This window comes from Rhamphochromis longiceps, linkage group LG14 (assembly GCF_057381845.1).
Source record: "Rhamphochromis longiceps isolate RC_006_pf linkage group LG14, R_longiceps_female_GT1.1, whole genome shotgun sequence".
Lineage (NCBI taxonomy): Eukaryota > Metazoa > Chordata > Actinopteri > Cichliformes > Cichlidae > Rhamphochromis > Rhamphochromis longiceps.
Genome location: NC_140570.1, coordinates 10,546,678 through 10,665,683, shown reverse-complemented (window position 1 = coordinate 10,665,683; position 119,006 = coordinate 10,546,678). Strand labels below are relative to the sequence as shown.

The 119,006-nt window shown below is 42.0% G+C and overlaps 4 protein-coding genes, 2 long non-coding RNA genes, 9 other non-coding genes and 6 pseudogenes across 29 annotated transcripts; 17 read left to right on the top strand and 4 right to left on the bottom strand.

Moving 5' to 3' along the window:
* Positions 1 to 5,235: 5,235 nt before the first annotated feature.
* Positions 5,236 to 20,776, top strand: LOC146653675 (uncharacterized). 3 transcript variants are annotated; one of them, XM_085380035.1, is made up of 8 exons: positions 5,258 to 5,313; positions 6,246 to 7,085; positions 8,787 to 8,906; positions 9,163 to 9,251; positions 10,905 to 11,076; positions 11,153 to 11,287; positions 18,121 to 18,261; positions 18,404 to 20,776. In XM_085380035.1, exon 8 carries the CDS (start codon positions 18,449 to 18,451, stop codon positions 19,175 to 19,177), a length of 729 nt encoding a protein of 242 aa, XP_085236161.1. In that variant the 5' UTR covers positions 5,258 to 5,313; positions 6,246 to 7,085; positions 8,787 to 8,906; positions 9,163 to 9,251; positions 10,905 to 11,076; positions 11,153 to 11,287; positions 18,121 to 18,261; positions 18,404 to 18,448; the 3' UTR covers positions 19,178 to 20,776. The 3 variants fall into 3 exon arrangements, with proteins under 3 accessions (XP_085236160.1, XP_085236161.1, XP_085236159.1); XM_085380033.1 differs by having other exon boundaries at positions 5,260 to 5,313; positions 5,975 to 7,085; XM_085380034.1 differs by lacking the exon at positions 6,246 to 7,085 and having other exon boundaries at positions 5,236 to 5,313.
* A 4,329-nt stretch (positions 20,777 to 25,105) lies between these two features.
* LOC146653674 (uncharacterized) lies at positions 25,106 to 27,178 on the top strand. The gene is made up of 4 exons (XR_014907272.1): positions 25,106 to 25,778; positions 25,890 to 25,946; positions 26,062 to 26,186; positions 26,270 to 27,178. It is a non-coding gene; the product is annotated as an uncharacterized LOC146653674 (long non-coding RNA).
* Positions 27,179 to 27,414: 236 nt separating this feature from the next.
* Positions 27,415 to 31,911, top strand: LOC146653673 (uncharacterized). Its single transcript, XR_014907197.1, has 3 exons — positions 27,415 to 28,272; positions 28,669 to 28,792; positions 28,899 to 31,911. It is a non-coding gene; the product is annotated as an uncharacterized LOC146653673 (long non-coding RNA).
* A 2,416-nt stretch (positions 31,912 to 34,327) lies between these two features.
* Positions 34,328 to 40,487, bottom strand: LOC146653672 (TOG array regulator of axonemal microtubules protein 2-like). Its single transcript, XM_085380528.1, has 4 exons — positions 40,480 to 40,487; positions 36,005 to 36,237; positions 35,736 to 35,895; positions 34,328 to 35,664 (listed from the first exon to the last, which is right to left on the bottom strand). The coding sequence occupies exons 1-4, from the start codon at positions 40,485 to 40,487 to the stop codon at positions 35,490 to 35,492; spliced, it is 576 nt and encodes a 191-aa protein (XP_085236654.1). The 3' UTR covers positions 34,328 to 35,489.
* A 4,964-nt stretch (positions 40,488 to 45,451) lies between these two features.
* LOC146653671 (uncharacterized) lies at positions 45,452 to 48,340 on the bottom strand. The gene is made up of 5 exons (XM_085379951.1): positions 47,945 to 48,340; positions 46,734 to 46,822; positions 46,449 to 46,621; positions 46,109 to 46,285; positions 45,452 to 45,671 (listed from the first exon to the last, which is right to left on the bottom strand). The coding sequence occupies exons 1-5, from the start codon at positions 47,947 to 47,949 to the stop codon at positions 45,663 to 45,665; spliced, it is 453 nt and encodes a 150-aa protein (XP_085236077.1). The 5' UTR covers positions 47,950 to 48,340; the 3' UTR covers positions 45,452 to 45,662.
* An 8,333-nt stretch (positions 48,341 to 56,673) lies between these two features.
* LOC146653670 (U5 spliceosomal RNA) lies at positions 56,674 to 56,786 on the top strand. Its single transcript, XR_014907429.1, has one exon. It is a non-coding gene; the product is annotated as a U5 spliceosomal RNA (small nuclear RNA).
* A 1,059-nt stretch (positions 56,787 to 57,845) lies between these two features.
* LOC146653669 (U2 spliceosomal RNA) lies at positions 57,846 to 58,034 on the top strand. The gene has a single exon (XR_014907448.1). It is a non-coding gene; the product is annotated as a U2 spliceosomal RNA (small nuclear RNA).
* Positions 58,035 to 59,899: 1,865 nt separating this feature from the next.
* LOC146653668 (U5 spliceosomal RNA) lies at positions 59,900 to 60,012 on the top strand. The gene has a single exon (XR_014907430.1). It is a non-coding gene; the product is annotated as a U5 spliceosomal RNA (small nuclear RNA).
* Positions 60,013 to 61,117: 1,105 nt separating this feature from the next.
* On the top strand, positions 61,118 to 61,271 carry LOC146653667 (U2 spliceosomal RNA; annotated as a pseudogene).
* Positions 61,272 to 69,323: 8,052 nt separating this feature from the next.
* On the top strand, positions 69,324 to 69,512 carry LOC146653666 (U2 spliceosomal RNA). Its single transcript, XR_014907447.1, has one exon. It is a non-coding gene; the product is annotated as a U2 spliceosomal RNA (small nuclear RNA).
* Positions 69,513 to 70,251: 739 nt separating this feature from the next.
* On the top strand, positions 70,252 to 70,321 carry LOC146653665 (U2 spliceosomal RNA; annotated as a pseudogene).
* A 5,601-nt stretch (positions 70,322 to 75,922) lies between these two features.
* LOC146653664 (U2 spliceosomal RNA) lies at positions 75,923 to 76,100 on the top strand (annotated as a pseudogene).
* A 9,345-nt stretch (positions 76,101 to 85,445) lies between these two features.
* LOC146653656 (uncharacterized) lies at positions 85,446 to 96,901 on the bottom strand. Of its 13 annotated transcripts, XM_085380348.1 has the most exons (11): positions 96,703 to 96,901; positions 96,341 to 96,422; positions 93,700 to 93,722; positions 93,435 to 93,497; positions 93,073 to 93,154; positions 90,401 to 90,423; positions 90,136 to 90,198; positions 89,774 to 89,855; positions 87,100 to 87,122; positions 86,835 to 86,897; positions 85,446 to 86,554 (listed from the first exon to the last, which is right to left on the bottom strand). In XM_085380348.1, the coding sequence occupies exons 1-11, from the start codon at positions 96,761 to 96,763 to the stop codon at positions 86,412 to 86,414; spliced, it is 708 nt and encodes a 235-aa protein (XP_085236474.1). In that variant the 5' UTR covers positions 96,764 to 96,901; the 3' UTR covers positions 85,446 to 86,411. The 13 variants fall into 13 exon arrangements, 1 of the variants encoding a protein (XP_085236474.1); XR_014907233.1 differs by lacking the exons at positions 87,100 to 87,122; positions 89,774 to 89,855 and adding an exon at positions 89,628 to 89,771 and having other exon boundaries at positions 85,446 to 86,897; XR_014907241.1 differs by lacking the exons at positions 87,100 to 87,122; positions 90,401 to 90,423; positions 93,700 to 93,722 and having other exon boundaries at positions 85,446 to 86,897; positions 89,628 to 90,198; positions 92,927 to 93,154; positions 96,195 to 96,901.
* On the top strand, positions 86,253 to 86,365 carry LOC146653663 (U5 spliceosomal RNA). The gene has a single exon (XR_014907428.1). It is a non-coding gene; the product is annotated as a U5 spliceosomal RNA (small nuclear RNA).
* Positions 87,462 to 87,641, top strand: LOC146653662 (U2 spliceosomal RNA; annotated as a pseudogene).
* Positions 89,545 to 89,657, top strand: LOC146653661 (U5 spliceosomal RNA). Its single transcript, XR_014907427.1, has one exon. It is a non-coding gene; the product is annotated as a U5 spliceosomal RNA (small nuclear RNA).
* On the top strand, positions 90,763 to 90,942 carry LOC146653660 (U2 spliceosomal RNA; annotated as a pseudogene).
* On the top strand, positions 92,844 to 92,956 carry LOC146653659 (U5 spliceosomal RNA). The gene has a single exon (XR_014907425.1). It is a non-coding gene; the product is annotated as a U5 spliceosomal RNA (small nuclear RNA).
* On the top strand, positions 94,062 to 94,241 carry LOC146653658 (U2 spliceosomal RNA; annotated as a pseudogene).
* On the top strand, positions 96,112 to 96,224 carry LOC146653657 (U5 spliceosomal RNA). Its single transcript, XR_014907424.1, has one exon. It is a non-coding gene; the product is annotated as a U5 spliceosomal RNA (small nuclear RNA).
* A 358-nt stretch (positions 96,902 to 97,259) lies between the features above and the next one.
* LOC146653655 (U5 spliceosomal RNA) lies at positions 97,260 to 97,372 on the bottom strand. The gene has a single exon (XR_014907423.1). It is a non-coding gene; the product is annotated as a U5 spliceosomal RNA (small nuclear RNA).
* Between the last annotated feature and the right edge of the window lie 21,634 nt (positions 97,373 to 119,006).

The following is a 119,006-nucleotide window of genomic DNA, read 5'->3' as shown; positions in this document are numbered from 1 at the left end:
ATTTATTACTTCTAGGCTGGCCCGCTGTAATTTGTTATTATCAGGATGTGGTAAAAACTCCTTAAAAAGCATTCAACTATATCAAAATGTTGCAACATGAATACTGGAAGGGACTAGAATGACAGTATATGCTCCTATTGACTTCTCTTCATAGGCTCCTTGTTAAATCTGTTGTAAATTGCCATCCTGCTCCTATAGTACTATATCTCCCCACTTGACTCTCAAACTTTAAGCTTACTAGAATATTTAAAAGTAGAATGGGAAGCCAGGCCTCCAGTTTTTAGGTCTCTGTTTGGAGTTATTATTAGTTATTATCAATCTCTGGCTCTCCTACACAGCATAGTTTTTGCCTTGTCTCTTTCTCCTCACCCCAGCTGGTCACAACAGATGACCACTCCCCCCTGTGCCCAGTTCTACTGGGCATTTATTCCTGTTAAAAAGGGAGTTCTCTTCTCCAAATTTCTTGCTAAAAGTGGGTCAGATAAATAATCATGTTTTATTTTTGCAGTTTATCCTTAGATAATAGAGTGGCTTTAGATGACTGGCATCGTAATTTCATGCCTGTTCAACCTTGAGTTGAATACTATACAGCTTGACAGCCTTTGTTCTTATAGAAAAATAGCCATTGAAAAGCTAAAACAGCTGTATTAGACTAATAAAAACCTTTCTCAGCCATGCATGGATTTTCAGTTTATAGACACTAATCATAAAAATTCCCTAATTGGACCTTGTTACACATTTTGGTGGTGGACTCTGAAGCAGACAATTACTTCACACCCCATTTTCCTTAACTTGAATGATAGTAAATTTTGGACCGTAAATAATACATGTAATTGGTATTATGTTTACAATACAGCTGGATGGCCATGATGAACATTGAGACCTCCTGAAAAACAAACAGTTCTAATTGCATTGTAAAAGGTCTACTTCAACAGTTTGTAAATTTGTATTGTACTAGGTCAATAGTCGCTCACCTATAGAGGTTTAATCATACTGACTCAACTCTGCCTTACCTTAATCTTCTCAGTTTGCCCCATACCAATGAAAAGTCCTTCTCTTTCCTCGGCTTTTTTTTTTTTCTCTTTTTCATGTTCCTTGTCCAAAATGACCTTTTCGGAAATCCAATTTGTACTTGGTTGCCAAGTGCCCGGTCAGACTGCATGTCCCTCCTCAGTGCTTCAAACTCTACCATTGCACACTGTAACTCAATCAATCAAAGCTTTATTCGTCACATGGAGGTTGTGCTGCAGTGAAATGGAACCCCCCCCGACCTTACACACACAGCACAGACATTACATGGGGATACAAGTCGGAGATCGGTAGCGTTACAGAAAAACACTGAATTGTACACTACAGTGGGAAAGTACAAGAGGGAAAAAAGAGACCTCTACTCATGCTGTGCTTCCATGGTAGGACAGCATGGGAACAGGAAACAAAAAATCTCCTCTGCACAAAAGCACATAAATGTCCACAGCACAACATTGTGAGACACATGACAAGCCACGGGGTTGGGTCGGGGGTGAGGAGTCATCTGAAGCGAACACAGCAGCCATCCTGCACAGCGCTACCATTCCAGCGCGGCACACAGACCCGCCGTGTTCCCGCGCAGGAAACAAGCATCGAAGGCGTTTGGAAAGGGAGGGGGATGAGTGTGTGCTTATCAGTGTAAGTGTATGTGTGTGTGTGTGTGTGTGTCCAGAGTCAAGCTGAGACACTGTCCTTCGCCCTGCCAGGCTAAGTAAACAGTCTTCCAGCCAACTCAGGTGGCCTTGCATAGGATGGGCAGGAACAGACAAAACACAATCATTATCAGGGAGTTTTTGTTCAGCTCCAGCCTTGAGCCCACAGCTGGCGCCGAAGGGGTAGCTGCATGAAATGATGATGGTTTTAACTTTAGTGCGAACAGCTCATAAGAATTTCAAAGCTGTTCTAACAGTCCAATACTGGTCTCTCAATCTGCCGTTGGAGAGCCGTGAGCTTCCTATGATGTTATCCAAACTTACGTTCCGTGGTGTTGTCATTCTTGTGGTCAAAGAGCAGGTTCTGAGAACTCACAACTGCGGTGCACTTCCCAAGATGTGTTCAATTTGCACCCAGAGGTGTTATTCCGAGCTGGCCCCTCCAGATGTAATCAGTTTGCACTCAGAGGTCTTGTTCTGAGTATTCACGGCAGCCGTGTGGTTCTCCAAGATCTCATCCGTGTTGCACTCAATGACCCATTTCGAGAAACTCGCGCCTCATCCCATCGTTTTAATCCCAGTGGGCAGCTTTGTGGGGGTTTGAACTGCCGGTTCCACTTCCTTAATTCTTCGATAAGCCAGGGCCAAGCCAGCTCCGATCAGCAAGAACCCTGTTATCATGGTTCCGAATAGGTGGATATCTTCAGCAGTCAGGCTCACCCAAGCCCAGAGTTCTCGTTGAAGGGGTGTCAATTGCATTCAGAGACCAGTTGATCAATCCATAATTCCTCTTTTAGGTTTTAGAGAACAAACTGTGAGAGAGTGTTCCAGGGAAAAGTAATAGTTTTGTAATAGATGGAAGTTTTCTTCCATCACTCCTGTTCTCACTGGCTTGCACTGGCTTCCAATTAAATACCGCATTCAATTTAAAATGTTACTTTTCACCTACAAAACCATTAATAACTTGGCGCCGAGCTACCTCAATGAGCTTCTCAAGTTACACACTCCTGTCCGAGCACTTAGATCTGCTACCCAAATTCTTTTGGAGCAACCTCGTTCTCGGCTGAAGTCTCGCGGTGACGGCGCGTTTGCTGTAGCTGCTGTAGCGGTCTTATGGAACAACCTTCCTGTCGCTATCCGGGCGTCTGACTCTATGCCACTGTTTAAATCACGGCTGAAGACTTATTTGTTTAATCTTGCCTTTCCAACCTAGTTAACACTTGGTGTGCGTTGGTACATTTTTATCCGTTATGCTTGTGAACTACTTATATCTTATGATTGTCAAGGTTTTTATAATTGATACGTGCCTGGTCCTTCCTCTTTTCCCTCCCATCTCCCTTTTCCTATTTTATTTTTGTCAAGCACCTTGGTATACCCTTGGTTTTTTAGTGTGCTTTATAAATAAAGTTTATTATTATTTATTATTAATAAAAGCACGAGACAAGACGAGGACATAAGAAGCTAAGCAGGGAAGATAAGGGAGAGGAGAGGAGAAAAGTGCGACGACCTTCGCTGAGAGCCAAACGAGAAGGAAACTAGAATAGAACTAGAATAAAGTAATTTAGTTCTGCAGTTTTTGCTAGAGAATGCATTTGAGTACTTTAAATATGTCAATCCACAGAAAACTGGACCCTGCCACACACAGGAAAGATCATTTATGCCCCATTTTTCTAATTTGAGGTTTGCTCATTTTTTGCTGGGGATGAGGCGTTAACCTCTTTCCCTCCAAAATATCGGATAATTTAGATTTTCTCTTCTGTTTTTTGTTCATTCTTTGGGAGAGTTAGCAATTTAGCTCTGCTAAGCGATTTGTTTCTCCCCCTTTGCCAATGCAGTTAAGATTATGACAGAATCCTTCGCTGCTTTCTCCTCCACACTGCATTCATTTTTATTTTTCTTCCTTTTGAAAAGAACTACAAATTGCACACACACAGAATTATAGCACTGTGGATAGTTTAGTGCTGCACGTTTAGAGCTAGCATCTTACTTCTAGCTTCAATATAGGAAGATAATCTGATAAAAGACAGATTATTTGTCATATCTGCATACAGATTTACACATATGTACACATTTGCACCCACACAGTTACATACATGTCAGGAGGATACCCAAGAGCAGTGTACCAGGGTCAGAAACAGCAGATGTTTCAATTTCTCATTTTGTGTTACCAGGGATCCTGAGTATCATCAGTACCTCAGCTTTTAGTAAATCCCCATGTATAGGTCTCATCCCTTCAATAATGCAATGCTCATAAGGTGATTAATAACTTCTCTAAGTTTACTTATCTGTCCCATGCCCTACTGAGGTTCTAATGCTCTGTGTGTATCTGTTCTAGTGTCAATGGGAGTCATGTCTGAGCCCTTTATGTATTAAGCTGCGCCGATCTGTTTTATTTACATGAATCGTCAATCCATTGCCGGAGGGTGAACCGGTGAAACTTCTTCACGGTCATCAGCGGGAAGGGTGTGTGCGTGAGGAGGAGGGTGAGGGGGATCTACTCGCATTTGTATTGGCTGATCCTTTTAGTGGGCGTGGCTAACCGTCAATAACAGTGCTTGATAACGAAGTTAATCTTTAATGGATAACTAGACAGAAATACATATTGGAAATACATTACTACCAATTATCCTAGAATATCATTTGACAGCAGTCAGAGGGGATAAAAGGGGGAAAATAGTACAGGGTTTTTTTTTATTTTCTAAGAATTCCTTATAAGTATTTAAAGGTTGTGGGGTAAATGGTGGATATTTAAACCTCAGGGTGTAGACTTCACTTTCTTTATTCCCACTATTCACATGGAAAACAAAAGAAATGACAGAGAGCACAAAAGTTTATTTGTCTGACCCACTTTTGTTAAAACAGCCCATTTCTGGAAAAATTTGACTTCATTATGAGATCAAAAAATGACTTTCACACTCAAACTCCTCTCTACTTCAACAAGCTCATGAGTACTTCAGACTAATCCCTTAATACACCTACGCTTGTTCCTCAAATTAAAAGGTGCCGTCATCCTAAATTGCCATTGAGTTCATTAACTGAAATCCAAATGGAATAACTTCAGCTGCTGAGTTTGTGTGAGATTGTTTACTGATGGACCAAAATCAATGCAGAGGTTTCAGCCTTTGACCTTTAGACAAGCTGAGCACTGATTAGGTGGGTGGTGCACTTGCTTCGTCATGTCTTTGCAGTGTAACTGAACAGTACAGCTTTAAGTGTTTTTTTTAGGTAAAACCTGTTATGTACAAAATACACACAATACTGTTACTTTTTATGCTTACAGCACAACCACCAACATTTCTCTCCCAACAAATTCAAGGCGTATGTGATACCCACCAATGTGTGATCACATTTATGTGAATTAATTTAAGTAATTTCACTTTCAATGTAAGTGATATTTCCATTTGGAAATGCCCTAAATAACTACAGTAATTGTAACAGGAAACTTGGTAACTACCCTGGGATATTTGTAGCGGACGCTTCATTTTTATACCAATAGGTGGCAGTGTGAGACCATGGTTTGGCCTGTTGTTAGCAGCCTGAAGCGCATGCTCCGCGCTGTTTTCTCATAATGGCGGAGTATTCAGGAAACGGCAAGCCACGTCTCCCTGTCTGATCATTTCTTTCCTGTTTACAGGTTCGTATCGTGCCCGAAATAGAATATAATAGCAATCACACCCATTATATAGCATAGACTAACCATTACGGTTGGAAAGTGAAAGCGTACAACATTGTGTCGTACAGTAAATTACACTTTTGTAAGTATTTGTTTACGGCTTTAGCAGCATGCTAAGGTTAGCATGTTAGTTTGGGTCACACACCTCCTATGCTCTGTGATGTTAGTGATCGGCTCCACCGTTATTCTGTATTGTTTTAGTATCTTGTTTCTGCCATAAAGTGTTTCCGTGAATTCAGTGCACATGTCAAGATGGTGCTGATTACACCATTCTTTCAAGCTATTTGAGATTTATAGATTTGTCCTGTTGGAATTCATTTTAAGATAAGATAACCTTTATTAGTCCCACACGTGGGAAATTTGTTTTGTCACAGCAGGAAGTGGACAGTGCAAAAGTTATGAAGCAAAAATTAGGATACAATAAGAATAAATACAGTACACAACTGTACAGAATAGAATAAAATAAAATACTATATACAGTAGAATAAAATAAATATACAATAAGATAAAAATAGAATACAAATATAAATGCTATATACAACTGAGTAAAAATACAACGATGACAGAAAGGATTATTGCACTTAGTATTATTGCATATGTATGGATGTGTGTGCTTGATCAGTTAAAGTCTTTATTATGGAGTCTGACAGCAGTGGGGAGGAAAGACCTGCGAAATCTCTCCGTCCCACACCGCGGGTGCCGCAGTCTCCCACTGAAGGAGCTGCTCAGTGCTGTCACAGTCTGCTGCATGGGGTGGGAGATGTTGTCCATCAGGGATGACAGCTTAGCCACCATTCTCCTGTCACTCACCACCTCCACTGGGTCCAGAGGGCATCCTAGAACAGAGCTGGCCCTTCGGATCACCCTGTTCAGTCTCTTCCTGTCCCCAGCAGAGATGCTGCCGCCCCAGCAGACCACACCATAAAAGATAGCAGAAGCCACCACAGAGTCATAGAAGGTCTTCAGGAGTGGGCCCTCCACCCCAAACGACCTGAGTCTCCGCAGCAGGTACAGCCTGCTCTGCCCTTTCCTGTAGAGGGCGTCTGAGTTATGAGTCCAGTCCAGTCTATTGTTCAGATGAACACCAAGGTACCTGTAGCTGTCCACAGCCTCAATGTCCATACCTTGGATGTTCAGTGGTTGCAGTGGAGAATGCTTGTGCCTGCGGAAGTCTACCACTAGTTCCTTGGTTCTACTGGCGTTGATCTGGAGGTAGTTCAGCTGGCACCAGTCCACAAAGTCTTGGGTTTGAACCAACCATTTTGAACCAACCAACCAACCATTTTGAACCAAGTCTTACAAGAAAATTGGTCATGTTTATTAGATTTGGAATGTGTTAATTCCCTTTAGTCTAGATTGTAACAGTTGGTAACACATATGGAGAATGTGTGTGTGAGCTATGTTAAGAATAAGTAAATACACAGTTGTAATACTGTAAAAGTAATGAAAGGAGTGCATAATTGTGAATTTGAATAAATAATGGCGGAGTATTCAGGAAACGGCAATCCACGTCTCCCTGTCTGATCATTTCTTTCCTGTTTACAGGACACATATATAGCTGTCTACAGGTGCTGCCACCCGGTACCTGTAACACGTACATTTCAACACTTTGGACAGTTCCCACACTACTTTTGTTGTGCATGCTGGAGTCAGTCTGACCTTTTCAAACCATAAAAGGAGAGACCCGGGGTCAGGCGCCCACTTTGACCAGAGAGAGAGACACAGAGACACAGGTGAACTGCAAAATTCAAAACAGGAAATGGCAGTTATCACCCTTGAAAAGTTGCATCAAGAAGAAGAAGAAGACGCTGAACATCTAAAAATATCTACAACAGATTAAAGCATTTGAAAGTCATGCCAATGAGAAATAAGAAAAAAAAACAAAAACAAATGCCAAATTGCACAAGAACTGCACTAAAAATCAGTGGCAACATGCTTTACGGATGATGAATCCATATTTGAATAATGGAAAATTATGGAGTTATGAAAAAAGAAAAGTACCATCAGATTTTGATCCACCATGCAATACAATTTAGAAAACATCTGATTGGCAACAGCTTCATGTTTCAGCAGGAAAATGATGCCAAACACGCTGCAAATGCAGTAAAAGCATACCTGGATAGACAAATGAGTGCATCTGGTTATTAGATATTGGAAATAAGCCTGTTTATTTACTCTTATTTTTACATGCCTCGCTGTAACTCTTCAGCACATTTTCTTAAAAATGAAAGAAATCAACAGCTTTTCATTCCAGCTTACTGACTCAAGTCAGGTCACTCATTTCACGAAAACATGATGCTTTTTCTAGTAATAATAAACCAGTGATAAACAACGAGACTTCACTCTTTCTGCACTCTGAGCACAGCTGCTCTTTAAAAGTATTTTTCCTCTGAAAGAACACAGTTATCCTGCAAAATTTCTCCTTGTGATCTTTTAAAAAGATTTTAATCATGTAATAAGAAACTTTGGAGTTTTTCTTATTTCTCTTCTTCCAAACACAATATGAAAATAGATTTTTTTATTCAATTTTTTTTATTCAATAGAGACAGAGGACATGAGTTGAACATGAGCAGGCCAATGACTTGCAGCAAAGGGGACATGCTGCTTAGGTCAGCCAAGACAGTCTTTGTTTTGCCGCCATCTTGTGGATAAATGTTTTACCTGGGTGCAAAGACTAGCCAAGTGAATACGGACAGCCAGTGATGTGTAAACTGTGTCCTGCCACAGGCGACTTTAAAGTCTGCCTTATCAGTGGGTTATACATATATGCTGAGGTCAAAGGAAAACTAAATATACACACACCAGCACTTTGGTGAATTAACTCGAGTCTTTGCTTTAATCTGTGCTAAGTACAGTAGGAGGTTTGGTAGTACATATGAAGATAAGTTCACACATGCACAGAAACATCAGAAGACACATGAAAGTATAGATATTTCTATTTTAGAAAAAAAAATCCATCGTATCTTGTTTTTTTCTTTACGTTTCTTTGAAGCTGTTTAATATAATCTAAGTTGTAGCTCGTTTGTGCAAGTGTCTCTCTTTTTTTCCTTTGATGCTTTTGATGATATGTTTTCCCTGTTCTACCAGACCCAGTGAAAAATGCAGGGAGCTTTCCTCTAGTTTAATATTCTTCAGGCTGCAATAGGTTTCTGCTCAACCACTCTGCTCAGAATATGTCTTATTCAGTTTTGAGAGTGTGGTAAACCATGTTTTATCTTTGCAATCATAAATTCTTTTTACATTTTGTTTTGCTTTGAATACTACAGATATTATTTGTCATATTATCGGTAGTGTTTGTAGTTGAATAGTGTTATATTATTATTATGTGTTAGGATTTGATCAATCCATGACGTGCACAAATGCATTCACAATGGTCTTTAAAAGCAAATACATTTTTTCTCTCTAACAGCTGCTGTATTTACTTTCCTCTTCAGTCCTTCCTGTACTTGGTCAACCTCCTCTCCTCTTCCCAGTCGGTGTGGCAACTGCTGGGCCGACAGTCTTTGGCCAACAAAAGCGAATACACCCTGAGGGAGATGCCAACCTCCATACCTGTAAGTGTTTTTCTTCTTCTTCTTTTCCACACACTGCAGTTTTTTTTGTCATCCATCTGAGGGCATGTTTGCACTTTTTATTTGGCCTCCAAACACCACCCACCCATTTGTTTTACTTCAAACGCATTCAAATAAACCCCCTCACACTGAGACTGATATACGTTCTCCACCTTACCCATTGTAAATTTCCACACAGTTTTCGTTTTGCACCCTATCCGGTGCATTCTTGTTCAAAGCCTCTCATTTTACTCCACAGGATTTGATTGACAGACTGATTGCCGTGAATTCGGATGGGAAGATTCATTCTCTCTTCCACTACGAAGAGAGTCACACATTCGGCCTAAGGTGGGATTCATTTTTTTTTTCATATTACTTAACATCAGTGGGGAAGTACACGATATCAGATTATCACCTGGTGACTGCACACACACTTCAGCCTCTGGCAATAGGAGACTGGCATGGTTCTTTATACTTTGATTACCCAGCATTGAAAGGCTGATGAAAGGATTTCTCTGGATAAGAGAGAAATAAGCTGGTGTGTGTGTGTGTGTGTGTGTGTGTGTGTGTGTGTGTGTGTGTGTGTGTGTGTGTGTGTGTGTGTAAATACTCACATCAGCCTGTACTTTGCATTCTGTGAGAGCCGTATAAAATACAGCAATGCATAAGTGTTTTGAATGAATAGAAATGTGACACATGAGAAGGTGTGTCTGTGACTGTTCCTGTATAACTTATTTTCAGACTAGTTAACAAGTTATGCTCCGGTCATTTGATGTTACCAAGATAGATGTCCTTTTGTAATATAGTTAAATTTTCTTTGTACATTTCATTTATCCAACATCATACATTAAGCCAAGAAGAGTTCATTATACTAACAAGAGGTATCAACGCTGGGCCAAAGTGCAGCACGTGGTTAAAGTTTGTAATCCAGCCGGGGTGTAAATATCACTCAGCAGCCAGTCGCAGAGATGAAGCAGGCAGCATCAACACATAAATCTACTCTACCCGGCTTAAATCAAAAGACCACCTCTGACTGAAAAGCTGTAGATTTTACTTTTTTGCACAAATTAATTCAGATTCACACTAATTCTGTTCACAGCTCCAACAAAATGAGGAAGAGGAGGGGGAGAAACACAAGTAGATTGAAGTACAATTGGATGAAAGTCGAGGAGAAGGAAGTTTAGGATGAGGAGGAAGAAAAGCAGCAGGAGCATCTTTAGGGATCCCTATGATGTCATTGAGGTTTATTTCATTAATATTGTCCTCTCACAAAGAAAGATGACTTGTTTTAGTTCACCTACCTACTTCCTGTATTAAATAGTGATGTGCAAAATGTTGTGGAAAACCACGGAGCAGGCACGTATAGTGCATCTGCAGGTAAATGAACATCAGATCTCTCAGACTAAAATCTGTATTATACTTTTAGTCTTAAGAACATATGTTGTATATTTATCACCCTTATGATAAAACCCATGTCAGCCATTGGTTTATGGACTTTGTATTTAGAAGCCTCAACATTTGCTTTATTGCTATCGCTATGTTGTTTTTTGTGAGCCTTTTAGGACCATATTAGGACGAGGGATCAGAATCTGGAGTCGTGCACACTACTGTTTCATTTAGCGTGTATCCATAAGATTTGTGCAGCAGATCCAAGTTGTGCCTTGAAAACAGGAAGGTTGTCTGCATAGAGGAGAACTTTAATAGCAGGCTTGTACAAAGTGAGGCTTTGTGCTCACATTTGCTGCAAACACTCGTTTTAATTCTGTTACCCTGTTTTGATGCAGAATTGAGTTGAAATCAGGCACCTTCTGTTTTAATGTGTTCTTGTGAATTGATTGTGTATCGCATACATTTGATTTGACTTTCTGCGAGACAACAGTCGTCCGCTGGCCAAAAAAAGTTTTCCAAATACCTCCACGTGATCAAGCCTGGATTTAGAAAACAATAGCAAAAAGAATCTGCACCTCCTGCTTCACATGCAATTTGTGTTTGTGTGTTCAGAGGCGGCGGCGAGAGGGGAGACCTCGGCTCATCCAGCTGGAGAGCCTGACCAGGAGGAGTCGAACATTAACTCTGCTCTTCCAGGGCACCCTGCAGACTTGGCTGCTGGCATTGGCGAGGGAGTGCGGCCGCCGCTGGGATGACGTGAACGCCAATCATAGGTCGACTGCAGGTATGCGAGTCAGACCTTCTCAGGAGGGTTTCACTTTTCTCTCTTCTTTATAATTGACCCTTGTTTTCTCTCTCAGCTCCTTGTCTCAGAGTGGGAGGGATTTGAAGCACAAAGGGAGGAGCTTGTCGTTTGGTTGGCTGATATGGATGTCCACCTGAGTGAGGTTGACCAGCTGACAGGAAACACCTGTGAAAAACTGAAACAACTGCAGGTGTGGGGTTGTTTTGATATGACATATATTTGATATGATACATACGTCATCCTAAACTGGACTAACAAAGAACCATGAGTCCAACATGAAACTTACCTTGCATAAGCAGGGCTCGCAAAATTTCAAAATCCCTGGTAGCCCTTCGGGCAGGCACTCTTCAGTTTTTGGTAGCCCAAAATAAATTTAAGAAGCCCAAATAAAAAAATAAAAAAGAGGACAATTTTTAGATTGATGTTTTGTTTCCTTTACAATATTGTAAAGGAAACAAAACATCAATCTAAAAATATTTAAAACACAAATTACAACAACAATTTCAACCATCAACTCAAATATTTGGTTCTAATTGAACAGAAATTTCTATGAACTTGCAAGAACTGTGTAGGACATGAAACAGTGTGTGTCAGATCCTGAATTTGAAATTTCCACTGAAATCACGGGTAAGAGGCAAGTGGAACCAAGCTGACTTCTGCTAAATGGGTCAAACTGGGCAGAAAGTACACAAACACATAACATCCTTATAGAATATGATGTAACACATCACTTAAAGAAGTCCAGACGCTTTTCTTTGCAAGCTCCTTTGACTACGATGACCTGGATGACTGAGAACCTTCACAGACATCCTTATAGAATATGATGTAACACTATAGATCAACTTACCTCAGAATATATAAAGCATATAAACAATTACAGCAATATGATGCAACAAACACAGCAGTGCTACTAATCCAAAATACTCATAGAACTTCATAGAACTGAAACAAACATTTATTTTTAGACCTTTGTCGCGTCGCTGTGACGTAATCGGCCTTAAAATGTGGCCTTTAAGGCTGCAGACCCTGAATTGGGATACAGCCTCTGAATCGCTGCATCTTGTAGCTGTGTCGTCTTAAATTGGTCATGTGATTTTGACGCGCCGACGCGTCCGGCAACCCCAGAGGTTTAACTTAATATTTAAGTGTCTCTTGGTTTTAGACTAGTTGTTTAGTCTAATTTGATGTTTTAAACCAGAAAAGGAAGAAGAGGGCTTAGAATTACAGGTAAGAACTGCTCAGTGGTATGTGATAAACTGTAAATGTAAAGCTTACAGGTCAGTCCTCATGTTTTTAAATCAGATTTTGAGTCTGTACATGGCACATTATGCTTTTGCATGTTGTGAAATGTGCTGCAAAACAAACTGAGGTAAACTAACTGGTTTACTGTGATGGATTTAAAGTGCGTGTGACTGGTGCGCAGTGGCTGTGGTGCTCACAGAGTTCAGTCACAAAGAGGGTAACAGAGATGAATTTAAAGTTAAGGTGATGGTGCTTAGATTCATTCACAGACTGAAACCTTCACACCAACTTTATCCTGTGTCTCTTAGTTTTAGACTAGTTGTTTAGTCTATTTTGATGTTTTAAACCATATCACAGGGTTTTTACTTCACCATTTACGGGGTTTTAACAAGCAAACAAAAGACAGATCGTGATGTTTGAAAATGTTTTGGAAATATTCTTTAAAGATTAGATGTAAAATACGCAGAGGATAAATTCAATTGGTTTATTAGTTTATTACATAAGTTGAAAAAAAGTTAAACAAGTAAATAAAGAAACAACGTAAAAGAAAAGTAAACAAAACAAATCGGTAAATAAAGGAAAATGGTAATAAGAAGGGAAAAAAAAATGAAAAGAGAAAACCCCAACAATCCCCTCTGAGCAAGCACTAGGCGACAGTGGGGAAGAAAAACTGCCTTTAAACGGGCAGAAACTTCCGGCAGAACCAGGCTCACGAGGGGCAGTCAACTGCCGGGACTGGTTGGGGTGAAAAAAGATGAAGGAGAGAGGGAAGAAGTGTTAGGAGAGAAGGGGAGAGGAGAGGTGAAAATTAAGATGGAACAGAGGTGGAGGGAGACGAGGTGACGTCAGCAGTAGAAAAAATAGAAAAAGTAGAAAAAGCAGGAGTGTCCCTCCTCCAGAAGAAGCGGAAACGTTTTTTCTTCTTTTCCATGAGCTTTTCCACGACCACTTTTTTCTCTAGGATGAGGGTTCTCAACTGATCGGTTGTTTCTTCAACTTCCTTCTCAAGTTTCTGGCATCTTTGCTCCATTTCTTTTAATAGATTGCACTTGTCTGTATTTTGCTGTTGTTTTTCCTCGTGCATCTTTTCTAACTGCTCATTTCTTCTTGTGATTTCTTGAAGCTTACGCTGCAGGTCTTTATTTATTTTCTCTTGTTGCTGCTTTTGTGCAAGCATTTCAGCGTTTTCACACTTCAAGTTGTCTGAGTCCTGGAGAATACGTTTTTTTTCTTCTTCCTGTTGCTCTTTCTCTTGAAGAAGCTCTTTATTTTTGCACTCTGTTTCATCCAGCCTGACTTTCAGCACTTCGTATTTTTTCTTTATGCCTTTGAGTTGGTCCTGCATTTGTGTGACCCCTTCCTTTTTCTGTCCGAGGATTTGTGCAGTTTGTTCCATAGCTTCATCAAGCGTTCCTTGGAGCGCCTGATTCTTTTGCTCCATGTTTTGGAGATCCCTTTGCATCTCCCCAATAGTAGCATTCGCGCGTTGAAGCTGGGCAGACGTTTCTTTTAATTCAGCACTCTTTGTCTTGTTTTCCTTCATCAGGAACAAAATCTTCTGTCGTGCTTCACCAAACTTTCCTTCCCAGGCCTCACTAATAATTTTTGTGTAAGGCTGGCGTTGCTGTTGTTTTTCCAGCTCTTGATTTCGTGCTTCCAATTGTCTGCACTTCTCCTCCAGTTGAAGCTTCTCTTCTTCAATTTGTTTAATTTTTGCATGTAGGTCGGAGTTTTCCTGTAATGTCCTTTGGACTGATGAGGCACCAATGGATCGTGTCATATCAGGCTTCCCTCTTGAAGTGAGTGGCCGGCCAGACCTCGAAGGAGAGGCAGCAAGATTGTTTATTCTTTGTTGGCGTTTTCGTGGATACATTTTTAATCCTGTGCACAGTGACTCTGAAGAGGTTTACAAATACTTTCAAATATAGCTCTGGTCGAACGTTTGAAGGCTGCGAACAAACTGACTAAAACTTGCTGCTCCTGACCCCTATTTATAGAAAAACTTCAAAGGCTCAAAGGCATGTCCTTGTGACATCATCACATGTCCTTGTGACATCATCACTCTTTATGAATCAGATTGTCACATGACATTTTAGAATGCGCCCCCCGCCGCCATCACAGTAGGCCAGACAAAGGATACAGCTTCAGCTATGGTGGTACGTGTGTAGTCGGTTGCAACGTTAGATCTCACGATCGTGAAGGCAAGAAACTGGATTAATCTTTTAATCGTTTTCCATCCTGGCGGCAACGTGAGGGATCCCATGTATCCGATATCACCAAACAAAGACGCCAGGCATGGATTGCAGCGGTGAGACGAGCGGATATCGAGTTCCGTGCAATCCCCAGCTTTTTGTTGGTTTGCTCGCGGCATTTTCTCTCCGGTGAGTTCTAAAGTAATTCATATCACTATCCGATTGTTCAGTCTGACGTCACTAGCCGTGTCTGGGCCTAAACTCTGCTGCAGGTCCATATATCAAATGATCACTGTGGCATTACTGAGAGTTAAAACACTGTCTTAAGTCTTTCATCTTTAATAAAATTATCAGCGTTCTGCTCTACCAGGTGTAACAACTGAGTTAAACATCCAGGCATCCATGAAAATGGAATTTATGACATATGAGTTAGAAGTTAGCAGCAAGTTAGCTCGCTAGCTTCTATCTAAATACAATATAGCATGTCCTGACTGCGGGGTTTTGGAAACAAATTAAAACGTACAGCTTTCTTATCACTTCCAACATAAATGAAGACAGAAAACTAAACAGCAGTGACAGTGGCTGCAAATTTTACCAGGGTTTTAGTCAAATGCCCCCCTGTGATTTTACCTGCACCTTGCGATTTGATTTTTAGTTATTTTAACAGCAAACTGAAGAAAAGCCTTGACTCCGTTGCTCCACTCACCACCAAAAAGATTAACGTAAAACATGCATCACCCTGGAGAAACGAAGAAGTCAAAAAACTCAAAAGAAATTGCAGGGCAGCAGAAAGGAGATGGAGGAAAAATAAAAATAATATCAACCATCAAATATTTTCCGAGCAACTTAAAATGTACAATAATACATTAAGGAAGTCAAGAAATTCATACTTCGCCAAAATAATCAGTATTAACAAAAATAATCCCAAGGTCCTCTTTTCCACCATAGATCATTTATTTAACCCTGATTTTAAAAGCTCCCAAAGAACCCCCACAGACTCGCTCTGTGAGCAGTTTGCAGACCACTTCAGGGGAAAGATCAGCGCCATCAGATCTGATATTTTATCTAATCGCGATATGATTGTAAACACATCTGAGGGCTCGATTGTACCTGAGGAGACACTGGACAGCTTTGTCCTGGTTAATGCTGAGAACTTTCAGAAGGTTTTCTCCACAGTGAGACCCACCACATGTCTTTTAGATCCAATCCCCTCTTCACTCTTTAAAACACTTTATGGATTTTTTGAGGCTGAGCTTTTATACATGATGAATTGCTCTCTTCAGTTGGGTGTCTTCCCTGCTGCCTTTAAAACGGCGGTGGTGAGGCCCCTTCTGAAGAAGAGCAATTTGGATTGTAATGATTTTAATAACTACAGACCTGTATCCAACTTACCATTTTTAAGTAAAGTCTTAGAAAAACTTGTTTTTACTCAGATTACTGATTTTCTCAATGATAGACAGATCCTGGAGATATTCCAGTCTGGATTTAGGGTGAACCACAGCACAGAGACGGCTCTCCTAAAGGTTTTAAATGATCTTAGATGTAACTGGGACGCCCAAAAGCTCTCAGTCCTGGTGCTGCTGGATCTAAGCGCAGCCTTTGATACAGTAGACCACGCTATTCTTTTAAACAGACTAAAACACATGGTGGGCCTCTCTGGTGCTGTACACAACTGGTTCACTTCCTATCTCTCTGACAGATCTTTTATGGTGAGTATGGATACATGCTCCTCTAAGATCCATAAAATGACATGTGGTGTGCCTCAAGGGTCGGTTCTAGGCCCTGTACTTTTTAATTTGTATATGCTCCCTCTCGGCAGTGTCATCAGGAGGCATGGAGTGAACTTCCACAGTTACGCTGATGACACGCAGCTGTACATCTCCGTGTCTCCTGATGACACCAGACCAATGGATGCCCTTTTTAACTGTATCTTGGATATAAGATCTTGGATGGCAGAAAACTTTTTACAGCTTAACCAGGACAAAACTGAAGTTTTAATTGTCGGTCCTGAGGCTCAGAGAGAGAAACTCTTGTCTAAATTAGAGGCATTTTCACTATGTCCTTCGCTACAAGTGAAAAACCTGGGTGTTATTTTTGACTCTGAGCTTGGTTTTATCCCACATGTTAAACATGTAACCAAAACTGGATTTTATCATCTAAAAAATATAGCCAGAGTTCGCCCTATTCTCTCTCGGGCCAACACGGAGATGCTGATGCATGCTTTTATTACCAGTCGCATTGATTACTGTAATGCCCTGCTCTCTGGTCTTACTAAGAAGAATATTTCAACTTTACAACTCTTGCAAAACTCGGCAGCTCGTGTGCTGACGAAGACCAGAGGGCGGGCCCACATTACACCGGTTTTAGAATCGCTGCACTGGCTCCCCGTGTGTTTCAGGATCGATTTTAAAGTTCTTTTATTGGTTTTTAAATGTCTTAATGGTCTTGGGCCTTCTTATCTCTCAGATCTGCTTTTACCATACGAACCCTCGCGGACCCTGAGGTCCTCTGGTGCTGGCCTTTTGATTGTCCCTAAAGTCAGGACACATACTCACGGAGAGGCAGCTTTTCAGTGGTATGGTCCTCGTCTGTGGAACAGCCTGCCGGAGGAGCTCAGGGCCGCAGAGAACGTACATGTTTTTAAGAACAGGCTCAAGACCCACCTTTTTAATTTAGCTTTTACTTAGCGTTTATTTATTTTTTATGCTTATTTATTCTATCCTGTTATTCTATTATTAATTTAGGATTTACCTAATATTTTTTGATTTTATTCTTATTCATTTTTTAATCTTCTTACTCTATTTATATTTATATTTATATTGTATCCTGTTCTTATTTATTTTATCATTTTACCCTGTATATATCGTATTGCGTCATATCTCCAGTGTTTCCTTGGAGGGCGCTCTCTGCACCGGGGCTGTTATTGACCGTGGCTGCTGGTCTCTGGGGTCCTCTCAGCCTGGTTGGGGGGCTCCTTGGCCTCCCTCCTGCTGTGTGCCCAGCCCGGAGGCTGCGGTCTGTGACCGGCTCCCGGTGCAGACGGCTCTCTGTTATAATGTTTCCTCACTTGGCTCATGCAAGCCCAGCCCAATTTTTACTCTTTAAGTGTGCGCGTGTGTGTATGTGTGTGTGGGTGGGGGTGGGGGGATATATGTGTATTGAGAGTGTGGGGAGTGAGTTGGAGGGTGGGGTGGGCTGCTTTTAACTATGTAAAGCACTTTGTGCTACATTTTTTCTGTATGAAAAGTGCTTTATAAATAAAGATTGATTGATTTGTAGGGTTACTGAAGTTGGGCTAGCTGGTATATAATGATGTGCTACGTGACCGCTAGCGACACAGCTATGTTAGCACAATATAAACACGCTAACTTTTTTTCCACTCGATAAAAGTTAACGTGAGTGTTCTCGGTGGTCAGGAACAAATGTAATCGCATGGCAGGATGCTGTAAAAGGACCAAACTAAAAGGCTTTTAGTGTTTTTTTTTTCAATGCGCTGCGGTCATAGATAATGAGATAAAACATGCTAATGTGTGATGCTGCAGAACCACGTCATGTCGACTGAGTAGCTTTTGATTTGGCATTATTGCAGGCAAACCAGCATATGAAATGGATGTAACAAATCCAGACTGGGCACCAACACTGCACATGGGGCACGACGACAAACCTGTGTCAGACTCGGACCGGCACGCAAGGCGTATGCAACGGAAGCGAAAAAGAGCACCCATTGCAGGTAAACACCCCCCTCTGAAAACATACTAAATTGCTCTTATGGTACACTAATCCGCACATAACTTAAAGATGAATCACACACCTGTCATTGGAATATTGGTGTACATTAACCTTAAGTCTATGCACTATTTTTTATCTTACAGGCTTGATGATCGATGAAGGTCTGACAGAAGAACAACAACCATGTCATGGAGGCAGTGGACAGCAGTTGTGTTGGACAAGTGGAGGTTGACGTACCAGCTGCAAATGTGGACAGTGGTGATGGGAGTGACAGCGTCACGGAAGCTGAAGGGCAGACGAAGGACTGTGTGTGCAGTCAACAGGGCAGAGCAGAAATAAACCGGCTGTTGGAGGAGAACAGACTGCTTCGAGCACAGTTGCAAAAGACAGAGCTGAATGAAACTTTCTTAAAGGACGATACCGAAAAAGTAAGATATTACACTGGACTACATTGTTATGCTGTCTTGATGTCCCTCTTCAACACTGTCAAAGATTTCCTGCCAATATCGAAGAAACTGACAGGTTTCCAAATGCTCTTACTCACACTAATGCGTCTGAGACTTGATCTTCCAGTCCAGCATCTTTGTCATCTATTCCATGTGTCGCACAAAACACTGTCTTCTGTCTTCACCGATACCATTGATGTTTTGTATGCCCACTTAGGAGCACTGGTGCACTGGCCTGAGAGGCACTGTCTGCAGGCGACAATGCCTCCACAGTTTACTGAAACTTTTGGAAAACGAGTAGCCATCATTGTTGACTGTTTTGAGATTCGAACAGAAAGACCATCTAATTTAAAGGCACGCGCACAAACATACTCTCATTACAAGGGTACACAGACCATAAAATACCTCATCGGGATTACACCCCATGGAGCTATTTCTTTCATTTCCAGGGGATGGGGGGGTCGTGCATAGAGCAGGGCGATATGGCCAAAAATATTTATCACGATATATATTTGAAAATTTGCGATAACGATATAACCGACGATATAATTGATGCGAGACAAAATACAACTCCACAACATTACTAGCGCAAAAAGACAACCTTCCATTTATTTTCACTTAAACAAGAAGCTGGTTTTTATGTACATTAAAGCTTTATAAAAATGTAACAGTGCAAATGCAAATTCCTTGCTGAAAGTTTAACCAAAAGGCATTTCCAGTAGAAATGGGCTGACATATCCTGAGAATAACCATGTATAATATCCACTGAAGTTAAAAAGAGGTGCTTTGCAACATTAAACTGCAGTGTGCAGTACGCATTTTTCGGACCATAAGGTGCACGGGATTATAAGGCACATTAAGCGAAACAAGGCAGTCAGATAAATCAAACTTTATTAAACTCATTCTTCTTGCTTCCTCCACTTCTGTACCATTGATTCATTAATGTTGAATTCTCTGGCAGCTGCTCTATTCCCATGTTGTTGCAGTATATTAATGACTAACCTGGTATTGTGGATAGATTATCTCAGTTGTTCTCCTGACTGAAGTTTGGTCCGTTTACAGTATCCTGCCATGCGATTGCATTTGTCTCTAACCATGAAGAACCTTCACGTTAACTTTTATAAGTGGAAAAGTGTTAGTGTTCATCCTCCAGCTTCACTGTTTATGTTATGCTAACATAGCTGTGTCGCTAGCGATCACGTAGCACATCATTATATACCAGCTAGCCCAACTTCAGTAACCCTACAAACGTCACTGCTGTTTAGTTTCCTGTCTTCATTTATGTTGGAAGTGATAGCAGAGCTGTACGTTTGATTTTTTTCAGAAATCTCTCAGTCAGAACATGCAATATCATGCTTAGGTAACTAGCGAAACTAGCGAGCTAACTTCCGCTAGCTTCCTGCTAACTTCTAACTCCATTAAATGTAATAACTTTTGTTTTCATGGATGCCTGGAAGTTAAACTTTATAGTTACACCTGGTAAAGCAGCAATGCTGATCGTTTTATTAAAGATGAAAGAATTTAGACAGTTTTTAACTCTGTGATGCTGCAGTGTTGTTTGACCTGAAGCATACGGAGTTTAGGACCCAGATTACTCCCAGATTTAAGAGCATCTTAGTCCGACAAATACGACAATAACGACGACCGCTTGCATGTTCTGCAAAAAAATGTGCTTTGTCGTGTATCTGACAGACAAACACCAAACCAGTTCCACATCACTGAAGTTGCACCATTTTTACAAACCAATTCTGGTTCATCTGTTTCACTCAACAATCGGCCATGTGCATATGAAAACAAAGGCACTGCGCATGCGCGTTTTACTCCCATTCTATCGCGATATTTCATTTTCCTATCGTTGCCTAACATTATACCGGTATTACCGTGAACGGTATAATATGGCCCAGCCCTAGTCGTGCATCAGATAAACAAATCACAGAGAGATGTGGCATTCTTCAAAAGCTGTTACCAGGGGACGTAGTATTGGCTGACAGAGGCTTTGACATCAGAGATGCTGTAGGAATGATGTGTGCGGAGGTCAAGATTCCAGCTTTCACAAAAGGCTACTGTCAACTTGATGCAAGGGACGTTGAACAAACGAGAGCAATTGCCCACCTGAGAATTCATGTTGAGCGAGTAATAGGTAGTTTGCGCAACAAGTTCAAAATGTTACACACAGTCTGATTACTCTTATCATGTGAGGCTGAAGACACAACACTTCTTGATAAGATCGTTAAGGTTTGCTGTGTTTTTGTTAATATGTGCCCCAGTGTTGTTGTCAAACCAGGGCCAAATGACACTTGCTCCTGTTGAGTATTCTTAAAGCTGTTCTTTTGGATGTACTGTACATTGTAAATAGTTGTACTTTGTGTGAAGTTGTTTTAATAAAACAAAAAAGAATAGTATATTTGTTTGTTTTTCTTTATTATAGATCTATTCACATGTACACAGCAATCACATAAAAATGAAATGCAAACTATTTACATCGCACCACACAGCTGTCATCAATCTTTAACCACAACATGAAACATTACAGGCTATTTAGAGCAGCACGTTGTTTCGAGAAGTATTTCCCAACAAGTTCAGGAAGGCACACTTTACGAAAGAAGTCTTGTGCTTTCTTTAAGCGCGGTTTCCAGAAATCCACAGCAGGGAAGACGCGAGTCACAGCAAGGTCTCTCTGTGTCCACACAACGAGGCCACAGTGGCTGGCGCCCGTAACAAAGACTCAGCGTCTCTGTTGTGTAAACACGCCAGTGATTGGGGTAATGTGGGTGACTGTGTAGTGTAGTTGGTGTAATAGTTTTCGACTCCACACAGTCACTGCTTTGCTGTGCTTCTGCAGCGTATCCAGTAATGGTGACAAATCCTCCAGCGTTGCAATAGGAAGCTGCTCTTAAGCGCAGAAAGAATTGTTTCCAGGGATTTCTTTTTGTATCCAGCTTGGCGTGCAGGATCCTTTGTGTAATCTATGCTTACATATGTATTTTACACACAGACAATGTGAAAAATACAACACATTGCTATGGATTGATGCTGAAAGTGCTAATTGCACTAAAAAATTTAGCTGAAAAAAATAACACCAACTAAATAGATAAGCATGTCTGTTAACAAAAACCCCCAAACGCTTTACCCAACTGGGGTTTTTCAACTACCTCACTGACAGAATGAGCCCAGGTATTGCCAGTGCCACTGATGGAAATGAGCCACAGCAGCTCTTCAGCACCTACAAATGAGACCTGCCCACACCAACAAGCAAGAAGGGAGACCAGGTGGCGAGCATCGCCACACTTTCCAATCCAATAAACTACCATTGCAGTTAGTAGTAAGTGGTTGATTAGTGCAGCAACAACAAAAACACACTGAATGTCATTTTAAAATACACAAAATGTTTTATTTTACATTCTATCGAAGTTCCTGCTGGAAAGTGCTGTACTGTACAAGATGCTTCCCTCACCGCAAACTCAGGTTTACTGCTGGATAAATTTTATTTCCACATTAGTCAACTCAACAACCAAGACAGAGCACAATAGAGACAATAAGGGGGTGGCTGTAGCTCAGGCGGTAGAGCAGGTCATCTGCTGATCGGAAGATTGGTGGTTCGATTCCTGGCTTCCCCCAGTCTGCATGCCAAATATCCTTGGGCAAGATATTAACCCCAAATTGCTCTCCGATGCATCCATCGGAGTATGAATGTGTGTGAATGTTACTTAGAAAGCACCTAGAACAATGTCCTTGTGCGAATGGGTGTGAATGGGTGAATGCACAAGTTGTGTAAAGCGCTTTGAGTGCTCAGAAGAGTAGAAAAGCGCTATATAAGAACCAGTCCATTTACCAATATGTGCACTGGTCTAATAATGTTTATGGCTCCCAAAGTAGACATACAATCTCATCATCATTTAAAACTTAATAGCCAATGCGTGTGTGTTTTCTTTAGTTGAACAATCAGATCTTGGTCTTTTGTAACCAGACATGACAAAAAAGGGACGTCTTTTTTGTCATGTCTGGTTACAAAAGACCAAGATGGTGCTTTTATACCATCTATACACAGTTGTTATCACCAGCTTTGATTCCTATCCCCAGGGCTAGTTTAATCGCCAGGGTTCAGTTCACCAAGACTATTAACAGACCAGATCTCCACATTGAAGCATGAGCAGGCTTCAGTTCAGCTGACTGAGCCAACAGGCCCTTTCAGAAGCGACTGGAGTAGAAGGCTATAACAACCCACAACAGAAAACAAAATGTCAAGTTCAAACTTACATGAAATACACTGCACTAAAATTAGGTGTTAAAACATTTATACACAGTGTGTACTGTATATGCTTTGGAGTATAACCAACATTTACCTTTACATAATATTCATAACCCAGAAATAAAGTAAACAGAGCAGAGCACAGAGGTTCGTTTTGCGTCCCTGTACCGTATGTCTGTCTTCACTGATCCACAAAGTGCCCTTTAGTTATTTTCCTTGACTATATGGTTTAAAAACATCAAAATAGACTAAACAACTAGTCTAAAACTAAGAGACACAGGATAAAGTTGGTGTGAAGGTTTCAGTCTGTGAATGAATCTAAGCACCATCACCTTAACTTTAAATTCATCTCTGTTACCCTCTTTGTGACTGAACTCTGACCGTGAGCACCACAGCCACTGCGCACCAGTCACACGCACTTTAAATCCATCACAGTAAACCAGTTAGTTTACCTCAGTTTGTTTTGCAGCACATTTCACAACATGCAAAAGCATAATGTGCCATGTACAGACTCAAAATCTGATTTAAAAACATGAGGACTGACCTGTAAGCTTTACATTTACAGTTTATCACATACCACTGAGCAGTTCTTACCTGTAATTCTAAGCCCTCTTCTTCCTTTTCTGGTTTAAAACATCAAATTAGACTAAACAACTAGTCTAAAACCAAGAGACACTTAAATATTAAGTTAAACCTCTGGGGTTGCCGGACGCGCCGGCGCGTCAAAATCACATGACCAATTTAAGACGACACAGCTACAAGATGCAGCGATTCAGAGGCTGTATCCCAATTCAGGGTCTGCAGCCTTAAAGGCCGCATTTTAAGGCCGATTACGTCACCATGCCAGTCTCCTATTGCCAGAGGCTGAAGTGTGTGTGCAGTCACCAGGTGATAATCTGATATCGTGTACTTCCCCACTGATGTTAAGTAATATGAAAAAAAAAATGAATCCCACCTTAGGCCGAATGTGTGACTCTCTTCGTAGTGGAAGAGAGAATGAATCTTCCCATCCGAATTCACGGCAATCAGTCTGTCAATCAAATCCTGTGGAGTAAAATGAGAGGCTTTGAACAAGAATGCACCGGATAGGGTGCAAAACGAAAACTGTGTGGAAATTTACAATGGGTAAGGTGGAGAACGTATATCAGTCTCAGTGTGAGAGGGTTTATTTGAATGCGTTTGAAGTAAAACAAATGGGTGGGTGGTGTTTGGAGGCCAAATAAAAAGTGCAAACATGCCCTCAGATGGATGACAAAAAAAACTGCAGTGTGTGGAAAAGAAGAAGAAGAAAAACACTTACAGGTATGGAGGTTGGCATCTCCCTCAGGGTGTATTCGCTTTTGTTGGCCAAAGACTGTCGGCCCAGCAGTTGCCACACCGACTGGGAAGAGGAGAGGAGGTTGACCAAGTACAGGAAGGACTGAAGAGGAAAGTAAATACAGCAGCTGTTAGAGAGAAAAAATGTATTTGCTTTTAAAGACCATTGTGAATGCATTTGTGCACGTCATGGATTGATCAAATCCTAACACATAATAATAATATAACACTATTCAACTACAAACACTACCGATAATATGACAAATAATATCTGTAGTATTCAAAGCAAAACAAAATGTAAAAAGAATTTATGGATTTTTTTTTCTAAAATAGAAATATCTATACTTTCATGTGTCTTCTGATGTTTCTGTGCATGTGTGAACTTATCTTCATATGTACTACCAAACCTCCTACTGTACTTAGCACAGATTAAAGCAAAGACTCGAGTTAATTCACCAAAGTGCTGGTGTGTGTATATTTAGTTTTCCTTTGACCTCAGCATATATGTATAACCCACTGATAAGGCAGACTTTAAAGTCGCCTGTGGCAAGACACAGTTTACACATCACTGGCTGTCCGTATTCACTTGGCTAGTCTTTGCACCCAGGTAAAACATTTATCCACAAGATGGCGGCAAAACAAAGACTGTCTTGGCTGACCTAAGCAGCATGTCCCCTTTGCTGCAAGTCATTGGCCTGCTCATGTTCAACTCATGTCCTCTGTCTCTATTGAATAAAAAAAATTGAATAAAAAAATCTATTTTCATATTGTGTTTGGAAGAAGAGAAATAAGAAAAACTCCAAAGTTTCTTATTACATGATTAAAATCTTTTTAAAAAATCACAAGGAGAAATATTGCCTCCTACTCCTACTCCTGCCTCTGGCCCCATAACAGCTGGGATGGCTCCAATCTTGAATTGGATAAGCTGAAGAAATGGATGGAAGGATGATCCAAAGAGAAACATCAAAGGCCCTCTCACAAAAAAAAGATAAGAACTCATTTTACACATTGTTGTTTGTTTGGGATATTTTAGAAACAACCGTAAACACTATTTACTACTTACCACTTTGTTCATTCTTGCTGACGTTCACTCTCCTCATCTTCTCTCTAAAGGAAGATGCAAACGCTCTCATTGTGAAAGATAAGTATACATCCATCTAACCTGCGACTCTGTCACAACTCTGATCAGCAATTCTTTCAGGTTTGTCTGTTTTGATGATGCTATTAATTGTTATTATCCTTTATCCAGGTAACTTTCAGAGAGGAGCGGAGGGAGGAGCGAAGCCAGCGTGACATTAAGGTGACATTAAGACCTAAGACAGGACGGATTGAACCCTTTCTCGTAAAAAGATAAGTATTCACTCTGCTTTTAATCAGAATATTGATAAATATCTAAAATTCTGCTCACCTGGTTGATAAAGTTACTAAAATGATTCCCTCTTTACTGTCATTTGTCCTTTAGAGAGAAGATGAGGAGAGTGAACGTCAGCAAGAATGAACAAAGTGGTAAGTAGTAAATAGTGTTTACGGTTGTTTCTAAAATAGCCCAAACATTCAAAAATCGTTGAGGTTTTAACTTTTATTCTTTCTTTTCTGCCTCTTGTTTCTAAATGTCAGGAAAAAGAGCCAAGATGAGAAGAAACTCCACACAGAAGATTTTCCCTCAGTAAAATGGTAAATATATTCATCTTGTTATGACGTTTGCTCACAATAACCAGGAGTGTTCCCGTTGTTCTGAAGTGATTCACTCTCATTTGGTGTTATTTGGTGTTTGTCTTTGAATGGAGAGGAGCAGTAACGACACTGGGAGACAAACAACAGGATGATCCAAAGACAACTGAGGGTCTTCAGAGCAGCGTGAACGGCCGTCACCTGAGAGCAAGACAGTCCTGGCGCCTTTGTGGTTCCCTCCAGGTACTCCAGCTTCATCCCACAGTCCAGAGAGATGCAGTTAGGTTGAATGTGAGTGTGAATAGTTGTCTGTTTCTCTGTGTTAGACTGACCTGTCCAGGTTGTACTCCTGCCTCTGGCCCCATAACAGCTGGGATGGCTCCAATCTTGAATTGGATAAGCTGAAGAAATGGATGGAAGGATGATCCAAAGAGAAACATCAAAGGCCCTCTCACCAGCTTTCATTTATTAAATTTGTCTTTACTGAACGATTTCTGGTGTGTATTTGCATTGATACTCAGACAACAGCTCCTCTTTCTGTTTGTGCTGGAAGATTCAGGCAAACACATATTACATATATAGATTGTTATGATATGACTCAGTTTCACATTTAGTGCTATATGAGAATGATAAGGTCCAGTTTAATAGTATTGCTAGTGTCTAATGAAATGAACACGTGATTTTCTTTTTTTTCTTTTCTTGCCTGTCCCGTTTGGCTCTTTTGCCATCAGAATTATTGTCTAAAGGCAAAGAAAGATGCCCAACGGATTTACTTTACCAAATTGACCATCCCAGCCTTGCCGTAATGGTCCATTTGATTCACCTTTTATTGTTTATTTTATTTTCACTTGCTGAATACGGGACAGACTTAACTGGGGGAAAGAAGGGGAGAAAGAAAGAGAAACAGCTGAGAAGAGGGACAGGGGAGAAGGGCAAAAAACAAAACCCAACAGAATGGGCAGGAAAAGAAAAAAAAGAAAAAGAAAGAAAAAAAGAAAATGCATATATCGATCACCTGGATCACCTGTTGAGAAAGAAAAAAGAAAACAAGCAGAAGAGAACAAGAGTAATAGAATAAAGAACATCACAATGATATATGGGAATATGACAGTAAATACTAAATATTAAACATTATTGTGCAGCACGTAAGATCAACAGAACACAGTGTGCTTTGAGGTAGGAGCCAAAAAGGGTGTAGTTTGTGGGTGTGATCACCCATGTGTACACCTGTGAGCATGGACGCGCTTGTTTTTTTAAAAGGTTCCTTCATGTAATGATCTGCTAGAGGGTGTGGGGGGGCCACAGCCCATCCTCCAGGGCATGAAGCAGGTATGGAGGAGATCAAAACTCCAGACATCCAGAGGCCCCCAGAACACAAGAGACCAAGGAAGACCAACAGAGGGGCAGCCGCGCCACTGTCCCAGAAAGAGGAGAGTCCCAGATGAGGGGTCACTCAGCAGCCGCGGAGCAGAAGCCAGGGGGAGTTGCAGTGACGCGCCCGTGAGCTCCGCCGGCAGCCAGCTGTGCCTGAGTGACCGAGCCCCAGGCCGAGAGGCCGGGGGCACCCCACCTCCGAAGTGGCCCGAGCGAGCCACAGGATCCAGGCCCCGATAAGCGGCTGCCAAGGAGTGAGCCGGTGTGTACCTGGACGCCCACCCCCAGACACAAAGAACCACCAACGCACCGATGTCTGAGGGAGTCTGCCATTGGCAGGGGAAGTGGTGGTGGGGGGAGATAGGCCTCCAAACCTTGGAGGGCCTGAGATGTCCCCAGAGAGGTGGCGTCTGATACCCAACCTGACATATAGACACAGACATACAGGCACACACAGACACAAACATCCATTCCCACCCTCATGCTCTCATATGCACTCACTCCACACTCAACCAACGTGGAGACAGACATAAAGAGACGCTGTACACACGATCACACTCCCCAAGCGTACTCTACGAACCGGGTCTAGGTACCCTTGCCCCTGGAGGGGGGAACTGCACCCAGACCCAGGTGGTGTTTCCCTTTTCCCTGCGGTGGGGAGAGGCAGACCACCCCGACATTTTTAAGATGTAATTTTCAAGTGAAAAACATAATATTTATCTGTTGCATAGTTTACAGTGCGGTGTTTTATGCACTGGGTTATCATGTAGAGTTCTGTTTGTCATCTAGCACCATAATCAGGTTTTGTTTTTATTGCATCTTAGATTTTCCAGCTACTGTGCCTGAGCAGCCACCCAGAGACCCTTTGCTGCAGTTAGTCTCCCTGCAGGAGGCGTCTGGCTGCTGGGTGCTTGATCCAGCTCTGGCTGCTGCACTGGGACAGACCAACGAGGAGGTGGAAAAGTCAAAGCCTGAAAAGATGCACTGAGAATAAACATCTGCATATCAGAAGCTAAAACACTGGTGGTAATCACACTCCTAACCTCCCACTGAGCTGTACCAGTGTCTGATATTATCCAGAAACCACACGGCAGCAGAAATTATTTTCCTCATCAGTTGTTGTAAAAACATGTCAGCACATTATTTTAGAGCATTTATGATATCACAGTTTGGGATTTCATCAGGAAGAGCATCCAGTGTAATAATCTGCCAAATCAAATATGCAGAGCTGCCCACCTTGGTGACCCCGTGTGACAAAGAAGTACACAAACATATGTAATATTACTGGTTGTAGAAAGTAAAATGTGTGTTCTGTCTGTTTTATTTGATTGATTTTGATTTGGGGAATTAGACCAGCAGTGAAGTGTGGGCCACCATTCTGGCTCTGATCTGGCTTCATGGTTTCAAGATGGATGCAAAGGACGAGTGGGAGCTTCTGGCTATGAAGGCTGCCTCGTGGCTCTGTGCTCACAATGGTACTAGCAATGATTGTAACAGATAAAATAACAGCTTTAAAAAACTGTTTCATTCTACAGCTTTCCTCCCACAATCATTATTTTAATATCTGTTTTGTGTTTTTAGCACCGTGTGTGTCAGAGTGTGTGGATGCTGGAAATGTCCTGCTGGGTTGCAGCGTGAAGAAAGAAGCTCTGGGACTCTGAGGGTTTTCTTAAAGTAGCTTCATCTTCAGAGTGAACAGAAGCAGGTCTGCTTACTCCACACTGCCTTTGATACAGAGCTGTTTTATATCATCAACCCCTTTTACATGTTTATTTGTCATGAATTATGTACCTAATATTGGTTTTACCATTGTGGAAAAAAAGTATGTCAAAATTGTCTGAATACTCCTGACACAGTAGAAGATTGGACCACTGCTGTGGCAGCTCATTCACAAAGTGTTTTAATTCCTTTTCTCTGCCACTAGATGGCGATTATGTTCATACTTTTACTGATTTCACACAGAAACACCAAAACCAATCTAAGAAGAGTCTTTTCCCTTCCTGTTATAGTTCTGAAAATGGCTTCAGTTCAGGACATTTTCAAGATGGTCCTCAGTGAATTGGAGTGAATAGAGCTAAACATTTAAAATAACTATTCACAGTGTTTACACCATCTTCTAAACAAAGTAGTCTATCTTAGCTTCTATTTTTTAGAAAGTAATATTTTTATGGCCAAATTGAAATGAAACCATACAGAACGTCATTCTGTTTCTCTCGCAGGAGTTACAATTTTATCCATAAAACACTTTCATTCTGCTAATTGACACTGATTGATCCTTGACAGGACTCTAGACTAACTTTTTGCCATGGGCGTACCGGTACGCCCAACTTTTTAAAGTTAGGCGTACCATGGACAAAAGTTAGGCGCACACAAATTTTATAATAATTTATATAATATAATGTGTTTTCTGGATACACTGTGCTTTTTCAGCATTCAAAGATTGATGACACCGTGTCAGAGCACTGGCTATGAATTTCAGAAGGATCAGGCCTTAATTTAACAGAAAAGTTATCAATAGTTATTTTCTTATTACAGCTACATCCACTTCTGTCGTGCCTAGGCTGCTCACTAGGGCTGGGTATCATCACTGATTTCTATAATCCATTCGATTCCGGTTTTCAAAGTCCCGATTCGATTCAACTTAGCCTCAGACAGTCAGAAATATTATAATTCTGATCATTTATCAGTACGGATACATGTCAGACTTCATCAGAATTGTGAACATCACAGCAGATGCCTTTGTGTGAAAGTAACTGAGAATAAAACACAGAAAAACATGAAGGAGATTTTCCTGGTCTGGCTTTTTATAGCAGATAACCTTAAAAATATTCTACAATGTTCTGCATATAAAGTTTAAATTTCTTCAGTATTGAACAACAGAAAAAATAGGCTTTCTTGTCCGAGGTCATTTAAGTGAAAAAAAGAAAAAGACAGCAGCCGACAGCGCTGTAAACAACGGTAGACTGGTGGGTAATAAGCAAATGAATAATGCAGAAAACAGAGATTGGAGACGGGAAACTGTTCTTGAAGTACGGAGAGAGATAGAGAGAGAGCTAGCTGTGCATGAAGTGTGATTTTAATAGTCGTGGAAGCAAAACAGCAAAATTCATGACGACATTGATCAAAGGTGAAGCGCAGTTTGCTGCTTCTTTTGCTGCTGGCTCGGTGAATTTTGGTTGGAGAGACAAAACCTGCAGCTCAGAATCAGCGCAAAAAGACGTAAACACAGCGCGGACGCATCAGAATCGCTGAGCTCCGACAGCGTGTCCGTCTAAGGCCGTCGCTTGAGAAAGCTGAGAAAGACAAAGCTGATTCTGATGCGTCGGGTCCGCTCTGTGTTTACGTCTTTGTGTGAATCCGTGTACCTGCTCTCATTTGCTGTTTGGTTGTTGTTGAAATGGTTTTGTGAGCTTTAATCTGAGAATCTGGCGTTTCTGGCAAAACACAGTTATATTTAAAAGTCATTCAGGATTTAATGAATTGATATCGCTTTATTCAAGCTACTCACCTCCCACTTCCACCTGCACTTTCATCTGGACCACGGCGAATCAGAGAGGTCCCGCCCCTTACTATCTCTGATTGGTTTAGTCCACGATAGGGGCAAAATGTGTGTCTGTTGTTGACCACAGGGAAGGTTGCAAATTTTTTTTTTTTTGCTACCCCAACAGTTTTAGTTGCACCACTGAAAAATTTGGTCGTATTTGCGACCAAATTGGTCGCACTCTAGAGCCCTGCTTGAACGTCTTAAGACAGCACATAGTCTTCATTCATGTTTGCTTATTCATGACTGTAGTTAGAGTTACATCTGAATTTTCAAAAACTGCCTGTTTTGACTTTTCAAATAATAATTAGCATAAAAAGTTATGAAATCTGTTTGGTTTTTTATTTCTTTGTTGTAACAATTTTGGAAATAAATTGTATATTGGCGTAAAAGTATCAATATATTTGAGGTTTGAGCAGCAAAGTTGAGTACCAGGGTTATGCTTCTGAATAACTTCCCAAGTCTTCTCTGCCAATGCCAAATAGCTTTCTGGGTGCTGCGCTGCACTGTCAGAGCACACCTCCTTATCTAAGGTTTTCTGTGTTTCTTATTCTCTTTAAAAGTTCTGCTGAGGGCCTCCTATACTCGAAGTCTAAGAGCCAACTCTGTTCTTTGGCTCGACTTTCTTCCATAATCTTTTCACTTTTGTGAGAAATAAAACACAATTTAAGAACAGATTGTCATAAAAAGAAATGACATCAATAACTACACCAAGGACATTCAAAACAAATTTTAAACTTGGCTTAAAGACCATAAGTCTGATCTGAAAATGTCGACCAACTTCAACATTTAGATTGTGACACTAACTTGTCTCTCTTCCACAGTGTGTTTCTTTTGTCCTGCTCCCCTCTCCCTTAACCAGTTGTGGCAAATGGCTGCCCCTTCCTGAGCCTTGATCTCCCAGAGGTTTCTTCCTGTTAAAAGGGAGTTTTTATTTCCCACTGTTGCCAGGTACTTGCTCAAAGAGGATCATTCAATTGTTGGTTTTTTCCCTGTATTACTTAGTGTATTTACCTTACAATATAAAGCACCTTGAGGTGACTGTTGTGTTGATTTGGCGCTATATAATTAAAACTGAATTACATCTCTGAAGAAATGTTACATGCATGTTTTGTTGCCTTTTTAAAGTGATGGGGGAATAATTGTAATGGGCTAATAAAAAGGGACAGACGTGCTCTGTGTAAAGATCAACCCTTTGACCATCATTCACTGCATCATTAATTGCTTTAACTTATAGTCCATAGTGCTGTAAAAACAAAAAAAGAAAAAGCTGAGTCATTTTCACATTTTTATTGAGGTTTGAATTCCGAAAGTCTGTTGCTGATCTCAGTAAATGTAACAGGATGTCTCCGAAAATTTACAGTTGTGGATAAAACAGGGTGATGTGTTATTGTCAGGTTTGTATTCCCGTGAAAAGATCTTTTTTTATTGAGTCTGCTTTTGGCTAAAGGCCAACGTATCGACCTTCCTTGGGACAGAAAATAATCTGTATCTTAGTCTTAATACTCGTCAACAACACACAAAACAAAAATGAGCATTTAAATTTAAATGACATAAATAACACTGAATATAAACAGTCTGGTTTTCTAATATTGAAATGAAAGAAATTCTATTTTTTAAATTCAATCATTTTGAATTTTTAGCAGCACTGCCAAACTCTGATTCCTTCTTTAATAAACCTGGAGAGTCACTTACCTCTGTGTCAGTACTTACCAAAATATTGCCTCTTGCCCCTCTGACAGATGACCTCGCCTGAGAAAAATAAAACAAAAAACCTTAAAATGGCTGCAACTGCTGTGCTCCCTAAATTAGTACAAATGGGGGGGAAAGGAGAGTAGGCATGTTAAATATTACAGTTAGATTTTCTTAAACTTTCACTCTTAGAAAGCATTCTGTTTTAAAGCGAGCACTTCAAAGACATGATGTTTGTGCAGGTCTCCACTCCTTCCTCCTCATGTTATCCAGCCACTGGTTCAGTCTTGCTGCTCCAGCATAACCTTTAGTAAAACGAGAGGCTCAGAAGCAACAAGAGTATTGTGTGAAAAGAGATCTGAATAAACAAAGAGTGGCAGACCCCCGGCTGTGTTGTGTTCTTGCTCTTAGCAACTTTATGGTGATTCAGAACATACAGAACAGCTGGGGGCCGGCGGAGCTCACGGGCGCGTCACTGCAACTCCCCCTGGCTTCTGCTCCGCGGCTGCTGGGCGAGCCCTCATCTGGGACTCTCCTCAGCTCTTACTGGAACAGTGGCGCGGCTGCCCCTCTGTTGGTCTTCCTTGGTCTCTTGTGTTCTGGGGACCTCTGGATGTCTGGAGTTTTGATCTCCTCCATACCCGCTTCACACCCTGGAGGACGGGGCTGTGGCTCCCCACACTCCCTAGCAGATCATTACATGGAGAAACCTTTGGAATGCAAGCATGCTGATCCACACAGGTATGCACACAGGTGTACACACGGGTATTCACAGACGCGGACTAAAGCTTTCTTGGCTGCTGCCTCAAAGCACACTGTGCGCTGTCTATCTTGCGTGCGGAACAATATCGTTTATTATTTAGTAACTATTGATATCTATGACTAGCTAGTTTATTGTGATGGTGCTTTGTTTTTTCTATTATTATGTTGCTCTTTGTTGTTTGCTGTCTCCTCTGTTTGGTTTTCTTGTTTTTTTTTCTCCATACAGGTGACCCAGGAGTTTTTTTTTTTTGTTTTTTTTTGTTGTTTGTTTGTTTTTTTTTTTTCTTTTTTCTCTCTCTTCCCCCCCCTTCTCACCGTCTCTTCTCCCCTTTGGTTTTCTTTCTTTCTCTCCCCCTCTTTCTCTCATTCATTCCCCCTGTCCTATTTAAAAAAAAATAAAAAATGACAAAGGATGAACTGAAGCTCCGCCATCACGTGATGTCGCATACTGCTGTTTCTGATGTCATTTAAAAAAAAAAAAAAAAAAAAAAAAAAAGAACATACAGATCCTTTTTTATAGATGATGTTTGCTGAGTATTCATGCATGCATCATCCATTAATGTTTGGGAGGAGGGGCTGATTGACTTTGTCAGGACTGTTTTTCCCCAATAAGCCACCAATATTAAACTTTGACGAGCCTTATGGCCAACTCAACCCATCAGATCTTTACGGAAGCGTAGAGCTGCCACCCAGGCAAAAGAAAAATACAAGTGTATCACGTTATAACGTGAAAGGTTTATTGTTCTAACAAGATACTTTTCCTGTTTGTACAATATACTATCATGTTTGTACAATATACTTTTCACGTTTGAACAACATAATATCACGTTCGTACAATATACATAATTATCACGTTCGTACAATATACATAATTATCACGTTCGTACAATATAAATATTATATTGTACGAACGTGATAGTATATTGTACAAACAGGAAAAGTATCTTGTTAGAACAATAAACCTTTCACGTTATAACGTGATACACTTGTATTTTTCTTTTGCCTGGGTGGCAGCTCTACGCTTCCGTAGATCTTTGATGTGTTAAAGCCAAAAACCTGCTACAAGACACAATCGAGAGGACTGATGAGAAAAGAAAGTGAACTGGATTTTCTTCAAATTTAAAGAGCACCGTTAGCTTTAGCCCATTTAGCTTTGTTAGTGAGCATACATGTAGCTTACAAATAAGTAAATTGAATTAAGGGAGGGAAGAATCAACTTGAAGGCTGAACTCCAGGAAAAACTAGGAAGCTTGAAAGGGAAACAGCAGTTACTTTGGCTGTTGCCACAGCCGCTCCTTAAATACCTGGTCTTGCTGACACACTTAATTATCACGCTGGTGCCTACATGAAGGTGAGAACTTCACTCCCAACCACTGAATAGACAAGATTGTATCCACACGACGGCTTTATTGATCCCTTTGCAGAGGTTTGATATTTCTTAAAATAAATCTCAGAAAATCGGTTTGGTTTCGTTGTTTAAATTATTTTTCCACAACAACAAACAGAAGCATTGATGTGAGCATCGGTCCAAACAAAAACAATACAAAGATATTATTAGTAGCTAACATATTGCACTTTGGGCTACTGACTAGATAGCCACTAATTACACGAGGAAATACAAGAATAACTGAATGCAATTTGATTTATTGAATTTGTTTATTGAAAATGACTTGAAGAAAGACGAGAACATTTGTTGTCATTTAAAGTTTTCTTTATTTTGTGCCAAATTGGTGCCAAATCAATAAATGAGCAGTAGAAGCTACCGTTCACAGATGGAAAATGTAAAACACTCACTTGCCACTCTATTAAGAACATGTTGCTTTTTGGTCAATGTGACGGACCAAAAAGCAACAAAGTTATTGTACCCAATTGATCCCTATGAGCGACCGTGGAGAGGAAAAACTCCCTTTTAACAGGAAGAAACCTCTGGCAGAACCAGGCTCAGGGAGGGCGGCCATCTGCTTCGACCGGTTGGTGGATAAGTGAGTGTTTTTTGTGCATATTAAATATTTAATTACTGTGAATGTTATATTAAATATTTAAATGACATATATACTTACCTGAAGCAGACGTGATGTGGGAAATTTCTGAAAATACCACACAGAAATGAGCAGCCTTCAAAGTGGTTTATTAATTTGAAGGCTGCTCATGTATGCTGTGTGGCTTACCTGTGTCTGTTATTTCTGAAATACGTCTCTGAGTCTTCTTTCCACCTCCCAGCGGGATTTATCCGAGACGCTTTCTTCCCACATCTTTCTGAATTTCCTGTGTTTGACCAGGTCTTTTAGGATGGCCTTTCCATGAGCTCTGCAGAGAGAAGCATTTTTAATCAGCACATTAGTTTCTAAGTAAATGCAGAGAATTTATCAAAAGAAAGTCAAAATAGAAATATCAGCCTATAATTGTTAAAAGTTCACACTGACCTGACTTCAGAGGAAGCATCCTGACACAGTTCACTGACAGCCAACAGGAAGCATTTGGTGAAAATCTGTCCTGCAGACAGAACTTTCTCTGCTTCCGTGAATTTATTGATTATAAGGAGCCCCAGTGCGGCACCAGCTCTCACGAGAAAAGCTCTTATGTCTGAGGAAGGAAACACAGACAAATCCACTCAGTGTGTTTGATTTTCACCTGATCTGATTGTGATGCTGGGGTCACAGATACTCTTCACAGGTGTGAACTTACTTCAAACCCATAGTCACCAGGCTGTTTAGAAAGCGACTTGGGCTGCAACCGTGAAGCAGAGCGGTCAGAGCTTCCTTGGCATGCTGCTGGATGAACACATTGGCATTTGCCCTTGCAAACACCTGGAGTAAACTGTCACAGGTCCATTCAGCTTCTTTGTCCATCCTCTCTCTGAGGTGTACACACAAATATATTACGGTGTCCAGTGCCGCACAGGACACAAGAGCGATTGTTTTTAATCTAAAGAATCAGAGGAAATTTCAGCAGTTAGAAATCAAACTTGTTACAAAGATGCATGAGACAGGGCACGCTTGCAAACATGGACAGAAGAGGGTGGCATAAAGACAGATGTAGAGAAAAACAGCTGGTATCTGTGGAGCAGGGAAATTATTTTACTGCTATTGTTAAATAATTGTCATCATTAGCATTGCATTAATAATATAATCTGGAGTTGATATTGCATTCAGAGGTTTAAACAGTGTCTCTTTCAGAAAGACTGAGTTGCAGGCTGACAGGAAGTTGTATGCAGAAGTGAAAGCAGGAAGTTATTTTGAGCAGCAGGCTAAGACGAGGCTTTAACAATGTAACAGATAGCTTTAAGAAGGCCTTAAGCAGTTATGACTATTTTATACACAATGCATATCTGTGCTTATTAAAGAGTTGGAGCTCGGTCAATTAATTGGGGGTCGGAAGCGTTGTTCGGCGCGATGTTCGGACAATCTATTGTGCAAGTGACTTGGAGCCATAGAAGGAATTGCAATACATGCTTACAAAACACTTATATATCAGATCATTTTATATTAAGGTTTTAGTAGAGGTTCTTGGTTAAAACATTTATTTAGTAGAAGACATACACATAGTCTCAGTGAGCTTCTGGTCTAGTGAAAGGTCAGAAGTGCAACAGGTGAATTGAGAAAGAGCATTTGAGGACGAGACACAGACAGTAGGAGGTGAAGAGGTGACACAAAGAGCATGTGAGGTCAACACATACACACACATTAGTTAGATTTATTTAGAGGAGAGATTAGTTATGTCTCGACAAGAAAGAGGAACAATTCACTTTAAGATAAGAACGGAAAGTACCAGCCATGAAAATAGAAGATGATCTTCTGGGTTAAAAGTCTGATCTATGTATAAAATGTATCTGTGACGCATGAAGGGGCGTCAGTAAATCAAACCCTGATGCTATAAAATATCTGTTCATGCTTTGATTAAGTCGAGGACTACTGGCTGTCTGCGTACAGAGTGTCTTCCCACACGTGTGTTCATTAAAATCATTGTTTGACCAAGAGCTTCTGGACCATGGGTGGTTTGTACTCTCCCTCCTCAATTTTGAACCTTAACATTTGGGGGCTTCGTCCGGTGGTTGAGGAGGGAGAATTGGAGGTTTAGATGGAGAAATTTGGTGGTCTCTGAGGTGGTCTGACGGGCAGACATGAATTCCAGTGGTCGAAGTGAGTGGGCATAAGCCGGCTTATCCAAAAGGTAAGGCACTACCTGTTGAATTATTTCCAAAGTGTGCCAAATTGGACATGATAAAATTTAAGTCTACTCACTGAAGTTACTGGTGGATGTCTGTTTTGATTTTGATGAAAAATCTCATGAGTTGAAGCAGTTAGAGTTCTGCTAAGAAGAAATGAAAGCAGTAAAGTCTGCTAAAGCAGTTAGAGTCTGCCAGGAAAAGTTTAAATACTGGGTTGAAGTCCCAAAGAAATTGAGTTAGAGTCTCAAGTAGTTTGGTAGGGAATTGGTTATTTTGTTGGTTAGAGTCCAAATTTGGTCATAAGAGTGGACCTGAGCGGTCATTTTGTGAGTTGGAGTCTCCATTGACCACTAGGTTGCACCTGCCTCAGTTATACACTTGTTTCGGGTGTTGATTGTTGTTTCAAAGTATTATAAATTATTTTAGAACGGAACCGTGGGGGTTCTAGGAAGCGCAGTGCTCAGAGGTAACGCTTGCCAATGCCAAGGACGCTTAGGCATTGTCCTCGAAGAGGGATAGTCAGTTGGTCACTGTGGAGCTTGGGGCACTCCAGAATAACTAGGAGTTAGAGTCTCCTTACCGTTTGGAACGGTACCTGCGCTTTTTTGGACAGGAGAAGTTGGACTTCGGGCGTGTAACTTTAACTTAAAACTTCAGGGTAAGCCTTGGCTGTGAAACGCCAAAATTAGAGCTTCAGGCAAAGTTTGGGTTGGTTGACGCTTTTAAATTGAGTTAGGGACTTTAGAGATGAGGCCAGAAACTGTTGGACAGATACTGGTTAATTGGTCGCAAAAAACTCAGGGAGTTTATCCGCTGGGCGGTTATTTTAAATTTGTCGAAATTGGGTAGGCGCTAAAGCTGACAGATCTGACAGTGGTTGTAAATATAAGACGTCGTTGTAATATAGAATAAGAAAATTTGGTGTGAGAGATCTCTGTGTGTCGAGTCAGTAATGCACTGACTGCCTGCTGCTATTTTTAGATGTGTGTGTGTGAGTGAAAATGCAAATGAGTAAGCAGTGAACTGTTTAAACCACAGTTGGTTTTACAAATACTGCTGCAAACATTGTAGAGTGTGTGTTTAAGATGCCATTTATGTTTATTAGAGGGTTATAAATAAAGTATTGAGTTGCCGTAGTGGATGTATAGTAATTGACTGAAGTTGGATGTAGATATATAAATATATTGAGTGCACTGTGTATACTTAAGATTAACATATTACTTTCAGTAGTAACTTCTCTCCAGCAATAGTTGCTGGTGTGGTTTATTTTTTCAATTTCTTGTGTGTGCGGTGAGAATTAATGGAGGTTTCAATTTTTTGTTTGTTTGTTTTTTACTTGCTCTTTTTGATTATGACAAGCATGTCTGAAATACTCTTAGGAAAGTGTGTTTTGAGTTATATTCCTCAACTCTGGTCACACTTTAAGTGTGTGAATGCGGTGACTAGAAGGTTTTGAATGATGAATAAAGGTGTGAGAGGTATTTCTTTGGTGATGTAAAGTAGGATGTTTTAAAGTTTGAAAGTGTTTTTAATTTAAGAGATGCATGAGTGATGTTATAAGAGTTTAGTTTATTTAAAAGGTGTGTGTGTGAGAGGATTATGAAATCATTGTGTGAATGATGCTACATTTTAGATCAAAAGTTAGTAGAATTACAGAGGGTTTGTAGATTGTAAATACAAAATAAGTTTGATTAGCCTGAAGAAACAGAAAAGCAGCTTGAGCTGCTCTGAGAAGCTGTGTGTGTGTGACAGGAAGTTACATGCGCATAAAAGGAAGTGACTGTGACGAGTGAGCACCCAGAGAGAGAAACAGATGAGTTAAACTTTAGGCAGATAAAGCGAATGGAGGTTTTGAGAAAAGAAATGAAAAGGATATTAATTGTATGTTTTAGTGTGTTAACACAGATTACAGATAAATAAAGGTGGACTTCTCTCAACCTGGAATTTTGAGTACGGCGCCAAAACCACTAGAGTAGCATAATTGGGAGAAAACAGGCCAGATTTTGGCTTAAAATTTTACAGCTTGACCTCGCACTTGTCCCCATCCTGAGAAGAAGCTCAAAGGACAGTTAATCTCCTGATGAAGACCGACAGAACATCGTGGACTTCAAGAATTAATAGCAGGCAAAAGACAGTGCAACTGAAACCACACTGACGACACCAGCAGCAGCATGTAGGGAACCACGAGGTGGAAACATGTACTGTAAATTACAGGCTGGGCAGTTGAACAGTGGGATAATGAACGGCGGTAAAGCACTGGACACTGATTGTCAGATTTGCCATGCTTGGAGTAATCTTGAAAGAGACGAGTGAAAGGATCAACAGAAAAGAAGAAACTACGTGATGGAACATGCACGGTGGACTGAAGGCTGGTAAGAACAGTGCCACACGGCTGTGTAAAGGCACTGAATGTGATATTTTGCCAGGCTGGGACTTAATCAAAAAGGACACTGAGAGAAGAGGTCAGGGACCAGTGAAAGGTGAAGCAGGACGAGTTCGACTGTGAGAATACAGGGTGTAATTGGACTGAAAGTGAAGCTTGAACTCATGATGGTTTAGAGATGTCCACCGTCACAAACAAAGAGGTAACCAACAATAGAAAACACACATACACAAAGTGTTACATGTGAAATTATTTTTGGAAAGAATCAGAAGTGAGATAATTTTGAATTAAGAAATCAGTGTAAAGATGCATTAATTAAACCTGATTATAACATACAGAGGCAATGAAGAAAGCAGCTTACACTCACTGAACAAAATACATAGGAAAAGCAATGAAGACCTGCTTACACGTATATACATGACATAAGCTGGGATTTCTGACCAGAGAGAGGGAAACGGGTAGTTTAAGTACTTAAGATAATGATGAAAATGTCTCAGTTGTGTTTCTTTAGGGGCTAAACAGACCTGGATCAATTCTCCACATGCAGCGATCGGAAGAAACCTGTAGGTTAACTTGACTGGACATGCTAAGGCAAGTTTTTGGTTGAATTGTTCACAGCGCCATGTCTCCACAAACCTGACAAGTGGGCCCTAACTTCTGGCTGAGGAGCAGGAATGCTGTTAATAAGGTGGGAACTTAAAATTTGGGTTAGTAAATTTGGGAAAGAAACTGACGGCTTGAGTGGAGAATTGTGCAGGAGTCTGACACACTGCAAAAGCAACATATGCAAATTCACACACACAAACAGAAAATGCATTAACCTTATATAGACAAGACAAGCTCATGGAGTTTAATGCATAGACACTGATTAAACCTGGCTAAGAACACAAACATATGCAATGAAGAACAGCTTGCTATTTTGTATGAATGATACAATGGTGTGAATGTTTAATAAAATGCATTTGAGTTTGTAATTGAGGAATAGAAGAAGCCATATGACAAAGGGAGTGAGTTATGTAAACAAAAAGTGATTAAAGTAGTTTTAAAAGAGTGACTTAGGAGTGCTCTCTCGTACTGAGTGATCAAAACCAGTGATCACTGTAGAAAGAAATAAAATGATTTAATGAGTTGGGAATGTTTAAACATATGTTTCTGTTGTTACAGCTTTTTGAGAGATGACTCAGTATGCACATTAGCTGGAGTGAGTGGTGACGTAGGAGCTTCCTGTATGTGTGTGACTGAGGAAGTGACTTTCAGAAGAGGAAGCATAGCAGAGAAGAGAAGTACAGAGTTGGGTAGGAAATTTATAGTTTAGTGATATGTTGTTGTAAGGGGGTCTTATGCTGAATGTAAGTATGTTACAGAGCATAAGGGGGTGATTTTTGTGTGCAAATTGTGTGGTTTTAATGAGACTTTCGGTGTATTGAGGAGCTGAAATTATGTGGTGGCAAAACTTTTGTGTGTTTAAGGTTCGGGTTGTTGTTGTTTTTGTTTTTAATAGAGGGAGTTTTAGGAAACATGGACATGTCTAAAAATTGGGCCCATTATTTTGTAACAGTGCACTTAAAGAAAACCTGTCAGGTGATTTTGTTTTGTTTTTATGAGCTAACAATCAGCTCTATTTTTTCCATTTCTGTTTTAAGCAGGCCTGCAACAGTGAATAACGGCGCTGAAAATTCTCGGGAAGAGCAAATATAAGGGGGCTTTCCAGATCATAATTGGCTGAGGAGAAAGCTACCTGGGGACTATTCAGGTCGTAAGTCCTTGTAAAAAGGATTTTATGCGAGTCAATCCAGTCCAAAAGCATAAAGAAATATTTTCCTATGGAAAATAAAAAATGACTGAGCTCATTTTGCTGAGGGTGGAGAATCTGACGCGGGAAGCTCCACTATTAGCAAAAATATGGAGTGAATGTGTGAGTGAATGTGAGGATGAATAAATGTGGACAAACAATTTGTTTTTACCAGAGAAAATTTCTGTTTTGTTTTGTTGACTGGGGTTAGATTATGGGATTATAGTATATTGTTGGGAGAATGCCAAATGCTAAAGGGGAAATATTTTTTGATGTAACTCAGTTACCATTAATTGAAGAAACACATGACTGATAACTGTTCTGTTTTAAGTTTATTTTTATGACATAGATTGGAACATGAGTGGGGAAAACTGAGCATTTTTAAGTTTTGTATAGTATCTTGACACATGAAATGTATCAAGATAAAGGGGGGTTTAGGGTTTAATAATTTAATTGTTTAATAATTTAGGATCATTTTAGGACCTTTTGGGTTTTTGATCATTTGGATATGGTAAAACTGAAACTGTTATTTTTAAGTTAAGGTTAAAGGATTAAAGTGAACTTGTCACGGTTTGCGGGGCAAGCCGTGTGGAGTTGTAGAAAAGGACCCAAAAGGCGGCAGCTCTGGTGCAGGTGAATATTTATTTATAACGGTGGGCACAAAACTGTACTGGTGGAAAAACAAGAAACCGGAAACCTAAACTGGGTAAGCTAATAACACAAACCAGAAACGAGGATGCAGGGAGGTCCGGGGAAATACACAAGAGATGCAGGGAGACCGAGGGGAAACAACACAGACGAACCAGCAACTACCATAACAGAAGACACAACTTAAATACACCCAGAGAACACAGGGAGATTACACACAGGTGGGGAACACAGGTGACACTGATAAACATAACGAGACAGGGCAGGAGTGAACACAACATTACGCATACTGACGAGAGACTGTCAAAGTAAAACAGGAAGTACACAGAGGTTCAGACAGGAGGAGAGAAAGCACGGGGAGAACACAGACATAACAGGCTGGGGGAAACATGGAATAAACACAAAGAGAGACGAGAGCTCATAAATACACAGAGGGGCACAAGGGGGTAAGAGTCACAAAGGGAAAAACACTTAGGGAACACCACAACAGGACACCTCAGAAAACCTGGCCTAAATAAGGAGCGAAAATACAAGGAACCAAGAATACTGGGCCAACATGGCCCAGGACCATGACAGAACTGAATCCTGTTTAGAAGATACAATGCCGGTTTTTCAAAGCTGTGAATAATTCTTAGAGGGAAAATTAGTGAGGGTTGAAGGAGTAGAACAGCTTTGAGTTCTTTTTGATTTCTAGAAGTAGTGGTTATAATGTAGGCTTACACATACAGATATTACATAGGAGGTATTTTTAGGATAAAGGGGAGAGTTTATAAATAGAAATGATTTTTATACATATTGCATTTTTTGATATGAGTTATTGAAGTTATTGAAGGATTGCACACGCTTACAGACACAGAGTTAAGAAACACACATGACAGTATTGATTCCAGGCAAAAGGCCTCAAATTCATTTAGCTTTTAACTGAACTTAAAGAAGGACCAAAGAGGAAGGAAAGCATATATTTTGGTTAAGTCTGATAAATTAGAATTAAAAGGTATTGTTACATTAAAGGAGCAAAATGAAATAAAAAGGCTATACCAAAAACAGGTGATAACATAGGAAATGTGAGGTTTTAAAATGAAGTTAGTGTTAACACACAGGAGTTGTTTCAAGGCAGCATTTAGCTATGGTGAAATGTATACAGGAGTAGTTGCTTATATGCTTAAACTTAATTGATTAAAGTGGTTGTTTTCTTTTGGATCTTTTAGAGTAGAGGGACTTGCAGCAGCGACAATTTGTGCACAGGATGTTGATGGTCATATAGGGAAAATAGAGCGAGCAACCGGACGTAAAAGCAGGGCTTAAAGAGTTTTAAAGTGATGAGTAACGTTGAAGAATATATATAAATATAAGTCAATAAGTTAAGAACATAATTAGGATCAGGCTTTTGATTAAAGAGTCCCAAAAAGGATAAGTTAGGGAGTTGCAGGAAAAGGTGTTTTGTTTCCTTTGCAGAGGATCGATCTCGGCGACCACAGGAGGGGCGAGGATCCTGGAGATCTCGAGGCCTGCTGAACTACCAGAGAGGGACCGAGAAAACCTAAGCTTACACATGGAGTGTTCTCGAATGGGAGCTGGTTGAGCCAGAGGACGGCTAGAGAGGGTCTGAGCGAGGACACAATGTATTGCGACCTCTGGTGTTCCAGAGGTCGAGAGAGGGAGTGTGGAGCAGGGAAATTATTTTACTGCTATTGTTAAATAATTGTCATCATTAGCATTGCATTAATAATATAATCTGGAGTTGATATTGCATTCAGAGGTTTAAACAGTGTCTCTTTCAGAAAGACTGAGTTGCAGGCTGACAGGAAGTTGTATGCAGAAGTGAAAGCAGGAAGTTATTTTGAGCAGCAGGCTAAGACGAGGCTTTAACAATGTAACAGATAGCTTTAAGAAGGCCTTAAGCAGTTATGACTATTTTATACACAATGCATATCTGTGCTTATTAAAGAGTTGGAGCTCGGTCAATTAATTGGGGGTCGGAAGCGTTGTTCGGCGCGATGTTCGGACAATCTATTGTGCAAGTGACTTGGAGCCATAGAAGGAATTGCAATACATGCTTACAAAACACTTATATATCAGATCATTTTATATTAAGGTTTTAGTAGAGGTTCTTGGTTAAAACATTTATTTAGTAGAAGACATACACATAGTCTCAGTGAGCTTCTGGTCTAGTGAAAGGTCAGAAGTGCAACAGGTGAATTGAGAAAGAGCATTTGAGGACGAGACACAGACAGTAGGAGGTGAAGAGGTGACACAAAGAGCATGTGAGGTCAACACATACACACACATTAGTTAGATTTATTTAGAGGAGAGATTAGTTATGTCTCGACAAGAAAGAGGAACAATTCACTTTAAGATAAGAACGGAAAGTACCAGCCATGAAAATAGAAGATGATCTTCTGGGTGAAAAGTCATTGTAGTGTTGATCTGATCTATGTATAAAATGGATCTGTGACGCATGAAGGGGCGTCAGTAAATCAAACCCTGATGCTATAAAATATCTGTTCATGCTTTGATTAAGTCGAGGACTACTGGCTGTCTGCGTACAGAGTGTCTTCCCACACGTGTGTTCATTAAAATCATTGTTTGACCAAGAGCTTCTGGACCATGGGTGGTTTGTACTCTCCCTCCTCAATTTTGAACCTTAACATATCCCAGATAGCAAGGAAACATTGAAACACTGTTGAGTCAATATCAGGCTGTGTCATTGAACCAACGTTGAAATGTGACGTTGACCTAACGTCACTCTTGCACCCTTTTTTAACGTTGAAACAACGTCAGGTTTTGATGTTGAATCAATGTTGAAACCTGACATTGAAACAATGTCAGATTCTGATATTGAAACACTGTTGAGCTATGGTGTTGATTTTCCACCTCTTTCGCACAGTTGCTTTTTATTAAAACAACAGTTAAATCATGACTGGAAATCTACCTTTCTTTATAGGTATTTTAACCAATACTAAACTACTGCATGTTTCCATCAATACTTAAACCACCTAAACACATAATTGTACTTATTCCTCAAATTGGACAACCTTTATAAAAAAAACCCCCAAATGTCTCACAATGTATCATGTCAATATTAATATCCTAAAATAAGAAAGCATTGCATGTGATGTAACAGAGAAAAAAAAGGTCAATAGGCATGTTTTGTTTGCTAAATACTTTATTAAAAGACAGTTTCCTATTTACATTTATATGTTTCACAGAAGTTTGTAATTTTTTACTCTGGGATGGGGATGCATGATGTGCGTCCTGCACCACCCAAACGATCTGGGGCGTATCGGAGTATCGGAGCCATTTCTGCACTGCTTGCGCAAAGACAAACTCGGACATAGAGTTTGCCCCTAACTGCTGCATCAGGCCATCTAGGACAAAAATACACACACACACACACACACACACACACACACACACACACACACACACACACACACACACACACACACACAAACAAAAAAAGTGAATTAGAGCACATGAATAAGCTCTTGTTAACTGTCTTCAGCGGGGAGAAAGTATGTAAACTCCTGGGCTGATAAACATGAAAGTCACCAGGCGTAAATCTGCAAACTGCCGCATTTGATTCCCAAAGAGCTATGAGCGGAAAAAGTGATAAGTCTTAGCATGGTGTGCCGTGTATCCTTTAAAACAAAATAAACATGGGGTCCTCGGGCTGTACAAACTACAACCCGAGGACTAAACAAGCCAAAGACCAAAGACTCCATCTCCAGATTAACCGGACATGAAAGTCTTGTTATTAAGAAAGACAAAGTAATATAGCAAAAAAAAAAACAGTAAAACTTACCAAATATGCATTTGCAGAGCGCTGTATCTTTAAATGCCATTTTTTGCTTTGTCTGGTCCTTGGTTTTTTCCCTGCCCAGTTTAGTACCGAGGCCAGCTCGTTTGTAATGGCATAAGCCATTACACGGCGGACTCGCACCTCCAGTGTGGTCCTTCCAATCAAGGCAAAGCGTCTCACCTATAGACACATTTTAAGAGATGGAATTAGCATGTCTCATGTCTTAAATGTGTATGCAAGTGCTTGTGTGTTTAATCAACAAGCCGTTGTTATGTATTTAAATCACATCTGACAGCTATTACACTTTATAGTTACAAAGTGTACATAACCTTTATATACTTACCATTGCCTTATTTGCCTCTTGTGATTGAAGAGCTGGCTCTGCATTGTTTAGCTCCTCAATGTTGTGCAAGGGCAAATCCAGAGGCAGTACCCCAGCATCTACCGATTCATTGCAGCCGGTATTGCGGATGGCTCTGACCTCCTCACGGAGTTTGTTAACAGCTCTCGTCAGGTCTGACAGAAAAAGATAATTTTTTTTAAGTATTTAAGAATACAGACAACTTGTCAAAAGTTTCCTTGTGTCACACACAGATATGTACAAAGACACTAGACAGTATTTTATTACCTGGTATTTTCACTTGAGGGGCCTGGGGAAACCATTTTTTTGTGGGCTGCTCATCCTCTGAGTCACTATATGTGTACAGGGGATTTGGTCTAAAGAAAAAAAGTTGAAAACGGTCATAAGTAATTACAAATGTGCTTTTGGAATATTTTTTCCTAAAGTTACAGTTTAATTTATAACAACACACACAGGAAACGGAGATGTGCAAGAAGGTACAGTATACAAGGGATTTTTGAAGTGCACAAGTGTACACGGCTTTGCATTTATAAAAAAGTTTACAAGCTTCCACTTTTTGGACTATATTATGTGGTGATATTGCAGATAAACAGGAAACAGATAATTACAATATATTTCATAGTCACTACAAAACTTGATCTATTGATTGAACTAAATAATAAATAATAGCTTAAAATGTATATAGGCAACAATTACAAGCAAACCCGTATATGTAAGCATTTAAACACTGAAGATAATAACATTAACAGTATTTTGTCTAAGTCTGCCATTGTAGGAATTCATGGCACCGAGACAAAAACTTGGCGCACAGTGTGGCGTCAAAATAGGCGCACACCTTTGACGCTGCGTTTTCTCCGTCTTCCTCGTCCACACGTAAATGCTAAACGCAGTTTACGTGTGGACAAGATACACATACACACAACTGAACTGAACCTTTCAACTGTCTTTGGGCTGTCGGTGCCTTTTAGAGTGTTTTTTAATTACCTGATAATTTGCTGACTTCTTTTTTGGGCTGTAAGCTACACATCAGTGTTCCAATTTTGGTTTGTGTTATTTTAGTCTGCTACTTGGCACTTATTAGCAGGTATTAGTGTCTGTGTGATCCAGTTATACGGTCTTTGGATGCCGCTTATTAACCAAGTGTTAATAAGTTAGCACTCCATCTTCATTTCTAAAATTGTCACATCCGTCTCCTAAGGACAACAGAATGCATCATGTCAGAGGGGCTGCTTCCATCTGTAGTTGGCACATTGGTTTTATTGTTTGTTGGCTGTTTTCATTTTTCTTTTTACGTAATCTTTGGGAACGCTGACACTTTTCTCGAGACACCTCACCTCATGTTGCTATTGATTATAAAGTGGCAGGTTGCAGTAGGAGGATTATGACTTTATTTATTGGTTAACAGAAATATATAACATAGAATACGCTGTATCAGTACGACCATTAATAGTAGTAAAACTTTAACGCCTTAAACTTACTGCATCTACATCCATGCTGTTCGTGATGAACACTATATTGCTACTGTACTGTTGAGTCAGGCTGATAACTTTTCGTCTCTTAGCTCTGAAACAAAAAAGCTGCTGTTTGAAGTTTTGCTGCTCGTGGAAAAGCAGCAGCAAGCACCCTCAGGCCTCCTGCTTCAACTCTTAATTTGATTCCTTTTTTTTTTTTTTCTTTTCTTTTTTTAAATGACATCAGAAACAGCAGTATGCGACATTACGTGATGGCAGAGCTTCAGTTCATCCTTTGTCATTTTTTTTTTTTTTTTTAAATAAATAGGACAGGGGGAATGAATGAGAGAAAGAGGGGGAGAGAAAGAAAGAAAACCAAAGGGGAGAAGAGACGGTGAGAAGGGGGGGGAAGAGAGAGAAAAAAAAAAAAGAAAAAAAAAAAAACTCCTGGGTCACCTGTATGGAGAAAAAAAAACAAACAAAAAAAACAAACAGAGGAGACAGCAAACAACAAAGAGCAGCCTCGGGGCTTGGGTCCTGGTTGGTGTGTTGCCGGGGTTGTGGGCGGGTGGGTGCATGGGGGCCCGGCCCTGGAGCAGGGTGCCGCCGGTGCGTCGAGCCGCCTGGGGGGCTCTTCAACTGGTGGGGGGGATGGTCACATCTTGCAGGAGCTTTCTTCTCTTCAGGAACTCTCTGCAGGAGGGGGAGATACAGGAGAGGTGGAGGAAGATCTCAGCCTGGGCGTTTACCGTCTTATGTAGTCTGGAAGATGAGTGGATGGTGGGGTGGGTGCAGTTTTCTCTGTGGTGGGGTTGGGTGGACTGTCCAGGGCTCTGTGGAGCCGGGGGGCGCTACTGCACTGGGCCCCGGTCTGATGGGCCTGGGCCCCCTTTCCCTGGCGGGTCGCGAAGGGTGGGAGTGCCTACTGGGGTCAGCGGGGGAGCTGGCCCCAGGGAGGGGTTACCTACCCCTCCCTTCCTTCCCTCCCCATCTCCAGCTGCCTCCCTCTTCCCGCTCCTCCACAACCACCCACACATGCAGGGCCTTGGAGTAGGGGTATGTCACCAGGGTGCAGAGGAGGCTACCCCCCCCCTCTGTCCCCTTCTGGCTGCCTCTGCCTCAATTTTATCCCACAACTTAGACATTCACATTATTCACACTCTCATTACACATACATATAGGATCTTGGGGGTGGGCTCAATCGCGGAGTCCAAATTACCATCAGGGTGTACACCTCACCCCTGACGTCGTTGCCCACCTCTCAATTTTAAATACACTTAGTCATTGAGGGCTAGCAGGAGGGACTATGCGCTTACCTGCTGCTCCTTGGCAGGTAGCTCCATGCCCTCCTGGGTTTTAATTGCACCTTAGAACACATATGCATCAACACTACAATGAGCGGGTGGAGGGAGGTTTGGAGTCTTCTCCCACCCCCATTCTCTGCGGCCTGCTGGAGCGGGAGGGCTAGTAGGAGGAGTTGGCCGTCCGACTGCGGTCTGGGGTGTGGGGCCTCCCTGCTGCTGCGGAGTCGGGGTGGTCTGCCTCTCCCCACCGCAGGGAAAAGGGTAACACCACCTGGGTCTGGGTGCAATTCCCCCCTCCAGGGGCAAGGGTACCTAGACCCGGTTTGTAGAGTACGCTTGGGGAGTGTGATCGTGTGTACAACGTCTCTTTATGTCTGTCTCCACGTTGGTTGAGTGTGGAGTGAGTGCATATGAGAGCATGAGGGTGGGAATGGATGTTTGTGTCTGTGTGTGCCTGTATGTCTGTGTCTATATGTCAGGTTGGGTATCAGACGCCACCTCTCTGGGGACACCTCAGGCCCTCCAAGGTTTGGAGGCCTATCTCCCCCCACCACCACTTCCCCTGCCAATGGCGTCCGGGTACACACCGGCTCACTCCTTGGCGGCCGCTTGTCGGGGCCTGGGGCCTGGGGCTCGCTCGGGCCCCTTTGGAGGTGGGGTGCCCCCGGCCTCTCGGCCTGGGGCTCGGTCACTCAGGCACAGCTGGGGGCCGGCGGAGCTCACAGGCGCGTCACTGCAACTCCCCCTGGCTTCTGCTCCGCGGCTGCTGGGCGAGCCCTCATCTGGGACTCTCCTCAGCTCTTACTGGAACAGTGGCGCGGCTGCCCCTCTGTTGGTCTTCCATGGTCTCTTGTGTTCTGGGGGCCTCTGGATGTCTGGAGTTTTGATCTCCTCCATACCCGCTTCACACCCTGGAGGACGGGGCTGTGGCCCCCCCACACTCCCTAGCAGATCATTACATGGAGAAACCTTTGGAATGCAAGCATGCTGATCCACACAGGTATGCACACAGGTGTACACATGGGTATTCACAGACGCGGACTAAAGCTTTCTTGGCTGCTGCCTCAAAGCACACTGTGCGCTGTCTATCTTGCGTGCGGAACAATATCGTTTATTATTTAGTAACTATTGATATCTATGACTAGCTAGTTTATTGTGATGGTGCTTTGTTTTTTCTATTATTATGTTGCTCTTTGTTGTTTGCTGTCTCTTAATTTGATTCCTGCCTCTGCCTGCTCCCTTCATCATTTGGAGCCTCGTGGTTTTTTTTTTTTGTGTACACTATGACATTTTTGTTCCTTTTCCTTCATCCTAACTCACGCTTCTTATGTTCCATGTAGCTTTAATTGCATGTGAGTCAGCTTGGCTCCTTCAGTGATTCACTGCATTACAGCTCTTTCTCATCCACGATGCAGCTCTGAGAAGTGTCAGCACCACATCACTGTATTTTCTGCACAATTGCTTGACTTAAAATATGCACAAAATTGCATGTGCGCGCACACACACACACACACACACACACACACACACACACACACACACACACACACACACACACACACACACACACCGTGGAGGAGCATTTGTGTTATTGAGTGTCCAGAATTTTAATAATGTGTCTGCCAATCAGAATAAATTTCTTTGACTACATTACACTGACACTGATTTACTTGAGGCGATCTTATTCATTTTTATCTACCAAGCAATCACAGCGTATAGCCCTATTTAGATATATATGGAGAAAATCATTTGTCAGCTAAATGTAATCAAAAAGACATAGGTCTGTTTCCCACTATTCATCATTTCACAGCGCTGTACTTTTATCCTCCGAGCTGCACTTCAAAGTCCCATCAGGCCTGCAGACAGAAAGGATGAAGAGTGAATATGGATGTATAGGACTTCAAAAGATTTGCACCCCATTCACAAAACCTTCATTATTTATTTATTTATTTACACAAAATAGTCAGAGTTCAGGCGTTTTTACTAGCCAAACTCACAATACTGCATGAATTAACATTTCCCCTTGACTTTTAAGTACAGGCTTGGTGATGCAGTCCTTGACATACTGAAAAAGAACATCTTATGTGACATTTCTTTGAAGATGATTTTAATTTCTGCAACACAAATAAGCAGGTGGGTAGACAGATCTCTCAGCTTCCCCCTGCATCTACAATGACGTTGAATGTTTTCTTTGGGGAATTATTACATTGGTGCTTCTCCAACTTTTTCCATGTTACAGACTAAAAAAACAAAATAATTTTTTGTGACAATCTGCAAAATTTTCATTTTGCAGTACCTTATAAACTGTATAAACTGAACTTAAATTGAAGGTTTCGATGGAAGTTAGAGTTGCCTATGTTGCACTAGCCGATATAAGAAAACTTCTCTGTTTGGATCGAGCTTTAATTAGATTATTCTACCACTTTAAGATGAGAAATACAATATATAACCAGACGTCCTTTAGCAGGGGTCCTGCTACACCGTGGGTTTAATTAAACCATGTTTTAATCTGTACTATCAGCTATTGAACTGCAATTCAATGCCAACACCTCCAAGTAAAATTGTGCTTACGATTTATTTGGTTGTTTACATTTCTTCCTCATCTTTGTGTGTCTCTCGCTGTACTTCATTCTCATATCTTTTATCTCTCTTCCCTGCTGTCTCCTCTGTTGTTCATTCTTCTACAGTAAAAGGTAATGAATTACATGAGGCACACCACATAGATCCACTGAAAGCCAATAATGAGGACAGTGACCCTCAGGCTGCTCCTGTAGTCTGCTCCAGTACAGGGGTTAATGGGAGTAATCTCACCTTGATTAATCATACTAACAGTAATTGGCTATTGGTAGCTTTCTAAGTGGCCTTAGGCATTTTCCCTTCTTCCTGTATTTTCCTCAAACTGTCTGTGAAATAAACTGTCTAAAGTCTGCTGTCCTGATCCAAGTATCATGCCAGGATTTGCAGACTTTAAGTGCCTAATATGAACATTTATCTGCAACTGTTCAATCAGATATTACTGCTTGTATATGAAAAAGCTGTAAAAATTCTTAGGATGAGTTTTTTTTGTTTTTGTTTTTTAATCTACCGTGTGTTGGTCGTGGGGCTATAATGAAATGTGCACTGGAGCGTAGAGGTTACAGACCTCAAGACAGAAGTAACTCTTTTTGTGGCCCATAAGAGTCTCACTGCAAGTCATTTTCGTCAGTTTCATCATGTGGCCAATGTTTATGTAAATTCAAAACACTACATGACTGGTTCCAGAAATGAGCTACAATTCATTTTCCCGCCTGTTGTTACCCTCGTGGCACGTGTTATGTTTTATTTTGCTCAATTAATCTTCTGGCCTTTGACGGCTTGGTGACGCAGCGGTAATGGAGACATAAATTTCTCCTGAAGGCTTTGGGCCTTTTAACGGAAACAGATAGGCTGCAGAGATCGATAAAGACGCTGAGCATTCATTTTAACAGGGAAGAGAATGTGTGCATGTTAGACCTGGGTGTTGAGCAGAGGAGGGCATAAATAATTGACTAAACTGAATTGCCTTACAGGTTGCATACTTAGTGTTAGTGAAGATTTCTATTCTCTTTACTTTACACTTCCAAACTGCACCATCCCACACTGCAACAAGTGTACCTGTGTGTAGTCACAATGACGATTGTTGAAGGGTCTCTTAATAAGGAGCAGGGTAGAAATACAGCAACCAGCTTTTGGATGCCGTCACTTTTCTCCAGTGGAACTCACAAATAACATCTGCAGTAATTTATATACTGCTGTCAGACTGATGTTTTAAGATCAGGGGCTGAACTTGCTTGAAAACACAGCTAGTTATTTACAGTGTCAGTCAGACAATAAATCCAACATTTACGAAATGCTTCCACTTCTAATCCTCCTTTTCTTCTTTTTGGTTTCCTCATCATTAGCATTTATATTAATAAATTGAAGCGCTAATCAAAAACGTCTATAAAGTCATATGATTTAGTCTTCACTGAAATAATTACACAGAAATCACACCTGTAAGTTTGTGGAGTTTCATCTGTATTTAACATAAAACAGATGTGCACCATCACAAGTTTTGGTTGTTAAGGATGTAACTGTGCAGACTAGTTGGATCAGCACTTAATTCACAACCAGTGTGAAAGTGTGTAGGGGCTGGACTGGAACTCAGTCTTTCTTTGCTTTTTCTTCTTCTCCCTCTATCTCACTTCCCTTACCTTTGATTTTGTTGTCACTCTACGGCTCTTGTTTGTTTGTTCTTTCTTTATCACTCCCGGTCATCCCGATTACACCGAATCGCTCCTCATTTAACAAGAGAACTGCCTTTTTCTCACACTCTGACCTTTATTAGTTTCAGTCTTCAGCTCTGCTTTTGTTTTCTTTCAGGAGTCAGTTTTTTTTTCCATTTGTGTTCTGTAACTGTAATTTACTTTAGAAAAAACATTTAATTTTAAAGGTCTGTAATTTCAATGCTTTCTTTATTCCCTTTATTCTAATTAGATGCATGTTTTGACGGTAAGCCTTTTTTTCTGAACATCCTAATTAGGACAAGTATTTTAATTTTCAGATTTAGAAAATTTATATTTTTAAGCAGACATGATATCGTGAAAATACTGAGATTTGGATATATGAGTAATGGATGTGTGTTTTTTGTTTTGTTTTGATTTTGCAGACAGTGCAGCACAGCCCTACAGTGTGTAGGGAACAGCTGGGAACACCATACGTGCACAGCTGTTTGCGTATAAACCTCCTTTCAGTATTGCAGGTGTGTGTGATCTTGCACTATAGAGGCCATGCCAGGTGTCTTAATCAACTGTAAGTTTTTGTTACTTACAACCATTTCGTCGGACTTGGAAATCACATTACATATTTGACATATTTGAAGCCTTGTCTCTCAAGCTTCTGTAAAATTCTCCCCCAAAGTCCAGAACTCTCCTTTCTCCAGCTTGACAACAGCATCCACAGATTACATGATCAGTTTCTGTTACTGTCATGTTGCCCTGCAAAAAAACAAACCAAAACAACAAAAACCCTGGTGCAGTCAGATCCCTGGAAAACCACCACCTCACACTTTCTTATAATCAGCCTCTGACAATACACTGAAATGAAAAAAATGAAATATCTCTTATTTCTATAGATAGTGTTTACATTAAAACAAGCATAGAGCATGTTCTTCTGCATTCAAATCAAACAGGGTTCAAGGATGTGCCTCCTCAGCTGCAGCACGTTTTAAATGGATTAATATTTCTACCATCTGGAAAAAATAGGACTTGCAAGTTCATTGCATTAGATTTACATTAGCAAATGCATATAATTGGATTCGTCAGTGTGTGGAGAATGTTATCTGTAGCTCTATAATTTGGCTGTACTGCAAAGGGCTGAACTCAGCAGATGGATGGATGCTGGCTCTTGGCACCTTCTCACCGCCTGTGTGTGTGAGCAGCTGAGTACGCCTCATTTATGGGTGTAAAGATGAACATGGCTTTCTCCACAATCCCAAATCCACTTTGCGGTGTGACCAGGAGATATTTTATTTTGTATTCTTATGATCACAGTTATAATCAGAAGTATCAATCATTAATCATTTACCATTGTTGAACCAGTTGACAGAATAATCTTTGAACCACATCTATGTTAACATTAATCTACACAGATTGTCAGTACTTTAATCAGTCTATTGTTGTTCTGTACTATTCATGTTATTTGCTTAAAGCTGTTTCACAGTTCTGTAACCAGGGCGAAAACAAGAATGTTTAAATTTATGCAGGAGGAGTATATGCAACAGGAGAAGTGCTCGGCCTATTTTTTTGCTCAAATGAAAAAGAAAGAGGAAAAAGGGGCAATTATGGAACTGGAAAGGGAAGGGAAATCGGTTACTGGACGGGATAATATTTTGAAGATGGTAGAGGAGTACTACAGTTCATTGTTTGGTGTGGAAGAAGTAGATAGAGGGGCTCAAGAAATGGTTTTAGGTTTTCTGAAAGAGAGGTTACCAGAGGACGCAAGGAAGCTTTTGGAAAGGAGCATAACAAACCACGAACTATACGAGGCGATAAAGACAATGAAGAATAACAAGGTACCTGGGATAGATGGACTCACAAAGGAGTTTTACATCACCTTTTGGGATCTCATCGGAGACCACTTGTTGGAGGTATTTGAAGAAATGTGTGAAACGGGTAGAATGCCAAAGAGTATGAGGATGGGTGTGATAAGTTTTCTACATAAGAAAGGCTCACCTGCTGTGCTTTCAAATTATAGGCCTCTTTCAATGGTCTGCGTGGACTACAAAATTTTGAGTCGAACTCTAGCAAGACGCCTGGCCCGAGTCTTGCCTGCTATTATTAATGCAGACCAGACATGCGGGGTAAAGGGCAGGCAGATTGGTTGGAACTTGCAATTACATAGAGATGTGCTTACATACATCGAAGAGAGGAACTTGACAACAATATGCGTAACACTTGATCAGGAAAAAGCTTTTGATAGGGTCAATCATGATTTCTTATGGAGGGTGATGAGAAATTTTGATATAGGAGGTAAATTTTTGAATTGGATAAGTATGATGTATACTGACATAATTTGCAAGATAAAGATAAATGGACACTTAACAGAGGAAGTACAACAAACGAGAGGGCTACGGCAGGGTTGCCCCCTGTCCGCCCTACTCTATGTTATATATGTAGAACCTCTAGCATGTGCAATAAGAGGAAACGAGAAAATTAGAGGAGTGCCCTTGCCAGGGGGGAGGTGTTGAAGATCTCCCAGTACGCTGACGACACAGTTCTTTACTTGGAAGATGATGGAAGTGTGAGGGAGATGATACGAACAATACAGACCTTTGAGAGCGCTGCGGGGTCAAAGGTCAATGAGGAGAAATCAAAATATAAATTTTTGGGACGATGGGCAGGTAGGAGACAGACGCTTTGCGGGCTTTCTTTGTGTGAAGGGTCCATGCAGGTCCTGGGCATTGATTTTGGAAATCCAGCAAATTACAACTGGGATTTGAAGATAGCGAAGATCTTAAAGAAATTGGGGATGTGGTCAAAAAGAAAGCTCACTATAACTGGCAAAGTTTTGGCCGTAAAAGCTGACATCTTACCTGCCCTACTCCATTTGGCATATGTCTTTCCAATGCCACAGACTCATAGGAAGGTGCTAACACGGGGAATTTTTAAATTAATATGGGGGGGGGGGGGTATGAATATGTAAAAGAACAACTATGTATCAGACAATATCAAAAGGTGGGAGGGATGTCCCATACATCCCTTTGAAATTGGATGTGATGTATTACAGTAACATATGTGATCCTCTCCAGTCACCCCTTTCCTGTCAAAGTGGAACTCTGGAGCAGAGCAGGCGGGGCCTGAGATCTGCCCCTTCAGCCAAGCAAACAGGGCCTACCGTGACGCCGGAAGCCGGGACGAGGAGTCACTGCAGCTTCCTGCGAGGCCAAAGAAACACACACTCTGGCTTCTCTTCAAAACGTACAAGTCTTTCGCCTTTTACTAAAGACTTCCGTGGAGAGTGAGGCTAAGGAGTTGCACCTATTTTTGGCAGGGTCTGCCGTCTGGCTGGCCCCTCTCCTCGTTGTTCAAAAGAAGAAATAGAAGAAAGCGCGTCTAGCAGATTTCAAATGGTTGACTGCGTTGTGACGACAGACACAGACTGGCTGGAAACTGGATTTATTTCTAAAAGACAAAGTGCAGCAGCAAAATCAGTGTCACACAGCAACAGCAGGCCTCTCCTCATCCCAGTGTGGAGTCCATGCAGCTCTGCTTACAATATATAAAAGAAAATACAATCTATCAAAACAACGATTCTCCCAACAGCCACTTTAAAGTCAAATGTTATAGTGGGGTAAAACAGAGACAAATATGAAGCCACTAATAATAACTTGTAATATTTAAATCCCCACTAAGATGGATCAATTACACAATACATATTCAAACAACTTTAACTTTTCTCAACATGGCTGAAAATACTATGCAGTGTGCAGCCTCAGGTGATGAACTCATTATACACATAAAACATAACCTATACATTTACACATACCTAGAAGACAAAGTGCAGCAGCAAAATCAGTGTCACACAGCAACAGCAGGCCTCTCCTCATCCCTGTTTAGCACAAGTAAGGACCACATAAACGGATGGTGTAACAGATAAAACGCAGTTCCAATTACTATTTTTCTCGTTCAAAGCAATCAAAAACACTTTGGGAGCTTTTAGCCATGAGAACTAATAGTTAGCAAAGAAAAATACACCAAATTTAAATGTATAATTTAGTACAGGGAGAGGAGCTACAGAAAGTGTGCCTCACCAGTGTGGAGTCCATGCAGCTCTGGCTGGGAAACCCCACACACGCAACATGTTTACAAGTGGCGTCACACTGATTAATGCCCCACTTCAACAGTGACACGTGGAACCTTAGTTTTACATAAATTAAATTTACACAATAAAAAATAAATAAACTATATACAATACAGTTTTGAGAATGTTCACACTCAGTATATTATATCTCAGCTACACGCACAGTTCCAGGAAGCTCCGCAGGCCTCTGAGGTACTGTAGGTGGGCGGAGATTTGAAGCGGCTCCCTCCCTGTGAGCCAAGTGAAAGAGCGCACCGTCACAAGCGAGAAGTGTCCCGAGAAGGCGGCTCAGCCAGGAACCTGGCTAAGTATCTGTTCTTATCAGTTTAATATCTGATACGCCCCCGATTTGGGGGCAACGTATTAAACGCATTTTTAGAACAGGGAGCCGAATAAGGCGTTCGCTCCACGCATCGACCCGGTATTGCAGCGCCTCCGGGAACGGTGCCCCCTTTGCTGACTTTGTGCAAAAGCAAGAAAGCCAAACAAAGTAAGGTCGGCCAAACCAAGAGCCAGAAAGCAGCCGCAAGCGGCGAAAGTGCAGGGATAGAAGCTCAGAGAAATAAGGAAAAAAACTGGGAAGATAGCGAGGAACTGAATATATTATTAAAGGAACAGGAGGTTTTGTTTCAGGAGAGGGCGAAAACAAGAATGTTTAAATTTATGCAGGAGGAGTATATGCAACAGGAGAAGTGCTCGGCCTATTTTTTTGCTCAAATGAAAAAGAAAGAGGAAAAAGGGGCAATTATGGAACTGGAAAGGGAAGGGAAATCGGTTACTGGACGGGATAATATTTTGAAGATGGTAGAGGAGTACTACAGTTCATTGTTTGGTGTGGAAGAAGTAGATAGAGGGGCTCAAGAAATGGTTTTAGGTTTTCTGAAAGAGAGGTTACCAGAGGACGCAAGGAAGCTTTTGGAAAGGAGCATAACAAACCACGAACTATACGAGGCGATAAAGACAATGAAGAATAACAAGGTACCTGGGATAGATGGACTCACAAAGGAGTTTTACATCACCTTTTGGGATCTCATCGGAGACCACTTGTTGGAGGTATTTGAAGAAATGTGTGAAACGGGTAGAATGCCAAAGAGTATGAGGACGGGTGTGATAAGTTTTCTACATAAGAAAGGCTCACCTGCTGTGCTTTCAAATTATAGGCCTCTTTCAATGGTCTGCGTGGACTACAAAATTTTGAGTCGAACTCTAGCAAGACGCCTGGCCCGAGTCTTGCCTGCTATTATTAATGCAGACCAGACATGCGGGGTAAAGGGCAGGCAGATTGGTTGGAACTTACAATTACATAGAGATGTGCTTACACTTGATCAGGAAAAAGCTTTTGATAGGGTCAATCATGATTTCTTATGGAGGGTGATGAGAAATTTTGATATAGGAGGTAAATTTTTGAATTGGATAAGTATGATGTATACTGACATAATCTGCAAGATAAAGATAAATGGACACTTAACAGAGGAAGTACAACAAACGAGAGGGCTACGGCAGGGTTGCCCCCTGTCCGCCCTACTCTATGTTATATATGTAGAACCTTTAGCATGTGCAATAAGAGGAAACGAGAAAATTAGAGGAGTGCCCTTGCCAGGGGGGAGGTGTTGAAGATCTCCCAGTACGCTGACGACACAGTTCTTTACTTGGAAGATGATGGAAGTGTGAGGGAGATGATACGAACAATACAGACCTTTGAGAGCGCTGCGGGGTCAAAGGTCAATGAGGAGAAATCAAAATATAAATTTTTGGGACGATGGGCAGGTAGGAGACAGACGCTTTGCGGGCTTTCTTTGTGTGAAGGGTCCATGCAGGTCCTGGGCATTGATTTTGGAAATCCAGCAAATTACAACTGGGATTTGAAGATAGCGAAGATCTTAAAGAAATTGGGGATGTGGTCAAAAAGAAAGCTCACTATAACTGGCAAAGTTTTGGCCGTAAAAGCTGACATCTTACCTGCCCTACTCCATTTGGCATATGTCTTTCCAATGCCACAGACTCATAGGAAGGTGCTAACACGGGGAATTTTTAAATTAATATGGGGGGGGGGGGTATGAATATGTAAAAGAACAACTATGTATCAGACAATATCAAAAGGTGGGAGGGATGTCCCATACATCCCTTTGAAATTGGATGTGATGTATTACAGTAACATATGTGATCCTCTCCAGTCACCCCTTTCCTGTCAAAGTGGAACTCTGGAGCAGAGCAGGCGGGGCCTGAGATCTGCCCCTTCAGCCAAGCAAACAGGGCCTACCGTGACGCCGGAAGCCGGGACGAGGAGTCACTGCGGCTTCCTGCGAGGCCAAAGAAACACACACTCTGGCTGCTCTTCAAAACGTACAAGTCTTTCGCCTTTTACTAAAGACTTCCGTGGAGAGTGAGGCTAAGGAGTTGCACCTATTTTTGGCAGGGTCTGCCGTCTGGCTGGCCCCTCTCCTCGTTGTTCAAAAGAAGAAATAGAAGAAAGCGCGTCTAGCAGATTTCAAATGGTTGACTGCGTTGTGACGACAGACACAGACTGGCTGGAAACTGGATTTATTTCTAAAAGACAAAGTGCAGCAGCAAAATCAGTGTCACACAGCAACAGCAGGCCTCTCCTCATCCCAGTGTGGAGTCCATGCAGCTCTGCTTACAATATATAAAAGAAAATACAATCTATCAAAACAACGATTCTCCCAACAGCCACTTTAAAGTCAAATGTTATAGTGGGGTAAAACAGAGACAAATATGAAGCCACTAATAATAACTTGTAATATTTAAATCCCCACTAAGATGGATCAATTACACAATACATATTCAAACAACTTTAACTTTTCTCAACATGGCTGAAAATACTATGCAGTGTGCAGCCTCAGGTGATGAACTCATTATACACATAAAACATAACCTATACATTTACACATACCTAGAAGACAAAGTGCAGCAGCAAAATCAGTGTCACACAGCAACAGCAGGCCTCTCCTCATCCCTGTTTAGCACAAGTAAGGACCACATAAACGGATGGTGTAACAGATAAAACGCAGTTCCAATTACTATTTTTCTCGTTCAAAGCAATCAAAAACACTTTGGGAGCTTTTAGCCATGAGAACTAATACTTAGCAAAGAAAAATACACCAAATTTAAATGTATAATTTAGTACAGGGAGAGGAGCTACAGAAAGTGTGCCTCACCAGTGTGGAGTCCATGCAGCTCTGGCTGGGAAACCCCACACACGCAACATGTTTACAAGTGGCATCACACTGATTAATGCCCCACTTCAACAGTGACACGTGGAACCTTAGTTTTACATAAATTAAATTTACACAATAAAAAATAAATAAACTATATACAATACAGTTTTGAGAATGTTCACACTCAGTATATTATATCTCAGCTACACGCACAGTTCCAGGAAGCTCCGCAGGCCTCTGAGGTACTGTAGGTGGGCGGAGATTTGAAGCGGCTCCCTCCCTGTGAGCCAAGTGAAAGAGCGCTCCGTCACAGGCGAGAAGTGTCCCGAGAAGGCGGCTCAACCAGGAACCTGCGGGAGGCCATCGCTTCTCGGCCTTTTAGCTAAGATCAAGTGTAGTATCTGTTCTTATCAGAGGAGGTGGGAAGCAAAGAAAGATGGCGACGTCGTCGGCCAGTTTTTCTGAGAGGGACGCATGGACTTTTGTAACAAGAAATACGCTGAGATTTGAACTCATGGAGAAAGACACACAACTTCACGACAGAATAACTTTTGGAAGGAGAATCCTCTTTGAAGCCTTGAAGATACAGCCGGAGAAGATATTTTGCCTACAACAGAGCACTGCAAGTAAGCACTATGATGTGACATTCTGTACAGGAGAATACGCGGAAGAAGTGAGAAGGAAGAGCATTGTGGAAGAAGATAAAGAACTGCGGAGATATATGGTGACCCCTTTGTATCGCAATGATTACAGAATTTTAACGATACATATGTATAACCCATGGGTCACGGAGGAGACTATCAGGTACTTTCTAGGGAGATACGTTACTGTTCTCCCAGGAGTACGAAAGATAAAGGACGGTCTGGGCATATGGACCGGAAAGAGACAATTTCGCATCAAATTGAGTGCGGATATGAACAGTGAAGATGGATATTGCCACCCACCTGCAGTCTTTTCTATTGGAGCGGACAGAGGCTTCCTTGTTTACGCAGGGCAGCCTCAAGCATGTAGGAAATGCGGGAGTGTTGGACATAATGTGGAACAATGCGACCAGGTGAGGTGTAGGAGTTGCGGCAAGCTTGGACATATTACGAGGGACTGCAAGGAGCCCAGAAGATGTCACTTATGTGACTCGGATGCACATATGGCGAGAGATTGTACTAAGCCACGGCCTTATTCAGCCGTGGTAAAGACTGGACTTATTGGGGAAGAACGTAGCGAAGAGGAAATAGACACTGGTGTAGGAGCAAGGCCACAGGAGCCGCTACCAGCTGCTGGAAATCAGGCTAACGAGGACAAAGTGGAAAGTGTGGAGGAGGGGATGGTGCGACGTGAGGAGAAGGGAGAGAGGAGTCTTGAGCAAGATGGCGAGAAAGTACAGCAGGGGGAGGATCCCCAAAAATGTTGGGAAGTGGTCGGAAAACCACGGAGAAAGTCTGCTAAAAGAAGGAGAAAGGTGAGTCCAGCCGCTTTCTCTGAAGATGGTAAGCTAAGAGATCAGGATGTTAGGGAGGAGGTTTTGGAGGAAGGTGGAAATGTGGAGGGGTATGTGTTGAGGGGAACACAGACTGAGTGCATGCATACCCCTCTAAGTGATGTGACAAGCGATGGAGATATGGAAGAGGAAGGCGAGAGTGAAGAAAAGTCAGAGGACTCTTTCATAAAAGACCTTTTGTTACACGTCAATATGGATAGTTAGAGAATCCAAGAGAGGAGGTAAAATATACCAAGAGACTCATTGTAATTTTTTTTCTCTTTATTTATTTATTTTTTTGCCCTTAGTGCTCCACTTGCTTTTTGTTTATGGTATGGGGAAAATACGGATAATTACCTTGAATGTTAGGGGGCTAAAAAGTGCCCAAAAGAGAAAAATTGTTTATGAATTTTTATTGAGCTACAATTTCGATGTTTGTTTGGTCCAGGAAGCTCATCTGAGAGATGAGAGGGATGTTGCTTTGTTTACTGAGGAATGGAGGGGAGGGGAAGCTTCTTGGAGCATTGGGGGGGTACATGGGACTGGAGTTGGGGTGTTATGTGGGGATAAGGATATTCGGATAATTGAGAGCTTTACTGTAATACAAGGAAGGGTAATGGTGGTGGATATCGATAAAAATGGGACTCAATGCCGGATAATAAATGTATATGCACAGGTGGAGCATGGGCTACGTAAGGACCTTTTCCAAAAAATGGATACTTGTTTTTTGACTAGGAAAGATATTATTGTGGTATGGAACGCCAGGACTGCCATAATGAATTAATTAAATACACCATTAAATAATTAATTAAATGTGGCAATAATTAATTAAAATTGGAATTAATTAATTAAATAAATAGTTATGATATATGTAATTAATTAATTATTGACACATTTAATTAATTATTTATGTATTTCACGTTTTAATTAATTATTGACACATTTAATTAATTAATTATTGACACATTTAATTAATTATTTATGTATTTCACATTTTAATTAATTATTGACACATTTAATTAATTATTGACACATTTAATTAATTATTTAATGATATATTTATTTATTTCATTTTGGCAGTCCTGACGCCTGGCTCTCATCATGAAATAATTTTATCTGTCAGCCTCACCCATCAAACTCAGGGGGCGGGGTTAACGCTGATCGAGTCAAAACCATTGCTTTGGCCTGGTGGCCATTGTTTCTAGCACACAACAACCGGCATGTGGAAGCTAACAGAACTGAGCTTTGAAAAACCCTGTTTGTGTGTTACCAAATACCGTTTTAATATTTTTTTAGCCGAGAATGTAGTGGTTTAATCTTCATGTGTCTGGTCGGTTTGTCAAGATACAGCCTCTTTGCAAAAGTGTTTCGATGATTTCGGAGATGTCGTCCCAGTCTCACGGCAAAGCGTGGGATAGACCCGCTCGCCTCGCAAGCAATCCCACCGACAAAGCGCAGGCCCCGGTACACAGCTGTAGTAACCCCCGCTGACTTCTTTTACTGAGGTTATATTTATCGATGTTTTATTTCCTGATGTTCTTATGTGTCCTACGTGTTTCAGTCGCCAATTCTGAATTATAACTAACATTAAAAACATGTTTAAGGAGGAGAGAGAGCAAATAAATCTGTTTAACATCTGATCTTTGGGTTTTTGTTCAGTAATCAGCGTGACCTGTGTATAAACGCATAAAAGAGATAACGTTGGTGTTTCCGTCATGTAGTAACTGCTGGCTTTAACTGTACAAAGGTTGTTCGACACTATGAAACACATACAGACTTCATGATGTTCGGCTAATATTTTTATTGTGAATATTAATCATGCTGACCTCGCTCTGTACACCACGCAGCGAGGTCAGCATATCCACGATATCCTCAGCTCCATGAGTTAACACAAAGTTTCCCAGCTGACTATCTAACTGCCAACTATTCCAGAGACGTGAAAATATACAGCATCAAGAAAAGTGTAAGAGACTCAGCAGCAGATTAGAATAACAGTTATACATTTAATAAATCACCAAATGAATCCAAGAAACGAGCAAACCTGTTCCGACAATTTGAGTTTGTATTCCCTCAGCTGCAGACTCGCTGCTGTTTAAATGTTTGAAAAGGAAGATTAGATATAAAAAACGTCAAACATAGACTCAGTCTGCCTTCACATTTGATATGAGGCCAGCACGTATAGTGGCCTCAGCAGGCTATTACTGAAATACACGTGCTATATCATAAACTATGATATAAACAGGGAGGTCCTATTAACATGTTTAGTTTTAAAGGACACCTTCCTGCCTTTAGTCTCCTTCATGAGCAGTATTCGTTTTCTTCTAACATCCAGAAGTCTGCACAATGTGTTTCATAGTTTGTAACAAGCCTTTGACAGGTAAACATAACATGACCGAAAAAGCAAAAAAAAAGAAAAAAAAAAGAGAGAGAGAGAGAGAGAGAGAGTGTTGACATAAGAAGAGAAAATGCTCTCAATTATGGAGACAGGCAAATGGTTCATTTATGTTTGATGTGTGTTTATTCCTCCCTAAATATCGTCGGTGAAGTTTGCCATGCACGTCAGATTTTCCTGCGCATTTTTATACCTCTGCCAACAGAGAGAGAAAAAAAATCACATTCTAACAGACAGCTGGTGCTTAGAATACAGTTGAATAACTATTAAAAAACAGATGATATTTAGATGATAGTTCAGTCTAACACATGTGCCAGTGAACCATTAAACGTCTGTGAAACTATGCAGTTATGAAACGTAACTTTAACCTCAGCCAAACCGATTTGCTCAGTTGTAAATAAAACAGCGAAGTAAACGTGACCCGACAGACAGAACCTGAGTGAATGAAGTCCAGCGTTTAACCACTGAGAGCTAAAACTCAGCTGAGGTTTGAAAGCTGTGTGCCGGTGATTGGACATCAGCCGCTGATAAAGCTGTTCGCCTATAAAGTGCTCTGTAAGGAAACAAGCTCCAGCAGCTCTGCGCTCGGGGAAAATACTATATTTACTTATCTTGTGCAGTTAAACTGTGACTATCACCAGGTAATGTAGGCGTGTTTCTTGAATTAGCAGCAGGTGTTAAACAGCTGACAGATGAGGAGGAGGATGCATGCAGGTAAACTGAGGGTCTGCTGAGCTGATCGCTGGTTTCGTGAGAAAAATGTCAGCTCGTTCTTTATGTTACAGAAGCACAGAGACACAAGACCAGGCGGAAAGAGACGATCGTTCGGTGAAAATGAGAATCTGCGAATGCAACATGTGGAACACGGAGAGTGGAATATGTAAACAAACCGGTTAACGTACCCCCTCGGTGCACTCTGCATGCTAACTGTTAGCAGAGCTAGTGAAATCTCTGAAAACATCTGAGCACTTTTGCAAACATGTTCTATGTTGACAACCTGACCAGACATACGGCGCGACATTCGCGGCTAAAACACTGTTAAAAGTGTAGCTGGTGACAGAAAAACGGGGTATTTTAAAACTACACCACCACCATTGCTGCTTGTGATTTGATCTGCATTCTGGGATACCTGGCTGCCCCAAGTCTACACAAGCAATCGATTATCTAGGATCGACCTGTTTTGACTTACTTTGCACGGCAACCAATCAAATGTTAGAGAAGCTGCATGGGCAGCGTTAACCCCGCCCCCTGAGTTTGATGGGTGAGGCTGACAGATAAAATTATTTCATGACGAGAGCCAGGCGCCAGGACTGCCAAAATGAAATAAATAAATATATCATTAAATAATTAATTAAATGTGTCAATAATTAATTAAATGTGTCAATAATTAATTAAAATGTGAAATACATAAATAATTAATTAAATGTGTCAATAATTAATTAATTACATGTGTCATAACTATTTATTTAATTAATTAATTCCAATTTTAATTAATTATTGCCACATTTAATTAATTATTTAATGGTGTATTTAATTAATTCATTATGGCAGTCCTGGCGTTCCATATTGTGGGAGGGGATTTTAATTGCTCTTTGGAAAGGGAAAAGTTTTCCCTCCCCTTTAGGACTTTCATTAAGAAATATGGATTAATTGACGTAATGGGGAAGTTACTGGGAAAGCAAGTGGGGTATACTTGGAAGAACACAAGGGGGGTAAAGAGTAGGTTAGATTACATTTTAGTAGAAAAAAAAGTGCAAAATAATAGAGGGAAAAACAATACCGGCCCTCTTCACAGATCATCAAGCAGTTGATGTGGAGCTCGAGATAGTAGGGCCAGACTTTGGAAAAGGGTATTGGAAGTTTAACAACGACGTCCTCGCAGAGAAAGCCTATAGGGAAGGCTTCATGAAAATCTTCCCGATATGGGCCGAGATGAAAAGCTTATACAGTAACAACGTGGTTTGGTGGGAGGACATAAAGAAAAAAATCAAAAAGTTTACGGTCGAATATTGTACAGAGAGGGCAAAAGTTCGAAAGAAAGAGTTTGACACGATACAAAAAGAAATAGAAAAAATCTATGTTATGGAAAATAGGGGAAGGGAAATTAAAAAGGAAGGGTACTTGGAAAATTTAAAAATGAGACAGGAGGAATTACTTGAGAGGAAAGCGAGGGCCGTAATATATAAATTAAAACAGGAAGAGTATGAGGAGAATGAGAAATGCTCCTCATACTTTTTTAGCAAAATGAAGACTAGGGATAAGAGGGGGGTTATAACGGAACTGGAGAGGGATGGAAAGGTGATAAGGGGGAAAGATGATTTGTTAAAAACGGTGGAAGAATATTATGGAAAATTGTTTACAAAGGAGAGCTTGGATGAGGGGAAGGGGGAGGTTTTCATAAGATCGCTAAGGAGAAGGCTACCCGAAGAAGAAAATGGCAAGCTGGGGGGGGAATTGACAGTAGGGGAGGTGTATAACGTGTTAACGGCAATGAAGGCCAATAAGGTGCCCGGTATAGACGGCCTAACAAAAGAATTTTACGTGGCGTTTTGGGATATGGTGGGGATCCACCTTTTGGAGGTTTTTAAGGAAATCATGGAGGGAGGAGAGATGCCGGAAAGCATGAAAACGGGAGTGGTGACTATTCTGTTTAAGAAAGGAAACCCGAACCAACTAGATAATTATAGGCCACTAACTATGCTATGTGTGGACTATAAAGTACTGAGTAAGGTTCTGGTGAATAGGCTAGCAGGAGTCATGTCACACATAGTGGAAATGGACCAAACTTGTGGGGTACAGGGGAGGCAAATCACATGGAACTTACATCTACACAGGGATGTACTCACACATGTAAAGGAGAGAAACATTGCTGCAATATGTGTTAGCCTGGATCAGCAGAAAGCTTTCGATAGAGTAGACCACGCTTTTTTGTGGAAGGTTATGGAGGGGCTGGGTCTAGGAGGAGTCATTACAAAATGGGTAAAGGTTTTATATAAGGGCATAAATTCAAAAATCAAAATTAATGGGCATTTAACGGATAAAGTGCAACAAACAAGAGGATTGCGGCAAGGGTGCCCGCTCTCTGTGGTGCTGTTTGTTTTATACGCAGAACCCCTGGCTTGTGCAATAAGGGGGAGCCACGTTGTTAAAGGGATAACGCTGCCCCGGGGCGAGAGCTTAAAAATATCACAATACGCGGATGATACAATATTATACTTGGCAGATGATGAAAGCTTAAGGGGAGTGATAGACATCCTATATGATTATGAAAAAGCAACTGGATCGAGAATAAACAAGGAGAAGACTAGGTACAAATACCTTGGGAAGTGGGAGGGGAGGAAGATCTGTGATTTTATGTTGTGTGAAGGCCCTATGGACGTATTAGGAATTTCTTTTGGGAACGGGGAGGGGGATGCATTGTGTAATTGGAAAAAGAAGATGACTGCAGTCGAAAAAAATCTGGGATTATGGAAGACAAGAAAACTCTCCGTTTCAGGGAAAGTGTTGGTTGTAAAGGCCGATGTATTGCCAAAGCTGCTACATTTGGCCTACGTCTTTCCGATGCCGCAGAAGTATAGAGCTCAACTAATGAGGGGAATATTTAATTTCATATGGGGGGGCTATGAATATGTGAAAAGGGCGCTAATGCATCAGGAAATAGCAGATGGAGGGAGGGATGTGCCAAACATTCCTCTGAAGCTGGATGCAATATTCTATAGCAATGTATGTATACTCCTGAAAAAGACATATATACACAAATGCCAAATCCTGATATGGTTTTGGCTGTCCATACCATACCGGTTTCTAATAGGGTGGGATAATAAAGGCCCTAAAGCAGAGACTAGGCCGGAGTATTTCCAGCGAATGGTAAAGTGGGGGAGGAGATATACGGAATGTAAAGATGAGGATACAGTGATAAATCACAAGTTACTATATAGGAAACTGGTACAGAAACTCAATGTCAATCCAGTAATGGTGAGCTCTGAAGTGTGGGTAAGGGCCCTGGACAAGAGTTTTGAGAATGGGCTTAAAGATTTTAATTGGTTGCACTTGCATAGAAGGCTACCAGTCAGGGTCACGATGTATGCCCACAATTTGGGGAAGCAAAAAGTTTGTCCAAGGGAAAATTGTACGGAAGATGAAACAATTGAACATGTATTATGGGGATGTGAATATGCAAAAAAGGTGTGGGATGGGGTGAAAAAGAGTTATAAGTGCTTGGAGAATGTGACATATGATGAAATCACTTCGTTTGGGGTTAAAGGAGTGGGGAAAGAACAAAACAAAACAATTTGTATGTTGATATCAATTGTAAAACTTAAATTATGGAAAGCAAGGCAGGGACATATAACTGGAGTGTATAAATGGGGAGAGATAGGAACAGTTAAGGCAATAGAGAAAGAATTTGAAAGTATATACTGGCACGAATTAGAAAAGTGGGGAAGTGATACAATTAAGGATAGGTGGAAAATCACCTTTTTAAAACCACCAAGAAAAAGGTGGTAAGTGATAAGGAGCGAGATAATAGAAACGCGATTGTTTCTTCGGTTTCTGGTCTTTCATTTTGTGGGATTTTCTTGTTGATTAACTTCTCTTTTCTTTCTGTAGAATGTTTATTTAGGTGTAAAGAAATGAAGGTATGACAAGGATTTGGAAAGTAGTATGTTAAGATGTATGAGAAATGTGAATGTAAAGTATGGAAATGTTTTGGAAAGCAAATAAAAAAAGGAAAAAAAAATCTGTTCTTATCAGTTTAATATCTGATACGCCCCCGATTTGGGGGCAACGTATTAAACGCATTTTTAGAACAGGGAGCCGAATAAGGGGCTCGCTCCGTTCGCTCCACGCATCGACCCGGTATTGCAGCACCTCCGGGAACGGTGCCCCCTTTGCTGACTTTGTGCAAAAGCAAGAAAGCCAAACAAAGTAAGGTCTGCCAAACCAAGAGCCAGAAAGCAGCCGCAAGCGGCGAACGTGCAGGGATAGAAGCTCAGAGAAATAAGGAAAAAAACTGGGAAGAGAGCGAGGAACTGAATATATTATTAACACCTGGAGTCCCAGGCTTCTACCGTTCTACCTATAAAACCCGAGAGCAGCCAAATGGCTGGTAGGCTTTTAGCTAAGCTTTAGCTTCAGCCAAGTGGAAGCTAAATTGGCTAGTCATTCATATGTATATTAGGTCGTTACCTGGGAATTCTGGAGGGAGGGGAGTGGGGGTGTGTGATTGAGGGCATGGGGGAGCGGAGCTGCTAAAAGCTGTGCACTTCCTTTTGTGTTTCATCTTGATGCATTCTCAATCATCCAGGGAAATAAATCTCAAAGTCACCAACTTGGAGTGTTTCAGTTTGCCATCTTAGGGAGAAATCAACACACATGGGTGTATGTCCTTTGTTGCTGAGATTTATTGATAAAAACAGTACAAAAAACCAACCAGTTTTGAGAATGTTCACACTCAGTATATTATATCTCAGCTACACGCACAGTTCCAGGAAGCTCCGCAGGCCTCTGAGGTACTGTAGGTGGGCGGAGATTTGAAGCGGCTCCCTCCCTGTGAGCCAAGTGAAAGAGCGCTCCGTCACAGGCGAGAAGTGTCCCGAGAAGGCGGCTCAGCCAGGAACCTGCGGGAGGCCATCGCTTCTCGGCCTTTTGGCTAAGATCAAGTGTAGTATCTGTTCTTATCATTTTTTTTTTTTTTTTTTTTTTTTTTTTTTTTTTTTAAATAATTTAAATTCTCTATGAAAAAAAAAAAAGGAAAAAAAAAAAAAAAAAGGAAAAAACATTTAAATATTTGTTTTCCTGTTGTATTTTAAAAGGGGATGGGAGATAATAAAGAAGTAATCCTTTTAAATGGGGTGGGCTTATGAAAATAAATGGGATGATGATGATGTTGTTATATGTCTGAGTATCAATAAAAATTTTTCCAAAAGAAAAAAAAAAATCTGTTCTTATCATTTCGCACTTGATTCTTGGTCTTAGGCTAGGACTGCGACCCTCTCCTTTGGGTGTCTGGGCGGTGAAACCTTGGTTATTTATTGCAGCGCAAAGGTACGTGGTTTTTTATAGAAATTATTTGTTTGTATTGAAAACGTTTCCTTTTTAATCTTCTGTTGTGTGTTTGTAGCAGGTGTTTTTTCTAAACCTTTGGTGCCTCCGCAATGGCTGGGTATGCCAGTATGCGGAGGCACCACTGTGTGCGCTTCAGTTTAATTGAGAATGTTGGAGAAGTGCCAAAGATGTCCAGGCTGGATTTCTCCAGGAAATTGATTCAACAGGTGTTGGGATTTTCACCAAATGACTTGAATTGCATTTTGACCCTCCCTTTTAACAGGGGTTTTGATGTAAGTTTCAGCTCAAGCGAATTGTTGGAAGAGTTTTGGAGAAGATTCGAAAATTTGAGACCACAATTTGAAATTTTCAATGTGGAGAAACTGACAGACAATACTATGAAAACAGTAATAGTTAAAATGTTTAATGAAACGGTGAATGCCCAAGACATTTGTGTGTGGTTGGGGAGATATTGTACGGTGAAGGGTCAGCCGAGGAAGGTGAGAGATGTGGATGGAATATGGAATTGTGTATGGAAAGTACCAATACAGCAATGGGAAGATCCCCAAGGGTTCCGGGGTTTAAAACATCTCCCGTCCATGATAGTTTTGGGAGATAATAGAGGCTATATCCATTACCAGGGCCAACCAAAGCTCTGCCGGAGGTGTGGGGAGCATGGGCATTTGATAGAGGCATGCGAGGAAATCATCTGTGGGAAATGTAAAGAGAAAGGGCATACGTATGCTGATTGTAAAAATGACCGTAAGTGTAACTTGTGTGGAGGGGAAGGTCACCTCTTTAGGGACTGTCCGCGGTCCTTTGCAAATAAACTTAAAAAAGGAAACCAGATTAATGAGGGAAACCTGATTGCAATGGTAAACGAGGATGTCTTGATTGATGCAGCTGGGACAGATATTTTAAATCAGTTCCCAGCACCTGAAGACGGAGGGGAGGAACAGGAGGAGGAGGGAAAAGGGGAGGAGCATGGAAGACCTGCCCAACCAGAACCCTCAGAGGAGGGGGAGAGAGGGCAGGAGGAGAGTGGAGTTCAGAAAGGAGTAAGTGGTGAAAGTGAAAATGCTCAAGGGCAGCCCCCCCCTGCCCCCCCTGTCCCCCCTGGCCTTCCTGATTCACAGGTGGCAAAGAGGACTGCAGCAGAACTGTCTTCTGGGACAATTGTTTCAGGAAAGAGAGGGAGGCATGAAACACCTTCAGGGAGTTCCTCAGGGGAGGACTCCAGGGTCTTCCCCTCTGACTCACCAAATGAGGTTTCCTTCCTTAACATAGTTCTGCAGTCAACGCCAAAGGAGCGGATGGTAAATGCAGCTCTGCGACAAAGGCCGTCACCTAGAGTACGAAAAGGGAATAGAGTGGCGGTCCCCCCTTCGGAACCCGGAGAGGTGAAGGAAGAGTTACACTCACAAGAAATAAATTGATGGTATGCCCCCCCAAAGTTTGGGTTGAGCCTTTGAAGAGAACAATCTTTCCTTAGTTTCATAATGACTAGCTTGTGTTCTGTATTAATCTTCATGGCTCTGACCTTCTCATCCATAAATGTCAGGAGTGTTAGGTCTAAAGTAAGAGCCCAAAGTGTTCTATCCTTCTTGAATAGTGTAACATCAGATGTTATTTTAATACAGGAATGTGCTATACCTTTCCTAAAAGCATATGGTCAGTGGCAGGATATGTGGCCACAAATGTCCATCTGGAGTGGATCAAATGAAAATAAAAATGATGGAGTAGCCATATTGGTGAAAAACCCTCTGGTGTCGGTGAAGGGAAGTACTGTAGTAAGTAATGGAAGAGCACTTGTTGTTAACCTTATTTATATGGAAAAGGAATTTAAGCTCTTGAACATTTATGGCCCAAATGACAAACACGAAAGATATGATCTTTTAGAGGCTTTGCAACCCCACTTGTTGGGAAAAGCGCCTTTAGTGTTTGGAGGGGATTTTAACTGTATTTTAAACAGGAAAGATAGAAAAAGAGCCACACAAGATGTGAAGATTGATAAGACGTCACTTTTACTACAAGGTTTAGTCAGAGACTTTAAATTGATAGATTGTTTTCCAACGGTTCATCCAATGGAGGAGGGTTTTACTTGGTATAGTGGAAACGGTGACAGGGCCTCTAGAATTGATTATATCTTTGTTAGAGACTTTTCACCAGTAGAGGCCACTTTGATGCCCGTCTTTTTTTCTGACCATCTGATGTTAACTGTTAAAATTTCCCTTGAACTAGATATAACAATGGGGAGGGGAGTGTGGAGGTTAAACTGCTCCCTACTGGAGGATCAGGATCTGCTCAGACAGTATAAGGAGAGGTATACTGAATGGCAGACTCTCCAGGATTTCTATGCAACACGTGTCTCATGGTGGGAAATGGTGAAGTGTAGGACTCGGTCCTTTTTTAAACAAGCAGGAAAGAGAAAGAAGGCCGCAAAAGACAGGTGTATGAGAGGACTACAGAAAAGGTTACAGAGGTACCATCTCTTAAATAGGTGGGGTTTACACTTCTACGAAGAAATTAGAGAGGTTAAAAAAGAAATGCAGAAAATAGCAAATGATAAAAGTATGGGAGTCATACTAAGGAGTAGAGAGAGAGCGAGAGAGGAGGGAGAAAAATGTACGAGATACTTTTTCAAAAAAATTATGAACAAACCTGGCTCTGTCTCTCAGCTAAGAAACAGAGCTGGAGAAAAAGTAGTGAGTACTGAAGGTATAATAAAAGTGATTGAAGAATATTATGAAAACCTGTATGGGGAGAAAAATGTGGAGGAAAGAGTCATTGAGCAAACCCTGGAATATATTGATAAGATTGTTGAGTCTAGTGATATGTTAAGTCAACCTTTTACTACAGCCGAGTTAGGTCAGTGTCTTAAGAGTTTTAAAACTGGAAAATCCCCTGGTTTAGATGGCCTGCCGATTGAGTTTTATCTGACATTTTGGGATATTTTAGCTACTGATTTACTTTCAATTTTTACAGATTTTAGTGAATTAGATAAGCTGCCTGAAAGTTTTAGAATGGGTTTAGTCACACTCGTTCATAAAGGGAAGGATAAAACTCTCTTGGAAAATTGGAGACCGATTACGCTTTTAAACTGTGACTGTAAATTATTCAGCAAGCTTCTAGCAGAAAGGACAAGACCGGTTTTGGACCAGATAATCCACCAAGACCAAGCATGTACTGTAAAGGGCAGGAAGATCACGGATAGTCTGGTGTTGATTAGAGACACGATTTGTTTTGCTCGAAAGAGAAACAAGCGACTGATTGTTTTGAATTTAGACTTTGAAAAAGCCTTCGATAGACTATCTCACCGGTACCTTTTTAAAGTTTTGCAGAAGATGGGTTTCCCAGAAAGGCTTATATCCTGGGTAAAGTTGTTGTACACAGATATAAAGAGCAGATTTGTCATGAATGGGACCCTGACGAATGCAGTTCAGGTGAACTGTGGTTTACGACAGGGATGTCCCCTGTCCGCTCTTTTATATGTTATTTGTATTGAACCCCTGGCACAAATTTTGAGGAAAGATAAGAGTATAAACGGGATGAACATACCTGGGAGTGGGGGGCAGGTGGCAAAGTGTGTACTGTACATGGATGATATTAGCATCCTGTGTACAGACATATCCTCGATGAGAAGGACTTTTGAAGTTACGGACTGGTTCGGAAGGGCTTCGGCCTCTAGACTCAACAGGGGCAAGACTCAGGTACAATTCTACGGGCCATGGGAGACTATAGAATTGACTGGACTTGGAATAAATGTGACACAAACCGACCAAAAAATTTTAGGGGTTAGATTTGATAAGGATGGTGGAGGAAAGGCAAATTGGCCGGGAATGATAGGAAAAGTGAATCAACGATTAGGCCTATGGAGACTGAGAAAGCTGACTCTTGGAGGGAAGGTTTTAGTAATTAAGGCAGTGATTTTACCCTTGCTTCTTTTAGTCAGCGCAGTCTTTTTGCCACCAAAGGACGTATTGTTAAAACTAGAACGAGCCATCTTTTACTTTCTATGGGACTCCAAATGGGAGAGACTTAAAAGAGGGATAATGAAGAAATTAAAGGAAGATGGTGGCAAAGGAGTCCCAGATCTGTATTTATTCATGGGAAGCCTCTATACAAGTAGCCATATGAGACAGGCTACGAGTCCTAATAGTAATCCTCTGACACAGGCATGGGTTAGATTTTGGTTAGGTAGCTACCTAAGACAAAAGAAAATCCTGCCAGTAGATCTTAGAGTCCCCGTCTCCTTTGATGTTCCTGAAGCCTATGTAGAGCTGAAATCCTTTTTAACCTCCTTTAAATTGGAAGATCAGAGTTTGGACATTTTAACAAAACATCATTCTCTCATTTCAGTTGTGCAGCAGAGGGGAGAGGTGGTCCCAGTCAGAGGCCTCCCTATTGGAGAGGCCATAGAAGTGTGGCGTCTGACAAACCATCCCGTCCTTTCTAACAGGCTCCAGGATGTGTCCTGGATGGTGGCTCATGAGATTCTCCCAGTCAGGGCTGTCATGCACTCCAGAGGAATGTCGACAACAGAAATGTGTCCCCGACCGGGTTGTGGCGCGCCTGAGACGGTGAGGCACCTACTCTGGGAGTGCAGTGCTGCTATAGACCTGTGGGACATGGCCGGCTCCTTAAATTTCCCGTACTTACCAGCAAGGGAGGTCCTGACAGCAAACCTAATCCTCTATGGGGTGAGCCAAGGAGTGAAAACGCAAAGAAAAGGCTTTGAAAAGCAGTGGCTCGCCCTTGCTGCTATAAAAGACGCCATTTGGACCTCCAGAAACTTGTTGGTGAGCAAGCACACGCAGATCCCCCCCGTGGCTGCTCTCCGAATGGCAACAGCAACAGTAAAAGAGATCTGTGCCAGAAATACTAAGTTGAGAGAGCAGCCGCAAAGAAGAATCGCCTCTGTGCCCATTCGGATGGAGGAGCCGGGTTCGCACATAGAAAGGTCTAAGCAGCAACAGCCTGGTTCTCCGGGAGAGGTCGGTGTGGAAGGAGCAAGTTGGGGAGAGTCCCCTCTGAGCACCGGAAGCTTGTGAAGGGATGGGATGGTTTTTTTTAAATAATTTAAATTCTCTATGAAGAAAAAAAAAAAAAAAAAAGGAAAAAACATTTAAATATTTGTTTTCCTGTTGTATTTTAAAAGGGGATGGGAGATAATAAAGAAGTAATCCTTTTAAATGGGGTGGGCTTATGAAAATAAATGAGATGATGATGATGTTGTTATATGTCTGAGTATCAATAAAAAATTTTCCAAAAGAAAAAAAAATCTGTTCTTATCAGTTTAATATCTGATACGCCCCCGATTTGGGGGCAACGTATTAAACGCATTTTTAGAACAGGGAGCCGAATAAGGGGCTCGCTCCGTTCGCTCCACGCATTGACCCGGTATTGCAGCGCCTCCGGGAACGGTGCCCCCTTTGCTGACTTTGTGCAAAAGCAAGAAAGCCAAACAAAGTAAGGTCGGCCAAACCAAGAGCCAGAAAGCAGCCGCAAGCGGCGAAAGTGCAGGGATAGAAGCTCAGAGAAATAAGGAAAAAAACTGGGAAGATAGCGAGGAACTGAATATATTATTAAAGGAACAGGAGGTTTTGTTTCAGGAGAGGGCGAAAACAAGAATGTTTAAATTTATGCAGGAGGAGTATATGCAACAGGAGAAGTGCTCGGCCTATTTTTTTGCTCAAATGAAAAAGAAAGAGGAAAAAGGGGCAATTATGGAACTGGAAAGGGAAGGGAAATCGGTTACTGGACGGGATAATATTTTGAAGATGGTAGAGGAGTACTACAGTTCATTGTTTGGTGTGGAAGAAGTAGATAGAGGGGCTCAAGAAATGGTTTTAGGTTTTCTGAAAGAGAGGTTACCAGAGGACGCAAGGAAGCTTTTGGAAAGGAGCATAACAAACCACGAACTATACGAGGCGATAAAGACAATGAAGAATAACAAGGTACCTGGGATAGATGGACTCACAAAGGAGTTTTACATCACCTTTTGGGATCTCATCGGAGACCACTTGTTGGAGGTATTTGAAGAAATGTGTGAAACGGGTAGAATGCCAAAGAGTATGAGGACGGGTGTGATAAGTTTTCTACATAAGAAAGGCTCACCTGCTGTGCTTTCAAATTATAGGCCTCTTTCAATGGTCTGCGTGGACTACAAAATTTTGAGTCGAACTCTAGCAAGACGCCTGGCCCGAGTCTTGCCTGCTATTATTAATGCAGACCAGACATGCGGGGTAAAGGGCAGGCAGATTGGTTGGAACTTACAATTACATAGAGATGTGCTTACACTTGATCAGGAAAAAGCTTTTGATAGGGTCAATCATGATTTCTTATGGAGGGTGATGAGAAATTTTGATATAGGAGGTAAATTTTTGAATTGGATAAGTATGATGTATACTGACATAATCTGCAAGATAAAGATAAATGGACATGTAACCAACTTTAAGGTATAAAGGTGAATTACAGCGCAATAATTACTTGGGCTCGTAATAAGACCCTGGCCAGAATCAGAAGACACCAAATTCGTATGGAGCCGAAGTATTGAGCAGCAATAATGACCTGGACACAATGTTAACTTTTGAGTAGCCACTCTTGTATTGTTACAAAGTATAACTGGTATTTGTCCAATTTGTACAGATAAAGTATAAAATAAAATAAATAGTGTGCACACTCAACAAAATAAAAGTACTCGTTGGGGCCCTTTAAGAATTTAGAGTTAAGCTGGCGATAGCCAACTTCAAAGGTCCTTGTGAGTGTAACTGGAATGTATGAGTGTGTGGTGTGTATCTTCTTTGGGGTAGATCGTCCTCAAAGTGGTTGGCTCGCCATCTATCACAACCAGAATATCGTCCTGGTCCTTGGACTTTTCCGTCCTCTCCAAAAAACCTGACCGTTGCTCTGTTTCACAAAAGCCCAACACACACTGGCGTTGGAATTGCAGCAGCTCTCCGGATGAAAGGTGAGTGGTTAGCCGACGTTGCCTCTCTCCTTCATCCAGCCACTCGACTCCGGACTTCCAGCAGGTAAGTAGGCTGGTTTTCCTTCCTCTCAATCCTGAGTTTTCCTCTCTTTTGTCCGTGGATTTCTCGGTTTGAGTAGCAGATGCCTCCACTCCTCTTGCTGAGATAAGAAAAACCCGAGACACCATGCACCTCCACCTCACTTCCTGGCTGACAGGGTCAATGCGGCCTGGGTAGGCTCTGATTGGTTGCTGAGCTAGGTGCCCTCACGTGGGGTGAACTGAGAGGTGCATTCAATGGTCATAGGAAATACGACGCTTGTTGATGTGGACAGTTAATATAAAGAGAATAAGTATGATATTTTTCATCTGGGCTACACCCTCCCTCCTGAACTCATGCACGTCCCTGTGCATGGTAGACAGTTAAATGATGATTATTTGACGGGTCAAGGAAGAGGGCGAAGCAGGCTCTTCACCATCACTGATGACATCGGCCCAAGCTGAAAACAGTCCTTGCAAGAATGATTTTGCTGCAGTGATCAGAGGATTGCCTAGCTCCGTATAGTCAAGCCGTCGTGGCGGACGACGGTTTCTCTCAGATCTCCTTACAGAATCATTTGTATCCATGTTTTCCCTTGTATCCACTGGGACTATCTCCTCCACTCTCTCCTCAGAATTCGCACCTCTGGTGCCAGCCTCCTGAAATGGAAGTTGCCTTTCTTGGACGTCTGGGTCATCAACAGGTGAGTCAGTTTCAGTTAAGGTTATTTCATCCACTTGTTCGGTCGGTGTGACTCCATTGGTAGATAAGTACTCAGTATCATCTGTAGTACTGTTAGGCATATCAGGTATGTTGCCAAAATCAGATTGGCTGTCAAAAACAGGTGGGTTGTCAATATCAGGAACATTTACAGGACTCTCACTCACTGTGTGGACAGGGGAACTCAACCAAACAGGAATGAGCAAATCATCTTCTTCGTCTGAGGAGTTCTCTTCCTCTAGCGCTGGATTTGCACGGGTTCTTGGCCTGCGTGACACTGGCTTCTGTACATGCTCACTGCTTTCCTCCACAGGTAGGTAGCCACATGGTAGCAACAGATCCCGGTGTAGTGTTCTTAGGGGACCATCTTTGTTTTCAGGCTTAACTGTATATACTGGGAGGTTGCCTGCCCTTCTCACCACTACATGCACAGTGTGTTCCCACTTGTCTGAAATCTTATGTTTGCCCCGGATACGGACATTCCTGACCAATACCCGATCTCCAGCTTCCAAGTCTGATGCAGTTACATGTCTGTCAAACCTCATTTTGTTCTTGTGAGCCATCTTTGCAGCCTTGTCCATAGCTAACTTGTAGCTTTCTTTGAGACGTGACTTGAGTTTTTGCACATATTCAGAGTGAGATGAGTGTTGTTCCTCTTGCACTGGCAGGTTGAATGCAAGGTCAACTGGCAACCGAGGTTGGCGTCCGAACATCAGTTCGTACGGGGAGAAACCAGTCACTTCATTCCTGGTGCAGTTATAAGCGTGGACCAGGGGTCTTACATGGTCACGCCAACAGGACTTATCTTGATCACGGAGAGTTCCCAACATATCAAGCAAGGTACGATTAAATCGTTCCACAGGATTGCCCCTAGGATGGTATGGGGTTGTCCTCACCTTGTGGATACCAGCCACCTGACAGAGCTCCTTGATTGTGCGGGACTCGAAATCTGGACCCTGGTCACTATGCAATTTTTCTGGGATGCCATAGTGTACCATAAAGTTCTCCCACAGACACCTTGCCACTGTGCGGGCCTTTTGATTAGGTGTTGGGATAGCAACTGCAAATTTAGTGAAGTGGTCCGTGATCACCAATATATCTTTGGTTCCACTCCTGTCAGCTTCCAGGGACAAGAAGTCCATGCACAAGAGTTCAAGAGGTCGTGTCGTATTAATGTTGACCAAGGGGGCCGCTCTTTCAGGCCGTGCCTTCCTCCGCACGCACCTGCCACACGTCTTCACTTTCCTTTCCACGTCCAAAGCCATCCTTGGCCAATAAAATCTTGACCTTACAAGGTCCAGTGTACGGTCGACTCCCATGTGACCCATATGGTCATGCAGGCTGGTGAGAACTGTGTTGCGAAGCTCAGCTGGAAGTACAAGCTGGTAGGTTTTCTGGGACCTCTCTTGGCGTCGCCGGTACAAGACATTGTTGCGGAGCTCAAGACGGTTAAGCTCTCGGAGGAGCAGTGGAAGCTCAGGGAACTATGTGCGCACGGTTGGAGGTGGTGTGTCCCCATATTCGATCTGAGAAATAACATGCTTTATACACTGATCGGCTCTTTGCTCGTCTGCCAGCTCTGCCTCAGTTAGATGGGGAATGGTTGGCAGACCTCCAAACTGTTCCTCTTGCCCATAGCTATCAGGTACAGCACTAGGAGACACAGCAAGCACCTCCACCAAGGCAACACAATCTGCATCTGCCTCTCTTTCATTGTCAGGACTGACGCTGTAGGTGAACTGCCTCTCACAGATTGCTTTCACCACAGACTGATTTACAGCATTGATGTTGTCTGGATCACAAAGGTGATCTTGAGTGAACTGTTGTATGCGTTCAATCTCTTTTTGTGATTTCAGGTCGTCCGCTAGCCCTCCGTGTGGTCTGCGTGATAATCCATCCGCATCTCCATTCTGCTTCCCTGGACGATAGAGGAGTTTGAAAGAGAATGTGGACAGTGCTGCTAGCCACCTATAGCTAGTTGCGTCAAGTTTTGCTGAAGTCAGAATGTAAGTCAGCGGATTACTATCCGTTACAACAGTGAAGTGGTTGCCGTAGAGATAGTCGCTGAACTTTTCTGTAACTGACCACTTGAGCGCCAGAAACTCCAACTTGTGCGCTGGATAGCGATTTTCGCTCCGTGACAGCCCTCTACTTGCATAGCCTATGACTCTAAGTTGTCCCTCTTGCTCCTGATACAATACAGCACCAAGCCCGGTGGTACTGGCGTCGGTGTGCAGTATATAGGGTTTCTGGGGGTCAGCGAAGGCAAGTACAGGGGCAGTGGTGAGACTTTGGATGACTGACTCGAAGGCTTCCTGGCAAGCTGGCGTCCAGCGACCTCCGAAAGGGTCTTTTGGGTCATGGTACTGATGTGCACTTTGTCTTGCGTTTACTTTTGATTTCTTGTGGCTAGGTGGGTACCCCGAAGTTAAGTTGTGGAGAGGTTTCACAATGCTGGAATACCCCTTAACGAACCTTCTATAATACCCAGCAAAACCAAGGAACGACTTTAACTCTCGCAGGGTCTGTGGGACAGGCCATGTTTTAAGGGCCGAAATCTTCTCAGGGTCAGTCCGAACTCCATTTCTGGAGACCACATGTCCCAGATAACGGACTGAAGTCTGGAAGAAGACACATTTCTCTGGTGACAGCTTTAACCCAAACTCTTTTAGACGAGTGAGCACTTTCATGAGTCTTTCTTCGTGTTCCTCAAGGGTTCGGGAGAATACTATCACGTCATCAAGAAAGACCAATGCATCCTTCAAATGCATATCCCCCATGCACCGCTCCATTAACCGCTGGAACGTGCTGGGGGCGTTCGTTACACCCTGAGGCATTCTGTTGAACTCCCAGAAGCCGAGAGGGCACACAAAGGCCGTCTTCGGTTTGTCTGCTTCTTCGACCTCGATCTGGTAGTACCCTGATTTTAGATCAAGAACAGAGAACCACTGTGAACCATTGAGGGCTGAGAATGTGTCCTCTAGCTTCGGAAGGCTGTACGCATCTTTTATAGTCTGAAGGTTTAGACGCCTATAATCGATGCACAACCGGACTTGGCCGTTCTTTTTCCGGACTACCACTATGGGTGACGCAAATGGGGACTCTGACTCTCTAATAACTCCTGCATCAAGGAGTTCCTGAATGTGCTTCCGGACAGCCTCAATGTCCCGTGGGTGGATTGGCCGGGCACGTAGTTTGAAAGGCGTGCCATCCGAAAGTTTTATATGATGTCGCACCTGGTCCGTCCGGCCAAAATCCAGGTCGTGCTGTGCAAACACCTCAGGCATGCCGCTGAGCTGCTGAGTGATGCGCTGTTTCCATTCCAATGGAACTGGGGAGTCACCAAAATTGAAGGTTATGGTGGGCTCTTGGAAAGACGGAGTCTCTGGAGTTCTCTGGGATAGTTCTGACTGTTTGGTCTTGTTGTGTTCCTTTAATAGGATGGTCTGATAAGCACTAACCTCTGCAATAGTACACTTGGCAGGGATGACAATGTCGTGGTCAGACTCGTTGCTTATAACAACTGGCAACTTGTGGGGCCGCCGCTGGGGAAAGTCCACCAGACCGGCTTTAAGTAGCAGGCCACCGGGCAAGGGGGACGATGATGGGTACTCAATTACAACTGATTTTTCATCCTGAAGGCCCTCGCCAAGGGCGACTCCCTCCACCACTACAGTTGAACCAGCTGGAATGACTTGAGGCATCTTGCCAAGTAGCTTCACTACCCCCTGATGGGTGTCACTTGTCTGCTTCCGTCTCAACTCAATGATCTTGAAGACTACTTTGTAGCCATGTGGGAGGGGTTGACGATTGGCTAAGTCAGTCTCTGAGTAGATGTCGAACAGTACATCTAGGGTGTTTGTGCCTATGAGCATGAGGGATTGTGAAGTGTCAGGGACGATTAAAGCAAGTGTGTTTACATCTACTGGAACACCTATAAAGTCCTTTGGAAAAGTTATGGTCATTTCTATATAGCCAAAGTAAGGCACTAGCTGGCCATTAGCACCTTCCACTTCTAAGAGGTCATGTAGTGGCTTGATCTTTTGCTCTGAAAGGTGCTGCTGGTAAAATGACTCAGGAACAGTGGTAACTTGGGAGCCTGAGTCAAGAAGACAGTTGACTTCTTCACCTCTCACAGTCACTTGAGCTGTACTTCTGGTACCAATCAACTGTTTAGGGAGTTGGAAAGATTGGTTCTGCTCTGAATGGTTTAAGCCAGAACATGTTTGTGCTTTGACAGTCTTTGCTGGGGTACTTACTTTGTTAACCTCAGCTGTGATTTTGTCACCATTGTTTACGTCTGAGGGACGTTGTTGACTCTCCTCAGCTCCTGTTTGTCCCACAACAGGAACTGTTAGATGTTTAAAGGTGAATCTGTACAATCTCGCGCTTCCCACTGGCGTTGTTTCTCCTCCAACTGCTTCTTTTTTTCTGCTACTAGGTTGGGGTTAGCGGGGTCAACACAGCATGGAGCGATATGTCCATCTTCACCGCAGTTGAAACAATACCAGGGCTTGGGTCTGCCCCTTTGCCTCTTTGAAGTCTGTCTTTGCATACGTCCATCTACACCATGTGGCTTTGACATCTTACTCTGCGGCTTCCCTGCAGGGTCCTTGCTGTTTGCAAACTTTGTTTTTTTCTGTGACATGAATGTAGTTAGTTGACTTTGCAGACTCGCCACCTGCTTTCGCAGATCCTCAATAGCAGCAATGCTACTCCCATGTTTCTCCTCTGGTTCACAAACATGTGCACCCTGGAACTGTAACTGAGTTCTCTGCTTTGTGGTGCCAATGTGTTTTCTCATACGGTTAGTTTTTGCTTGCTGTCGATCTTCCTCAGAGCGAATCATTAACAACAGGTCTGAGAATTGGGGTGGGCTGCTCTTCTTTTGCTCAAGTTGCAGGGCGCTGAGTAGGTCGTTGTCCCAACATCCCCTGCAGAACTGTTTAAGTAGATGTTTGTCCACTTCTTCACATGCGACTCCCCCCCTCTTCGTGGCTCTGTTTAATGCTAGCTGTAGCCGGTGAAGGTAAGTGGATGACTTCTCACCTGGATCTTGAAGGGTGTTCAGGAATTGAGCGAAAAGTTCCTCGCCATCTTCTACAGTGCCAAAGGCTGAATCTAGAAGCTGCAAATAAGTCACAGGTGGTGACTCAGGCCGCAAACTCTTAACTATATCAGCTGCTGGTGGGAGCAGGCTCTCATGGATCTTTCTGGATATTTGCAGGGGGGACATGCTGGGATCATTTTGGAGCAGTTCAATTTGTGTGCGCCATGTGTCATAATCAGTTTCATTGTTAGGTCTGGGAACCTTACCGGAGAAGGAACGGAGTCTCACCTGGGACTGGATGTGTGGGACAAGATCTTGCCGTCGTACGATATGCTCTACCACAACCTTCTGAATGTCAGGTGGGTTCAAGTCACTTACTGAGAGGGACACTGCTCTCCTTCCATTAGTGAGGGGAACATCATCAGTGGCACCAGTATCACTTGGTGTAACATCTGAATGTGAGGTGTGACACTGTCGCTCTTTAGAAGCGGGCGGAGATACAACAGTGGTCTCGACATACGTGGGAGAAGGTTCTTCAGTGGTAGGTCGCATGGCTTCAACATCCTCCCCAATCTGACACATCATCTCCTTCAGCACCTCACCGTAGTCTTTGCCACTCAGCTTGGCTAGTTCCTTGAGTTCCGCCAAGTAGGTTTTTGTAACATTACTCCCAACCGTGGTAGTGTACATGCTACTGAGTGTTTTAATTTCATAGACAACGCTGGGATCAGCTTGTGCTGTGTATGTGTATGGTAAACGAGGTTCTAAACCTTCTAAGGCTGAACTGCCAGAGTATTCTACGATCAGGTTTTGGTAGAAGTTGGACAGTGAATCATCAACAAAAAGGACTCTTGTGATTTTACCATACTGTTTCAGAAAGTCAATGACCTGTTCATCTTTCTCAGATACCTGTGTTATCCCAGCGACAACAACCGCATTAGGTATTTTGACACCAGACTTTTGTATGAAATCCATGCTGGTCATTGCCTCAATATTGATGCTCAAATCAATTGGCTCCTGGCTGGCTCGCCACTTCTGTAACCAACTTTAAGGTATAAAGGTGAATTACAGCGCAATAATTACTTGGGCTCGTAATAAGACCCTGGCCAGAATCAGAAGACACCAAATTCGTATGGAGCCGAAGTATTGAGCAGCAATAATGACCTGGACACAATGTTAACTTTTGAGTAGCCACTCTTGTATTGTTACAAAGTATAACTGGTATTTGTCCAATTTGTACAGATAAAGTATAAAATAAAATAAATAGTGTGCACACTCAACAAAATAAAAGTACTCGTTGGGGCCCTTTAAGAATTTAGAGTTAAGCTGGCGATAGCCAACTTCAAAGGTCCTTGTGAGTGTAACTGGAATGTATGAGTGTGTGGTGTGTATCTTCTTTGGGGTAGATCGTCCTCAAAGTGGTTGGCTCGCCATCTATCACAACCAGAATATCGTCCTGGTCCTTGGACTTTTCCGTCCTCTCCAAAAAACCTGACCGTTGCTCTGTTTCACAAAAGCCCAACACACACTGGCGTTGGAATTGCAGCAGCTCTCCGGATGAAAGGTGAGTGGTTAGCCGACGTTGCCTCTCTCCTTCATCCAGCCACTCGACTCCGGACTTCCAGCAGGTAAGTAGGCTGGTTTTCCTTCCTCTCAATCCTGAGTTTTCCTCTCTTTTGTCCGTGGATTTCTCGGTTTGAGTAGCAGATGCCTCCACTCCTCTTGCTGAGATAAGAAAAACCCGGGACACCATGCACCTCCACCTCACTTCCTGGCTGACAGGGTCAATGCGGCCTGGGTAGGCTCTGATTGGTTGCTGAGCTAGGTGCCCTCACGTGGGGTGAACTGAGAGGTGCATTCAATGGTCATAGGAAATACGACGCTTGTTGATGTGGACAGTTAATATAAAGAGAATAAGTATGATATTTTTCATCTGGGCTACAGACACTTAACAGAGGAAGTACAACAAACGAGAGGGCTACGGCAGGGTTGCCCCCTGTCCGCCCTACTCTATGTTATATATGTAGAACCTTTAGCATGTGCAATAAGAGGAAACGAGAAAATTAGAGGAGTGCCCTTGCCAGGGGGGAGGTGTTGAAGATCTCCCAGTACGCTGACGACACAGTTCTTTACTTGGAAGATGATGGAAGTGTGAGGGAGATGATACGAACAATACAGACCTTTGAGAGCGCTGCGGGGTCAAAGGTCAATGAGGAGAAATCAAAATATAAATTTTTGGGACGATGGGCAGGTAGGAGACAGACGCTTTGCGGGCTTTCTTTGTGTGAAGGGTCCATGCAGGTCCTGGGCATTGATTTTGGAAATCCAGCAAATTACAACTGGGATTTGAAGATAGCGAAGATCTTAAAGAAATTGGGGATGTGGTCAAAAAGAAAGCTCACTATAACTGGCAAAGTTTTGGCCGTAAAAGCTGACATCTTACCTGCCCTACTCCATTTGGCATATGTCTTTCCAATGCCACAGACTCATAGGAAGGTGCTAACACGGGGAATTTTTAAATTAATATGGGGGGGGGGGGGGTATGAATATGTAAAAGAACAACTATGTATCAGACAATATCAAAAGGTGGGAGGGATGTCCCATACATCCCTTTGAAATTGGATGTGATGTATTACAGTAACATATGTGATCCTCTCCAGTCACCCCTTTCCTGTCAAAGTGGAACTCTGGAGCAGAGCAGGCGGGGCCTGAGATCTGCCCCTTCAGCCAAGCAAACAGGGCCTACCGTGACGCCGGAAGCCGGGACGAGGAGTCACTGCGGCTTCCTGCGAGGCCAAAGAAACACACACTCTGGCTTCTCTTCAAAACGTACAAGTCTTTCGCCTTTTACTAAAGACTTCCGTGGAGAGTGAGGCTAAGGAGTTGCACCTATTTTTGGCAGGGTCTGCCGTCTGGCTGGCCCCTCTCCTCGTTGTTCAATAGAAGAAAGCGCGTGTAGCAGATTTCAAATGGTTGACTGCGTTGTGACGACAGACACAGACTGGCTGGAAACTGGATTTATTTCTAAAAGACAAAGTGCAGCAGCAAAATCAGTGTCACACAGCAACAGCAGGCCTCTCCTCATCCCAGTGTGGAGTCCATGCAGCTCTGCTTACAATATATAAAAGAAAATACAATCTATCAAAACAACGATTCTCCCAACAGCCACTTTAAAGTCAAATGTTATAGTGGGGTAAAACAGAGACAAATATGAAGCCACTAATAATAACTTGTAATATTTAAATCCCCACTAAGATGGATCAATTACACAATACATATTCAAACAACTTTAACTTTTCTCAACATGGCTGAAAATACTATGCAGTGTGCAGCCTCAGGTGATGAACTCATTATACACATAAAACATAACCTATACATTTACACATACCTAGAAGACAAAGTGCAGCAGCAAAATCAGTGTCACACAGCAACAGCAGGCCTCTCCTCATCCCTGTTTAGCACAAGTAAGGACCACATAAACGGATGGTGTAACAGATAAAACGCAGTTCCAATTACTATTTTTCTCGTTCAAAGCAATCAAAAACACTTTGGGAGCTTTTAGCCATGAGAACTAATAGTTAGCAAAGAAAAATACACCAAATTTAAATGTATAATTTAGTACAGGGAGAGGAGCTACAGAAAGTGTGCCTCACCAGTGTGGAGTCCATGCAGCTCTGGCTGGGAAACCCCACACACGCAACATGTTTACAAGTGGCGTCACACTGATTAATGCCCCACTTCAACAGTGACACGTGGAACCTTAGTTTTACATAAATTAAATTTACACAATAAAAAATAAATAAACTATATACAATACAGTTTTGAGAATGTTCACACTCAGTATATTATATCTCAGCTACACGCACAGTTCCAGGAAGCTCCGCAGGCCTCTGAGGTACTGTAGGTGGGCGGAGATTTGAAGCGGCTCCCTCCCTGTGAGCCAAGTGAAAGAGCGCACCGTCACAAGCGAGAAGTGTCCCGAGAAGGCGGCTCAGCCAGGAACCTGCGGGAGGCCATCGCTTCTCGGCCTTTTGGCTAAGTATCTGTTCTTATCAGTTTAATATCTGATACGCCCCCGATTTGGGGGCAACGTATTAAACGCATTTTTAGAACAGGGAGCCGAATAAGGGGCTCGCTCCGTTCGCTCCACGCATCGACCCGGTATTGCAGCGCCTCCGGGAACGGTGCCCCCTTTGCTGACTTTGTGCAAAAGCAAGAAAGCCAAACAAAGTAAGGTCGGCCAAACCAAGAGCCAGAAAGCAGCCGCAAGCGGCGAAAGTGCAGGGATAGAAGCTCAGAGAAATAAGGAAAAAAACTGGGAAGATAGCGAGGAACTGAATATATTATTAAAGGAACAGGAGGTTTTGTTTCAGGAGAGGGCGAAAACAAGAATGTTTAAATTTATGCAGGAGGAGTATATGCAACAGGAGAAGTGCTCGGCCTATTTTTTTGCTCAAATGAAAAAGAAAGAGGAAAAAGGGGCAATTATGGAACTGGAAAGGGAAGGGAAATCGGTTACTGGACGGGATAATATTTTGAAGATGGTAGAGGAGTACTACAGTTCATTGTTTGGTGTGGAAGAAGTAGATAGAGGGGCTCAAGAAATGGTTTTAGGTTTTCTGAAAGAGAGGTTACCAGAGGACGCAAGGAAGCTTTTGGAAAGGAGCATAACAAACCACGAACTATACGAGGCGATAAAGACAATGAAGAATAACAAGGTACCTGGGATAGATGGACTCACAAAGGAGTTTTACATCACCTTTTGGGATCTCATCGGAGACCACTTGTTGGAGGTATTTGAAGAAATGTGTGAAACGGGTAGAATGCCAAAGAGTATGAGGACGGGTGTGATAAGTTTTCTACATAAGAAAGGCTCACCTGCTGTGCTTTCAAATTATAGGCCTCTTTCAATGGTCTGCGTGGACTACAAAATTTTGAGTCGAACTCTAGCAAGACGCCTGGCCCGAGTCTTGCCTGCTATTATTAATGCAGACCAGACATGCGGGGTAAAGGGCAGGCAGATTGGTTGGAACTTACAATTACATAGAGATGTGCTTACATACATCGAAGAGAGGAACTTGACAACAATATGCGTAACACTTGATCAGGAAAAAGCTTTTGATAGGGTCAATCATGATTTCTTATGGAGGGTGATGAGAAATTTTGATATAGGAGGTAAATTTTTGAATTGGATAAGTATGATGTATACTGACATAATCTGCAAGATAAAGATAAATGGACACTTAACAGAGGAAGTACAACAAACGAGAGGGCTACGGCAGGGTTGCCCCCTGTCCGCCCTACTCTATGTTATATATGTAGAACCTTTAGCATGTGCAATAAGAGGAAACGAGAAAATTAGAGGAGTGCCCTTGCCAGGGGGGAGGTGTTGAAGATCTCCCAGTACGCTGACGACACAGTTCTTTACTTGGAAGATGATGGAAGTGTGAGGGAGATGATACGAACAATACAGACCTTTGAGAGCGCTGCGGGGTCAAAGGTCAATGAGGAGAAATCAAAATATAAATTTTTGGGACGATGGGCAGGTAGGAGACAGACGCTTTGCGGGCTTTCTTTGTGTGAAGGGTCCATGCAGGTCCTGGGCATTGATTTTGGAAATCCAGCAAATTACAACTGGGATTTGAAGATAGCGAAGATCTTAAAGAAATTGGGGATGTGGTCAAAAAGAAAGCTCACTATAACTGGCAAAGTTTTGGCCGTAAAAGCTGACATCTTACCTGCCCTACTCCATTTGGCATATGTCTTTCCAATGCCACAGACTCATAGGAAGGTGCTAACACGGGGAATTTTTAAATTAATATGGGGGGGGGGGTATGAATATGTAAAAGAACAACTATGTATCAGACAATATCAAAAGGTGGGAGGGATGTCCCATACATCCCTTTGAAATTGGATGTGATGTATTACAGTAACATATGTGATCCTCTCCAGTCACCCCTTTCCTGTCAAAGTGGAACTCTGGAGCAGAGCAGGCGGGGCCTGAGATCTGCCCCTTCAGCCAAGCAAACAGGGCCTACCGTGACGCCGGAAGCCGGGACGAGGAGTCACTGCGGCTTCCTGCGAGGCCAAAGAAACACACACTCTGGCTTCTCTTCAAAACGTACAAGTCTTTCGCCTTTTACTAAAGACTTCCGTGGAGAGTGAGGCTAAGGAGTTGCACCTATTTTTGGCAGGGTCTGCCGTCTGGCTGGCCCCTCTCCTCGTTGTTCAAAAGAAGAAATAGAAGAAAGCGCGTCTAGCAGATTTCAAATGGTTGACTGCGTTGTGACGACAGACACAGACTGGCTGGAAACTGGATTTATTTCTAAAAGACAAAGTGCAGCAGCAAAATCAGTGTCACACAGCAACAGCAGGCCTCTCCTCATCCCAGTGTGGAGTCCATGCAGCTCTGCTTACAATATATAAAAGAAAATACAATCTATCAAAACAACGATTCTCCCAACAGCCACTTTAAAGTCAAATGTTATAGTGGGGTAAAACAGAGACAAATATGAAGCCACTAATAATAACTTGTAATATTTAAATCCCCACTAAGATGGATCAATTACACAATACATATTCAAACAACTTTAACTTTTCTCAACATGGCTGAAAATACTATGCAGTGTGCAGCCTCAGGTGATGAACTCATTATACACATAAAACATAACCTATACATTTACACATACCTAGAAGACAAAGTGCAGCAGCAAAATCAGTGTCACACAGCAACAGCAGGCCTCTCCTCATCCCTGTTTAGCACAAGTAAGGACCACATAAACGGATGGTGTAACAGATAAAACGCAGTTCCAATTACTATTTTTCTCGTTCAAAGCAATCAAAAACACTTTGGGAGCTTTTAGCCATGAGAACTAATAGTTAGCAAAGAAAAATACACCAAATTTAAATGTATAATTTAGTACAGGGAGAGGAGCTACAGAAAGTGTGCCTCACCAGTGTGGAGTCCATGCAGCTCTGGCTGGGAAACCCCACACACGCAACATGTTTACAAGTGGCGTCACACTGATTAATGCCCCACTTCAACAGTGACACGTGGAACCTTAGTTTTACATAAATTAAATTTACACAATAAAAAATAAATAAACTATATACAATACAGTTTTGAGAATGTTCACACTCAGTATATTATATCTCAGCTACACGCACAGTTCCAGGAAGCTCCGCAGGCCTCTGAGGTACTGTAGGTGGGCGGAGATTTGAAGCGGCTCCCTCCCTGTGAGCCAAGTGAAAGAGCGCACCGTCACAAGCGAGAAGTGTCCCGAGAAGGCGGCTCAGCCAGGAACCTGCGGGAGGCCATCGCTTCTCGGCCTTTTGGCTAAGTATCTGTTCTTATCAGTTTAATATCTGATACGCCCCCGATTTGGGGGCAACGTATTAAACGCATTTTTAGAACAGGGAGCCGAATAAGGGGCTCGCTCCGTTCGCTCCACGCATCGACCCGGTATTGCAGCGCCTCCGGGAACGGTGCCCCCTTTGCTGACTTTGTGCAAAAGCAAGAAAGCCAAACAAAGTAAGGTCGGCCAAACCAAGAGCCAGAAAGCAGCCGCAAGCGGCGAAAGTGCAGGGATAGAAGCTCAGAGAAATAAGGAAAAAAACTGGGAAGATAGCGAGGAACTGAATATATTATTAAAGGAACAGGAGGTTTTGTTTCAGGAGAGGGCGAAAACAAGAATGTTTAAATTTATGCAGGAGGAGTATATGCAACAGGAGAAGTGCTCGGCCTATTTTTTTGCTCAAATGAAAAAGAAAGAGGAAAAAGGGGCAATTATGGAACTGGAAAGGGAAGGGAAATCGGTTACTGGACGGGATAATATTTTGAAGATGGTAGAGGAGTACTACAGTTCATTGTTTGGTGTGGAAGAAGTAGATAGAGGGGCTCAAGAAATGGTTTTAGGTTTTCTGAAAGAGAGGTTACCAGAGGACGCAAGGAAGCTTTTGGAAAGGAGCATAACAAACCACGAACTATACGAGGCGATAAAGACAATGAAGAATAACAAGGTACCTGGGATAGATGGACTCACAAAGGAGTTTTACATCACCTTTTGGGATCTCATCGGAGACCACTTGTTGGAGGTATTTGAAGAAATGTGTGAAACGGGTAGAATGCCAAAGAGTATGAGGACGGGTGTGATAAGTTTTCTACATAAGAAAGGCTCACCTGCTGTGCTTTCAAATTATAGGCCTCTTTCAATGGTCTGCGTGGACTACAAAATTTTGAGTCGAACTCTAGCAAGACGCCTGGCCCGAGTCTTGCCTGCTATTATTAATGCAGACCAGACATGCGGGGTAAAGGGCAGGCAGATTGGTTGGAACTTACAATTACATAGAGATGTGCTTACATACATCGAAGAGAGGAACTTGACAACAATATGCGTAACACTTGATCAGGAAAAAGCTTTTGATAGGGTCAATCATGATTTCTTATGGAGGGTGATGAGAAATTTTGATATAGGAGGTAAATTTTTGAATTGGATAAGTATGATGTATACTGACATAATCTGCAAGATAAAGATAAATGGACACTTAACAGAGGAAGTACAACAAACGAGAGGGCTACGGCAGGGTTGCCCCCTGTCCGCCCTACTCTATGTTATATATGTAGAACCTTTAGCATGTGCAATAAGAGGAAACGAGAAAATTAGAGGAGTGCCCTTGCCAGGGGGGAGGTGTTGAAGATCTCCCAGTACGCTGACGACACAGTTCTTTACTTGGAAGATGATGGAAGTGTGAGGGAGATGATACGAACAATACAGACCTTTGAGAGCGCTGCGGGGTCAAAGGTCAATGAGGAGAAATCAAAATATAAATTTTTGGGACGATGGGCAGGTAGGAGACAGACGCTTTGCGGGCTTTCTTTGTGTGAAGGGTCCATGCAGGTCCTGGGCATTGATTTTGGAAATCCAGCAAATTACAACTGGGATTTGAAGATAGCGAAGATCTTAAAGAAATTGGGGATGTGGTCAAAAAGAAAGCTCACTATAACTGGCAAAGTTTTGGCCGTAAAAGCTGACATCTTACCTGCCCTACTCCATTTGGCATATGTCTTTCCAATGCCACAGACTCATAGGAAGGTGCTAACACGGGGAATTTTTAAATTAATATGGGGGGGGGTATGAATATGTAAAAGAACAACTATGTATCAGACAATATCAAAAGGTGGGAGGGATGTCCCATACATCCCTTTGAAATTGGATGTGATGTATTACAGTAACATATGTGATCCTCTCCAGTCACCCCTTTCCTGTCAAAGTGGAACTCTGGAGCAGAGCAGGCGGGGCCTGAGATCTGCCCCTTCAGCCAAGCAAACAGGGCCTACCGTGACGCCGGAAGCCGGGACGAGGAGTCACTGCGGCTTCCTGCGAGGCCAAAGAAACACACACTCTGGCTTCTCTTCAAAACGTACAAGTCTTTCGCCTTTTACTAAAGACTTCCGTGGAGAGTGAGGCTAAGGAGTTGCACCTATTTTTGGCAGGGTCTGCCGTCTGGCTGGCCCCTCTCCTCGTTGTTCAAAAGAAGAAATAGAAGAAAGCGCGTCTAGCAGATTTCAAATGGTTGACTGCGTTGTGACGACAGACACAGACTGGCTGGAAACTGGATTTATTTCTAAAAGACAAAGTGCAGCAGCAAAATCAGTGTCACACAGCAACAGCAGGCCTCTCCTCATCCCAGTGTGGAGTCCATGCAGCTCTGCTTACAATATATAAAAGAAAATACAATCTATCAAAACAACGATTCTCCCAACAGCCACTTTAAAGTCAAATGTTATAGTGGGGTAAAACAGAGACAAATATGAAGCCACTAATAATAACTTGTAATATTTAAATCCCCACTAAGATGGATCAATTACACAATACATATTCAAACAACTTTAACTTTTCTCAACATGGCTGAAAATACTATGCAGTGTGCAGCCTCAGGTGATGAACTCATTATACACATAAAACATAACCTATACATTTACACATACCTAGAAGACAAAGTGCAGCAGCAAAATCAGTGTCACACAGCAACAGCAGGCCTCTCCTCATCCCTGTTTAGCACAAGTAAGGACCACATAAACGGATGGTGTAACAGATAAAACGCAGTTCCAATTACTATTTTTCTCGTTCAAAGCAATCAAAAACACTTTGGGAGCTTTTAGCCATGAGAACTAATAGTTAGCAAAGAAAAATACACCAAATTTAAATGTATAATTTAGTACAGGGAGAGGAGCTACAGAAAGTGTGCCTCACCAGTGTGGAGTCCATGCAGCTCTGGCTGGGAAACCCCACACACGCAACATGTTTACAAGTGGCGTCACACTGATTAATGCCCCACTTCAACAGTGACACGTGGAACCTTAGTTTTACATAAATTAAATTTACACAATAAAAAATAAATAAACTATATACAATACAGTTTTGAGAATGTTCACACTCAGTATATTATATCTCAGCTACACGCACAGTTCCAGGAAGCTCCGCAGGCCTCTGAGGTACTGTAGGTGGGCGGAGATTTGAAGCGGCTCCCTCCCTGTGAGCCAAGTGAAAGAGCGCACCGTCACAAGCGAGAAGTGTCCCGAGAAGGCGGCTCAGCCAGGAACCTGCGGGAGGCCATCGCTTCTCGGCCTTTTGGCTAAGTATCTGTTCTTATCAGTTTAATATCTGATACGCCCCCGATTTGGGGGCAACGTATTAAACGCATTTTTAGAACAGGGAGCCGAATAAGGGGCTCGCTCCGTTCGCTCCACGCATCGACCCGGTATTGCAGCGCCTCCGGGAACGGTGCCCCCTTTGCTGACTTTGTGCAAAAGCAAGAAAGCCAAACAAAGTAAGGTCGGCCAAACCAAGAGCCAGAAAGCAGCCGCAAGCGGCGAAAGTGCAGGGATAGAAGCTCAGAGAAATAAGGAAAAAAACTGGGAAGATAGCGAGGAACTGAATATATTATTAAAGGAACAGGAGGTTTTGTTTCAGGAGAGGGCGAAAACAAGAATGTTTAAATTTATGCAGGAGGAGTATATGCAACAGGAGAAGTGCTCGGCCTATTTTTTTGCTCAAATGAAAAAGAAAGAGGAAAAAGGGGCAATTATGGAACTGGAAAGGGAAGGGAAATCGGTTACTGGACGGGATAATATTTTGAAGATGGTAGAGGAGTACTACAGTTCATTGTTTGGTGTGGAAGAAGTAGATAGAGGGGCTCAAGAAATGGTTTTAGGTTTTCTGAAAGAGAGGTTACCAGAGGACGCAAGGAAGCTTTTGGAAAGGAGCATAACAAACCACGAACTATACGAGGCGATAAAGACAATGAAGAATAACAAGGTACCTGGGATAGATGGACTCACAAAGGAGTTTTACATCACCTTTTGGGATCTCATCGGAGACCACTTGTTGGAGGTATTTGAAGAAATGTGTGAAACGGGTAGAATGCCAAAGAGTATGAGGACGGGTGTGATAAGTTTTCTACATAAGAAAGGCTCACCTGCTGTGCTTTCAAATTATAGGCCTCTTTCAATGGTCTGCGTGGACTACAAAATTTTGAGTCGAACTCTAGCAAGACGCCTGGCCCGAGTCTTGCCTGCTATTATTAATGCAGACCAGACATGCGGGGTAAAGGGCAGGCAGATTGGTTGGAACTTACAATTACATAGAGATGTGCTTACACTTGATCAGGAAAAAGCTTTTGATAGGGTCAATCATGATTTCTTATGGAGGGTGATGAGAAATTTTGATATAGGAGGTAAATTTTTGAATTGGATAAGTATGATGTATACTGACATAATCTGCAAGATAAAGATAAATGGACACTTAACAGAGGAAGTACAACAAACGAGAGGGCTACGGCAGGGTTGCCCCCTGTCCGCCCTACTCTATGTTATATATGTAGAACCTTTAGCATGTGCAATAAGAGGAAACGAGAAAATTAGAGGAGTGCCCTTGCCAGGGGGGAGGTGTTGAAGATCTCCCAGTACGCTGACGACACAGTTCTTTACTTGGAAGATGATGGAAGTGTGAGGGAGATGATACGAACAATACAGACCTTTGAGAGCGCTGCGGGGTCAAAGGTCAATGAGGAGAAATCAAAATATAAATTTTTGGGACGATGGGCAGGTAGGAGACAGACGCTTTGCGGGCTTTCTTTGTGTGAAGGGTCCATGCAGGTCCTGGGCATTGATTTTGGAAATCCAGCAAATTACAACTGGGATTTGAAGATAGCGAAGATCTTAAAGAAATTGGGGATGTGGTCAAAAAGAAAGCTCACTATAACTGGCAAAGTTTTGGCCGTAAAAGCTGACATCTTACCTGCCCTACTCCATTTGGCATATGTCTTTCCAATGCCACAGACTCATAGGAAGGTGCTAACACGGGGAATTTTTAAATTAATATGGGGGGGGGGGGGGGGGTATGAATATGTAAAAGAACAACTATGTATCAGACAATATCAAAAGGTGGGAGGGATGTCCCATACATCCCTTTGAAATTGGATGTGATGTATTACAGTAACATATGTGATCCTCTCCAGTCACCCCTTTCCTGTCAAAGTGGAACTCTGGAGCAGAGCAGGCGGGGCCTGAGATCTGCCCCTTCAGCCAAGCAAACAGGGCCTACCGTGACGCCGGAAGCCGGGACGAGGAGTCACTGCGGCTTCCTGCGAGGCCAAAGAAACACACACTCTGGCTTCTCTTCAAAACGTACAAGTCTTTCGCCTTTTACTAAAGACTTCCGTGGAGAGTGAGGCTAAGGAGTTGCACCTATTTTTGGCAGGGTCTGCCGTCTGGCTGGCCCCTCTCCTCGTTGTTCAAAAGAAGAAATAGAAGAAAGCGCGTCTAGCAGATTTCAAATGGTTGACTGCGTTGTGACGACAGACACAGACTGGCTGGAAACTGGATTTATTTCTAAAAGACAAAGTGCAGCAGCAAAATCAGTGTCACACAGCAACAGCAGGCCTCTCCTCATCCCAGTGTGGAGTCCATGCAGCTCTGCTTACAATATATAAAAGAAAATACAATCTATCAAAACAACGATTCTCCCAACAGCCACTTTAAAGTCAAATGTTATAGTGGGGTAAAACAGAGACAAATATGAAGCCACTAATAATAACTTGTAATATTTAAATCCCCACTAAGATGGATCAATTACACAATACATATTCAAACAACTTTAACTTTTCTCAACATGGCTGAAAATACTATGCAGTGTGCAGCCTCAGGTGATGAACTCATTATACACATAAAACATAACCTATACATTTACACATACCTAGAAGACAAAGTGCAGCAGCAAAATCAGTGTCACACAGCAACAGCAGGCCTCTCCTCATCCCTGTTTAGCACAAGTAAGGACCACATAAACGGATGGTGTAACAGATAAAACGCAGTTCCAATTACTATTTTTCTCGTTCAAAGCAATCAAAAACACTTTGGGAGCTTTTAGCCATGAGAACTAATAGTTAGCAAAGAAAAATACACCAAATTTAAATGTATAATTATACATTTAAATTTGGTGTATTTTTCTTTGCTAAGTATTAGTTCTCATGGCTAAAAGCTCCCAAAGTGTTTTTGATTGCTTTGAACGAGAAAAATAGTAATTGGAACTGCGTTTTATCTGTTACACCATCCGTTTATGTGGTCCTTACTTGTGCTAAACAGGGATGAGGAGAGGCCTGCTGTTGCTGTGTGACACTGATTTTGCTGCTGCACTTTGTCTTTTAGAAATAAATCCAGTTTCCAGCCAGTCTGTGTCTGTCGTCACAACGCAGTCAACCATTTGAAATCTGCTACACGCGCTTTCTTCTATTGAACAACGAGGAGAGGGGCCAGCCAGACGGCAGACCCTGCCAAAAATAGGTGCAACTCCTTAGCCTCACTCTCCACGGAAGTCTTTAGTAAAAGGCGAAAGACTTGTACGTTTTGAAGAGAAGCCAGAGTGTGTGTTTCTTTGGCCTCGCAGGAAGCCGCAGTGACTCCTCGTCCCGGCTTCCGGCGTCACGGTAGGCCCTGTTTGCTTGGCTGAAGGGGCAGATCTCAGGCCCCGCCTGCTCTGCTCCAGAGTTCCACTTTGACAGGAAAGGGGTGACTGGAGAGGATCACATATGTTACTGTAATACATCACATCCAATTTCAAAGGGATGTATGGGACATCCCTCCCACCTTTTGATATTGTCTGATACATAGTTGTTCTTTTACATATTCATACCCCCCCCCCCCCCCCCCCCCCCATATTAATTTAAAAATTCCCCGTGTTAGCACCTTCCTATGAGTCTGTGGCATTGGAAAGACATATGCCAAATGGAGTAGGGCAGGTAAGATGTCAGCTTTTACGGCCAAAACTTTGCCAGTTATAGTGAGCTTTCTTTTTGACCACATCCCCAATTTCTTTAAGATCTTCGCTATCTTCAAATCCCAGTTGTAATTTGCTGGATTTCCAAAATCAATGCCCAGGACCTGCATGGACCCTTCACACAAAGAAAGCCCGCAAAGCGTCTGTCTCCTACCTGCCCATCGTCCCAAAAATTTATATTTTGATTTCTCCTCATTGACCTTTGACCCCGCAGCGCTCTCAAAGGTCTGTATTGTTCGTATCATCTCCCTCACACTTCCATCATCTTCCAAGTAAAGAACTGTGTCGTCAGCGTACTGGGAGATCTTCAACACCTCCCCCCTGGCAAGGGCACTCCTCTAATTTTCTCGTTTCCTCTTATTGCACATGCTAAAGGTTCTACATATATAACATAGAGTAGGGCGGACAGGGGGCAACCCTGCCGTAGCCCTCTCGTTTGTTGTACTTCCTCTGTTAAGTGTCCATTTATCTTTATCTTGCAGATTATGTCAGTATACATCATACTTATCCAATTCAAAAATTTACCTCCTATATCAAAATTTCTCATCACCCTCCATAAGAAATCATGATTGACCCTATCAAAAGCTTTTTCCTGATCAAGTGTAAGCACATCTCTATGTAATTGTAAGTTCCAACCAATCTGCCTGCCCTTTACCCCGCATGTCTGGTCTGCATTAATAATAGCAGGCAAGACTCGGGCCAGGCGTCTTGCTAGAGTTCGACTCAAAATTTTGTAGTCCACGCAGACCATTGAAAGAGGCCTATAATTTGAAAGCACAGCAGGTGAGCCTTTCTTATGTAGAAAACTTATCACACCCGTCCTCATACTCTTTGGCATTCTACCCGTTTCACACATTTCTTCAAATACCTCCAACAAGTGGTCTCCGATGAGATCCCAAAAGGTGATGTAAAACTCCTTTGTGAGTCCATCTATCCCAGGTACCTTGTTATTCTTCATTGTCTTTATCGCCTCGTATAGTTCGTGGTTTGTTATGCTCCTTTCCAAAAGCTTCCTTGCGTCCTCTGGTAACCTCTCTTTCAGAAAACCTAAAACCATTTCTTGAGCCCCTCTATCTACTTCTTCCACACCAAACAATGAACTGTAGTACTCCTCTACCATCTTCAAAATATTATCCCGTCCAGTAACCGATTTCCCTTCCCTTTCCAGTTCCATAATTGCCCCTTTTTCCTCTTTCTTTTTCATTTGAGCAAAAATGAGCAAAGACGTCAAGACCAAGATCCTGTGCCGCGAGTGCCGAGTGCACGTGTGTACAAACTGCGCCGTCATGTACTGTCCCAACTGCGCCGCTTCTTCCCGCGCCGCCGCTCCCCAGACGCCACCGACGCCGTGATAACACAAGCGCCCCACGGTGGTCCTAGCGACCCCCCCCCCCACCCTATCATCATCATCATCATCATCATCATCATAACACACATATGCCCCGAGGGGGGTCCTAGCGACCCCCACCCTAATCACCATAACACACATATGCCCCGAGGGGGTCCTAGCGACCCCCCCCCACCCTGTCATCATCATCATCATCATCATCATCATCATCATAACACATATATGCCCCGAGGGGGTCCTAGCGACCCCCACCCTATCATCATCATCATCATCATATTTTTTGTAATTTTGAATTCCAGTTCTTAATTCTCATATTTTCTCCTATTTCCACCCCTAAAATTTTCAACGTTTCTGATTTTTCTTGCAATCCCCATTTTTCTTTAATCTTCCGCCACTTAAAATAAATCACCTCACTCTTCTCTTTATTCATTTTCATCCCTGAGGCTGCTGAAAAAGCTTCACAAACTGCCAAACTTACTTCAATCGACTTATTGTCCATAAGCAGCAGAGTTATATCGTCCATATACATGGAAAATTTAATTTCCAACCCTCCGCTACCCGGTGGGGTCAACCCTTTAATTAGCTCATTAGCTCGTAATGCACACGCTAATGGCTCCATCACCAATATAAATAAGGTGGGAGACAACGGGCATCCCTGCCTTACTCCAGCTTTCACTGCAACTGTAGTAGTCTGTACACCATTCACATTCACAACACTACTACAACCAGAATACAACACCTCAATTCATCTCTGAAAGACTTCTCCAAATCCTAATTTATCTAGGACTTTCATCAGAAAGGCATGACTGACATTGTCAAAGGCTTTTTCTAAATCCAAGCTTAACCCACAAAGGGGGATATTCCGCTCATGGCTATAAAGGTAGCTATCCCTTATAATCACTAAACTATCTGTCATCTTACGTCCTTGTATCCCACATGTTTGTTCCACTCCAACTAACTTAGGTACTACTGTCTGTAAATGAAAAAAAAGGGCTTTTGCTAAAATCTTAATATCTACCCCTAACAATGTCAGGGGTCTCCAATTTCTCAAATCTTTTTTAGAACCCCTTTTCCATAACAGGGAAATCACTCCTGTATTCATGGACGTTGACCATACACCTTTATCCCATGCTTCTTTATAAACCTTGCACAACGACGGGCTAAGTTGTTCCCAAAAGGCCTGATAGTATTTCTTAGGTAAGCCATCCATACCTGGTGACTTGATATCTTGCATACTTTCCATGGCTCTTGTGATTTTCTCTAGTGTTATACCTTCATCTAAATTTATACCATCTTCTGGATCCAATTTTTGTGTTAACTTTGAGATAAAGGATTCTACAATCGCCTCATCAATACTTTGTTCTTTGTACAAGTTGATATAAAAGGAATATACTACCTTTAAAATTTCTTGGGTACTTTTCACTTCTTTCCCTTCTTCATTAATCAGGCTGTCAATAGCAGGTTTAGATTTATACAATTTTTAAAAAAAATATCTCGTACATTTTTCATTTTCTTCCACATGTTTTACCCTACTCCATATTAATACTCCCTTGCTTTTGTCATTTAAAACTACCATCATTTCTTTTTTCAGATTTGTAATCTCTTCACTAACATCAAAGCCCAAATTCAGGAGGTTGTAAAACCTTTGTAATTTTTCTTGCTTTCTCAATAACCTCCTCTTTGCCCGCCTTTTCCCTTCAAGACTAAAAAATACTTGGGTCCTAATCTTTATACTCTCCCACCATTCCCCTACAGATTCATATAGTGGTTGTAGAGAGACCCATTGTTGTAATTTAAGTTTATACCTTCCCGTAACCTTTCCGTCCTTCAATAGATTCAGGTTTAGTTTCCATGGCCCTGGGGCCGACTGAAAAGAAGATTGAATACTAAATCCACACATGACCTTATGGTGATCAGAAAAAGGTACTGGTTCCACTTTACATGACAGGGGTACTAAGCCTTCACTGGCAAACAAAAAATCAATCCGTGAAGAGGACTTATTATTAGACCAGGTATATCCAGGGTCTGACGGGTTAAGAAATCTAAACACGTCTTTCAAATTACCGTCTTTAATCAAATTATCTAATGCACAAGTACTTGAATCTTTCTTCACTGTTGAAGCCGCCCCCTGGATTCCACTTGTTTCTGGTGTACAGTTAAAATCCCCACCCATTATTATCGGTCTTCTATTACAAAGAAATGGTTGTAATATTTGAAATAATGCCGTCCGTTCTTTCAACTCTGTATGTCCATAGACATTAATAATCCTGAGTTTACTCCCATTTTTTTCTACATCTATACATAAAGCTCTTCCGTCCACCACTACCTCCACTTTTTCTATATTAAGTTTTATTGTTAATCAAAAAACCTACACCAGACATCCGATTTTGGTTATCCCCTGACCAAAAGGATTGGCCATATGTCCATCGTTTTGCAAACTTCGTGTAGTTGTTGTTACAAGTTCAAAATTGGGGATGGATACAAGAGGAAAAACCACAATAACAACACTGGTCCGGCCGGGTTAAGTCAAACGATGATTTTAATAGTCACACGCGTGGGAGATGGACACTGTATGCAGACAGCCTCAGATCTCAAAATGGTGGAGCATTGATCAAACTCTTATAGCCTCTGGTGTCCCCACCTTATCATAAAAGCCTAAACATTCACATGCTTTCTCTCACACGGCGCCTAAGCTACGACCTTGGCTCCCTGTTTATCTGCTCCTGCTGAGATGGGGCAGAAAACTCCAGCATGTTCCGTTCTCTTCTAATCAGACAAATAAGGCGATGACTTTCTGCAAACAGTATTTCTTATAACATCATAAAACAACATCATTCATCCACAATAAATCAGCAGTCTAATGTAATGCAAATCAGTTTAACAAATGCAATAGTTATCAGCTTCTTCTAATTCAGGAGAATAATGCAAACTAAAACTACATAATAATTCACAACCTTTAATTAGGGGTCTAACATGGCATAAAATAATATTATAATCTAACACTTCCCCTGATGAGCTCGTTAGAATAATGAGCTCACCTACACCCTGTACTCCAGTGTGGCCGGGTTCATTTCTTCTTACTCCTGAGGTCCTTTGTCCCCCTGATGGGCGAACCACATGTGAGATGACCTCTGAGTTTGCGCAGTTCAGATGTAAGAAAAACTATTATTACAACAGTAGCCGGTACAGATGACACTCCCCAGTTCTCCCACAGCTTTATTTGGTGCTACCTTATACCCTTCAGACGTACTCAGACTAGAACCTCTGTCCAAGGAGCTTTTAGCCTTTATTTTATTGCTGCAGCTACCAGTGTCGTCCAGTTGGGTGATCCTCTGCTCTTCTTTCTTCAACCTCAGGGGTTAGACAACCCTTCAGTCGTGGCACAGATCAGGGGATTATTCTGCCTCGATTTCAAACGACGATCTGTGTATCCTCGGGTCCTGTGTGTCCTGTGTATCCTCCAGAAAAAGAACAGGAACGCGTCCCCCTTTTGCCCAAGAGTCTCTCGAACCTCGTTGGTCTGGTGTTCCCGGATTTCCGCCAACCCCTTCATGGTTATTGCTGTGTTTATGGGATCCATCCTTTTGAGGTGACTAGCTGGAGCCCAAACGCCATGACACTTGCACCCAGCTGGCGTCTCGGCAGTCACTGTGTCCGTCTCTGCTGCGAAGGATCCTCGCCTATCTGTGACCTCGTCTGGTGTCTGTTCCTTTCTCTGTAAGAGACAGAAAACCAAAACACCTCTCTTCCTAACCCTAATAACCTAATGTTGTTATCTACTGACCTTCTAGTGATTCAGAATTGGTTTAGAATATTCAGAATGTCCCAGGGACTTATTCTAATCATATCCTATGTGTGTGTAAGCGTGTTTGCATTTAGCCCTCTGCACTCAAGGCATTTCCTACACTTTATCAGTCCGGACCATCACGCCGAACGAAGCTTATGACCTTCAAAAGACTGAGTGCCAACTCATTATAAGCACATTTGCAAAGTGTGTCTGAAAATTACTAAAGCCACTCATATTAAGAAAAGACATCAAAAACAAATTAGCCATTTTTAATCCTAACATTTGCCCCCCAAAAATCATGTGTTTGCTTCTGCCTACTGTCCCTTATGGAGACACAATATTGCAGCTACAAGGTCTCCCAGGTTGTCAAGTTGATCTGCATGTGATTCTCTGACTCAGGTATATAATATTAAATGAATCTCGTGTAATTAACTGCCACTACTTAAAACTTAACTTAAAGATATAATTGAATAAAAGATCACAGAGAATAACATGATATCAGTGTTATGTAAGCGCGTGCGGCCTTCCATGCTCGAAGCCTTTCCCCTCCATAGATCAGCCAGACATCGTGCTGACTGTAGCTTTTAACCCTTATTAACTTGAGCACAACTCTATAATGAGCAACAAACTGCAATATGTATAAAAATGTTTTGATTAGCGCCAGTTATAGTTTTAGTAGTGTTTTGCAAAAATTAAGTGTCACCAAATCCCAGCTCCATCATATCAGTCATGCTCTTCTGCTTATCCTTGGGTATTGAGACTATTAACTCTTGCAGCACCGGGTGCTCCTAATTTTGGTTCAAGTGAATTGATAAACTTTTTGAAGGCGATTGACTCACACAGTTATATAGGTGTCCCCGTCCTGTTGTCTCGGGATGCATCACGCTGCCTTATCTGGGGTTAGCTGTTTTCTGGGGATGCGGGTTGAGTGGGGGAGCTCTTCAAGGAGGGGGAGTGTGCTCCCCCTGATGAGCTCTTCAAGGTAAGCTAGGTTAGCCTTCTTGTGTGAGCTTTTCAAGTGCCCTTCAAGGTTTGTGGGATTTTTAGTTTTATAAATGTCCCTCATAACCTCCTGATGACCCAGTACTTCATTTTTGCGCACTAGTACACATTTAGTTTTTGCTTGTAGCTCTCATACTCTACTTACCACTCATCTAAGTCCTGATGTTTCTTAGAGAGGACAACAGTACCTTTAAAATTATATCAAATGTGTGGGGGCGTGGCCTTGCCAATTGTTTTGTTTTTTCCCCCCACCTTTTCAAAATGGCTGGCATGCCCACAAGCACATTTTATGGAAGAAAGAAAGGTAAACTTGATACAATTAAAATGTTTTGTTAAACTCAGATCTTGATTAATTTTCAAAAATAAACATCTAGTAAATAATTTGAGGGGTTCTTAAGAATTATGCTTATTTAGTTTCACAGAGGAAATGACTAATTTATTAATGTGTACTCTAGTGCACGTCGGGACTTTGTACTTATATTTATTTCACTTTTTCCTAGTAGACAACTCTTTAATAAAGGCAGAGAAAATTCTCAACAGAATAATTGAGCGAGATTCAAACATAGATTTTTCAGAAGATGAGAGTCATGTGAGCCAGATAGGGGAGGGTGAGAACCCAGGAGGAGCCACACAAAGATTATCGAGATTCAGTGGCAGATGTAATAGAGAAAAACACAGGGCCACCTGAAATCTGTCGTCCTATCTGGTCCAAAACCAACATGTAGGAGAATCTGGAATTTTTGATTTTGAGTTAAAAATAAAATATGGGTAAAATGCAGAAATGTTTTCCAGTAAGGTAAAAAATAAGAGTCATTTAAATCCATGACACCTAATTATTTCTACAAGATCACGTCGTTGCTAAAAATTATCAATGATCTCAATGTGTGAAAAGAACTCACAGTATCTGGAGTTCAAGCTCCTCTTGGCTGAGAAACCAGGGACAAACATGTGAGCGAGACCTGAATAATACCAGTAATTAAGAGTTCTCTCCAAAAATCAAGAAAAGGAAGCCCCAATCAGATGAGAATGTAGCAAAATATGGTTCACTCCACTTGCCTGAAATGGTTAACAGTCCAAGGCATTTCAGTTGTAGAATGGTTGGGTGCAACAGTAAAACATATGTGAGATGTGGGAAGTGCCAAATGTTCCTTTGTGTCTCCGAATAAAAAAAATCACAGTACTTCCTCAGATATCATAAATGAATTGACTTTTGTGAAATAGAAAGCCCAGTGCAATCACTTGTTCCTGAACCAATGGCTTACAGCTAGTGAAATGTCAGTGTATTCTAAGTTGATCCCTGATCTACATTTTTATGATATTGTTATATAAATAAGTTTTAATATCCTGCTTACAAAAATTTCAGTGGAACATTTAATTTTCTTAAATAGCTCTTGAATTTTGTTAGTTTCACATTCATGATCAATGAACTCCCCTTGTGCACTGTAGTGCACATATTGTAAAATTTCAATAAAATTAGTTAAAAACAATTTTGTTTTTGTAATGTGTTTTTTTTTTTACCGTCCCAACACTTGATTTATCTTAAAGAAAAAAGAAAAAGAAAAAGAAAAAACGAAAATACTTTTTCCCTTTTTTTTCTTCTCTCCCTGGGTCTCAGGAGGACATTGTGTCTCTTTCCACTACAAGCCACTTGCTATATCTAAAAAACAGTCATATTCAAAGTAATCCTAAATTGGACTCTGGCGCTTTCTCCCGACTTTTCCTGACATGGTTCTACGCGTGGACGGAGCAGCAACACAGACGACTTGACCAACGTTCTGCCTTGACTTCACTATTGCAGGGCACGCACACATCAATGAAACTAAACACATTTTGCTATAAATCCAGTTAAGTTTAGTTAGTTTTGTGAACATTCATTACAGTTTTTAGTCAGTTTTCCTTTTTTGTTTTGATTTTATTTTCATTAACGCGAATGTTTTTCCACTTCTAGTTTTCATTATTTCATTTGTTTTCTCTAATAATAATAATCTTGCTCTGCACACTGGAATAAACATAATCAACATGATCAACATTTTACTGCGTGTCAATTCACCATCTTATCGATTCAAGTGCTCCATCCTTATGTGGTTTGTGACATTATGTTTATCTAAACCTCCACTCTGTCTCTAAATGTTTGAAGAATTTTTCAAGTTCGGGGTCAAATTTTGAGAATTTGACCATAAGTGAAAGTTATAGCGTTATCACCCCCGTTGGGGCTTACCTTTCCCAGTTTTGATGATATTCCTCCCCATTCTCTATTCTTTGCAAGTACCCCTTTTTGGTGGCGAGAAACTGTTGGTGTGGTCAAGCGGGTGCTGTAAAAACAAAAGCTCAGGACAGAACAGTCACCAGTCATGTACTTCATACAAAATTAGCATATATCGAACTTCATATTGATCCTCTGAGTGTAATGGTACATTTTAATTTTAATTTCTCAAAGCTAAACACAATATTTTTCTTTATTTTGCTCTTGTTCTTGTGCAGCACCACCCCTCAGCACATGCCCCTGTCGGTTCTATCTTACTTTTAAATTGCTAATTATTTCAAGAAAGCACCCAAAAGTGTCTATCATTACATATCTCCATTTTGAGTGTGACAAATCTATCATTCCCCTGTTATTCATAGACCTCAGTGGAGGGTTTTTTTTTTTACCTCTATAAAAGTTAATTGACTCTTTACAGTGACCCGCTATGGTTAATAATAACATGTTCAGTCATGAGTGAAATCAAACCTTTTCTTCACTTTAGCATTTAACATTCCCAACCATATAATATGATACATTAATCGAAACACAGCTACTAAAACACAATTTTCTTAATGTAAACATCAGTAACTCAAAATTAGCAACCAAAGGGTTAAGTCTGCAGTTCACACTCCTGTGAAGCTACAGCCTCCCTCTTTAGTCTCTGTCCTCCTTCTGTTCCTGCAAAAACAAAAACAAAGCAAGACAAAACATCCACCCTTCTTTTACAGGCTGGGTGAATTGTCTGTGGACATCTACTAATCCTAAAGTCAGTACCGTTTTTGTCTCAGTATTAAGTCAGTTAAAACTTTTAGTCGTCAGTCCGTCACAGTCCAGTCACATGCATACATCCACACACATTTATACCAGGTATTGCTGATAAGGGAGTCTCACGAAGAGTGTCACGCGCAACCTATTCGAGCCTCCATCACCAGCAAGATGACGTCATTATTTTAAAGGAAACAGTTCCTTGTTTGTTTTTTCCTTCTTTGGACTGGATTGACTCACTGCAATCCTTTTAGGCTCAGGACTTCTCATTCGATCAGTGTCCCATATAAGTGAATTTCTCCCAAGCCCATTATAATCATGGAGAAAAATACTTCGCGACTGTTTTCAGTAAGAACATTTTATAGCACTTTAAAGTTCAATCTCTCAGGCCTGGATTAAAGAGCCGATTTGTTAAATCGGGAACTCACAAAATACCAAAATATCACCACCGGTGGATCACACCTCTCAGATGTCCTTATTTCAGTGCACTGTAACAAAAGCAAAAACAAACGTAAACAATAAAATACTCAAATAATAACAAATACTGGGGCCCATTGCAAACATGTCCAAGCCTAAAACCATCCTTCTCTCTCTTAGAGAAGGAAAACAATCCAAACCTCACTGATAGAATCAACCTAGTGTCAAACAAAACCCAAAAATCAACCAAAACTTCACCAGAAAGTTTTTCTCCCTCCCGGGACAATATTGTGTAGGCATGCAGGTACTGTAACTCCTTTTTGCACTGACAAAAACATGTTGGACACTGGTTGCACACAAATGCTTTGCTTTGGCAGAAACTTAAACAACTGAGTTAAATCAACACAACCTTTTCATATTCTCTCCGAAATAAAACTCACACCGTTAATTCATCATTTTCACTCTGTACCACTGCTCCTTATGAGGCTGTGTGAAGCACAATAAACAATTCAGTGGAGGCCTTAAGCCATAAACAGACATCACGCACAGACATTGTTTTCACAACCCAACTGCTTTAGACCTTGTCCCCTAAATCTACACAAATGCCCTCTGGGTGACATGAAATGCATTTAACCAATAAACAATCAATGGGTTCTTGTTGTTGTAACCGACTCCATATTTGGATGTTTGTGTGCAGCATTTGTTAGTAAAGCATTCTTCATTGCATCAGCGTGTGTGTGTGTATCACTCTTCAGTGAATTGAATCAGCATTTCGATTTTTTGCACGTGTGTGTGTGTCATTTCTCACTCAATCAACGAGTGCATATGTGCATATGTGTGTTTCTCTTCATTCTGAGTCAGTGCATGTGGATGTGTGTGTTTGTGTGGGTGTTTGTATTCATCACTTTCCTGTTCTGGTGTTCTGGGTAAACCACGGCCTGAAGCGTGCCCTGGGGTCCTGCCCTCCTCCTTTTCAGTCCGTTTGCATCCGTTGGTGCTGCTGCTGCTCAAAGTTCTGTCCATACTGGTTCTGGCCCCAATTGAGGCAGTGCTTTTCTCCAGTGTCCTGCATCTTCTCCTTGTTCCGCTCCTCCTTAACTTGACCCTTTTGCTTCTGTAGCTCCTTCAGGGCTTGCTCCTGCTGTTGGAGCTTTTTCGTCAGGTTTGGCGACCTCCTGCTCCAGCAAGGTCCGGCCTGATTTCAAGTCCTGTGTCTGGGACTCCAAGCCTGATGGGTTCGATTATCAGCCAGCTCCTCCTGAGCCATGCTCAGTTTCTGCTCTGATGCCTTGAGAAACCTCAGAGTCTTTTCCGTACAAATCAGATTGAAGTCCATTGATGTTTCCCTTGCTTTGCTCCACGGCCTTCTACAGCTCTGCTGTTCGGCTCTTCTCAGAGGTCAGCTCCTGGCCGAGCCCCGACACCTGTGCCTTCAGCTTATTTTCTCCTGGTGCCTTTGTTCATTCCGAGGTGCCTCCTGACCTCAGTTACTCCTCCTGTTTCTGGCACGCCCTTTTTGCTGCCCGATCATCCGTGTTGGTCCGTCACTGTCCTGCACAGTTTTAATGCAGAGTTGTTAAGGTCAGCATTGTCTTGCTCGGCCTCACTTTTCCTCCGGGCTTAATGGGCGTCTCGTCACAGCTCTGTCAGCTGAAGCTGTCTGGAAATCTCCCCCGTGTAGTGAAACGGGCCTTGGATTTAACGCTCTCCGTCTCCGTTGCATGAGATCGTTTTCCTGCAGCACTGTTGACATTTTCAGGTTGTTGTTGTGGGTCCAGCTGCTGTAGCATTTGGTCAGGGTCACATCAAAGATAGTAGAGGAGAGAGCAAAGATGGTAGGGGGGGAGAGCAGGAGTCCAGGTCAGCCTCGGCTTTCCGGGCCGACAAGGCAGCCTGTAATCAAACATACAGAGAAAAAACAAAACAAACACAAAACAAAAACAAACGAACAGGAAAATGATGTTATTTTGGCTACGTTATTCAGAGAGGGGAGAAACAACGGGACCAGGCCCTGTGTCAGCCTTCTCTCCCCCTTTTTTTGTTTTTTCTCACCATATAATCCACTCATGACCCGCCAAGTTGACAGGACAACACAGGTACATGTTAAAATTCTTAAGATCATGTTTAAAAGCCCAAAAATGGGATTTTCCTTCATTCAGTAATCACTTGTATTAATCAATCAGCAGAAAACATGTCACAATTTGAATCTTTTTACCACTAAATTTGTTGTGTCTTCCCTGGTTGGTCAGACCAGTGTCTTTTTTTTTTTTTTAAGTTAAGTTGTTGTCCTGCAACCCAGAGAGTTTATTTGTTATTAGTGGATAAATTCAATTCAATTCAATTTTATTTATATAGCGCCAAATCACAACATAAGTCGCCTCAAGGCGCTTCATAGATACAGAGAAAAAAACCCAACAATCATATGACCCCCTATGAGCAAGCACTTTGGCAACAGTGGGAAGGAAAAACTCCCTTTTAACAGGAAGAAACCTCCGGCAGAACCAGGCTCAGGGAGGGGCGGCCATCTGCTGCGACCGGTTGGGGTGAGAGAAGGAAGACAGGATAAAAGACATGCTGTGGAAGAGAGACAGAGGTTAATAACAGATATGATTCAATGCAGAGAGGTCTGTTAATACATAGTGAGTGAGAAAGGTGACTGGAAAGGAAAAACTCAATGCATCATGGGAATCCCCCGGCAGCCTATGTCTATTGCAGCATAACTAAGGGAGGATTCAGGGTCACCTGGTCCAGCCCTAACTATATGCTTTAGCAAAAAGGAAAGTTTTAAGCCTAATCTTGAAAGTAGAGATAGTGTCTGTCTCCCGAATCCAAACTGGAAGCTGGTTCCACAGAAGAGGGGCCTGAAAACTGAAGGCTCTCCCTCCCATTCTACTTTTAAATACTCTAGGAACAACAAGTAGGCCTGCAGAGCAAGAGCGAAGTGCTCTAATAGGGTGATATGGTACTACAAGGTCATTGAGATAAGATGGGGCCTGATTATTTAAGACCTTGTATGTGAGGAGCAGGATTTTGAATTCAATTCTGGATTTAACAGGAAGCCAATGAAGGGAAGCCAAAACAGGAGAAATATGCTCTCTCTTTCTAGTCCCTGTCAGTACTCTTGCTGCAGCATTTTGGATTAGCTGAAGGCTTTTCAGTGAGTTTTTTGGACATCCTGATAATAATGAATTACAGTAGTCCAGCCTGGAAGTAATAAATGCATGAACTAGGTTTTCAGCGTCACTCTGAGACAGGATATTTCTAATTTTAGAGATGTTGCGCAAATGGAAGAACGCAGTCTTACATATTTGTTTGATATGTGCATTGAAGGACATGTCCTGGTCAAAAATGACTCCAAGGTTCCTCACAGTGTTACTGGAGGCCAAGGTAATGCCATCCAGAGTAAGAATCTGGTTAGATACCATATTTCTAGGCTTTTCAGGGCCGAGTACAATAACCTCAGTTTTATCTGAATTAAGAAGCAGAAAGTTAGCGGCCATCCAGGTCTTTATGTCTTTAAGACATTCCTGCAGTTTAACTAATTGGTGTGTGTTATCTGGCTTCATGGACAGATAGAGCTGGGTGTCATCTGCATAGCAGTGAATATGTATGCTATGTCTTCTAATGATACTGCCTAAGGGAAGCATGTATAATGTAAACAGAATTGGTCCTAGCACTGAACCCTGTGGAACTCCATAATTAACCTCAGTGTGTGAAGAGGACTCTCCATTTACATTTACATGAACAAACTGGAGTCTATTAGATAGATATGATACAAACCACTGCAGCGCAGTACCTGTAATACCTACAGCATGTTCTAATCGCTCTAATAGGATATTATGATCGACAGTATCGAATGCTGCACTAAGGTCTAGCAGGACAAGCACAGAGATGAGTCCACTGTCAGAGGCCATAAGAAGATCATTTGTAACCTTCACTAAAGCTGTTTCTGTGCTGTGATGAGCTCTGAAACCTGACTGAAACTCTTCAAATAAACCATTCCTCTGCAGATGATCTGTTAGCTGTTTGACAACTACTCTTTCAAGGATTTTTGATATGAAAGGAAGGTTGGAGATTGGCCTATAATTAGCTAAGACTGCTGGGTCTAGAGATGGCTTTTTGAGTAAAGGTTTAACTACAGCTAGCTTGAAGGCCTGTGGTACATAGCCGATCATTAGAGATAGGTTGATCATATTTAAGATCGAAGAATTAATTAATGGCAGGACTTCTTTGAGCAGTTTTGTAGGAATGGGGTCTAAAAGACACGTTGATGGCTTGGAGGAAGTAATTATTGAAGTTAACTCAGAAAGATCAATTAGAGAAAAAGAGTCTAACTTAACATCAATGGTACTAAGAGTAGCTGTAGATAATATTACATCTGTGGGATGATTACTGGTAATTTTTTCTCTAATGATAAAAATTTTATTTGTGAAGAAGTTCATGAAGTCATTACTAGTTAACGTTAAAGGGATTGTTGGCTCAAAAGAGCTCTGACTTTTTGTCAGCCTGGCTACAGTGCTGAAGAGAAACCTGGGGTTGTTCTTATTTACTTCAATCAGTGATGAATAGTAAGATGTTCTGGCTTTGCGGAGGGCTTTCTTATAAAGCAGCAAACTATTTCTCCAGGCTAAATGATGATCCTCTAAATTTGTAACACGCCATTTCCTCTCCAGATTACTAGTCATCTGCTTTAGGGTACGTGTTTGAGAATTATACCACGGAGTCAGGTACTTCTGATTAGAGACCTTAGTTTTCACAGGAGCTACAGTATCCAGAGTCGTACAAGATAATCGACCTCTGTTGGGGTAGCGTTCAGATAGCTGCTCTGCTCTATGTTGGTACAGGGCATTGAAGATGATAACAGTGGGTGGATTATATTCTTAAACTCAGTTACAGCGCTTTCAGAAAGACATCTACTGTGATAACGTCTACTCTCCACCGCTGTGTAATCAATTATTGTAAATGTAAATGTTATCAGGAAATGATCAGACAGGAGAGGGTTTTCAGGAAACACTGTTAAATGTTCAGTTTCTATGCCATATGTTAAAACAAGATCTAGAGTGTGATTAAAGTGGTGGGTGGGTTCTTTTACATTTTGAGAGAAACCAATTGAGTCTAATAACAGATTAAATGCCATGTTGAGGCTGTCATTTTTAGCATCTACATGGATGTTAAAATCACCCACAATAATTATTTTATCTGAGCTGAGAACTAAATCAGATAAAAAGTCTGAGAAATCAGACAGAAACTCTGTGTAAGGCCCAGGTGGACGATAGATGATAACAAGTAAGACTGGTTTCTGAGTTTTACAGCTGGGGTGGACGAGGCTAAGCATCAGGCTTTCAAATGAATTAAAAGTCTGTCTTGGTCTTTCATTAATTAATAGGCTGGTGTGAAAAATTGCTGCCACACCGCCCCCCCGGCCTGTGCTTCGAGATTTCTGGTAGTTAGAATGACTCGGGGGTGTTGATTCATTTAAACTAACATAATCATCCTGCTGCAACCAGGTTTCTGTAAGGCAGAGTAAATCAATTTGTTGATCAATTATTAAGTCATGTACTAACAGAGACTTGGAGGAGAGAGACCTAATATTTAATAATCCACATTTCACTGTTTTACTCTTTGGTTCAGATGTGGATACTGTATTGTTCTTTCTTTGTAATTGTTTATGTTTAAGTTGTTTGTTGCTGGTTTTTAGTTTGTTTTTTGTCTTTTTGGAAGCTGACACAGTCTCTATGGAGATGGGTTTTTGGGGGGGGTAGCAGGAGGAGAGAAGCTGCAGAGAGGCGTGTAAGACTGCAACTCTGCTTCCTGGTCCCAACTCTGGATAGTCATATTTTGGGGGGTTTAATAAATTTGTCCATATTTCTAGAAATGAGAGCTGCTCCATCCAAAGTGGGATGGATGCCGTCTCTCCTAACAAGACCAGGTTTCCTCCAGAAGGTTTGCCAATTATCTATGAAGCCCACATCGTTTCTGGGACACCACTCAGAGAGCCAGCAATTTAAGGAGAACATGCGGCTAAACATGTCACTCCTGGTCTGATTGGGGAGGGGACCAGAGAAAACTTTATTATTCAACAACAGGTGTGTGTTAAGTTTCGCTACTTTAACCTTGTTGGAAAATCTTCACGTGTTCATGAATGTAAGCTGTTTCTTCATTGCGTGTATGTGCGTTTGTAGGTGGGTTAATTTAACTTTTTTTTTCTCAAACAAGGCATTCCTCTAGCACGTGCCTCTCTCTCACATTACTCTGCTTGTGTGTGTTTTGTGTTTCACCTTTTTGTTGTGATGCTCCGGACGCCTTCCCAACCTCCACAAGTCTGTTGGCCCCAATTTTATGTGTTAAAAACTTCTCTTAATTTCTTCTCTAATTCTTTCCTAGCTGCTGTCTTTTCCACAGCTGCTGATTCTTGCTGAGTGTGGTTTCCATTACTATAATTTTGCTTCGGCCGCTGTGCTTGTGGGGGCAGTTGGTCCAGGCCCGTAGCCACCTGTATCAACACACTAAGAGATTTATTTAATATCATTTTCATCACAATCTTACTCTGCCGACTGAAGTGCCGGTCTAAATCATGCACGATTTGTCTCTTCTATATCAAAACCCAGCCAAACATCAAACATTCAGCGTAGTCATTCAAAACCTTATTTGTAGTATTATAATCAGCAAAATCAGCGTTTTAATTACAGGCATGTATCATTGTTTGCAAATCATAATTATAAAACTCAATAACACGCTAAACAGGAAGCAAAAGTCCTCTGTGCGCTTCACAGCAGCCACCTCATTTGCATGTTCACACACCGTCTAAAAATAGCTCGCAGCGCTACAGTGCGCTGTCGTCACACACAGTCTCACACAAAGCTCTGTTATTTTATATTACAAAGACGTCTTATATTTACAACCACTGACAGGCCTGGCAGGTTTAGCGCCTGTTAAGGAAAATGTTCTAAAACACTTCTTCAGTAAAGACTCAGAGAAGAGAGACACACAGAACGTCTTGCTAGCAAGGGCAACCTCCAGACAGAGAGACTCGCGCTGAGCACTGCCCCCTGTCTTTATTTTATACTTCAGTGTGTGTGTGTGTGTGTGTGTGTGTGTCCTGTTGATCAAAGGGTCATATAACATGAAGGCACAAAAGGTACATCCTTGGTCACAAAGAGGGCAGTCTCCCCCTCACCCTAAATAACATGGTGAGGAAGTCCAGCAGTTCATCTATATGTAAAGAAGCACTTAAACTAAAACAGACATAGCTACGTTAATCCTACCGTAAAACAATAAAACAAGGTACGAACTCTCATGCTCCCAGGACGTGGGGGTGCATTCCTGGAGTGCACACCAAGCCTGCAGCCTGTTAGAGATCACACACAATTGATTATATGCCTCTAAGTATACATGGTTGAATATTTCCTAATACAAATAACTACATGCAGTATTCTATCATATGCAAACTTATATCCAGTGTTGGGAAGGTTACTTTTAAAATGTATTCCATTACAGAATACAGAATACATGCCCCAAAATGTATTCTGTAACGTATTCCGTTACCTTACTCAATGACAGTAACGTATTCTGAATACTTTGGATTACTTAATATATTATGCTATATCATGCTTTTTACAACAACGTGAATGTACTATTGCTGTGTGATTTATTACTATTACTGAAGGTCCGCGACTCCGAACTGTAGTAAAGGGACCTCTGACTAATACGGCGGGGTCCCTGTCGGCTCGTAGCCAAAAAATAGCTTTACTTTGTTGTGTGGGTCAACTTTTCTTGCGAGAGACAGAGAGAGGCGTTGAAAGACTGCTCCAACGGAACTTATTGTTTTCGGAGGAAAACACGAACACGGTGTACAGTCGAGTCTTAATAGCTTACTTACAACTGGGCTCGTCAGGCACTCTTCTTGGCTGAAGTGGTTATTATTACATTTACATGCTTCCAGCTCCCGTTTTTCCTCGATGACAACTCGTACCTTTCCACTCCCCTTTTTCTCCCTCCTCGCACTCACAGACCCATAACGGGTATGGCAGTGCATTCTCCCTGCAACACGGACTACACTGCCCATGATGCTACATTCTTTAGAGCTATGCTTGTAGCATTCTGCCTGTTAGCTTAGCACAACAACAACAACAACGAAAAGGCGCTCTCTCACCCAGGAAACACACAGTCGCAGAGAGAGAGAGAGAGAGAGCGTCGCCCTGTAACCATGGCAACCGTAACACTGCCACCTGGAACAACAGAACGTGGCTGTCAAACAAAACCCAAACAGTCCTGACCTGCGACAAAATGAAACAGGAAAGTACCGCAGTGTAATCCATTTATTTCAACAAAGTAACTGTATTCTGAATACCACCTTTTTAAACGGTAACTGTAACGGAATACAGTTACTCATATTTTGTATTTTAAATACGTAACGGTGGTACATGTATTCCGTTACTCCCCAACACTGCTTATATCACTAAAAGATTATACTGACTACTAAATACAATTTTCCATTGACAGCGCCTATACAATTTCGACAAATCTAAGTTAACGGGTCTCACCGAAGAAAGTCTAACTTTTTTGTAATCAATTAACCAGAATCTGTTTCCACATTCTCTGGCCTAATTTCTAAAGAGCGCCTACACAATTTCGACAAATTTAAGTTAACGGGTCTCACCGAAGAAAGTCTAACTTTTTTGTAATCAATTAACCAGTATCAGACTCTAACTGTATCTGGCCTCATTTCTAAAGTCCCTAACTCAATTTAACTGTATCCAAAAAAGCACATAACACCGTTTCTGACGGTAAAGTGGTAAAACCACTTAGTTGTTCTGGAGTGCCCCAGGCTCCACAGTGACCAACTGACTATCCCTCAAAGAGGACAAGCATTGGGCGTCCCCAACCCTGGCAAGCGTTACCTCTGAGCAATGCGCTTCTTAGCAGTTTCCGACTGCCGTCCTATAATAATTTATAACACTTTGAAACAACAGTCAACACCCTAAAACAAGAGTCTGACTAAGGCAAGTGCAACCTAGAGGTCAATGGAGCCTTTCCCTCACTTATAATCACACAGGTCCACACTTATAACCAATTTGGACTTTAACCAACGACATGAGCAATTCCCTACCAAAGTACTTGAGACTCTAACTCAATTGCTTGGGACTCTAACCCAGCATTTCTTTCATACTTTTTCAACTTCATTAAACACTCTTAACCGACTTTAACTGCATTAGACACACGCGGATCCTCATCAAAATTAAAACAGACCCTCTACCAGTAGAGGCAGCACGGTGGCACGGTGGTTAGCACTGTTGCCGCACAGCAAGAAGGTCCTGAGTTCAATTCCACCATCAGGCCGGGGTCTTTCTGTGTGGAGTTTGCATGTTCTCCCCGTGTTTGCGTGGGTTCTCTCCGGGTACTCCGGCTTCCTCCCACCGTCCAAAGACATGCAGCTTGTGGGGGTAGGTTAATTGGATAATCCAAATTGCCACTAGGTGTGAATGTGCGAGTGAATGTGAGTGTGAATGGTTGTCTGTCCCTATGTGTTAGCCCTGCGACAGACTGGCGACCTGTCCAGGGTGTACCCTGCCTCTCGCCCTATGACAGCTGGGATAGGCTCCAGCGCCCCCCGCGACCCTGAAAAGGATAAGCGGAAGCGAATGGATGGATGGATGGACCTCTACCAGTAATTTCAGTGAGTAGACTTTTAATTTAATCATGTCCAATTTGGCACACTTTGGAAATAATTCAACAGGTAGTGCCTTACCTTTGGATAAGCCGGCTTATGCCCACTCACGTCAGACCACTGGCTTGTGCCTGTCCGCTCGACAACCTCGGACCGTCCAAACCTCTAACTTCCACCCCAATACCACAGGACGAGCCCCCAAGCTGTTACGAGTTCAAAATTGGGGATGGAGACAAGAGGAAAAACCACAATAACAACACTGGTCTGGCCGGGTTAAGTCAAACGATGATTTTAATAGTCACACGCGTGGGAGATGGACACTGTATGCAGACAGCCTCAGATCTCAAAATGGTGGAGCATTGATCAAACTCTTATAGCCTCTGGTGTCCCCACCTTATCATAAAAGCCTAAACATTCACATGCTTTCTCTCACACGGCGCCTAAGCTACGACCTTGGCTCCCTGTTTATCTGCTCCTGCTGAGATGGGGCAGAAAACTCCAGCATGTTCCGTTCTCTTCTAATCAGACAAATAAGGCGATGACTTTCTGCAAACAGTATTTCTTATAACATCATAAAACAATATCATTCATCCACAATAAATCAGCAGTCTAATGTAATGCAAATCAGTTTAACAAATGCAATAGTTATCAGCTTCTTCTAATTCAGGAGAATAATGCAAACTAAAACTACATAATAATTCACAACCTTTAATTAGGGGTCTAACATGGCATAAAATAATATTATAATCTAACATTGTCCATAAAGGGAAGGGCACATTCTTGAAGAAGACAAATGTCCCCACCCGTTTCATGTAATACATTAAAGACAGATTGACACTTCACTGCATCATTCAACCGTCTTGTATTGATTGTCGATACATGAAAAGAGTTTATGTTATTACTAAATAGGGGGAATCTTTACACTCTGGCTTTTATTAATAAAGTCTCTTGCTATGGTTTTACCTTCTTCTTTTTCTTTTTCCGTGGGAGCCATACTGTAAACGGAGCACTCACATCATTACTTTCCTGCTGACTTTCCTGAACAACTCCCTGGGTAGATATCAGTCTTTGTTCTTCAAGTACGGGTATTGACGAGGAGTCTATTTGGTCCTGACTTTCTGAATCCAAATTCCCTGTAGACGACTCGGTTGAAGTGTTTATCTGTCGTTTTTGTGATGTCAGCGCTACACTTACGTTTACTTGTGGTGACAATTCGGGAAGAATTGTCATGTTATCTTCAATGTCGCAAGTTGGTTGTTATGGAATTTTTACTGTTTTATTTGATTATGCTTCAAATGTTATGTTATACTTATGTTCACATATTTCACCAGACACAGCTTTCTGTAAAAACAGGAAGCTGACCCTGTGACACTGTAACATTTACCGCAAGAGATCAGTACAGAAATACACATCCGCAGAAGTTGACTTGCATTATCTTATTCTTAGAAATTGACTTGTAGCACACACACACACTTTGTGACACACACACACAGCTTACACACAGACAGCATCAGGACCTGCGTAACAGGAAATGTGATTATATTTGCATATTGACGATGTAACCTATAAAAATAAACGAATACTGCAGTACGATGTGTCTCTCTGTCTGAGATTCACCCGTGCCGCACGTTATCAGTAACAAGTGTCTCAGTGTTGTTTACTCACCTGACTGTTTGTTAACTGTAAATCTCTGACATTTAATTGGTCCTTCGAAGCCGTTAATGGACTGGTATTAATAATAATATTATGCTCCATTTCACAGTGGTATCCTTCCTCAAGTCCCGACGCCGTGACAAACCTGCGTTGAAGCCTCTGCAGAGCGCCCTCCAGGAAGGGTTGAAAGTCCAGGGACGTTAAAATTCGGGTCCTGGCCAACATCTTATACAGGCCCACGGCGGTGGGGCTTGAAGGAGGACGCCCGACAGACCGGCAACAGCGAAGCCAGGTGATTATTCCACATTTGACACACCTCGCGTAAAACGATCGGCTGGGACAG

What these genes read in the sequence shown, in the direction of transcription:
- LOC146653675 (XM_085380034.1), top strand. Translation starts at nt 18,449, where the DNA reads ATGGAGGCAGTGGACAGCAGTTGTGTTGGACAAGTGGAGGTTGACGTA.
- LOC146653672 (XM_085380528.1), bottom strand. An exon ending in AAACAGCCTGGTGACTATGG is followed by an intron (nt 35,896 to 36,004) that starts GTTTGAAGTAAG and finishes TTCCTTCCTCAG; the next exon opens with ACATAAGAGCTTTTCTCGTG. An exon ending in GATGCTTCCTCTGAAGTCAG is followed by an intron (nt 35,665 to 35,735) that starts GTCAGTGTGAAC and finishes AATTCTCTGCAT; the next exon opens with TTACTTAGAAACTAATGTGC.
- LOC146653671 (XM_085379951.1), bottom strand. An exon ending in CCCTCAAGTGAAAATACCAG is followed by an intron (nt 46,622 to 46,733) that starts GTAATAAAATAC and finishes TTTTTCTGTCAG; the next exon opens with ACCTGACGAGAGCTGTTAAC. An exon ending in AAGAGGCAAATAAGGCAATG is followed by an intron (nt 46,286 to 46,448) that starts GTAAGTATATAA and finishes ATGTGTCTATAG; the next exon opens with GTGAGACGCTTTGCCTTGAT.
- LOC146653656 (XM_085380348.1), bottom strand. Translation starts at nt 96,763, where the DNA reads ATGAGGAGAGGCCTGCTGTTGCTGTGTGACACTGATTTTGCTGCTGCA. An exon ending in TGCTGCACTTTGTCTTCTAG is followed by an intron (nt 93,155 to 93,434) that starts GTATGTGTAAAT and finishes TATTGTAAGCAG; the next exon opens with AGCTGCATGGACTCCACACT. An exon ending in GCTGCTGCACTTTGTCTTTT is followed by an intron (nt 90,424 to 93,072) that starts AGAAATAAATCC and finishes GGTTTCCCAGCC; the next exon opens with AGAGCTGCATGGACTCCACA.